Source organism: Dipodomys spectabilis, unplaced genomic scaffold (genome assembly GCF_019054845.1).
Source record: "Dipodomys spectabilis isolate Male_0828 unplaced genomic scaffold, ASM1905484v1 ptg000713l, whole genome shotgun sequence".
In the NCBI taxonomy this organism is placed as follows: Eukaryota; Metazoa; Chordata; class Mammalia; order Rodentia; family Heteromyidae; genus Dipodomys; species Dipodomys spectabilis.
Genome location: NW_024871390.1, coordinates 205,973 through 339,309, shown reverse-complemented (window position 1 = coordinate 339,309; position 133,337 = coordinate 205,973). Strand labels below are relative to the sequence as shown.

The 133,337-nt window shown below is 59.2% G+C and overlaps 10 protein-coding genes and 1 non-coding gene across 24 annotated transcripts in view; 2 read left to right on the top strand and 9 right to left on the bottom strand.

Annotated features, from left to right (window-relative positions):
• Positions 1-1,257, bottom strand: part of Nop2 (NOP2 nucleolar protein) — an 8,530-nt gene extending 7,273 nt beyond the window's left edge. The window contains exons 1-4 of the mRNA XM_042672477.1: positions 1,184-1,257; positions 977-1,086; positions 543-588; positions 327-415 (exon numbers count right to left, since the gene is read on the bottom strand). Of these exons, the coding sequence (XP_042528411.1) occupies positions 327-415; positions 543-588; positions 977-1,079 (238 nt within the window). The 5' untranslated portion in view covers positions 1,080-1,086; positions 1,184-1,257. The remainder of the gene's footprint in view (positions 1-326; positions 416-542; positions 589-976; positions 1,087-1,183) is intronic.
• Positions 1,258-2,560: 1,303 nt separating this feature from the next.
• Positions 2,561-27,959, bottom strand: Chd4 (chromodomain helicase DNA binding protein 4). Of its 7 annotated transcripts, none has more exons than XM_042672434.1 (39): positions 27,824-27,959; positions 24,836-24,957; positions 24,447-24,662; positions 23,677-23,795; positions 23,333-23,574; positions 23,105-23,232; positions 22,468-22,603; positions 22,150-22,328; positions 21,433-21,672; positions 21,092-21,295; positions 20,790-20,995; positions 20,531-20,662; positions 20,295-20,391; positions 19,813-20,004; positions 19,491-19,691; positions 19,132-19,269; positions 18,803-18,924; positions 18,534-18,707; positions 18,096-18,237; positions 17,874-18,005; positions 17,655-17,772; positions 16,363-16,487; positions 15,627-15,864; positions 15,345-15,520; positions 11,009-11,189; positions 10,832-10,918; positions 10,657-10,745; positions 10,253-10,386; positions 9,095-9,239; positions 8,547-8,712; positions 8,183-8,283; positions 7,964-8,093; positions 7,577-7,648; positions 7,368-7,505; positions 6,873-6,981; positions 6,504-6,636; positions 4,194-4,392; positions 3,157-3,320; positions 2,561-3,035 (listed from the first exon to the last, which is right to left on the bottom strand). In XM_042672434.1, the coding sequence occupies exons 1-39, from the start codon at positions 27,921-27,923 to the stop codon at positions 3,018-3,020; spliced, it is 5,745 nt and encodes a 1,914-aa protein (XP_042528368.1). In that variant the 5' UTR covers positions 27,924-27,959; the 3' UTR covers positions 2,561-3,017. The 7 variants fall into 7 exon arrangements, with proteins under 7 accessions (XP_042528368.1, XP_042528369.1, XP_042528370.1 ...); XM_042672435.1 differs by having other exon boundaries at positions 4,197-4,392; XM_042672436.1 differs by having other exon boundaries at positions 11,009-11,186.
• Positions 8,369-8,514, bottom strand: LOC122101971. The gene has a single exon (XR_006146437.1).
• Positions 27,960-38,978: 11,019 nt separating the features above from the next.
• Lpar5 (lysophosphatidic acid receptor 5) lies at positions 38,979-46,644 on the bottom strand. Its single transcript, XM_042672468.1, has 2 exons — positions 46,333-46,644; positions 38,979-41,026 (listed from the first exon to the last, which is right to left on the bottom strand). Exon 2 carries the CDS (start codon positions 40,855-40,857, stop codon positions 39,736-39,738), a length of 1,122 nt encoding a protein of 373 aa, XP_042528402.1. The 5' UTR covers positions 40,858-41,026; positions 46,333-46,644; the 3' UTR covers positions 38,979-39,735.
• A 445-nt stretch (positions 46,645-47,089) lies between these two features.
• Positions 47,090-59,400, bottom strand: LOC122101964 (acrosin binding protein). The gene is made up of 11 exons (XM_042672476.1): positions 59,358-59,400; positions 58,944-59,150; positions 58,145-58,239; positions 57,409-57,526; positions 53,396-53,562; positions 53,022-53,350; positions 52,222-52,354; positions 49,236-49,415; positions 48,408-48,575; positions 48,073-48,156; positions 47,090-47,335 (listed from the first exon to the last, which is right to left on the bottom strand). The coding sequence occupies exons 1-11, from the start codon at positions 59,398-59,400 to the stop codon at positions 47,213-47,215; spliced, it is 1,647 nt and encodes a 548-aa protein (XP_042528410.1). The 3' UTR covers positions 47,090-47,212.
• A 1,260-nt stretch (positions 59,401-60,660) lies between these two features.
• On the bottom strand, positions 60,661-69,103 carry Ing4 (inhibitor of growth family member 4). Of its 2 annotated transcripts, none has more exons than XM_042672430.1 (8): positions 68,999-69,103; positions 66,581-66,652; positions 63,278-63,444; positions 62,996-63,101; positions 62,507-62,615; positions 62,166-62,313; positions 61,620-61,681; positions 60,661-61,490 (listed from the first exon to the last, which is right to left on the bottom strand). In XM_042672430.1, the coding sequence occupies exons 1-8, from the start codon at positions 69,033-69,035 to the stop codon at positions 61,451-61,453; spliced, it is 741 nt and encodes a 246-aa protein (XP_042528364.1). In that variant the 5' UTR covers positions 69,036-69,103; the 3' UTR covers positions 60,661-61,450. The 2 variants fall into 2 exon arrangements, with proteins under 2 accessions (XP_042528364.1, XP_042528366.1); XM_042672432.1 differs by having other exon boundaries at positions 62,507-62,612.
• A 2,659-nt stretch (positions 69,104-71,762) lies between these two features.
• Positions 71,763-94,861, bottom strand: Znf384 (zinc finger protein 384). Of its 5 annotated transcripts, none has more exons than XM_042672462.1 (12): positions 94,745-94,784; positions 93,498-93,557; positions 84,273-84,343; positions 83,920-84,157; positions 83,623-83,670; positions 82,861-83,218; positions 82,241-82,333; positions 77,732-77,956; positions 76,928-77,110; positions 75,681-75,759; positions 73,150-73,308; positions 71,763-73,055 (listed from the first exon to the last, which is right to left on the bottom strand). In XM_042672462.1, exons 3-12 carry the CDS (start codon positions 84,336-84,338, stop codon positions 72,714-72,716), a joined length of 1,791 nt encoding a protein of 596 aa, XP_042528396.1. In that variant the 5' UTR covers positions 84,339-84,343; positions 93,498-93,557; positions 94,745-94,784; the 3' UTR covers positions 71,763-72,713. The 5 variants fall into 5 exon arrangements, with proteins under 5 accessions (XP_042528396.1, XP_042528397.1, XP_042528399.1 ...); XM_042672463.1 differs by lacking the exon at positions 94,745-94,784 and adding an exon at positions 94,535-94,549; XM_042672465.1 differs by lacking the exon at positions 82,241-82,333 and having other exon boundaries at positions 94,745-94,861.
• A 7,092-nt stretch (positions 94,862-101,953) lies between these two features.
• LOC122101963 (PILR alpha associated neural protein) lies at positions 101,954-106,659 on the bottom strand. Its single transcript, XM_042672475.1, has 5 exons — positions 106,579-106,659; positions 104,632-105,310; positions 103,701-103,782; positions 102,327-102,548; positions 101,954-102,226 (listed from the first exon to the last, which is right to left on the bottom strand). Exons 1-5 carry the CDS (start codon positions 106,657-106,659, stop codon positions 102,205-102,207), a joined length of 1,086 nt encoding a protein of 361 aa, XP_042528409.1. The 3' UTR covers positions 101,954-102,204.
• Cops7a (COP9 signalosome subunit 7A) lies at positions 106,561-123,790 on the top strand. Of its 3 annotated transcripts, XM_042672471.1 has the most exons (9): positions 114,589-114,720; positions 115,606-115,810; positions 117,245-117,320; positions 117,667-117,755; positions 119,395-119,597; positions 120,641-120,746; positions 120,819-120,976; positions 121,056-121,107; positions 123,780-123,790. In XM_042672471.1, the coding sequence occupies exons 2-8, from the start codon at positions 115,649-115,651 to the stop codon at positions 121,093-121,095; spliced, it is 834 nt and encodes a 277-aa protein (XP_042528405.1). In that variant the 5' UTR covers positions 114,589-114,720; positions 115,606-115,648; the 3' UTR covers positions 121,096-121,107; positions 123,780-123,790. The 3 variants fall into 3 exon arrangements, with proteins under 3 accessions (XP_042528404.1, XP_042528403.1, XP_042528405.1); XM_042672470.1 differs by lacking the exons at positions 114,589-114,720; positions 123,780-123,790 and adding an exon at positions 106,561-106,570 and having other exon boundaries at positions 115,641-115,810; positions 121,056-121,520; XM_042672469.1 differs by lacking the exon at positions 123,780-123,790 and having other exon boundaries at positions 114,583-114,720; positions 121,056-121,520.
• A 2,131-nt stretch (positions 123,791-125,921) lies between these two features.
• Mlf2 (myeloid leukemia factor 2) lies at positions 125,922-131,282 on the bottom strand. Its single transcript, XM_042672429.1, has 8 exons — positions 131,099-131,282; positions 129,871-129,948; positions 129,343-129,469; positions 129,056-129,091; positions 128,126-128,179; positions 127,564-127,692; positions 126,696-126,855; positions 125,922-126,360 (listed from the first exon to the last, which is right to left on the bottom strand). Exons 2-8 carry the CDS (start codon positions 129,918-129,920, stop codon positions 126,173-126,175), a joined length of 744 nt encoding a protein of 247 aa, XP_042528363.1. The 5' UTR covers positions 129,921-129,948; positions 131,099-131,282; the 3' UTR covers positions 125,922-126,172.
• On the top strand, positions 130,651-132,785 carry LOC122101962 (collagen alpha-2(IV) chain-like; the record flags this gene model as incomplete). Its single annotated transcript, XM_042672474.1, has 4 exons — positions 130,651-131,034; positions 131,120-131,264; positions 131,629-131,832; positions 132,766-132,785. Coding segments are annotated over 4 exons (753 nt in total), but the record flags the coding sequence as incomplete, so codon positions are not given.
• Between the last annotated feature and the right edge of the window lie 552 nt (positions 132,786-133,337).

Genomic DNA, 133,337 nt, shown 5'->3' with positions numbered 1-133,337 from the left:
AAGAACACAAAAGTTCAGGGACAGCGTCCAGGCCTTGAATCCAAGCCCCAAAACAGGAACTGAGTCTCAGAAACTTCTGCTCTGGCTGGCTTTGAACCTTGATCCTTGCGTCTCAGCCTCGTGAATAGCTAGGACTACAGGCATGAACACCAAGGCCCGACCTTCTACTCCCTTGAATTACACCTCAATCTTCAGATCTCAGCCTCCCGAGTAGCTAAGGCACCACTACTGGGCTCGGGCTCTCCCCTTTATTCCAGAAATCCCCACCACCACCACCAGGATTGAGAACACTGGACAGGTAAGCTCCTGGACCGGGGTTCACTGACCTTTTGGTAGCTGTCCAGGTAAGGCTTTGGCCCCAGGAGACCTGTTTGTCTTAGGGATCTCCACAGATTCCAGCCTCCTCTTGGCTGCCCTGTGAAGTACAGGAAACGTGGACACGTCTGGAGTGCACAGCTGATCACTCACCATCAGCGCGCTCCACCCACCCAAGCGGCAAAACGCACATCCTAACCACGGCACGCCCGGAGATCCGCACTCACCTCTTCCGAGCCCGACTGGACAGTCTCTTGGAACTTTCATCATCAGCTGATTAGCAAAAAAAAAAAGGAAAAATAAGTTTGAGAGAAATAAGAGTAATGGATTTGTGTAATAGTTGGATTTGTACAACTCAAAGGAGTAGAAGGCCAGGCCCGGTCCTCCCGCCTGTAATCCTCGCTACGCAGGAGGCTGAGGTTGCGAGGATCGAGGTTCAAGGCCAGCCCGGGCAGACAAACTCCAGAGGCTGGTTAGGAAGGTAGACGATGGTGGGGGGCGAGGAGCCCTGGAAGGGCTCTGGGGGTGAGTGTGAGGATGATCAGCCCCGAGGCCCGAGGCCGCGGAGCCGGGCGCAGGCCTGCAGCCCCGGCTAACCCGGCTGGAGGCCGGCCGGGGCCCCGGGTCCGGATCCGGGGCGCGCGCGGGGCCCCGGGCTCACCTGCCGGCAGGAAGCGCAGCAGCTCGGTCTCGGCGCCCTTCTGCTTCCGCGCCTTGCGGCCGGGCCCGCGCTTCTCCCTCGTGGGGTCCAGCTTGCGCCCCATGGCGGCCCTGGCCGGGGGAGAAGGCGCGCGCCGGGGCGGGCTGCAGGCGGGACGCGAACCCGCGGCCGCCCCGCCGCCCGCCGGCCCCCGGGACCCGCGCTCACCCTCCGCCGGCTCGAACCCCGGCCCTCGCCGTCACCGGACGCCCCACGTGGAGACAGGGAACACGCCAACGTCGCGCGGGGCGGAAGCACGACGCGCGAGCGCCGGCGGAAGCGCGCGTCCAGGCCCCGCCCCTTCCGGCCACGACCGAGCGCTTCGTCCCGCCCAGGCCGGGGAGTGCGCAGGCGCGAGAGATCCCGGCGCCCCGCCCACCAGGAGGCCCCGCCCCTCCCTGTACCAGCCCGGCCCTCCGTGGCCCCGCCCCCTCCCCGAGCTGGCCCCGCCCTCCCGAGGCTGGGTTTTGTACCAGGGTCAGAACGTCCGTCCTCTGGAAGGCAGCCCCTCCTGAACCCCTTTACCCCCTACCCACCCTGGGGTCCCCGACCTTGCCTCACCGCTCCCCTTCACCCGCTCACCAGCCTCCAGGGCTTGGGCCTGGAGCTCTAGACACTGGATTCCAGCAAAAAAAGACCACCAAAAACAAACGTTCCAAGAACTTTCCTGGCACCTTTGTGTCTCTCGCCTGTCATCCAGGCCACGCAGGAGGCTGGGCCCTGAGGACCGAGGTTGGAAGCCAGCCTGGGCAGAAAAGTCCATGAGTCACATCTCCGGCAAAAAGCAGGAAGTGGAGCTGTGGCTCAAGTGGTAGAACACCAGCCTTAAGAAAAAGCCAAGCAGGGGCTGGGAAGGTGGCTCAGTGGTAGAGCGCTTGTCTTGAGCTGAAGAGCTGAGGGACAGTGCCCAGGCCCAGAGTTCAGGCCCCACGCCCGGACCCAAAAACAAAAACAAAAAAAAAAAGAAAAAAAGCCAAGCAAAAGCCTGAGGCAGTCCTGAAATCTGGGGCCAGAAGTTAAAAGTAATTCGAAGGCTGGCGCCCGGGGCTCCCGCCTGTCATCCCAGCTACACAGGAAGCTGAGATCTGAGGATCACGGATTCATAGCCAGCCTGAGCAGGCAAAGCCCACAAGACTCAATCACAGAAAAAGCCAAAGTGGCGCGTAGCTCAAGTGGTAGAGCACCAGCCTCAACGCCAGTGAGCAGGCCTTGAATTCAAGACCCAGGACCAGCAACAAACCAACCCCGCAACTCTCCCCAAGTCTCAGATGGATGCTGTACTAGCAGCCTGGAACCCCAGGCTAGGAGCAGGGGGGGCCGGCTTGCAGGAGGCCCTGGGGCTGCTTCTCTTTCTGGGGCGTCTGCACCCATCTACCTGCTACCCCCACACGGAATCCGAGCGTTAAAATACAAGGAAACCTTTATTTTTTTCATTTTCATCAAGAAATTTGCTGTTTGCTTTTTTTTTTTTTTTAATGCTTTTTGGTTCTTTTTCTCTTTTTTTTCCCCCCCAATTTTCTTCTTTTCTGGTTTTCGCCTTTTAAGTTCCGTTTTGTCTCTCAGTCAAGTGGCTGGAACTGCTGGGTTCCTAGTATGAAAAAAAATGATGCCAACAGAGAGGTAGCTGTGTCTCCCAGGGTTCCGCCCACTCTGAATATCCAAAAAAAAAAAGAGAGAGAAAGCACAAAATAAAACCAAAATAAAAAACAGAGGAGATTCAGATGGTTTGTCTTCAAGCCTGGCAGGAACCCACAGAGTCTGTGTGTAACAGTGGTGGAGGGGCGGAGCCCAGGGCCCACAAGGCCCGCCCACTGCTGCCAGCTCCCTGCTGATAGGCCACCGAGCGCTGCCAGTCTCTGCAGCAGGAAGGGCCGCCCGGCGGCTCCGCCCCTCCCCGCGGTGCCAGGCGCTGCTGTTCCTTTGGGACCGGGTCGGGGGCAGGAGGAAGCCCCCAGGGGAGAAGCGGGGACACGAGGAGATGACTGATGGTCACATCCGCTCTTCACTGCTGCTGAGCCACCTATGGGGGGGAGGGGAAGATGGCCGACCAGTCACAATCCCAGATGACACCAGACAGGGACAGGGAGCAGCCCCCCCCAGTTCCAGAAGCGGGGCTGGGGATGAAATCGGGGTACACCCACCTGCTGCGGGGGAGGCTCTGGGGCCCGGTTTGCCAGGCGACTCAGGATGTTCCGCTCCGACATCTGTAACCTCACGGCCACCGGGGGGATGCGCGCGATGGTGGCGGGGAGCCGCGTCACGTCGGCCTTCATGTCGCTCAGGAGCTCTTCCAGCTGCTTCAGAACTGCACGGGGAAACCGAGGCGGTGAGCCGGGCCCGCCCTCACAGCAAGGCTTCTGCCCCGTGAGGCCCAGGCGCCCCACGCCCGCTGGGGCCCCGCTCCTCCGATTCCACTTCCAAATGGTCACACGTCTCCTGAGATGGCCCAGGCTGCTCTCGAACTCCTGGGTTCAGAACCCAGGGACTGCGCATGCCCGGCCGGAGGGGGCTAAGCCTTGGGCCACGCACACTGGCTCCCTCACTTTTGCTTGGGGTGGTCTCAGACTTGCTCATCTTCCTCTAGCTGGAACTACAGGAATGGGCTGCCATACCCAGCCGTTCTCTGCATTGTCACCTGGCCTTCATTGCTCTTTGCTGTAGCCTCTTACTTCCCCTTTTTATTCTTGGGGGGTCAGAAATGGAGTGTTGGGCCTTGGGATCCTCCCGGAGCTCCTGCTGCCATTCCTTAGTGCTCTACGATTGCCTGCCCTTCTCTCCCACTTCCTCTCTAGCAGCCTTCGTAGCCTCATTTCACCCCCACCTCCTCCTCCTCGTGTTCTGCTTTAACTAGAAAGAAAAGGTTGATAGGGGTCTAAAATTTGAAGGGCTCTTAAACACCTGATGTTACCTCTAAATCCGGGGTGACACTCTTATTAGGCTAGTTTGCATTCCGTGTCAAGAACCTGAATACATTAAGAGTCAAAGAGAGTCTGAGAGCTCGTCAGCACAGCCCGAGCTCCCAGGCTGGCTCCCAAGTGCACAGAAGCCAGCAGGGTGCTGTAGCTCACGCCTGCCACCTGAAGCTACTCAGGAGGCTGAGATCTGAGGATCCAGGTTTGAGGCCAGCCTGGGGAGGGAGGGAGGGCTGGTGGAGAGGGCGGAGCGGGCGGCCACGGGCTACCTTTGTGCAGGACTGCGTTGGCAGGCTTGTTTCCCGCCATGGACTCCTTAGACAGGTGCTGGTGGCTCTCGGCCAGGCACTCCACCTCGGCGAAGCGGGTGTTGAGGGCCATGGACGGGTGCGAGGGGTCCTCGGACATGTTCAGATAGGCCGCCCTGCGCAGCTGCTCCTCGATCACCAGGGCCTGCTCCAGGAGCTGACGGACACAAGAGAGCGAGATGACGCCCGTCCCTGATCACACGTGTGTGTGTGTGCACACAGCTGTCTATAACAACGTGCAGAGGAAAAAGGCAAAACACAAAAAACAGTGCAATGAACACTAGTCATGTACACGCTGTCTGGCAGAACAGGGAGAATTTCCTCCCCTCCTTGTTTCCTTTGCAGGGTGAGTATTGAACTCAGGGCCACAGGTGTGCAGGGCACAAAACCTGCTGCTCAGCTATACCCGTAGCCCGCACCCACCGGCTCACCCACATCCATTTCGGGCCAAGCAACTGACAGGAGAAAGCCTGGGCTGGGGCTGCACCTGCTGCCAATCCATCCGATCCAACATCCTCTTTCTGCCCTGGACTCAGCCTTTCCCACCTTCCACCTCGGCTCACGGCTGCAGTTTGGCGTGGGGTCAGGTCGAAGCTACCCACGCTGCTCTCGACTTGCTATACTGTCCCAGCCTCCTGAGTGGAGGGATCACAGCAAGCCCCACCATAGGCCACCTGGCTGGGTTTTGGTCGGTTCTGTTTTTCTGACCAGTACTGGGGCTTGAACTCTAGGTCGAAGTGCTGTCCCCAAGCTTTTGTGCGCAAGTTTAGTGCTCTACCACTTGAGGCACAGCGCCACGGCCTGCTTTTTCTGTGTATGTGGTATTAAGGAATCAAACCCAGAACTTCACGCATGCCAGGCGAGCACTCTACCACTGAGCCACCTTCCTAGGCCTTCCAATGTTTTGTTTTGTCAGCCAGCACTGTGTGGATTATGTTTATGGGATGAACATCCTAGGCGCAGATAGTTTCATTCCTGGGGTGCGGTGGAGGTCAGGCAGTGTGGATATGCTTCTCTTTTTGGAGTGAGGGTCAGTCATGGGGCTTGAACTCTGGGCCTGGGCGCTGTCCCTCAGCTCTTTAGCTCAAGGCGGGTGCTCTACCACTTGAACCACAGCGCCACTTCCAGTTTTCTGAATGGTTTATTGGAGATAAGAGTCTCATGGACTTTCTTTCCCAGGCTGGCTTTGAACTGTGATCCTCAGATCTCAGCCTCCTGAGCAGCTGGGATGACAGGCGGGAGCCAGAGTGCCCGGCTACTTCCTTCTTTTCTACTAGCTGTTCCTGTCCCGAGAGACGCCTCAACTTTCTCCATGAATCGGGCCAGAACGGCAGCTGTCTCTGGAGTCTGCCCATCACCCCGAGTGGAAGAGCGGGCACACCAGGGCCCAGAGGCCAGATCTGCCCCATGGGCAGTTTCTATATGGCCAAAAAGCCACAGGTGGGCTTGGTGTTGTGCCAGTACTGGGTGGTACTCGAACTCAGGGCCGTGCTGTCCCTTAGCTCTATCAATCAAGGCTGGCGCTCTATCGCTTAAGCCTTCTGTAATTAGAGATTTGAGTCTCAGGGCGGGCGTGGTGGATCCCGCCTGTAATCGCAGCTGCTCGGGAGGCTGAGGTGCTGTCCAGCCCAGGCTGGCTTTGGACGTGAGGCTGTCAGGTCTCGGCCTCCGGGGTGCGGGTCCTGCCCGCGGGTGCCTCGGGGGCCCCCCCCCGCGGGGCGCACGCCCTCCCCTTTATCCACGCGAGCGCGGTGACCCAGAAAAGGGCCCCCATCCATCCCTCCCCCAGCCAGCTCCTCAGGAAGCCCCTTCGCCGACGTTCCAGCTCATGGACGAACTCGCACCCGCCCGTCAGCACCGCGCACGCGCAGCTGCGCCGCTGGTCCTCCACACTGCGCACGCGCAGCTGCCTGCCTCACTCGTCCTCCACACCGCGCACGCACAGCTGCCTCACTCGTCCTCCACACCGCGCACGCGCAGCTGCCTCACTCGTCCTCCACACCGCGCACGCGCAACTGCCTCACTCGTCCTCCACACCGCGCACGCGCAGCTGCCGCACTCGTCCTCCGCACCGCGCACGCGCAGCTGCCTGCCTCACTCGTCCTCCGCACCGCGCACGCGCAGCTGCCTCGCTCTCCCTCACTTCTGCTAACTTGGAAACTAAGTCACAGAAAAATCAAACGAGGGCGGAGCCAGCCTTCTCACTCCCTGGCAGAACCTTCTGGAATCTCGTCCACCCCCACCCCCCCGCGTCCCCCCGCCGCTCACCTTGAACCTCCGCGCCAGGAACTTGTTCTTGATCTCGAGGAAGTTGCCGCGGTTCATCTCGCCCTTGAAGGGCTCGTTGAGGATGGCGTAGCGCGGGTCGTTCTGGATGTCCTGCCACCGCGCGTAGCCGTGGCTGCGGGCGCGCGCTCAGGAGCACAACCGGCCGGCGGCGGCGGACCCGACACCCGGGGAGCCCGGGAACCCCGACACGCCGACAGCCCCGCACCCCGGGAGCCGCCCCGACACCCGGGCATCCCTGACACCCCCCGGCACCCCGGGAGCCGCCCCGACACCCGGGCATCCCTGACACCCCCCGCACCCCGGGAGCCGCCCCGGCCCGCCCGCCCGCCCGCCCGCCCGCAAGGATACTTGATGATGCCGGCCAGCAGCCAGTAGTCGTGGCGCCGGTGCCAGATCTCGTAGGTCTTCTTGGTGACGGTGGCCGCCCGCTCCTCGTTCTGCCACAGCGAGTGCAGCTCTGCGGGGGGACAGCCGGTGAGACGCGGACCCCGCGCACACCCTCGGCCCGCACCCGCCAAGGGAGGTCAGCAGGCGAGGCCTCGAGCCCGCACCCTGCTGACCAGCCCTGTGCGCATGCGCGGCCTCTCCGGCACCACCCTGGCCAGCCCCAACGCGCACGCGCGAACTCACCCACACCACCCAGGCCAGCCCCAACGCGCATGCGTGGCCATCCCACGCCACCCAGGCCAGCCCCAATGCGCACGCGCGGCCTCACCGGTACCACCCAGGCCAGCCCCAACGCGCAAGCGCGGCCATCCCACACCACCCAGGCCAGCCCCAACGCGCACGCGCGGCCTCACCCACACCACCCAGGCCAGCCCCAACGCGCACGCGCGGCCTCACCCGTGAAGCCGCCATCTGCGATGTTGAACATGAAGCGCTGCTTAATGTTTTTCTTCTGCTTCTCGTCGCTCAGGTCCTTGGGGGTCTCCCCGTTCTGCAGCATCACCTCCTTCTTCTCCTCCTCCTCCTTCTTCTCGTCTACAACGGGGCAAAAGTGAGTGGGGCTGCCTCCCCCCGCAAAGCCAAGCCCCACCTCTCCCAACACCCACCTTTATCCTCCACCACAACCGGGGTGAGATCTATGGGCGGCTTCTCCTCCACCTTCTCCACGTCAGCCGCACCTGCAGAGCAGAAAGCACTGAGAATGTTCCCAAAGGAGGCCGGGCGCCGGTGCTCACGCCTGCAATCCCACCTACTCGGGAGGCTGAGATCTGTCGATCGGGTTCAAAGGCAGCCAGACAGGAAAGCCCAAGAAAGTCATCTCCAATTGTTCAAGCCCCAGGAGGGGAGGCCCTGTGCCCCCTCCACCCTCCAACTTGAAGTCACTATGGGAGTCACGAAGCTGCAGGGCACGGGGCCTAGTTAAAATCCTGGTGGCTGGAGACTAGCAAAGCTCCCCCCAGGAGCTGGGGTGCTTGCCAGGGTGGGGACCCTACCTTTGGCCTCTGTGTCCATGGACTCCTCTGTCCTCTCCTTCACTTCTGCCTTTTCCACTTTCTCCTCGCCGACAGGAGGCTCAGCCAGAGCCTTTTCTTCCTCTGAGGCTGGGGTCGGCGGCGGGACACACTTCACAGGAAGGAAAAGCAGAAGATAAAGCAGGGGCAGGGGCGGGGCAGAGGGGGGCTTGGGTTGGGGGCTCGGGGTCCATGCCTCACCTCCGTAGCTGGCTCAGGGGCTGCCGCGGCCTTCACCTCCTTCTCTCCTTCGGCACTCTCCTCTTCTTTGAGGCTGTTTTCCTCTATTTTGATCCCATCTTCTGTGGAAATTACGGGAGACCAGCAATGAGGAAGGACGGCTGGGGTCAACGGGGAGGGGGGAGGCGGGGCCATGGCCCCTGTGAAATTGTCCCCTCGTGCCTTTAAGAGCCAGACCCATTCTTCGGGCTGCCCTCCTAAACTGAGGGGGGGTGGTACGCTGTGCGTCCTGCCAGACTGCGCGTGCGCCGCAGGAGCTGAGCACGGGGCAGCAGAGGGCGTGGCCAGGACGGGCTGGGCAGCAAGCCAGGGCCGGCAGGCTTACCAGCAGGGGGCGCAGGGGCAGGAGTATTGGGCTGGGTGTCCCCGGGAGTGGAGGGTGTTGGGGTCTTTGGAGAAGGTGATCCAGGCTGGGACATTTTCTTGTTTTCCTCTATTTCGGCCAGTTCAGGCATGCTCCAGCGTCCGTTCACATGTTCAAACTCCTGAACCTGTCGAGAGCAATCGCCAAATTGAGGACTTAATGAATGCTTGTACTAGTCTTGTTTCTTGAGAGACCCCCCCCCACCCCCGCAAGAATTAGACACACACACAAAAAAAAAATAAAATATGGAGAAGAGCCAGGAACTGATCGCTCCCGCCTATCATCCCAGCTACTCAGGAGGCTGAGATCTGAGGATCTTGGTTCAAAACCAGCCTGGGCAGAAAAGTCCCTGTGAGACTCATCTCCAATGAACCACCAGAAAACCGCTTTGGGGCTGTGGCTCAAGTGGTAGAGTGCTCCTCTTGAGCAGACATGCTCAGGGACAATGTGCAGGACCAGAGTTCACACCCCACGACTGACCAAAACCAATGGAGCAGCTCGGGGCTCACCTTCTTGCGAATCAAGGACATGACACCAATCCTGGTGAGCACGTGCTGGCGAGAAAGCCCTTCTCGGGGGACCCCATCAGCAAAGGTCTCGGCCCCATCAGCCCCTGGCTCACATAAATGCCGCATGAAAAGGGAGACATAGGCCCTGTGGTAGAGAGAAGCAGCAACAGTTAAGAGAATCCATGCCAGCCGGGCATGGTGGCACACACCTATAATCCTAGCCACTCAGCAGTCTGAGCTCTGAGGATTGAGGGTTAAAGGAAGTTGGGGCAGAAAAATCAGAGACTCATCTCCAGTTAGACGAGTGAGCCAGGCGCTGGTGGCTCACACCTGTCATCCCAGCTACTCAGGAGGCTGAGGGCTGAGGATCAGTTTCAAGCCAATCCGGGCAGGAAAAGTATATGAGACTCTTATCTCCAATGAACCGGAAGTGGCCCTGTGGCTCAAATAGTAGAATGCCAGCCTTGAGCAGAAAAAATAAGGAACAGCACACCCAGGCCCTGAGTTCAAGACCTAGTCCTGGCTTGGGCACAGAGAAAGAAAACAAGGGAGAAAGAAGGAAAGAGGGAGAGAGGAAGAAAGAGGAGGAGGGGAGAGGACGAGGGAGGAAAGAGAAGGGAGGAGGAAGAAGAAAGAGGAGGGAGGAGGAGGACCAAGGAAGGGAAAGAGCATCCATAACGCTACAGCCTCTCCTGCCTGGTCCCAGCTTTGTTCTAGAAGGCTGCGCCCAGAACCCACGTGGCCTCTGAGTGGCAGGAAAGCCACAGCTCCGCCAGCCATCCTCCACAGTGAGCACACCTTGGGGATGGGCCCGCGGGGGGTGAGGGGGACGGGAACAGATGGTGCAGTGGGGGGGATAGATCCCGGGGTGGAGGAGGGGCAGATCCCGGGGTGGAGGAGGGGCAGATGCCGGGGTGGAGGAGGGGCAGATCAGAGGGGGGACAGATCCCGGGGTGGAGGAGGGACAGATCCTGGGGTGGTGGACAGATCCTGGGGTGGAGGAGGGGCAGATCAGAGGGGGGACAGATCCCGGGGTGGAGGAGGGGCAGATCCCGGGGTGGAGGACAGATCCCGGGGTGGAGGACAGATCCCGGGGTGGAGGAGGGACAGATCAGAGGAGGGACAGATGGGGGGCGGGGGTCCAGGCCCGGCTCTCACTTGAACTCCTTCTCCGATTTGCCCCGCAGGTCCCTGACGAGCCACTGCGTGGTGAAGGCGTCCTGCGGCGGCATCCCGTACCGCATGATGGCGTTGAGGAACGCTTTCCGCTGGCGCGCGTTAAAACCCAGAACCTGGACGCAGGGCGGGGCGGGCGGCTTGAGCAGGGCGCCAGGGCAGGGCGCATGGGCCCCCCCGCGGCCCCGCCCCCCCGCGGCCCCGCCCCCCGCCCCCCCCGCGGCCCCGCCCCCGCGGCCCCGCCCCCGCGGCCCCGCCCCCGCGGCCCCGCCCCCCGCGGCCCCGCCCCCCGCGGCCCCGCCCCCCGCGGCCCCGCCCCCCGCGGCCCCGCCCCCCGCGGCCCCGCCCACCCCGCGGCCCCGCCCACCCCGCGGCCCGCCCCTCACCTCGATGTTCCCCCCGACGCGGGCCAGCAGAGGAGGCAACGGCTTGTCTTTATCATTGCGCAGGCCCTTGCGGCTGGGCCTGCGGGGGGCTGCGGGAAGAAATCGGGGTTCAGCCAGCAGGCCGGGGGGGGGGGGAGGGGGGCCGAGCACCCCGCCCCCGGGCAGGCCGCCGCACCTTCGGAGCGCTCGTCGAAGTCCTCATCACCTTCCTCTGAGGCCACCGAGTAGTCGGACTGGTTGTCGGACTGGTCGTCCTGCCAATCTGGGGGGAGAGGGGGCGCGTGAGCGGGGTCCGCGGGGTCCTCGGCGCGCGCGGAGCGGCCCGCGGGCGGGGGGCGCCGGCCACACACACCTCGGTCCTCCTGGGAGCCATCATTGTAGTTGACCTGCTTACGAATGCGTTTGCCCTTGCCCAGGTTGCGCGCCAGGTCCTCCTGCTGCTGCTCGTAGTGGTGCCGCAGCAGCTTCTCCCAGTAGTCGGGGTCCACGCTCTCCTCCTGCTTGATGATCTCCCGCTCCACCTCCTCTTCCTCCTGGGACACAGGGGGGCCGGGGCTCAGGGCGCTGAGGGCCGCGCCCCAGGTCCCTCCCCGGCGCCGGCTGCGCAGTGACAGCGACAGAGGCTACATGAGGTTAGTGTGTGCATAAGGAAAACGTGGAGCGGCAGAATTCCTTCTAGATCCTTCTCCCGATGAGAAGAGACAGAGGAGAGAAGGTTAGAGCTTCCGCAAGCAGGAGAAAGAGAAAAGCTGCAAAAGATCTTCAGAGAAAACACACGCCTCTCCAGTCCAACTCTGTGAAGGAATCGACAAAAGAACTCTAGTTTTTTTTTCTCACTCTTCTAGAAGTCTCATGGATATTTTCTGACATATCAGAACTGCCTGATGATGTAAATCCCTCGTGGGGAAAATAACTCATTGCCAACCATCCAAATGTACACCAATCAGCTAACTTAAAAGTACAGGGTGGGCATTCTTAACCCAAGATTAGAATGCAAAGACAAAAAAACAGAAAACAAAAATATGGGGCTGGGCAGGTGGCTGAGTGATAGCGTGCTTGCCCAGCATGTATAAAGCCCTGGTTCAATTCCTCAATACCACATAACAGAAAAAGTCCGAAGTGGCGCTGTGGCTCAAGTGGTAGAGCGCCAGCCTAGAGCCAAAGAAGCTCAGAGACAGCACCCAGACCCTGAGTTCAAGAAGCAGGACTGGCAAAGAAAAGAAAAAAATCTATAAACTATTCCAAAGTCCAAAATCTGCAACAGGGGCTAACACTTGTAATCCCAGCTACACAGAAGGCTGAGATCTGAGGATCAAGATTCAAGGCCAGCCCAGGCAGACAAGTCCTGAGACTCTTCTTTCCAATGAATCACCAAAAAAACTGGAAGTGGCTCTCTGGCTCAAAATGGTAGAGCGCTTGTCTTGAGCAAAAGAGCTCAGGGACAGCGCCCAGGTGCCAAGCTCAAGGCCCATGACTGACCAAAAAACAAACAATAACAAAAAAGCTAGTGGTGAAACAGAACATCTTCCTTGAATGAAAAGCTAAAGGACAACTTAGTCTTTTTGTACATTCCAGTAGCAGGCCTGAGTTCACCCCAGTAACACACACACACACACACACACACACACAGACTGAACAAAACAATTCTGATGGCAGCATTTCACATAGAGGATATTCAATCTGCATGTCTTAATAACTTCTATTTTGGGCCATATTCCTGAGATACATTAAGTAGACAAGAACAATATTTATAATAAATTACTTCTCTTTATACTTAAACTCCAGAGGGTTTATGGAAGACATGGTATGCGTGTTACACACCTATGCATAAATACATGGGTGATATACACAGATCCAAATAGGAACTCAAACGCATGTACCTTAGCTTCCCTTTAGAGTATCTTAAAAGACCTGAGCAGAGGCTGGGCGTCTGGCTCAAGTGGCAGAGGCCCCGAGTTCAACTCCAGTTCCACCTGAGATCAATGAAGTCAAGTCCTTCACGGAGTCCTCAGTGCGCAGACTCCGCGGCTTCTGACCCTGTGCTAAGACTGCATGCCGCGGGAGCATGTGTCCAGGTGCGTACTTGACGTGGCGCTGTGGCTCACGTGGCAGAGCGCCAGCCGTGAGCTGAAGAGCTGAGGGACAGCGCCCAGGCCCTGAGTTCAAGCCCCACAACCAGACCAAAAAAATCATTAAAAAAAAAAATAAAGTTTTCTTCTGTTTGGCAGTGTTGGGGTTTGAACTCAGGACCTTGTGCTCTAACACCGTGGCCACACTTCCTTTTTGTGTGTGCTGACGCTGGGCCTTGAACTCAGGGCCTGAGCGCTGTCCCTGAGGTCGTTTTACTCAAGGCTAATGGGAGGGCCACTTGCACTCTTGCTCAGGGCTGACCTAAAAATAGAATTTTCCTTTATCCTCCTGCAGAGCTGGGATTACACAAGGTGTCACCCTGCCCAGACTTGTTGAGGGTCTGCCGGCCTCGAGTCCTGTTCCTCCCACACAGCTTGGATATTAAGTTTTCACTGTTGTTTATTTTTACTTTGGCAGTAGTGAGCCAAACTAAAAGCCTCATGCTTGCTAGGCAGGGACTCCAAACACCTACTAGAAACATCTCCCTCCTCCCCCTCCCGCCAACAGTAACAAGGTTTGAACCAGGGCCTTTTTACTCAAGGCTGGAGCTATACCACTTGAGCCACATTTCCAGTACAGCATTTTACTGAGTGAAAATGGAATTATGTGGACTTTTCTGCTTTGCTTTGAACCATGATCCTCCAGGTCTCTGCCTGCTAAGTAGCTAGGATTACAGGCGTGAGCTACAGCATCTGGCTCTACTTGCTTTCCTGATACCATCAACGCTTCCCAGGCTTTCCTAGCGGGAGAGAGACTGGCTCACCACAGAAGCGCAAGCGAGAGAGCAAGCAAGACAGCAGGTCCCACGCCAGAATGCATGTTTCCTTTCAGTTGATGTCAGGATTAACCCCTAAATTATAAAAAGTAAAACAAATTCTAGGGTTGAGAAGCAGGGTGACCTAATTCATTCCTGCTTGTGTCCTAGCTACTCAGGAAAGCAAACAAGTAGGGAGAAACAGGGCTCAAGGAAAGCCCTAGAAAAAAGCCGAAACCCCATCTCAATCAATAAAATCTGGGCCCAGTGACACATGCCTGTCCTCTTAGGTACAATAGGAGGATCACAGTCCTGGCTCGACCAGGCTAACTAAAAGCAAGATAGTATTCAAAAAAAGCTGGGGCTGTGGACCAAGTGAAGAGTCACAGCATAAAGCTGTGCCAGCACGTCCAAAGCCTTGGGTTCCATCCTCAGCACAGCACCCCAAAAGAGAAATCCTGGACACAACAGTGCTGTGGCCACGCACCAATACATGATGTGTCCCGCGTGTAGTCACAAACACAGGCTACGCACCGGCCCGTGATGTCCTGAGGAATCTCATCTGTGCAACCTCCACTCCCAGCAAGTGCTGGCAGCAGACGCCTGTAATCCCGGCTCACTCAGGAACGTGCTGTGAAGCCAGGCCATGCAGGCAAGCCCGAGGAACTCTTACTTCCAGTGAGCCACCAAAAAGCAGGCAAGTGGAGTTATGGCTCAAGTGGTAGAGCACCAACTTTGAGTGACAAAGCTCAGGGACAGTGCCCCGGCCCTGAGTTCAAGTCCCAGGATTGGCCCGCGTGCACACTCACACACAGAATGGAGTGTGTGTTAAGAGCGTGGTAGACTTACAGTCTTTACTCTTACATCACTTTCCTGCTGGTTACAAAATGAAGTGTGCTGGGACCATCACCTTGGAGAACAAACAGCTCCCAACTCCCATTGAGAAACCAGCTAGCTACAAGAAGGCAGGAAGCGAGGGCGCAGCGACTGGAAGTCCACGCCCACTCCAAAGCCTCCCAGCCCCGTGGTCTAAAGAGGACCGCAAAGCAAGCCAACTGGAGGCTTAGCTTCATATGCCTGTCACTTGTGGATGAAGAAATTCCAATACACTATGTATTTCTGCTCTTTTTTTTCTTTTTAACTTTAAAAGACCACAGGGAAAAGGAGAGGGGGAAAAAAAGTAATAATTTGGAGAAAGTAAAGGGGGAGGGAGTGATATTGTTCAAAAAGAAATATATTCTTGGCCTGGGCAGGTGGCTCAGTGGTAGAGTGCTTGCCTAGCATGCATGAAGCCCTGGGTTCAATTCCTCAGTAGCACATCCACAGAAAAAGCCAGGAGTGGCGCTGTGGCTCAAGTGGTAGAGCGCCAGCCTTGAGCCAAAGAGGCTCAGGGACAGCCCCCAGGCCAGGTCCTGAGTTCAAGGCCCATGCGCAACAAAATAAATAAATAAATAAAAGGGCCAGAGGCCTGTTTCGGGTCCTACAAAGCTTGTCTGGCTGGGTAAACCCCAGTGCCGCTGAAATTAAAACACAGAAAAAGAGACCAGGCATAGTAGCGGACCTCTATAATCTCAGCCAGTCAGGGCACAGAGATCAAAATGTCCCCAGCTCAAGGCCAACTAGAGGCACAACCACGAGAGAGAGACCCTTGGTGCAAAATAATCTCCAGGACAAAACGGCTAGCAGCCTGGCTCAAGTGGCCAGCAGAGCACTTGCCTAACGTGCCAGGGGTTCGAATCCCAGGTAGCACCAATCCCCGAACCTGTCCACCGCGGGCTCGGCCGGGCCGCGGACGTGTACTCACCCCCATCTCCTCCTCCCGCACCACGTACTGGGCCACCTTGAACGAGCTGAGGTACTCGTTCATGCCCTGCAGCTCCGTGTCCTCCGTCTCGTCCTGATTGCGGTCGAGCAGCCGCTCGATGGCCTTGTCGTCGTAATGGATCACGCTGCTGTCCTCGCCCTCCTTGCTGTCCCCTCCTGCAACGAACCAGGGGCACACGCCTCAGCCAGCTGCGGGGGGCAACCTGGCATCAGACACACACACACACCCCACCACCCGGGGGAGGAAGCCCCGGGGCTCCACCTCCATCCGTGGCTTCGTCCTTGAACAGCTCCTCCGTGCCGAACTTGAGGATGTCGTCCAGCTCCTGTTTGGACATCGAGCCGGTCTTCGAGCCCAGGCCTGGCCGCACGACGAGGTGCGTGAGCATCATTTTCTTCTTCGCCACCTGCGTGATGCGCTCCTCCACCGAGGCCCGCGTCACAAAGCGGTAGATCATCACCTTCTTGTTCTGCCCGATGCGGTGGGCGCGGCTGAACGCCTGTGGGGGGTGGGAAGGGAGGGGGGGATGGGAGCCGCTATCTTCCTCCCTCGCTCTGGCACCCCGGCCCCCAAATACCAGCCAGCCTCTACCCTGCTGCCCAGAAGAGACCCAGAACCAGCCCAAGTTCTAGGAAGTTACGCGCCATGCAAAGTCAGGAGCTGGTAGCGCCTGCCTGTAATCCCGGCCACGTAGGCGGTTGAGACGTGAGGATCGTGATTCAGAGCCAGTGCAGGCAAGAAAGCCTGTGTGACTCTTACCTCTAATGAACCATCAAAGAGGTGGAACTAGAGCTGTGGCTCAAGTGGACCCCCGGAATTCAAGCCCCAGGATCAGTATGTATGTACACACACACACACACACGCACGCACGCATGCACACACACACACACACACACACACACACACACGCACGCACGCACGCACGCGCACACGCGTAGCTTTCTCAACTAATCCCAGAGGGTAGAGCCATCACAAGTTCTAGGGTACCCCTGCTCACCTGAATGTCATTATGGGGGTTCCAGTCAGAGTCGTAAATTATAACGGTGTCAGCAGTGGCGAGGTTGATCCCAAGGCCCCCAGCGCGCGTGGACAGCAAGAAGCAGAACTGCTGAGCCCCCGGGGCTAAGGAAGGAAGCGGAACCCCGTTAGACCAACTCCACACACCACGACAAGACGCAGCCCCGGACCCCACCAGCCAACAGGACACAACTCCTGACCCCACTAATCAACAAGATGCAACCTGACTCCCCAACCAATCAGCAAGACGCAACCCGACTCCAATGAACAAGATGCAACCCAATTCCACCAACCAATCAGCAAGACGCAAGCCCTGACCCCACAGCAATCAAGATGCAACCTGCTTCCACCAACCAATCAGCAAGAGCAACCCGACTCCACCAACCAATCAACAAGATGCAACCTGACTCCACCAATCAGCAAGAGACAACCCGACTCCACCAGCCAATCAGCAAGATGCAACCCGATTCCACCAGCCAATCAACAAGATTCAACCCAACTCTACCCATCAAGATGCAACTCCTGACCCCACCAATCAAGATGCAGCTCCTGATCCACCAATCAAAACGCAAACCAATTCCACCAATGAACAAGATATGAGTCGTGATTCCACCCATGAACAAGACGCACGGAGAACCCCAGAGGAGGCCCGTGGACAGATGCAGGAATCAGCTCGAGAGAGTGGGGAGACAGCCACAGGCTCAGGACTCGGGCACTTCCCTGCAGCTACTGACCAGTGATCACAGTAAGGAAGCCCACAGACACCACCCCAAACAAAGCGGACGAGCAGGGCACGTTCCAATACCATGTCCACCCCACGTGGTGGACAGGGCCTCGCTTCCTGCCAAAATGTCCCACTCAAGCCAAGAGAAAACATCAGACAGAAGCCAATATAACTGATCCACGTTCACCCAGAGAGTCGGTATCAGAAAGGTACTGTGGCTCATGCCTGTAATCCCAGCTACTCAGGAGGCTGAAATATGAGGATCATGGTTCAAAGCCAACCTGGGGAAGACTATCTCCAATGAACCACCAGAATACCAGAAGGGGAGCTGGGGTTCACAGTGGTTAAGAGCACTCACATGGCACAAAAGAGCTCAGGGACAGCACCCCACCTCACCCCCCAAAAAAGAGCTACAAATGAGGATGGGAGGCATGGCTCAAGTGGTAGAGCACCCGCACAGCAAGCACAAGAGTCGAGTTCAAAGCCCAATGCCACCGAGAGGGAAGCCCAGATGGAGGCCGGGCCCGGAGGCTCGGCCTCCCTCTCACCATTGAAGCGGTCGATGGCCTCCTGGCGCATGTTGCCCGTGATGCCGCCATCGATGCGCTCGTACTTGTAGCCCTCGTGCTCCAGGAAGTCCTCCAGGAGGTCCAGCATCTTGGTCATCTGGGAAAGGAGGCGGGTGAGCGGGAGTGTGGTGACAGGCCTTTCCCACCATCACTGTGCCCGGCCAGGCCCGGGCTGGGCCCCAGGCGCCCCCACTGTACCTGGGAGAAGATGAGCACGCGGTGGCCGCCCTCCTTGAGGTTCTTCAGCATCTTCTGCAGCAGCAGCAGTTTCCCCGAGGCCCGGATGAGGGCGCTGCCATCATACATGCCGTTGGGCATCTTCGGGGCCTCCTGCGGGCCGAAACAGAGGGACAGGGGATGAAGGCAAGAGGGCAGGAGCGGTGGCAGCCGGAGGGTGGGCAGGAGGCCGGCGGGACCTACCATGGCCGCCACGGGGAAGAGGTAAGGGTGGTTGCAGCACTTCTTGAGATCCATCACTACGTTCAGCAGCGACACCTGGTTGCCGCCACCTCGAGCGTTGAGGGCCTCAAAATTGCGCGTGAGGATGTACTTGTAGTACTTCCTGTGAGGGCGGACGGGCGGCGGGGAGGTCAGCCTGCAGGAGTCTCAGGGACCCAGCCTCACCGCCGCTGGCCCAGACTTCCAGCAGATCCCACTTTAGGGTCAATGAGGGAGTGGACTAAGCGAGAGCGCTGCGCTACGGGTCCCTGTGCACACGGCTTCTTTACGCCCGGCCTGCTCCTGAATGCAGGGCCCGCGTGAGTTGGAGTGGAGATGGGGAGGGACTGGGAGCCCAGTGTGGACAGATCGACGTCCGTCTGTCTGTCTGTGCTAGCAGGGGTTTGCCCCCCCACTCACTTCTGCATGGGGCTCAGCTCCACGCGCACGATCAGCTCGGTCTTGGAGGGCATGTTCTTGAACACGTCCGCCTTGAGCCGCCGCAACATGTGTGGTCCCAGCATGTCGTGCAGCTTCTTGATCTGGTCCTCTTTGGCAATGTCGGCGAACTCCTCCAGGAAGCCCTCCAGATTGCTTGGAAAAGCGGGTGGGGAGGGAGAAATGAATGAGGGGAAGGGCAGGAGGAGGAGAGCCACGGGGCCCTGGAGGGGCAGACCCACACCACTTACTGGAACCTCTCGGGGGTGAGGAAGTTGAGCAGGTGAAACAGCTCTTCCAGATTGTTCTGCAGGGGCGTCCCGGTGAGCAGCAGCTTGTGCTGCAGCGAGTAGCCGTTGAGAACCCGGAAGAACTGCAAAGCGCGGGGCGAGGCGTGAGACACGGGTTGGGGGCGCCCGCCTGTAATCCCGGCTACTCAGGAGGGCTGAGAACGGAGCAAGATCATGGCTCAAAGCCAGGGCGGGCAGGACAAATTGGTGGGAACAGCCCGAAAGTGGAGCTCAAGAGGGAGACCTAATGTCAGCCCTAAAAACTGAGTCTGGGCCGGGCCGGGGCGCACCTTGGACTGATTGTTCTTCAGCCGATGGGCCTCGTCCACGATGAGGCACGCCCAGTCTATGGAGCCCAGGATGGCCATGTCGATCGTGATGAGCTCGTAGGACGTGAGCAACACGTGGAACTTCACGGAGGCCTCTTTCTGCACGGGGGAGGCGCATGCGTGTTAATGCGCGGCCTGGCCGGTCCCGCGGCCCCGCCCACAGCCACGCCCCCGCGAGGCCCCACCCCACCCACAGCCCCGCCCCGCGATGCCCCGCCCCGCGATGCCCCGCCCCGCGATGCCCGCCCCGCGATGCCCCGCCCCGCGATGCCCCGCCCCGCGAGGCCCCGCCCCCGCGAGGCCCCGCCCCCCGCGGCTACCTTCATGCGCGAGGCCTTCTTGCCTCCGCGAATGGCGTTGTCCTCAAAGGAGAACTCGTTCTCGCGGATGATGGCGCGGCTGTCCTTGTCGCCCACATAGGTGACCACGTACATGTCGGGGGCCCACATCTCGAACTCCCGCTCCCAGTTGATGATGGTGGAGAGCGGGGCGCTCACGAGGAAGGGGCCTTTGGAGTGGCCCTGGAGGGGGAGGTGGTGGTGGTGAGCGCCCGGCCTCCAAAGCCCGGCCTCCTCGGCCCGGCCTCCCCACGCAGCCCCATCACCCCCATTGACCGGTCTCTAGCCACGGGTCGCGGCGCACCTCCTTGTAGAGCGAGTAGAGGAACACAGCAGTCTGTACCGTCTTCCCCAGCCCCATCTCATCAGCCAAGATGGTGTCGGTGCCCTGCGCCCAGGAGAAGCGCAGCCAGTTCAGGCCCTCCATCTGGTACGGGTGCAGGGTGCCGCCCGTGGCGTCCAGGTACTCGGGCTGCCGCTCGTACTTCACCGTGGGCTGAGGAGGCAAGGATTCCCTTTTGGCCAAAGGCATCAAGGAGTGCACGCCTGGAGTCCCAGCGACTCAGGAGGCTGAGATCGGGAGGATCGCAGTTCAAGGCCAGCCCGGGCAGGAAAGTCGGTGAGATTCTGATCTCCCATGAGCCACCAGAAAACCAGAAGTGGCGCTGTGGCTCAAGTGGTAGAACCCTCCCCTCGAGAGGAAGAGCTGAGGGACAGCGCCCAGGCCACCAGTTCAAGACCCACGACCAACAAGAAAGTAAGATGGCGGCGTCGTGTGTGACTCACATCGACCGTGGGCGTCTCGGGCGGCCTCTCCAGCTTCCTCAACTTCACCTTCTTCAGCTTCTTGCCAGGCCGGCCTTCCTCGCCCCGCATCAGCTCCCTGAGGAAGACGAGACATGCCCACGTGCCCTGGGGCCTGGCGACATCACCCGCTGGCGGGAGGCGTGGCCCAGCGGCCCAGCACCGCAGCAGCAAGTGCATTCCAAGCCCAGCTCGGCACAAAGGCACCGGCCGCCCACCTGTGGTTCCAATAGCTCTGCTTGAACAGGTCGTAGTCCTGGATCTCCACGTCCTCGCTCTCCCACGACGCCTGGTCGTAGGGGAGGTCGCGCCACTTGATCAAGTAGTGCACGTGGCCCTTCTTGTCCACGCTGCCAAGTGGGGAAGGAAAGCCCATCAGCCGGACTCAAACGCACACCCAGGGCCAGGCTGGTACTGCAGGCGTGCGGCACTGGTGCTGGCCCGCGTGCTCGAGTGGGGGTCAGGGCGCGGGGGTACCTGTGGTTGAGAATCCGGTGGATCATCATCCACTCGGGCTTTATCCCGTAGCGGTAGAAGCGCTCCTCCATCTCCGCGAACTTGGGGTCCTTGTTCTTCCGCTTGCGGCTCTTCTCTTCGTCGCCGCCGAAGTCTCCGGAAGGCGGCTCGTCCATGTCGTTCTTGCGCTGGTAGTTGCGGAACATCACCTGGCAGTGCAGCTCCAGCTGGGGGGCGAGGGGGGGGGTGTTAGCGTCTGTGGGGGTCTTGTGGACACAGGGACCACACACATCCCCCCACCCCGGGTCACCACCCCATCTCACCTGCAGCTCCGACACCCAGGAGCAGTGCCAGTAGGACATGCCCTGCCACTTGACGAAGAACTGTCGCTCCGGCCGCCCCTCCAAGGGCTTGGGGGCGGGCGTGCTGGGGTCGGCGTCCGGGGGCCGCGGCACGGGCGTGGGGGACGGCGGCTGACCCCACTTCCAGATGAGGATCTTCTGCACTTTGCCCTTCAGAGCTGGACACTGAGAGGAAGAGAGTTCAAATCCACGGGGGTGAAGGGCACGGGTCCCGGCCTCAGGGAAAAGGCTCCCGCCTGTAATCCCGGCTGCTCGGGAGGCGGCTCAGAGCCAGCGGGCGGGAGGGGCGCCGGGGCGCTCACCGTGCAGCGCGGGCACAGCCACTCCCCGTTGGGGATCTCGGGCAGCGGCGGGTTGAGGCAGTGGATGTGGTAGGACGAGGGGCAGGTGTCGCAGCACAGCAGCTCGCCGCCGTCCTTGCACACGCGGCAGAACTCCATGTGGTGGTCGTCCTCCTCCTCGGGGTCCCCCCCGACCTCCTCCAGGATCTCCTCGCCCTCCGAGTTGTCATCTTTGGCCTCCCACTGGATGCCCTCCTTCTCCTGCAGGACCGGAGCAGAGCGCGCCATGAGTGCAGCCCCGCCCCCCGCAGCTGTTCTGCGCGTGCGCCCCAGGGGCTCCCAGGTGGACAGCCCAGCCCCGCCCCCAAGAGCTCCAGCCCCGCCCCCGTGGACTCCCAGCCCCGCCCTGCCCCTCAGACTCCCAGACCCGCCCCTTGAATTCCCAGCTCCAGACCCGCCCCCGCGGGCTCCCAGCCAGCCCCGCCCCTCGGCCTCGCAGCCCCGCCCCCATGGACTCCCAACCGGCCCCGCCCCCGTGGGCTCCCAGCCAGCCCCGCCCCCTCGGCCTCCCAGCCAGCCCCGCCCCAGGGCCGCGCGGCCCCGCCCCCGTGGGCTCCCAGCCAGCCCCGCCCCTCGGCCTCGCGGCCCCGCCCCCGTGGGCTCCCAGCCAGCCCCGCCCCCTCGGCCTCGCGGCCCCGCCCCCTCGGCCTCCCAGCCGGCCCCGCCCCCGGGACTCACGCAGTGGGGGCAGCTCCACTTGCCCTCGGGGGCCTTCTCCATGTCGGGGTCCAGGCACACCATGTGGTAGGCTCGGGGGCACGTGTCGCACAGGATGATCTCGCCGCCTTGCTGGCACACCTCGCAATAGTCCTGGTGGTCTGTCTCATAACCATCCATAGCAGTCACCTCCTCCTCGCCTGGGCAAGGAAGAGGGGAGCCCAGTCACCAGAGCACACCCCGCCGCCCCCACCCCGATCTCCAGAGGGGAGATGCTGCACCCCGGGGCCGCCCCCCGGGCCCGCATGCCACCGACAGCACATCGGACGAGACTCGCACCTTTCTTCTTCTTCTTGGTGGTGCGCAGCTTCTTGCGGCTGCGGCTGCTGCGGCTGGTGGAGCCGTCCGACACCGAGTAGCTGTTGATGCTGGCGTCGTCGAAGTCCGACTCCACGTCCAGGTCATCGTCCTCACTCTGGCGGGAGGGGGAAGGAGAGGGTGAAACGCGCAGGCGTGGAGGGAGAAGCGGGAGGTGCGAGCCGGGGCCAGCTCGACGGGGGGGGGGGGGGGGGGGGGGGGGGGGGACGACGCATGCGCACACATACTCATACACACGCATGCGCCCACGAGAATGGACGCGCGCCCACGTGTCCGGGCACGCGTACACGCATACGCATGCACGTATATTCATACATAAGAACGCACTTGCACATGTATTCACACATGCGTGCACACACGGATGCATGCACACCCTTATGTGCGCAGATGTATTTGTGCAAGCATATGTACAGTCGCACATGTATTCACGCACACATGCACACGTATGCACGCACACCTGTATGCACACGTGTATTCGTGCACACGCACACATCTGTATGCATGCGCTGTATTCCTGCACACGCATGCGCACACCATATGCACCCACGCACACACGCATGCACACAAGCCCCGCCTTCTGCCCAAAGGCGCCTCTCACCGAGGACCTCTTCCGCTTGGAGCCAAAGCCTCCCAGCTTGATCTTGAGGGGAGCCACTTTCTTGGGCTTCGGCTTCTTGGCATCGGGGACGCGGGGGCTGCCCTTGGGCTTCCTCCGCGCATTGGGACCTAAAGTGCGAGCGGATGGACGTCAGTGATGGGGGACGGCGGGGTGGCGGCGGGGCTGCCTGCGCCCGGACCCCCCTCCTGCCCGCGGGACGCCCGTCACCTTTGCCCTCCTTGGTCTTGGCCTTGCGGATCGGCACCTCCACGGGCGGCGGCGGCGGGGCCACCTCGGTGGCGGCCACCATGCTCTCCACCACGGCCACCGCAGCCGCGGCGGCCGCCGCCACGGACGCCCCCGAGCTGCCCTTGAAGGGGTTGTTGGTGCTGAACTCCCGCCACTTGGCCCCCAAGACCATCATCATCTTGGAGACGGCGATCTTGGGGTTTTTGGCGGCGATGAGGGGTCTGATGAAGTAATGGAGAGAGAGGGGGTTCAGAGAGAGACGCAGCAGCAAGGGGACACTCGGGGAGGCCTCTGCCCCCCCCACACCGGGCCCCCGAGTTTACCGGACAAACTGGCTGAAGGCCTTGTAGTTGGTGAGGGTGCGGTAGTCCTCCTCCGAGAACACGTGGTCGATGTCCTCCATGCCCCAGTCCTCCAGGAGCTGAGCCGAGGACTTGGGCTCCTAGGCGGAAGGACCAGTCAGCGCCCCATCACCCAGCAAGGGAACCCGGGATGGGGTGTAGGGCGGGGGTCTAAGGGAGCAGCCAGGAAATCACTAAAAACAAGGGCAAAGTGCTGCGAGCATAAACTCTCGGCTACTCAGGAGGCTGAGAGCTGAGGATCACAGTTCAAGGCCAGCCTGGGCTTCTGCAGTCCTGAGACTCTTATCTCCAGTGAATCTCCAGAAAGCCAAAAGTGGCGCTGGGGCTCCAATGGTAGAGTGCTTGCCTTGACTGGAAAAAGCTGGGAACAGCGCCAAGGCCCTGAGTTCAAGCCCCAGGACCAGCATCAAAACAATAAAAAAGCGGGTGCCAGTGGCTCCCGCCTGTCATCCCAGCTACTCCAGGAGGCTGAGATCTGAGGATCCCGGTTCAAAGCCAGCCCAGGCAGGAAAGTCTGCGAGACTCTTAATGAACCACCAGAAAACTGGAAGTGGCGCTGTGGCTCAAGTGGTAGAGCGCCCGCCTTGAGCTGAAGAGCTGAGGGACAGCGCCCAGGCCCAGAGTTCAAGACCTATGACACACACACCCCCCCCAAAAAAAAAGAGAGACAGTGTCATGTCTGGGAAACCCAGGTGAGAAGTGGATTCTGGGGTGACAGATGGGCCAGGCACCTTGGAATCATCATCATCGTCTTCTTCCTCTTCCTCCTCCTTCCGCTTGGACTTGCTCTTCTTCTCTTTCTTGGGCCCCAGCTTCTTCTTCTTCTTCTTGCCTGGCGTGTAGTCGCTGCCCTCGCTGTCCGAGCGCAGGGCCACCTCCTCCTCCTCCTCCACAAACTCCGGGCCCTCCCCAGAGCTGTCCCCCGGCTGCCGGCACAAGAGCAAACGCTGGAGCAGGGGAGGGGGAGGGAGACACAGACCGCTCGCTGCACACAGGCCGACCTCAGGACCAGGCCCCCAGGCCCAGGGCAGGGACCAGGGACCGGCGCCGTCAGCCCTGCGCCCTGTCCCCGAGCGCCTGCCTGCCGTTCCTGCCTTCCGCCCTTCCCTCACCCACTCACCTCCTTTTTTTGGCGCTTGCTCTTCGGGATTTTCGGATCCCGAGGTTTCTTCGGCTTCTTCTTCTTCTTCAGCTTTGGAGTCTCTGCTTCTGACAAGTCTTCTTCAGGATCGTCTTCGTTGTCTGCATTCACAAAGTCAAGTCAGAATAGCACAAGGTGAGGGGTGGGAAGGTGGCTCAGTGGTAGAGTGCTCGCCTGGCATGCATGAAGCCCTGGGTTCGATTCCTCAGCACCACACCGAAAAAGCCAGACATAGTACTTTGTGGTTCAAAGGGTAGAGAGTTAGGAAGATGGGCTCTGGTGGTTCACACCTGTCATCCCAGCTACTCAGGAGGCTGAGATCTGAGGATCCCGGTTCAAAGCCAACCCAGGCAGGAAAGTCTGTGAGACTCTTACGTCCAATGAACCACCAGAAAACCCGAAGTGGTGCTGTGGCTCAAGTGGTAGAGCGCCAGCCTTGAGCTGAAGAGCTGAGGGACAGCGCCCAGGCCAAGTTCAAGCCCCAAGACTGACCAAAAAAACAAAAAAGCATCTCAGGGATGGCGCCTAGGCCCGGGGTTCAAGCCCCAGAAGTGGTGGTGCAAGAAAAAGACAAAAAGATAAAGGTGAGGAGACATGGGCCCTCTCCCCTTCTCACCCCAGATCCCTCTATAGAGAACCCCTAATCCTTTCCACGGAAGATGCAAGCCAGGACGTAACCAGACAAAGAGAGAGTTGCATGAAACCCACCCCAGCCCCCCCCCCACCTCCCCACCCCCATCGGGCAGCCGGCCACCAACTTGGCTCAACCACACCGCCCAGGGTCCAACACCCGTCCATCAATCAGAGGAGGAGCGGGGAAGGTCCCCAGTGTGGCAGGTACTAAGCACAAAACATCTAATGCTCGCCCCACTGGAAGAATGCTAGTTTGCAAGAGCCTGGCCACCAACTCTACCCTTCCCTAACTCCTTTGAAGTCATCACTGCTCAAAAACCACACACACACACATGCACAAGTTCAGGTGGCAGCCCAAGCACACACACCCACTTTCTAACACATTTTCCTTTCTCCATCTCCAGTGCAGCCTTCTCGCCAGCTTCTCCTAGGTCAGCAGCCTCTTCTCCCCAGGGGCCCAAATCAGCCCAGCTGTCACCATCTCCCCCCCCCACACCACCCCCCCCAAATCCTCCTCCCATCTGGCGTCCACCTCCTCCCGCACACACAAAGCCTGGCTACCTCTGGAAGCGCCTAGGCAGGGCTAGGGGGGAAGAGGGGAGCAGAACCGACAGGCACACCTCCTCTCCTCTTCCCTAGCCACCCCCGCCCAGGGAGGAGGAGGAGAGGGGGTGCTGCAGAAAAGGGAGTGGAGAGGAATCGGGCCTCACCCAGGGAGACGAGGGAAAATGGCTTCTGACCGCAGCAGCCAGCCCAGGGCACCCTGCTGCCAACAGAGGGGACAGGAAGTGGCAGGGAGGGGGCGGGGCTACAGGGAAAAGGATCTCCCCCCCCCCCCACACACACACACAGAGTTCCCAAGTGATTGTGGGCTCAGGTGCAAACGCGCCCCCCCCATCTCTAACACGGATTCTGGTGTGTGACCTGGTTTACACCCCAAACGTCCTAGGGCAGAGAAGCCCAGGATCCACACAAAGAGCAACAGCTCCTATTTTTCTTTTTTGGTGCCTGAGCTTTCTCAAGCCAGGCTGGGGGTGCTCTACCGCTTGAGCCACACCTCCACTCGCAGCTCTTTGGCTGGCTGATGGGAGATGAAGAGTCTCACAGACTCTGCCCTGCCTGGGGCCAGCTTCAGACCTCAGTCTTCAGACCTCAGCCTCCCTCCGAGTCGCTAGGATGACAGGCGCCCGGATGTCCCTCTACCTCACCTTCAAACCATCACAACAACTCAAAGGCTCAGGAGCACTGTGATCAGAGCAGAGAGTGGTCTCCCCCAAAACTGAAGATGCCCGGAAGACTTAGTTTAAGGCACGGAACCCACAGAAAGTCTTGGGCTAGGTAGATCATCACCTCGCCAGACAAGACACCTGGTGGCACGTGGAAATCATGCTCACCCCCAAGAGAGGCCTCGTTACCGGGGTGGCAGCAGCCCCCCCCCAACTCCACATCCTGACCTCTAGAACTGGCTCTTCCGGTCCCCCATCAGGCCCCTCCCACCCCCTGGGGCCAGAACGCCGCCGGCATCGCTCCAGAAAGACTACTTTTCTAGATTTCTCCCCCGACCATCCGTGTCACCCCCAATCAGAGGCGTGGAGGGGACAGGGACGGGTCCGAGAGGGCCCAGGGGCCCCTCAACTCCGGCCATCAGCAAACTGGCTGGAGGAGAGGCAGCCGGGGGCGCGGGGCAGGGCGGCCCCGGCGAATGGGAAAAACTGGGTCACCCCGGCGCCCGATCCGTGGGGTGGGGGGTCCCTGGGGTCCCCCAGGCAGCACCCCATCCCGGGCTCCTCCCAGAGAGGCCGGGAGCACGGGGCGCCCGCCCGGACCCCTCCGATCATCGGGGCGCCGTCCCCCGCCTCCCCGCGCGCCCGGCCTCCAGCCCGAAGTTTCTCGGGAAAGTTCCCTCCGAGGGCGGCAGAGGCCGGGGCGCTGGACGCGGCTCCGCCAGACCCGGGGCCCGGCTCCCCGCTCCCGGAGACAAAGGCCGCCAGCAGGTGCAGGCCGGGAGGCCGGGCGGGGCCGAGGCCGGCCAGATGCCATGGGGGGGCCGAGGCCCGGACCCCACGCACACGGCGCCCCAAAGCGCATCGGGGCGCCGAGAGGCCTCCGGAGGGGGGAGAGGGGGAGGCTCCGTCCGCTCCCCAAGGAGGGAGCCGCAGGGTGCCCTCCCTCCCCTCGCCCCCCCCCCCCCCCCCCCCCGCGCGATTCAAACTTCCTCCGCGGGAGCCGGTGCGGCAGGACGGACAGACGGACGGACGGACCGGCCGACAAAGTTCCCTCTTCCGGGTCTGGCCGCCCCCCCGCCCGCCCCGCGGGGCGCCGCGGCCCCGGTACCTGGGTGTGGCGCGGGCAGGCTGTGGTTGAGCAGCGCGTCCATGTCGTCGTCGTCGCTGGCCGCCGAGCAGGGGGACGGGGAGCCCAGCCCCGACGCCATGCCCGCCGCCTTCCGCTCCCGCGCGGGGCTCGGGGCCCGGCGCCCGCCGCTGCCGCTGCTCCGCCGGGGGCCGAGTCACTGCGGGGGGGGGGGGGGTCGGTGACGCGCGCACCCCCCGCACCCGACCCCGCACCCGACCCCGCACCCGACCCCGCACCCGACCCCGATCCCGCACCCGACCCCGCACCCCGACCCCGCACCCGACCCCAACTTTACTTCCACACTCCCGCAGAGAGGAGGACGGGGGGGGGGGAGCAGCCCGGAAACGGGGTCCCCAGGAAGAACCCCCCCCGGGAGGGGGAGGGGAGGGCGCCCCCGCGCGGAGCCGGGCGGGAGGGGGGGTCCGAGCGGGACACAAGGTCACGGGGAGCGGGGGTGCGGGCGCGCCCCGGGCCCGGGGTCCCCCGGCCGGGCAGACCCCCGCCCCCCCAGCCCGGCCTCCGGGGCGCCCCCCCAGCCCGGCCTCCGGGGCGCCCCCGCTGACCCGCGGGGGTGCGGGGGTCCCGCCACCCCGAGGCGGGGGGGGGCGCCACGTGCCCCCGGGGGGGCCGGGCAGGGTGGGAGCCCGCGGGGGGGGACCCCTCCCGACCCCACCCCGGGGAGGGGGCAGCGGCCGCGCCCGGCCGGTGGGGGCGGGGGCCCGCGCGGGGGGACAGGGGTGGGGGTGACCCCGGGGCCCGGCGGGCCGTGGGGGGCGCCCCGACGCCGACCCGCGCCCTCCTCACCCCGGAGCCGCCGCGGGGCGCGCTGGGTCCGGCCCGGTGTCACTCCCGCTCCGGCTCCTCCTCGCCGCGGCCGAAGGGGGGAAAATGGCTCCGGCTCCGGCGTTGCCTCTTAAAGGGCCCGAAACACCGGCCGGGAAATCCCACCGCACAGGCCCCGCCCCCCCCGGACAGCCCATAATAACCTCCACCAACTCCAACCCCCCCCCTCCCCTCCCGCCACCCTCCTCCCAGGTCTCCCGGGCAACCCCCGCCCCCTCGTCGCTCAGGCAACCGCTGGCCACGCCCCCTCCGAGCGCGCGCGTGTCACCCGGGCAACCGCCCACCTCCTGGCCATCCCATAATACACACGGACACCCCAGCCCCGCACTGCCCCCCCCCCCCCGCGTGCCCTCTCCGGACACACCGATGCCAGGGCGGGGGCGGCGGGGGCTGCTGACCTCTTCCTCTCGGGGACCTCCTGCAACTCACCCCGGTCCTCCTCCTCGGGCATCCCATAATAGCCACCCCTTTGCCAACTTCTTCACTCTTGGCCCTCAAGCCAACATCCCATAATAACTCCTCACCCCTCCCTCCCCACGGCCATCCCATAATAAGCGCCCCTCCCAGCCCTTCAGCCTCCTATCCCATAATACTCGCCCCATCCCCCACAGACATCCCATAATAACTACCCTTCATCCACCCCCAGTTTGACATCCCATAATAGTCAGAAACTCGCAGGGCTCTTCCCCCCCCCCCCCATACTACAACAACGGACACTCGGCCTCCTCCCACACACATCCCGTAATAATCAGTCTCCCACTTTCTATACGGACATCCCATAATAGCCAACCCCCAAGAGCTGCCCTGGGCCTGGAACCTTCTTCTCCCGCTGTCCCCAGAGGTAAGCCACCTCTGGAGCTGAAGCAGCCCACTTGTCACCCCTCCGGCGGACACCTAACGCCGGGGGGAGGGAGCAAAATGAGATGCATCCCATAATAATTTTACTCCGCCCACAACCCCGACATCCCATAATGGCAAGGAGCCCAGGGTCAACCAGACATATGCCACGAGATGCCCGGCGCTGGCCGGTGTCACATCCCATAATGCTTCCTGTGCATTCCTCCACACGGTGCCCATCCAGCCGCATCCCATAATGCCCCCCTCCGGTCCCACCCCCTCCCCCAGCTGTCAATCTCCTCCCCACACCCGGAGCAGGAGGCCGGGTGGGGCGGCGGCTGCCCACGCTGCGGCGTCCCCACCCCTGCGCCCATCCACCCACCGGTGCACACCTGATCTCCAGGCCTAGGCCTCCCGCCGGCCTGCGGCTCCTCTGGTTCCCTCCCCTCACCCCCTGGCCCTGGGGGCGCCCGACCTGGGACTCCCCTGCACCCCACCCAGGCTGCCTGTCCATCGGTGTTGAGGTGACCCGGCCGACGCCACGCTGATCAAACCAATGAGAACCATCTGCAGAGACTTTAACTCAACCCGCAGCACCCCGTGCTAAGGTGCCCACGGGCGGGGAACCAATCAATCCTGGGACCCCTGGAATGGACCGGCTTATCCCCGCACCCCCAGAAGTGAAGGGAAGATCCTTCTACCTGCACGCCCAGAGCTGACCCCCTGGGTCTCCTGTTCACTATTGCTCACATTTCAGGCAGCAGATTCCCACAGAGCTGGACAGCAGAGAGAATACCACGAAGACACACGCGTGTGTGCCTCCCATAAACCAACATGCCAGATGGAGAGAGAACTGGATGGAGCTCCGGGAGGTCCCAGGCTAGAGGCTGGAAAGTGATGGGAAAGGATTCATGGGTGAAGACTAGGCTAGATCATCTACCAGGCCTAGTAGTGCAGGCCTGTAATCCCAGTACTGAAGAGGCCAAGGTAGAGGGGAACTTCACAGCCAGCCTGGGGTGCACGATGAGACCAGACGCTATCTCAAGAAAACACATCTACGTTTGTTTAAATAGATACCTATAAGTATATATGTATAGACATATGTATATATATTTATTACTAATGTCCTAGGTCTTGGGATGCCAGCAAAGAGAGAGGAGGAAGAGGGAGGGGGAATAGAAAATGGGAAAGGAAGTGGAGCCGAGAGGAAGGCGAGCAGGGAGGAGAAAGACAAGATGAAAGTTGATCTCCTCCTATCTGTTCCCTACAAAGGGATTTCATGGGGAGAATCCTATCAGGCGCGCTAAGTTCTTCCTTCTGGAGACTTCCTTGGCCTACCACGGTTGTTTGGTTACCCAGCCCCAGCTGGCCTCGCACTCACGATGATCCTGCCGGTTCCGGGATTACAGGGCCCCGCTCCCAAGCTCGGCCTCTTCTTTTTGCCCTTTCTTGGTTGATTTCGGGGCGGGGCGGGGGGGGGGGGGAACCATCCTGGGGCTTGAACTCGGGGCTTTGGGGTCCTGCTTGGCTCAAGGCCTGGCCCTGGAGCCACAAGGCCACTTCCAACGGCGTTGTGCTGATGGGCGGGATCTCCAGGAGCCGGGATTACCGGGAGCGGCGGGTGGGGGGCTGCACCCTCCGCCTGGGGTCACCCAGACCCGGGAACCCGGGAAGTCAGACAGGCAGCCGGAACTTCCGCACGGGGAGGGCGTCTTCCCGACAGGAAGTAGACCAGGAAGACCTCGACGCCGTCTCTCACTTCTGGGGGTGGGGACAGGGCCAGGATCCACCCTGGAGACCTGGCCGGGAAAACCTGAGGTCTCCACTAGGCCAGAAAGCACTTGATCGATCCATCGATCCTTCGATCGCTGGATCGATGGACCGAGGGGCTTGAAGTCAGGGCTGGCGCTCTACCCCTTGAGCCGCGGCGCCACTTCCGGTTGTCTGGGGGTTCATGGGAGATCAGAGTCTCACGGGACTTTCCTGCCCGGGCTGGCTTCGAACCGGGGTCATCCGATCTCGGCCTCCAGAGAAGCTGGGACGCCAGGCGTGCGCGCCCGCGCGGGGCTGCGCGTGCGTGCGTGCGCGTGCGTGCGCGTGCGTGCGCTCTCATCCCTCCCCGTCATCCCCTGATGAACACAAGCGGGGGGGCTCTCCAGCCCCCACCTTAGACCCGGATGGAGCCCCGGGCCTGCTGGGCCTCCGTCCCTGGCCCTCGCCCCGCGTGGGGAAGGGGTCCTGGGGTCACCGCCGCGGGTCACCCCGTCCCTGGTGCCCCCCAGCCCGGCGCGCACCGCGGACCCCTGGGTCGGTGCTGGGGTTCGGGGGCGCGCGGGCCGGGGTCAGATGACCAGGGGGAGCTGGTCTCGGGGTCCCCCCCCCCCGTCCCCTACCCCGGACAGCCGCACCCGGCTGGGCAGGGCACATCCCATAATAACCCTCCTCACCGCCCCCCCCCCGCGGCCATCCCATAATAGCCACCCACAGGAGACATTCCGCGGCGGCCGCCCCCTCCCGGCGGAGGGAGCGCCATCCCATAATAGCCGGCCGCCGGCTCCGTGGCGACGGCGGGGGAGGAAGTGGGGGAGGGGAGCCCCTCCGTGGGGCGGGGGGGGGGGGTGCAGGTGGACGGCGGCGCCCGGGGTCAGCGCCCGCGCCCCGGGCCGCCGGTCCCGGGGGGCCCGGCCCGGGCCGGCCGAGGAGACGCGGGGCGCGCGTGCGGGGATGGATCTCAGGTGTTCCCCCGGGGGCCCCGGCGGGGAGGACGCGAGGAGGAGGTGAGGGGGGTCGGGGTGACCGGGAAGGGGGGTGCTGGTGGGAGGAAGGGCTCCCCGGGCCCCCCCTCCCCGTGCTGCACCACCACCATCCCATAATGATCCCCCGGCCCCCTCCCACACGCGACATCCCATAATATCTCCCGGAGAAGCCGTCCCCGCCGTAGGTACAAAGAGCCATCCCATAATAAGCTCCCCCCCCCCCCCCCCGGCGTGCCCCCCCAGTCACATGCAGCCGGTGCCATCCCCCGCCGCTCCCCCCCCACCCCCGCCGGCCACTGAAGGCCTCGCCAGCCCATAATACTCCCGCCTCTGGTCGCAGGAGGCCTCCAGCCCATAATACTCCCCGCTACCACCACCACCACCCCCGCCCCGCACCCCCTTCCTCCCGCCGCCTCCACTTGGAGCCGGGCCCTCACCAGCCCATAATACTCCACACACACACACCCCCTCCCCTGTCTCCGAAGGCTGCTCCAGCCCATAATACTCTCCCCTGTCTCCTAAGGCCTCTCTCGCCATCCCATAATACTGCCAGACGCCTGACCTGTGGGCCAAACCCCAGCCCGGCGTCGTCGTCGCCGGTCGCGCACACAGCCCGGCCTGCCTGCTGGCCCTCCTCCCCGCCCGGCCCGGCCTGGCCGGCCTGCCCGGGCCGCCGCCTCCCTCCCGGGGCCGGCCGGCCGCCCTGCGCCCCGGGGCCCTCTCCCAGCCCGGGTCCTCCCCGTCCTCCCCCACCCCGCCCGCTGCCCCTCCATCCTGCCCCCCTCCGCCTGCCCTGCACCCCCAGGACGGGGGACCGGTCCCCCCTGGGGACACACCGGGCCTGGCACTAGCTGGCAGGGAAGTGGGGAGGGGGTGCCATCTCCTCCACACCTGGAGGTGTTGGGTGGGAAGAGACACCTCCAAGGCCTTCCTGACCCTCGCCGCCGCCCCAGGTCACGCAGGACCTGAGCGCCCCCGGAAGTCAGTACCCCAGGTTTGTTTGAGTCCAAAGTTCTCCAAGTCTTTGGTTTCCCACAAACTCGGCTTTTCCATTCTCCCTCGATCACTTAGGATTTATTCTAGCCTCCCTCCCTCCCTCCTTCCTTTTTCTTTCTTCTCCTCTGTTCTGGTACTAGGGTTTGAACTCAAGGCCTGGACACCATCCCCCTTTTAGCCTTTTCCACTCCGGGCGGGCGCTCGACCCCTTGGACCACAGCTCCACTTCTGCTTCTTTTCTTGGTGCCTCATTAGAGCGATGGATCTCCTGCACTTGTCTGCCCAGGCTGGCTTGGAACTGTGATCCTCAGATCTCAGCCTCCTGAGTAGCTGGGATGACAGGCGGGAGCCACCAGCCATCCAGACATCCCCCCAGACAGACAGGAAGCGTTCCTGGGATGGGATTTAGCTCCCCAATTCTTCCACGCCATCCTTGTGGCCTGACAGGGATTTCCCTTAAGGTGAGACTGGACCACAAGAAGATGTCTGTGTCTTGGTTCTGCTGAATTTGTCAGGTATGAAGACTAGTTACTCGTATTTTACCCTCACTGCCCTAACTACTTTCACCGGAAGGAGGCCAACTTGGAGGAACTCAGGCGCCAGGCAGTTGCTCGCTGCTCAGGGTGGAAATGTGTGGTACACTTGTGGAGGAGATCCCAGCCAAATACATGAAGCCTAAAGTACTAGGGGGGGGGGGCTGTAGGACACCCCCCCTTTCAGCCACACCATGTACAATAGAGGGGGCTGAGCAAGTTTAAAGAAAAGGGGTGCTGGGTGCCAGTGGCTCACACCTGTCATCCCAGCTCCTCAGGAGGCTGAGATCTGAGGATCACGGTTCAAAGCCAACCACAGCAGGAAAATCCATGAGACTGATCTCCCATGAACCACCAGAAAACTGGAAGCGGTGCCGTGGCTCAAGTGGTAGAGCACCAGCCTTGAGCTGAAGAGTGGAGAGACAGTGCCCAGGCCCTGAGTTCAAGGCTCGTGATCGACAAAAACGAAGTCAGCCAGGACCTAAAAGTCTGTGAGATTCTTGTCTTCACTGAACCAGCAAAAAGCCAGAAGTAGAGGCGTAACTCAGGTGGTAGCGGGCCAGCCTTAAGCTAAAAAAGCTATACCTCCAGGCTTGGGGGTCAGGTCTCAGAGTCCCCCTCCCCCCAAAAACCGTGGAGGGGGCAGGTGAATGGATTAGGAGCTTGCCAAAGAAATGAGAGAAAAGGAAGCTGGGTTTGTGTTGGTTTGATTTTTGCTTTTGTGTGAGCCTGGGACTCGAACACCCGGCCTGGGTGCTGTCCTTTAACTTTGTAGTACAAACTGAGTGCTTTGCCCCTTGAGCCACAGTTTCAGCTCAGGCTTTTTGGTGGTTGATTGGACTTTGCTCTCCTTCCCTGGGCTGGCTTTGAACCACGATCCTCAGATCTCAGCCTCCTGAGCTAAGCCAGGATGCCAGGTGTGAGCCACCAGCGCCCAAGCCTTGAACTCAGGGCTTGGGCGCTGTCCCTGAGCTGCTTTGGCTCAAGGCTAGCACTCTACCCCTTGAGCCACAGCGCTGCTTCTGGCTGTTTCTGTTTATGTGGTCCTGAGGAATCGAACCCAGGTCTTCATGCATGCTAGGCGAGCGCTCTACCACTGAGCCACCTGCCCAGCTGGTTCCCTTCTCTTTCTGTCTAACGTTTTATCCCAGACCACCCTTGAATTTCCCTGGGAAACCTCCCAGGTGAGCATTCAGGGGTTCACCTTGTCCACTAACTCAATCCGCAAGGCCTGTTCAGCACCCACGGTAATCCCAGCCCCCCACTTCTACACGCTCGGCTGGACAGCAAAGTGCTTCACAGAAATCTGTGTATTCATTCCATGCGTGTTTGTTGAGCACTTAGCTCCGGGTTGCATCTGAGAACCGAAGAAAAGCCAAGTCGGCCCACGTGATTCACTTTGATTCACTTAGTACTCTGAAGCAACAAACAACATTAGAATACATAAGCGAAGCGCTGGGCAGGTGGCTCAGTGGTAGAGCGCTCGCCTTGCATACATGAGGCCCTGGGTTCGATTCCTGAGCATCACATAAGCAGAAACAGCCGGAAGTGGCGCTGTGGCTTAAGTGGTAGAGCACCGGCCTTGAGCTGAAATGCTGAGGGACAGCGCCCTGGCCCTGAGTTCAAACCCCATGACCAACTAAACAAACGAAGGATAAATAAAGTATACAGTAGGTTAGAAGATTTTTTTTGACATATATGATTGAAGTCCACACACACACACACACACACACACTCTTTGGATTATTTTAGAATCTACTTATGCTCTTACATATGCAAAATACTCAAGCATGTTTTTAGATTTTTATTTGTGCAGCTTGTGTGTGTGTGTGTGTGTGTGTGTGTGTGTGTGCACCCATGTGCCAGTACCAGTTTTGTGTTGTTTTGTCGGTCATGGGGCTTGAACTCAGGACCTGGGTGCTGTCCCTCAGCTCTTCAACCTAAGGCGAGCACTCTACCACTTGAACCCCAGCACCACTTCCGGTTTTCTGGAGGTTTATTGAAGATGAGTCTCACTGACTTGGCTGCCCAGGCTGGCTTTGAACCACCATCCTCAGATCTCGGCCTCCTGAGTAGCTGGGATGACAGGTGTGAGCCACTGGTGCCCAGCTAGTACCAGGTTTTTAAGTCTCTGTCTGGCACTGTCACTGGACTTTGTCAGCTCTGGGCTGGTGCTTTACCACTTGAGTTATGCCTCCAGTCTGGCCTTTGGCTGATCTTAGACTTTTGGGCTCAGGCGGGCCTCAAACTCCAATCCTCCCCATTAGTAACTTTTAAACTGGGAAGGGCCAAACTGCAAAGATTGTTATTTTATGTTTTTGCAGTAGGAAGTTCGGTGCTGTGTGTCCAGAAGAAAAGGCACAGGTCTGGTCGGGTTCCCTGAGGGTGACCGGAAGGAGGAGCCAGGCTGATGGGCGGGTGGAGGAAGGGGAGGAGGTGGAGGCTGAGGGCTGTTGCCCACCCAGACATAGAGAGAGGTTAGAAGCTGGGCTGGGAGGGAGGAATTTAGGTCAGTTCCTCAGATCAGCCACCAGGGGTCGCTTTACCACTGTAAATCATCCGCAGGGCACTAAAGATACACGCGGGAGTGTAACACACAGACACACTGGGAAAAGCACACACACGGAATAAAACACTACCGAGAAGCAGACATCGGGACAGAAACCCATACAGCAACTCACTAATGTCAGGGTCTGAAGGATGTTCCCCCCTGTGGCTCACGCCTGCCATCCCAACTACTCAGGAGGCTGAGATCGGAGGATCACGGTGCAAAGCCAGCCTGGGCAGGAAAGTCTGTGAGATTCTGATCTCCAATAAACCACCAGAAAACCAGAAGTGGCGCTGTGGCTCAAGTGGTAGAGCGCCCGCCTTGAGCTCAGGGACAGAGCCCTGGCCCTGAGTTCAAGATCCAGGACCAGCACACACACACACACACACACACACACACACATACACACACACACACGGGCAAAGAGGAAAAGGAGGCAACCATTTTTCTTGTCTTCATGCGGCCAGGACAAGGCTATTCCTGCGGATCACACTTACTTCCTTGAACTCTTCTCTCTAGAATGTCCAGTTCCTTCTTCTTCCAGAGAAGAAGTGTGGGATTCGATCCCACAACTCCCACCGTTCCTGTGTATGCCCACGAGCAGCCCCAAGCCTTCAGGACAGCCATTAGCAATCAGTCATAAAACACTTCAAGCTAGGTACCCGTAGCGCCGCACGCCTGTAATCCCAGCTACTCAGGAAGCAGAGATCCAGGAAATCATGGTTTGAAGCAGCCTAGGCAAGAAAAGCCCAGGAGACTCTCCAACTAACCAGCAAAAAAAAAAAAAAAACACAAAAAACTGGGGTATGGAGAGCTATAACACCCCAAGTCCTGAGCTGAAACACTTCTCTATAGAATGCTCTGGAAAAAAATCAGGTGTGAAATCTTAACACAGTAATCCAAGTGTGGATCTCAAGGTATGTCTTTGGAACCACGTCTTTGAGAAAGTTCTGGAAGTCAAATGTATTTTCATGCTGGGTGCTGGTGGCTCCCGCCTGTCATCCCAGCTACTCAGGAGGCTGAGGTTTGAGGATCACGGTTCAAAGCCAGCCCAGGCAGGAAAGTCTGTGAGACTCTTTATCTCCAATTCACTAACAAAAAGTCAAAATGGAGCTGTGGCTCAAAGAGGTAGAGCATCAGCATTGAGCACAAAAGCTCAGAGAGATAGCACCCTGGCCCTGAGTTCAAGCCCCAGGACACACACACACACACACACACACACACCTTTCAGGCCCCACAGCCAACCAAAAACAAACAAACAAACTTATTAGTCGGCTGGGGTATGGCAATATAAGCCTGAGATCCCAGCTACTATGGACGAAGACAATAGAGGAACAAAGTTCAAGGCCAGCTTATGGAAAGAGTTAATGGGACTTCCCCATCTCAACAAATAAGCTAAGTATGGTAGTAGACGCCTGGAATCCAGGCCATGAAGGGAAATGGAGGTGAGGAAAGTTAATGATTCAAGGCCAGCCTAGGGCAAAAGCTTGAGACCCTGTCTGAAAAACAGAAGGGGTCGAGGCATGGTAGACTGACTGTTTAGCCAATCAAAGCGCCCGACTACAAGCCTCCATGTTTATCCCATGCCAATGGCTCATACCTGTAATCCTAGCTTACACACAGATATCTGGGGATCAAGGTTCAAATGCAGCTGGAACACACAAATCTCCACCCAGCAAGCAAAAAAATTAAAAAAAGCCAGGACCAGAGCTTGAGTGCCAGCGTCCATACACACATTAAATAAAATGGCTTTAAGGTCTAACGTGTCAGTATAAGTGACGCGCAAAGCCTTTTGGAACTCCTCAATTTTTGCAAGCAGAAAGTGCGGGAGACCAGAATACAAAGAATATTCTCCTTTGGGCAAAGCAGAGAAAATATTAAGCACATAGAATGGAGGAAATTCAAAAAGGGGGCAGAAGGCATGACTTGCAAACAGGGTCAAGAATTAAGATGAAGACAGAAAAAAAGACCAAAAAAAAAAAAATAAAAGTTTCATTTGCCAGGTACAGTAGCGCCCGCCTGTAATCCCAGCCACTCTGGAGGCTCAGATCTGAGGATCATGGTTTGAAGCCAGCCAGGGCAGGAAAGTCTCTGAGACTCTCATCTCCAATGAACCCCCCAAAAAGCCAGAAATGGGCAGTATGGTTCAAGAGGCAGACCACCAGCCCTGAGCAGACAAAGTTATGGGGCTTGAACTCAGGGCCTGGATGCTGTCCCTCAGCTCTTCAGGTCAAGGCTAGCATTCTGGCTTTTTCTGCTTATGTGGTGCTGAGGAATCAAACCCAGGGCCTCATGCATGCGTGGCAAGCACTCTACCACTGAGCCACCTTCCCAGCCCAATGTTACACATTTCTAAGCAAGAAACCTAATTCCATCCATATGGAATACACTTCGTACTCTGCCTTCCTGCTGAGCAGAAGAAAACCACGCAAGACATAAGAGGCATTGGCATCATGGCTGGAAGATCAACCCAGAAGTTAGCAGGTGGTGGGATTTCTCTGAAGTTGGGGCCACCAAAAACTTGAGATTCTAAAGGACTCAGCCCCTGCAGCTGCCTCAACCCCAGATCCCCATATTGAACCCCACTTTTCAGTCTGAGCCAGGGCAAGTAAATCATTTTATTTCCCTCAGCTTGCAGGAAGGCTTCTCTGCCTGTTTTCCCCAACCTCACCAAGAAGTCAGTGTCAGCCAGGAGCTGGTGGCTCACGCCTGTCCATCCCAGCTACTCAGGAGGCTGAGATCGGAGGATCGTGGTTCAAAGCCAGCCCCGGCAGGAAAGTCTGTGAGACTCTTCGTACTCTTCGTTGCATAGATGCTAACGATGCTCTGCCCAGTCCGTTTGCATAGAGGACAATGCCCCTCCCACCTCATTTGCATAGAGGATAAGGATGTCACTTGCATAGAGGGTAACGATGCTCCTCCTGCCTCATTTGCATAGAGGCAGCTGTTGCCTGGCCCAGCTCATTTGCATAGAGGACCGCGGCACTCTGCCCAGTTCATTTGCAGAAATGATAACGATGCTCTGCCCAGTCCGTTTGCATAGAGGAGGATGAAGCTCCTCCCACCTCATTTGCATAGAGGATAACGATGTCACTTGCATAGAGGGTAACGATGCTCCTCCTGCCCCATGTGCATAGAGGCGGCTGATGCCCCGCCCATCTCATTTGCATGGAGGACCACGGCACTCTGCCCAGTTCATTTGCGTAGAGAAGGATGCTCTGCCCTGTTATTGGCGTCCAGGATGATGCCCCTCCCACCTCATTTGCATAGGTCCAGTGTTGCCCCTCCCACCTCATTTGCATAGAGGATAACGATGCTCTGCCCGCCTCGTTGGCGCGCACACCCTACCTGCAGAGGACGCGGCCCCTCGTGGGGCATTCAGAGGGCGGAATCCGGGGGGGTCTGGGCGAGGGGCTTGCGGGCTTTGGGGAGCTGCAGCAACTCCTGAGTGGGGGCGTGCGTGGGGCGGTTGGGCCGCCCGGCCAGCGGCTCCCTGGCCCCGTTGGTGGCCCCGGTGCAGTTCCCGCGCGTGGCGTGGAAGCCCCGCAGCGTGTTGCGGAAGCCCTCGGCGCTGAAGTAATACACCAGCGGGTCCAGCACGCAGTTGGCGCCGGCCAGCAGCACCATGACCATGAGCACGCCCCGCACCTGCCCGCGGGCCTCGGGGCTGGCGGCCACCAGCTGCGCCCGCAGCAGCCCGTACACGGCCAGGGTGCAATTGTAGGGCACGAAGCAGAGCAGGAAGATGAGCAGATTGGCCAGCAGGAGGCGCACCGTCTTGCGGCGGCGCTGGCTCGGGGTGGCCTGGGGCCGGGCCAGGGTCCAAAACACCAGCCCCGAGGAGGACAGCACGGCCCCCAGGGGCACCAGGAAGCCCAGGGCCTCGGCCAGCAGCACCAGGGGCAGCAGGCGGCCCCTCCACAGCTCATCCCCGAAGCTCTCGAAGCACAGCCGCACGGCCAGGTCCCTGTAGCTGCAGAGCGAGGGCGTGTGCACGCGCGCCGTGGGCACGGCGAACACCAGGATCAAGGCCCACACGGCCAGGCACACGCGGCGCGCCACGCGGGGCCGGCGCAGATGGCGCAGGCGCAGGGGATACACGATGGCCACGAAGCGATCCACGTTGATGAGCATCAGGAAGATGCAGCTGCCGTACATGTTGATCTGGAAGATGGCGCCCGAGATCTGGCACAGGAGATCGGGGAAGGGCCAGTGGTGGAGGCTGTAATAGGACAGACGGAGGGGCAGCGAGAGCGTGAAGAGCAGATCGCTGGCCGCCAGGTTGCACATGTACACGCTGACCACCGAGTGCAAGCGCAGGGCTCTCAGAAACACCCAGAGGGCCAGCGCGTTGAGGGGAAGGCCGGCCGCCAGCACCAAGCTGTACACCACCATGTGCACCAGATGGGTTGTCCTATAGTCCCGGCAAGGGGGTAGGGAGCCGTTAGAAGAAAGATCGCTGGAGGAATTGGCCACCAGTGGCGAGCTGGTCCACATCATGGCGGGTAAAGAGGAGATCTAGGCGGGTGGCATCATGGTACATATCCAGAGCTCAGTGTGCAATGCTCCCGGTCACCCAGAGCCTGGGAATTGGGGGGCAGGGGGCACAAAGGGTTTGCCCAGGGTTGACTTGGGGGCAGGAGGTCATGGTTTCTTCCGCAGTGAAGAGCTGGAATTGGAAAGCAAGTGGAGTTGAGTGAGAGGCGCGTGCCGTGGGGTGCGCCTGTAATCCCAGCTACTCAAGGGGCTGAGATAGGAGGATCGTGGTTCCCAAGGCAGCCTGGGCAGACAAGTTCTTAGAATGCTTTTCTCCAATGAACCAGCAAAAAGCTGGATGTGGAGATGTGGCTCAAGGGGTGGAACACCGGCCCTGAGCCCAAAGAAAGCTGACTGAGAGCTCAAGGCCCTGAGTTCAAGCCCTAGAACTGGCACAAACAAAAACACACTCCGTACCACCTAAGTATTGCTCCGGGCTCATTGCTGAGCCACTCCATCTGTGACCCCCCCCCAAAAAAAAATTCATCTTACGCACTGGTGGCTCCCACCTGTAATCCCAGCTACTCAGGAGGCTGAGATCTGAGGATCGTGGTTCAAAGCCAGCCCAGGCAGGAAAGTCCATGAGACTCTGATCTCCAATAAAACACTCAGAAAACCAGAAGTAGAGCTGTGGTTTAAAGTGAGGAGCTCTACACTTGAGCAAGAGAGCTCTGAATCAACTCCAAACCCTGAATTCAAGCCCCATGTGACACACACACACAGTCTCTGTCTCTCTCTGTCTCTCTCTCTCACACACACACACATACACAATTTAATCTTTTGGGTTTTCTCTTCTGTGGTTGTTTGTCATGGACTTGAACTCAGGGCCTGAGTTGCTAACCAGCCACAAGGCTGTGATTTTGGCAGAGTCCCTCACCTCCACCTCCCCCCCCCCCCCCCCCAAATGCTCACATAACTTTTAGAAGATTCCAGGCCTGTTCCCATACCCAACAAAGGCCTTACCCAGCCTACTTTAGATTCTATTAGGAGCCCGATCACACAGAAGTTAGTAAAGAAAACCAAGGGCCAAGATAACAATGCTACTGCATTTTCCAGCTGTTATGGGCGGCGTTTGCTAAAGTCCACACTCTGAATCCCAGCTCAAAGTCTCAGCCTCATTCCTGCCCTGGAGCGCTCAGCTGGCTTGCAGGATCACTCTGAACCCTCCGTTTCCCCGTCTGTCAATGGGGAGGCATACATGGCTGGGTCGGGCTCTGGTGGCTCCCGCCTGCCATCCCAGCTTCTCTGGAGGCTGAGATCGGAGGATCCTGGTTCGAAGCCAGCTGGGGCAGACAACACTGGGAGACTCTTCTCTCCAGTCTGCCAACCAAGAGCTTGGATCCAGACGCGTGGCTCAGAAGGGCAGTGCCAGCCTTCAGTGAAAAAACCAAGGGGATAAGAGCTAGAGAATGTTCTAGAAGGATCCTGTGAGGGAGACTTTAGACTGGGAGGGAAGTGAGACCAGGAAATGTTGTCGGAGCGGGCAGACAGCGCCAACCACAGCACCTGCTGTCTCTTCAGGCAAAACTGGTAACCACACACTCAGGGCCGAGAGAAGGCAACCAGGGGAACGGATGTGGGCTGCAGGCCCTCCCCCTCCCCCACAGGAAGTCCTGCCCACCCCAATGTCATAGCTAACTTGTGTGCACGTGAGCGTACACATACATCTCACCAAAGGGTACCTTTGTGTGTGTGTGTGTCTGTGCCAGCCCTGGGGCTTTGTGCTCAAGGTGGGCGCTCTACCACTTGAGCCACAGCACCATTACTGGTTTTCTGGTGATTCATGGGAGATCAGAGTCTCATGGACTTTCCTGCCCAGGCTGGCTTTGAACTGCGATCCTCAGATCTCAGCCTCCTGAGGAGCTGGGATGACAGGCGTGAGCCACCGGTGCCCGGCTGCACCTGCCCTTTTAGAGGTGCCCACCCGAGCCCTGGGAACACATTTATTCCACTTCCCCCCTTGTCCATTTGAAATGCAGTAGAAGAACCTGCTTCCTTCTTGTTCCAACCACAAAACTGGCAAACTCGACTTTCGAGCACACACAGACCCAAGTATGCCTCCTGACACTTTCTCCTTATAAGTACTTAAGCAATGAGGCCGGGCACAGTGGCACCCGCCTTTAGTCCCAGCTATTCAAGTGTCTGAGTGCAAATGGAACTGGAGGTCAGGGATTCCAGACCAGCTTTGCCAACAAAGTGATTCTGTGTTTAAACAAACAAATAAGAACCCACTTTGTTTTGTTTTGAATTCCTTAGAAACTTTGTGTTTCTGTTTCTCAGAGTAGAAGGTAAAGTTCTAGTTGAAAATGAGCACCATGGCCGGGCGCTGTGGCTCCCGCCTGTCATCCCAGCTACTCAGAAGGCTGAGATTTGAGGATTGTGGTTCAAAGCCAGCCCGGGCAGGAATGTCCCTGAGACTCTTCTCTCTCCAGGAAACCACTAGAAATCCTGAAGTGGTGCTGTGGCTCAAATGGTAGAGCGCCAGCCTTGAGCTGAAGAGCTCAAAGACAGCGCCCAGGTCCTGAGTTCAAGCCCCACAACTGACAACAACAACAAAAGAATACCAGTTTAATTCCCACCCCACACCCAACCAGTGAGCCCACTCATAATTTTGTTATATTTGTTCTATCAAAATGGCAGTGTAAGCATTCGTCTCCATATTCCACAGGTAAAACCAGCTTCGTGGCAGCCGTATGCTTTGAAAGGCCTGTTCACGTCGGGTTTTCCATAACAGTTGATTCTATAATTATCGTGACCCACGATCACTTTTAACCATTACACGAAACACCCTACAATTAGGAAGCTCAAAGCTGGGCATGGTGGCGCACGCCTGTAACCTTCCAGGAGGAAAGATTTGACGTTTGAGATCAGCCTGGGCAAAGGTTTACTGAGACCTTATTTCAAAAACAAGAGAGGCTGGGCAGGTGGCTCAGTAGTAGAGCGCTCACCTAGCATGCATGAAGCCCTGGGTTCGATTCTTCAGTACCACATGCACAGAAAACTGGAAGTGGCGCTGTGGCTCAAGTGGTAGAGCACCCGCCTTGAGCTGAAGAGCTGAGGGACAGCGCCCAGGCCCTGAGTTCAAGACCCACGACTGACAAAAAAAAAAAAAAAAAGGTCTCCGGACTTTCCTGCCCGGGCTGGCTTTGAACCGTGATCCTCAGATCTCAGCCTCCTGAGTTGCTGGGGTGACAGGCGGGAGCCGCACGGAGCACTGGCAGCTGTGGGGGTCCCTGCCTGGTCCCCGATTTCCCCCCACTCCCTTGCACCCCGAAGCTGCTGATGGCAGCGTGGTGTGGCACCGAGCCAGTCCAGATGATGGCAAAGTTGGGAAAAGCTGCCAGAGACGAGGCGGGTGGACAAGGGAAGTGGAGAAGGTGGATTGGGGAACGGGGCACTGAACCTGCCCCCCAGCCCTCCCTGAGGGTAAGGTAGGCACGGGGGGTGGGGGGGGACATGGAAGAAAGCAGACCGAAAGAAAGCAACGGATGTTTCATTCCACCAAGGAGGACGGGGTCTATGGATGCCCACTGAGACTGAGGAACGCAATGAGGCCGGGCGCTGCTGCTCACACCTGTAATCCCGGCTACTCAAGAGACTGAGAAGTCTTACCGTCCCTGCTTTCCTGGGTAGCAATAGTTACACTATTTGTTCACAATTCTATCCAGCCGACTGAGCCTCGTAGCTCCCGCCTGTCATCCCAGCTACGTAGGAGGCTGAGATCTGAGGATCGAGGTTGGAAGCCAGCCTGGGTAGGGAAGTCCATGAGACTCTGATCTTCCAATGAACCACCAGAAAACCAGCAGGGGCGCTGTAGCTCAAGTGGTAGAGCGCCAGCCTTGAGCTGAAGAGCTGAGGGACAGCGCCCAGGCCCTGAGTTCAAGCCCCAGGACCAACCCAAAATAACAAAATAAAAGTCATCGTGGACATTTCTCACATCTGACCTTCCTCAGCTCTCCACCATTGGTGTGTGTGTGTGTGTGTGTGTGTGTGTGTGTGTGTGTGCCGGTCCTGGTACGTGAATTCAGCACCTTGGCCTTTTTTTTCCCTCCAGGCTGGTGCTCTACCATTTGGGCCACAGCTCACTCTGGCTTTTTGCCGGTTCATGGGAGAAAAGAGTCTTAGAGACTTTCCTACCCGGGGCTGGCTTGGGCCCGCGATCCTCAGATCTCAGCCTCCCGAGTAGCTGGAGGACAGGCGGGAGCCACCGGCGCCCGCTCCGCGTTACATGTCTTTCTCATGGATTCGCCCCATTTTTCAGTAAAGGAAGGAGCTGGGGAGATGCCATTTGGTGGGGAGGGAGGGGTCCCTTCTTCTTTTGGAAGACCCCATGAACAGAGGCAGGCAGACACCTCCATGGGGTGATCCAAAGGGCCTAGAAATTCCTCTACGCGTCTGCTAACTTGGGCTCAGAGGCTGAGATGATTTCTTCTCTGAGACCAGCCAGGACTGGGGTACTATGCCCTCCAGTTCCAATAAACTATTCCTGAGGGCTGAGGGAGCGTGCCTGTCTAGAAGCCCAAAGCCCTGGGCTCCATCCAGCAGCCACCCACCCACCCATCCATCCATCCATCCATCCATCCATCCAAGCTGGGTGTGGTAGCATACCCCTGTAGTCTCGGCTACTCAACAGGCTGAGATAGGGGGATCACTTAAAGCCAAGGGGTTTCAACTCCCTTTGGTTAACAAGCGGAGACTCCATGTCTAAAAGGCGGTGCGCATCCAGGGTTAGCAAATAGTTAGCTTATTGTACAAGCTCCCAGGTCCTGTCCCCAACACGAAATCATTTGAAAGAAATATTACGTTCTACTTTGGTTCCATGGGGAAGATACATAATAAACAACACGGCCCCTTGGCAGGGTTTTTAAGTGTGTGTGTGTGTGTGTGTGTGTGTGTGTGTGTGTGTGTGTGTGTGAACTGGTACTAGGACTTGAACTCAGAGCCCGGGCTGTGACCATTAGCTGTTTCAGCCAGACCTCCACTTCTGGCTTTCTGGTGGCTCCTTGGGATGAGCATCTCCCGGGCTTTCCTGCCCTGGCTGGCTTTCAACCACCAACCTCAGCCCTCAGCCCTCCTGGGTAGCTGGGATGACAGGCGTGAGCCACGGCGCCCGGCTCATTACGTGGCAGTTCCAACCCAGCCCAGGGAAGCCCAGGAGACTCTGCTCTCCAGTGAACTGCCAAAAAACTGGACGTGGAGCGGTGGCTCAAGTGGCAGAGTGCCATCCTTGAAGAAAATAAAAGAACCAAAGGGACAGCACCCAGGCTCTGAGTTCGAATCCCAGTACCGGCACCAAAAAAAGGAAAGAGATCGAAAAAAGAGTTTCAATGGGGAGAGGATCCATCATTTCCGCCCTCCCCACATTCCACAAGAGGGGTGCAACCTCCCTGTGTCTATGGGGGGCCCCCCATCCCCACCCCATGACCACCCTGGCCTTACCTGAATCCTCTGCTGCTCCAAGCTCGATGCTGCACCATTCTGAGCTGAGCTGACCAGGGCTGGTGCGACCTGCTGTAGACCCGGCCTGGGAATGACTGCCACACCTTCCCTAATCTCAGCTCTGTGCCCCGGCTCCTAGAAATCCCCCAACCCCCACAAAGCGCAGGAGAGAAGAGAGAGAGACAGACAGACAGACAGAGACAGAGACGGAGGGGGGGGGGCACAGTGATCTCAGAAAGCTTCACAGACAGACCACAAAAGAAAGCTCCAGAATCGAATGTTCAATCCAGCCCCAACTCGAGTCCTGCCACCGTCTTCACTCGGGCTCACACCCGCCTGACGTTTCCGGGAACTCTGGCCCGGGCACGCCCACCCCAGCCCGGTGACTAACACTCTGACTGCAGCTCCTACCTGTCCCCGCCTGCCCTGCCCTTCCTCTCCAGCCTGCCCTGGAGGCTGAGCCGGGCTCTGCTGCGCCCTCCATTAGTCCCGGCTCCACCCTGCCCCGCCGGCTGGTGAAGCTGGGAGCTGGCCAGGGGGGCTAGGGGGAGTCCAGAGGATCCAAGTTCGAAGGCAGCCTGGAGAGGAAAGTCTGGGAGACTCTGATCTCCAAGGAAGCAGCAAAAAGCTGCAGGGGTGCTGTGGCTCAAGCGGTAGAGCGCCAGCCTTGAGCGAAAGAGCTCAGGGACAGGACCCGGGCCGTGAGTTCAAGCCCCAGGACTAGTGTAGAGACGAAAGCAAAACAGGCCACGGGAGCTCCACGCAAATAAACGTTTTATAGAAAAGACATGACCAGGGGTGGGGAGATTTCCCATCAGGCACCGCCCTGGGCCCAGGACGCAGGGCCTGGGCAGGGATGGGGGGGTGGGGGGCCCCCAGCTCAGCCGAACTGGCCCAGGGCTAAGGTGCTGAACTCCTGGCTCCAGCGCAGCACCACCTCCTCGCTCTTGGCTGGCGTCAGCACACTGTACGTCTCGTTCTGCAGACACCGCATGCGCGACACCTACAGGGCGGCAGCCGGGAGCCGGTGCGCACGCCTGTCGTCCCCGCTCCTCACAGGCTGAGATGTGAGGAGCGCAGGTCCAGGCCAGCCCAGACAGGAAAGCCCCTGAGACTCTCCTCTCCGAGAAGAACAAGCTGGACCTGGCGCCGTGGCTCAAGGGGTAGAGCGCCAGCCTGGGACACAGGGAGACTCAGGGACGGCGCCCGGGCTCTGAGTTCAAGCCCCAGGACTAGACACACAATAAAGAGAAACAACAATCCTTCATCTAGGCTGGGCGGGTGGCTCAGTGGTAGAGCGCTCGCCTCGCATGCATGAAGCCCTGGGTTCGACTCCTCAGCACCACAGACACAGACAAAGCCAGGAGTGGCGCTGTGGCTCAAGGGGTAGAGCGCCCGCCTTGAGCCAAAGAGGCTCAGGGACAGCGCCCAGGCCCTGAGTTCAAACCCCAGGACTGGGAAAACAAAACTCGAGCTGTCAGCCCATCTGAAGGCTCCCGATGCGCATGCGCACGGGTCCTAACTTTCCTACTTCCCCCTGCTGTCTAGCTTGCTAGCTCTTCAGAAGGTCAGGATTGCTCCTGGGGTGCGGGGTGGGGGGCATCCTGTGGAGGCCCTTCCCCCAGAGATGCCAAATAAGAAACTGCTCCCCGCACCCCAGGCTCTGGAAGAAGGGAGACCTGGACTGGAGGCACCTGGGGCGCTGGACGGAGGGGTGGTGAGGGTAGCATAGGAGCTCACCTTTCGACTCTGGTTCCTCATCAGACACTGCTGGCTTTTGAAGGCGCAGTAGTTGGGATACTGGATGTAGTCGGTGTCGCAAATCTACGCCGGGGGAGGGAGGAAGAGGGGCCGTCAGGACTCAGCCCGTCATGGCAGGAGGCTGAGAGCTGAGGATCGGGGTTCAAAGCCAGGCTGGGGAAGGAAAGTCCTCTGGCAAAGGCAGCCATTGGGGGCCTGTGTGTGTGTGTGCGCGCGCGCGCTGGACCCGGGGCTCGAACTCGGGGCCCGGGCTCTGGTGGCGGCCGGGATTCCAGGCGAGCGCGCCCAGCCCGGCTCCCTCCCGGCCGGCTGACCTTGGTGGGGTAGTCCCCGTCCTGGAAGCTGAGGAACTCGGCCTGCAGCCAGCCGGACACGCGCACGTCCTCGCAGCCCTTGGTGGCCAGCCGGGCGCACCAGAAGTCCATGCGCAGGCCGCCGTACAGCTCCAGCCCGTAGAAGCGGCCGCCCTGCCGGGCCCCTGCCTGGGACGCAGCGACGCGTGCGTGGGCCGCGCGCGCCCCCCGGCGGCCGCGCCGAGCACTGCGGCGGGGCGGGGCGGCCGGGGACCGGCCCCGCCCCCCGGGCCAGCTAAACCACGCCCCCAACGCGGCCCGGCCCCGCCCCGCCCCTGGAGGGACCGGCCCCGCCCTCGCGCAGCCCCGCCCTAGGGCGCACCGCGCCCCCAGGGCCCGCCCCCGCCCCTCAGCGTAGGCCCGCCCCCGCCCCTGGCCACGCCCCCGTGCTTCCCCGCCCCCAGCGCGGCCCCGCGCCCAGGGTCCGCTCCGTCCCCCAGCGCGGCTCCCCTCCCCCAGCGCGGCCCCGCCCCTAAACCCCGCCCCAGGCCCCGCCCGCCCCGCCCGCCCCGCCCCCTCAGCGCGGCCCGCCCCATCCCCAGCTCAGCCCGACCCCCGGCCCCCGGGCCCGCCCCCGGCCCCGCCCCCGCGGCCCCCGCCCCCGCCCCCGCGGCCCCCGCCCCGCCCCCGCGGCCCCTGGCCCCGCCCCCGCGGCCCCTGGCCCCGCCCCGCCCCGCCCCGCCCCGCGGCCCCGCCCCCGCGGTCCCTGGCCCCGCCCCCGCCCCGCGGCCCCGCCCCGCGGCCCCGCCCCCCGCCCCCGCCCCCGCGCGGTCCCCGCCATCCGGGTACCTGGGTGCCCACCGACATGCTCTGCGCGGTGAGCAGGATGCTGGTGAAGGGCGTGCGGTGCGAGCTGTCGCACTGCTGGCGCCGCAGGTCGCCCTCCGCCTGGCACTGCTCCAGCTTCAGCGAGCAGAAGGCGCACAGCGCGCACGTGGGCCGGTGGCGCCGCCCGAAGTTGTCGCACACCTGGGGGGAGAGTGGGGGCAGAGGGACAGGCTGGGGCTCGGCCGGAGCCCGCGCGCCTGGGTGCGTGCCAGCGCGGGGATGTGAACTCACGGCCCGCGCGCCTGGGTGCGTGTCAGCGGGGGGATGTGAACTCACGGCCCGCGCGCCTGGGTGCGTGCCAGCGGGGGGATGTGAACTCACGGCCCGCGCGCCTGGGTGCGTGTCAGCGGGGGGATGTGAACTCACGGCCCGCGCGCCTGGGTGCGTGCCAGCGGGGGGATGTGAACTCACGGCCTGGGTGCTGTCCCTCAGCGCTTCAGCTCCAGGCGGGCGCTCTACCACCTGAGCCACAGCGCCAGGTCTGGTTTTCTGGGGGTTCATGGGAGATCAGCGTCTCCCGGACTTTCCTGCCCGGGCTGGCTTTGAACCTCGATCCCCAGATCTCAGCCTCCTGAGGAGCTGGGATGACAGGCGGGAGCCAGGACGCCCGGCCTGGGTTTATCTTTTTTGTCAGTCCTGGGGCTTGAACTCTGGGCCTGGGCGCTGGCCCTCAGCTCTGCTGCTCAAGGCAGGCGCTCTACCACCTGAGCCACAGCGCCGCTTCTGGCTTTTTCTGCGTATGTGTTGCTGAGGAATCGAACCCAGGGCCTCATGCATGCAAGGCAAGCGCTCTACCACTGAGCCACCTGCCCATTCCTGGGTTTTTCTTTTTTAATGTGTGTGTGTGTGTGTGTGTGTTCTGCACTAGTTGCAGAGCTTGAATTCAGGGCCTGGGTGCTGTCCCTGAGTGTTTTGGTTCAAATTGGTTAATCTCAAGGTGTGACCCCTCTGTACATTCCATAATTTTTTTTTTTTGGTCGGTCATGGGGCTTGAACTCTGGGCCTGGGCACTGTCCCTGAGCTCCAGCTCAAGGCTGGCGCTCTTCCACCTGAGCCACAGCGCCACTTCCGGCTTTTCCTGCTTATGTGGTGCTGAGGAATCAAACCCAGGGTCTCACGCATGCAAGACGAGCGCTCTACCACTGAGCCACCTGCCCAGCCCCTATTTTATTTTTATTAATTACTAAAAAAAAAAAAAAAGCTGCGCATCAATAGCTCCCGCCTGTCATCCCAGCTACTCAGGAGGCTGAGATCCAAGGAACATGGTTCAAAGCCAGCCCAGGCAAGAGTCTGTGAGACTCTGATCTCCAATGAACCATTCAGAAAACTGGAAGTGGCGCTGTGGCTCAAGGGGTAAAGCACCAGCATGGAGCTGGAGCTCAGGGACAGCACCCAGGAACTGAGTTCAAGCCCCATAACTGACCAAAATAAAGTTGGTGCTCTACCACATGAAGCACAGCTCTATTTCTGGGTTTTGCTGGTTCAAGAGGCTCATGGGCTGCGCTGGCTTGGAACTGATATCCTCAGATCTCACTTTGTTGTTGTTTTTTTAACTTTGGGCCTGGGCACTGTCCTTGAGCTTGTTTTGCTCAGGGTTGGCGCTCTACCACTTGAGCCACAGCACCACTTCCAGCTCTCTTGGGTAGTTTATTGGAGATCAGAGTCTCACAGACTTTCCTGCCCAGACTGGCTTTGAATCGCGATCCTCAGATCTCAGCCTCCTGAGTAGCTGGGCTGACAGGCGGGAGTCACGGGCGCCCGGCCTATGTGATCTTTCTGTAGTGAAGCTCTGATTTCTGTCCACAGCTCCGATCTCTTCCCGACGTCCTTACCCCAAGTGGCATCTTAACCACTGCTGAGCTACAGGGACCCCTAGGAACCCACAGACCTTTTCCCTTCCCTGCTAATATTTCCAGAGCGGGAACACAGCGGGTGCACTAGAACTGTCCATTTTCATCTTCTCAACACCCACACAGTGACATCTCCAGAAAAGCAAAACAAAACTAGCCGGGCACGGGTGCTCACGCCTGTCATCCCAGCTACTCAGGAGGCTGAGATCTGAGGATCCCGGTTCAAAGCCAACCTGGGCAGGAAATTCTGTCAGACTCTGATCTCCCATGAACCATCAGAAAACCAGAAGTGGCGCTGTGGCTCAAGTGGTAGAGCGCCAGCCTTGAGCTGAAGAGCTGAGGGACAGCGCCCAGGCCCAGAGTTCAAGTCCCACCACCGACAAAAAAGTAAACAAAAAACATAATAAAGCCCCCCCCAAAATACCCCAAACTGTGCTATTATAGTAGACGCCCCAATACGTATGTCTGTTCACTGATGGGGAAACTGAGGGCCGGAGAGGTCCAGGACTTGTTTAAAGCCACAGGTGGCTAAGAGCAGGTGAATTGGGTCTGGGTGCTGGTGGCCACACCTGTCCCTCAGGAGGCTGAGATCTGAGGATCCGGGTTCAAAGCCAGGCCCCGGGCAGGCAAGTCCATGAGACTCTGCTCTCCAACTAGCTACCAAAAATAAGCTGGCAATGGAGTTGTGGCTCAAGTGGTAGAGCGCCAGACTCGAGGGAAAGACCAAAAATAAAGCTCCAGGACAGAGCGCAGGCCCTGAGTTCAAAACCCAGGGCAGACACGGAGCAACAAATGTTGTGGTGGGGGGCGAGCGGGGCTCTGGACGTGTTGTGCGTGCTCACGGGTGGGCAGGCTCCCACGTGCGGGCCGGGGCCCTGCCCAGGACAGACCCCGCCCCAGGGGCCTCGGCTTCCGGTGGCCACTGTGGTCAGCTCTCTCCTCTCCTCTCTCTGTCTCTCTCCTTTCTCTCCTCTATGTCTCTGACTTTTGTCTGTCTGTCTCTTGTCTGTCTCTCCTGTCTCTGTGCCGAGGGTGGGGTGGGAGGCTGGAGGGAGGAGGCCGGAGGCGGAGGCCGAGTGGCGGGCTTGGCAGCGTACCGACTTGCCGAAGCCCAGGAGCACTTCCTCTAGGTAGCTCCAAGCCCTGGCGGCGGGGGTGACGATGCAGGAGTTCTCCAGAATGGAGTAGCACATCACCAGCAAGGCATCGGTGTGCGGCAGCTGCAGAAGGCTGCAAGGAGACACGACTCACTGGCCGCGGCCTGGGATGGTGGTGGCCTGGCTTCCTCGGCCTCCCCGAGCAGCTTCAGCCTCGCCACCCACCCAGGGCCCCGGGGGGGGGGGGGGAGGGGGGACAGATCAGCGCCAGGCGTGGTGGTGGTGGTGGTGGCGGCGCGTTGTGTGAGTCATCCCAGCGGAGGCTGACAGGCCGGAGGTCGGCAAATGGAGGCCCGGCCGGGGAGCCAAAGTGAGGCCGGCTGGGGCAAGCAACGTGGTCTCCAAACACTCAAACAAACAAAGCCAACTCATCAAGGAAGGAGAAAGAACTTTTTCGACATTGTGCCACTTTTGGGGGGGGGGGGTAATAGAGCAGAGGTGGAATCCGTGTGGCAGGGACTCCAGGTTTTGGGGAGGGGGGGGGGTTCATGCCATGAGAGCTTTTGTCACACGTGGAGGGGGCCGAGGGGAGGGCGGGCAGGGGGGATTGACACACACACCAGGCCCAAGACAGGTGCAGGGTGGGGGGGTGAGGGGGGGCTGTGCCCACCGGCGCCCCCTGGTGGCCGGGCTGGGCAGGCTCAGGACAGCGACCCTCTTCATGGCCCACCAGCCCGGCCGGGGTGGAGGCCCGGGGAGGGAGTTAGCCCCGCCGGGGTGGAGGCCCGGGGAGGGAGTACCTGCCAGTGTGGCTTCGCCGGTAGGACTCATCGGAGGCCTCTTTGGTGTCTTCCATTTCCTGGGCCGAGCGGATGAGATCCTGAATGTTCTCCATCATGAGCGGGACCGAGTCCACCTCCCGGACGTGCGGGGTGAAGGACGGCGCGTCGGCCGCCAGAGCCTCGGCCTGGAATTTGCCTTCCGAGTCGCTCTGCAGACTGGACATGCTCTCCAGCGCCTCCTGCGTCCCCACTGCCTCCTGCCTGCCCTCCTCCTCCTCCTCCTCCTCCTCCTCTTCCTCCTCCTGCTCCTCTTCCTCCTCCTCCTCTTCCTCCTCCTCTTCCTGCTCCTCCTCCTCCGCCCCCTCCTCCTCCTCTTCCTCCTCGTTATGCACCCCGTCGGTCTTGTGCTCATGCAACAGTTCCTGCTTATGCGCATCGGCGCCCATTTTGTGACTGTTGGGCTGCTCCTGGCCTCCCAGGGACAAGGACGACTGGAGCAGTTCCTCCACGTTGTTGCTCAGGCGTTCCGGCCACGGCTGGAAGACCTGACGTTCCGTGGCTGCGGCGTGGTCCGACCCACCAAAGAGGAGAGAAAAGACAGACAGACCCTTAGCCGGGAGCTGGTGCGCACGCCTTTAATCCCGGCTACTCAGGAGCTGAGATCTGAGGATCACCGTGCAAAGCCAGCCTGGGCAGGAAAGTCTGTGAGACTCTGATCTCCAGTGAACTACTAGAAAACTAGAAGTGGCGCTGTGGCTCACGTGGTAGAGCACCCGCCTTGAGCTGAAGAGCTGAGGGACAGCGCCCAGGCCCTGAGTTCAAGGCCCAGGGTCAACAAGAACAAAAGAACGAAAGAACGAAGGAAGGAAGGAAGGAAGAAATAGGGCTGGGCAGGTGGCTCAGTGGTAGAGTGCTCGCCTAGCATGCAGGAAGCCCTGGATTCGATTCCTCAGTACCCCATACACAGAGAAAGCCAGAAGTGGCGCTGTGGCTCAAGTAGTACAGAGCTAGCCTTGAGCAAAAGAAGCTCAGGGAGCTAGGCACCGGTGGCTCCCGCCTGTCATCCCAGCTCCTCAGGAGGCTGAGATCTGAGGATCATGGTTCAAAGCCAGCCTGGGCAGGAAAGTCCGTGAGACTCAGATCTCCCATGAACCACCAGAAAACCAGAAGCGGCACTGTGGCTCAAGTGGTAGAGTGCCAGTCTTTAGCTGAAGAGCTGAGGGATAGTGCCCAGGCCCTGAATTCAAGCCCTATGACCAAAAAGAAAAGCTGGAAGTGGTGCTGTGGCTCAAGTGGTAGAGCACCAGCCTTGAGTAAAAAAGCTGAGGGACAGCGCCCAGGCCCTGAGTTCAAGAACAAAGACTGGCAAAAAAAAAAAAAACATAGCACCAAGCTGCAGGATTCCAAGTGTGTTTATCCACAGACATGTTTAACAAGTGGAAAAAAAAAAAAAAGAGGACAAAGGAACAGAAAAGACATCACACTTGTATATAGTTACATATTATTCAACAGCAAAGCAATAACAGCCACAATTAAAAAATAAAACCAAAGCCCAACACTAATGGCTTACACCTGGAATCCAGCTACTCAGGAGGCCGAGATCCAAGGATCACACGGTTCAAAGCCAGCCTGGGCAGGAAAGTCTGCAAGACTCTTCTCTCCAATGAACCCCCAGAAAACCGGGAGTGGTACTGTGGCTCAAGTGGTAGAGCACCAGCCTTGAGCAAAAGTAGCTCAGGGACACAGCACCCAGGCCCTGAGTTCAAGCCCCAGGACTGGCAAACAGAAGAAGTAAAAAATACCTACTATGCACCTGGCATTACCTTATAAGATGCTGTGGGAAGTGAATTGTCACATCCACCTGCCAGCCACTCTGCTTACAGGCTGGGTATTTTGATAGGATTAGCAGAGGCTGAGCGCCTGATCCCCTAGATTGGAACTGCTTGGCTAAAACCTGCTTGGAGCCTAGCCAGCGTGTGCAGTTCAACACGTGGGAGAATGAGGAAGCGCGAAGCCACGCCCCCAAGGCCTGTAGTACACACAGGGCTGAACTCAGCTGGGAGACGCTGCGCAGGTACAGTGGGAAAATCAAACAGGGAATCTGGCTGCACCTGCTACGCCAGGGCATCATGGGAAAAGATGCCCCTCCAGACAAGCCACCACCCCTGCTACAGAAAGAGGTAGAAGAGATCCAGCGCTGGTGGCTCACGCCTGTCATCCTGGCTACTCAGGAGGCTGAGATCTGGGGATCGAAGTTCAAAGCCAGCCTAGCAAGAAAGTCCCTGTGAGACTGTTTGTTTTGTTGGTCGTGGGGCTTGAACTCTAGGCTTGGGCGCTGTCCCTCAGCTCTTCAGCTCCAGGTGGGTGCTCTACCACTTGAACCACTGCGCCACTTCTGGTTTTCTAGTGGTTTATTGGAGATAAAAGTCTCATGGCCTTTCCTATCTAGGCTGGATTTGAACCTCAATCCTCAGATCTCAGCCTCCTGAGTAGCTGGGATGACAGGTGTGAGCCACCAGCGCCCAGCTCCAATTTTCATTTAAAAACGTAAGCTTGCTTAAAACCTTTATGCACAGGCTGGGAAGGTGGCTCAGTGGTAGAGCGCTTGCCTTGCATGCATGAGGCCCTGGATTCGATTCCTCAGCACCACATAAGCAGAAAAAGCCGGAAGTGGTTCTGTGGCTCAATTGGTAGAGCACCAGCCTTGAGCTGAAGAGCTGAGGGACAGAGTTCAGGCCCCAGGACCGGCAAAAAAAAAAAAACACAAGCAAACCTTTTTTGCACAAATGTGTGTGTGAATGTTCAAAATAATCTAATAATTTACCATAACATGATGTGAGAAAGTTTAGTCTTTTCTATCAAACTAAAATGCTGCTGTTTTGTATGGTGATTTTGTTTTGGTACTGGTATTTCCTAGAATTTCTTTCTTTTTGACTACTGTCTGTACTATTGGTGACCAGCCATAGGAGGAGAGTGAGTCTTGTGTTGAAGGAGTTAAAAGAATGAATTGTAATTATGCTATGTGGAATTAAAAAAACTAAGACTACTGGGCACCAACCTGTCATCCCAGCTACTAAGGAGGCTGAGATCTGAGGATCACGGTTCAAAGCCAGCCTGGCAGGAAAGTCTATGAGATTCTGATCTCCAGTAAACCACCAGAAAAACCGGAAGTGATGCTGTGGCTCAAGTGGTAGAGCGCCAGCCTTGAGCTGAAGAGCTGAGGGATAGCGCCCAGGCCCAGAGTTCTGGCCCCAGGACCAACAACAACAAAAAAATGAAGGTGATGACCAGGCTCCCAGACACTTGTGCTTAAATTGGACTGTTATATGTAACAACCGGCAAGTAGGAGTTGCTCCTGGATACAAAGATAAGAGTTCCACTAGTTCTCTGCAAGTTTGTCTCTTCCACAAAGTAACAACTGTTACAGCTATGAGCTCAGAAGAAGTCAGTCAGGAAAGGAATCCAGCTGCCATCTGTGATTTGCTGGAAAAAGAATCATTTAGGGGCTGGGCAGGTGGCTCAGTGGTAGAGTGCTTGCCTAGCATGCATGAAGCCCTGGGTTCGATTCCTCAGTACCACATCCACAGAAAAAGGTGGAAGTGGCGCTGTGGTTCAAGTGGTAGAATACCAGCCTTGAGCAAAAGAAGCTCAGGGATAGAGCGCCTAGGCCCTGGGTTCAAGACCCTGTTATCTCCCCCACCCCAAATCATTTAGCATGCCAACAATTTTAAAGGATTACATTGTTATATAATATAAGTGACAATTTCATATCAGTGACAATGTGTGAAAAACACCTGGAGAAAGAAATTGAGGAAGATGGCTGCCAATGGAAGAAAGCTGTCAGACAGGACAGAATGGAAGGAAAGGAGGAAGGAGGGAGGGAGGAAGGAAGAGAGGGAGGGAAGGAGGGAAAGAAAACAATTGAACAAGAAAACACAAATACCCAAACCTCCCAAAGTGGGAGGTTGCAAGAACAGTTCGAACAAAAAGGCCACCAGCCCCCATCTTAACCAACAAAAACAAATAAGGTGCATCGCATGGGAGGATCAGGACCGCCAGTAACGCACAACCACTGCCCAAGCTGACCCACACAGCAAGATCCTAGAACAAACAAACAAAAGCACCGAGCACCAGGATCCCAGTTCAAATCCAGCCCAGGCAGGAAAGTCTGTGAGACTCTGATCTCCAAGAAACCACCAAAAAGCCGGAAGGGGCGCTGTGGCTCAGGTGGTCGAGCGCCAGCCTTGAGCTGAAGAGCTGAGGGACAGCGCCCAGGCCCTGAGTTCAAGACCCAGGACTGGCTGGAAAGGAAAAAAAGGAAAGAAACAGAGACTCCCCCCACTTCTCCGGTCATGGAGCCCCCTCAGACCTTGGGCCCTGTACCCCAAATGCAGAGGCCGGTCACCTGTGGCCCGGGAGGCGGAGGGGGAGCCGGTGGTGGTGGATGGGGGTTCCATGGGCGATTCCACCTCCTTGAGTGTGTTGGGCGAGAGGATGGAGACCGGCTGGGAACAGCGCACTCTCTGCAGGAAGGGAAGAGAGCTGGGAAGGGTTCCGCAGTGGGCGGGCCTTCCTGCCCTGGGACCCCTCAGTCCCCCCACCCCCCGGCTCCCCGGTGGGGATGGAGGCCTGGGGAAGTAGTGTCTGTCTGTGTCACACTGTGGAACTGTGTGCTGGTTCACCTGCTAGGTTTTTTTTTCTGCTCAAGGCTGGTGCTCTACCGCTTGAGCCATGCCTCCAGCCTGACCTTTTGCTGGTTGGTCTCTGGAATTTGTTGCTTTCTTATAGTCAGTGCTTGGGCTTGAACTCAGGGCCTGGGCGCTGTCCCTGAGCTGCTTTGGCTCAAGGCAAACGCTCTACTGCTGGCTTTTGTTTGAGCACTTTTTTTTACAGGTAAGAGTCTCATGTACTTTCTGGCCAGGGGCTGGCTTTGAACCGCGATCCTACAGATCTCAGCCTCCTGAGTAGCCGGGATGACAGGCGGGAGCCACTGCACAGGCCTGTGTCTGATGGACTGGATTCTATCCTGGGGTGAAGGCAGGGAGGTGGGAGCTACGGGGGGGGGGGTCCAGGGCTCCCCCTTGCCCCCAGGGGGCCGATCCCCGCGCGACCCCGCCGCCCTCGAACCCCTGGAACCTCACCTTGGCATAGTACACATGGTTGGAGCAACGATACTGCGTGAACTGGCAGAAGGATTCGAACCAAGAGGCGTAGGGGAGGTCGGAGCAGACGGCGCCTGGGGGGGGAGGAGAGTGAGGCAGGGCGGGGCCGCCTGCCCCTCCCTCACCCCGCCCAGGCCCCTCCCCTCCTCCCTCGCCCCGCCCCGCCAGGCCCCGCCCCCTCCCTCGCCCCGCCCCGCCAGGCCCCGCCCTCAACCCGACCTGCTCCTCCTCCCTCGCTCCACCCCCCATCCTCCCTCGCCATGCCCCCCGGACCCGGCCACGCCCATCCTCCCTTGCCCCGCCCCGCCAGGCCCCGCCCTCCTCCCTCGCCCCGCCCCACCAGGCCCCGCCCTCGACCCGACCTGCTCCTCCTCCCTCGCCACGCCTCCCAGACCCTGCCACGCCCTCCTCCCTCGCCCCGCCCCACCCCGCCAGGCCCCGCCCCTCCTCCCTCACCCCGCCCCTCCTCCCTCACCCCGCCCCTCCCCCCTCGCCCGGCCCCGCCCCTCCTCCCTCGCCCTGCCCCCGGACCCCTGGCACGCCCCTCCTCCTTCGCCCCGCCCCTTCTCCAGCCTCGCCCCGCCTCCCTCGCCCCGCCCCGCCAGGCCCCGCCCTCCTCTCTCGCCCCTCCCCTCCTCCCTCTCCCTGCCCCGCCAGGCCCCGCCCTCCGCCCTCGCCCCGCCCCACCAGGCCCCGCCCCTCCTCCCTCACCCCGCCCCCCGCCCTCCACCCTCGCCCCGCCCCCTCCGCCCTCGCCCCGCCCCGGCCCCGCCCTCACCGTCCGGCACCAGCCCGTGGTTCTCGTACTGGTCCAGCTGCACCAGCGTGGGGTTGCGGCAGCCGTGCGTGGCGCGCAGGCGGCACGTGGTCTCCGCCTTCCACGTGGGCGTCAGCAGCGCGAAGAAGCGCTCGTACTCGGTGGGGGACAGCGGGCTCCCGGGCGTGGCCGTGGACGCCGAGTCCAGGGCCGCGGCCGACAGCAGCGCTGGGGTGGGGGCGGGGCACGCGTGGATGGACGGGCGAACCCCCAAATCCACTCCCGCCCCGCGAACAGAGCGGGGCCGTGGACCCCGACGCCCAGGTCAGCGCATGGGGGGCCCAGGGCGGAACCCCCACGAGAGAGGCCGCGTGGGACCCAGGGCCGGAGGTTTGGGGGTGCAGAGGGGACGATCTGGACGGGACGGGGCCTCACCTTTCAGGAGGGCGAGGAAGACGCGGGCTGCGAGCCACCCCATGTCGCCCCGAGACCACCTGCGTGTTCGGGGGACGGCGGGAGCCGTCGGGCGTCATAAAGGCCAAGCGAGGGGCGGGGCCAGGCGAGGGGCGGGGCCTGGTGGGGGCGGGGGCCTGGTGAGGGGCGGGGCCTGCACAGGGGAGGGGGTGGGCGACGGGCAGGGCCTGATGGGGGCGGGGCCTGTCATGGGGCCGGGCGAGGGGAGGGGCCGGGAGAGGACCAGGGCCTGATGGGGGTGAGGCCTGGAGGGGCGGGGCCTGGCACGGGGCGGAGCCAGGCCAGGGGGGCTGCACAGGGGAAGAGTACGAAGTAGGAGGCGAGGGGCGGGGCCTGCGCTGACAGGTGGTGGACCAGAGGCGAGGGGCGGGCCCTGTGCAGGAGATGGGTGGGGCCTGCACTGTGACAGGTGGTGGATGAGAGGTGAGGGGCGGGGCCTGCACAAGGGCGGGGACTGGCGGGAGGCGAGGGGCGGGGCCTGCGCTGGCAGGTGGTGGACCAGAGGCGAGGGGCGGGCCCTGTGCAGGAGATGGGTGGGGCCTGCACTGTGACAGGTGGTAGATGAGAGGTGAGGGGCGGGGCCTGCGCTGGCAGGTGGTGGACCAGAGGCGAGGGGCGGGCCCTGTGCAGGAGATGGGTGGGGCCTGCGCTGTGACAGGGCAGGGGGAAGGGCGGGGCCTGTACAGGGACGGGGACTAGCAGGAGGTGAGGGGCCGGGCCTGAGCTGGACAGGTGGGCTAGGAGGCTCCGCCCATGACCTGGTGACAGCTGACAGGTGGTAGACAGGAGGCCCCGCCCAGGTATAGGACAGGGCCACAGGAGCCCCAGGAACCCGCAGGCCAAATCTGGTCTTCACTGGCGCAGGCCCAGTGCTCCAGGCAGGGCTCCCAGGGTGACCCCAGAGCCTGGAGGAGTTAAGGGGGGATCCGGAGGGAACTGGGGGACCCCCAGGGTAGCAGATGGGAAGGAAAAGCAAAGAAGCGGAAGGATGCCTGTCACCCCAGCTACTCAGGAGGCTGAGATCTCACAATGGCGGCTCAAAACCAGCCCCAGCAGCGAAGTCTGCGAGCCCATCTCCAACGAATCACCAAAAAGCTGGAAGCGGAGCTGCGGTTCAAGCGGTAGAGCGCCAGCCTCGAGCACAAAAGCCCAGGACAGCGGGCAGGCTGTGATCGAAGCCCAGGCTGCGACTCTCTCTCTCTCTGTCTCTCTCACACACACACACACACACACAAACACACACACAAAGTCACACCAGCACAGGTAACGCAAATACATCATTTTATTGGAAAAAAAAAATTAGTGGGCAATGTTTGATGGAGAATAGACGCACAGTTTAGCAAGTTCCAGAAATGGTGGAGGCCAGCACGGGGGCACCCCACCCCCAGGATTTCATCTGGGCTCCCTCTTAGCACCCCGTCCTCCCCATCCAACCCTGGAGGGCGCGGAGGTGACGCTCGGCCGAGATCCGCCAGGCTGCGTCTGCGCGGCGGCGGCGGCGGCAGGCCAGTTACCTACCCAGGTCCTGAACAGGTGAACCGTCGGCGGGCCACGGCGCCTGCCCCGTCCTCATTCATTCAGGGTCGGGATCCGCCATCCCCTTTGGCTCAGAGGAAGGAGGCGCCCCTCGCCCCAGGGACCTGGGGGACCCCTCACCATGAAAAATTGGAAAGAATGGAGGAGAAAATCTCACACCAGCCCCCCTCCCCATAAGGGGGAGGGTAGACTCAGGGTTGGGGGTGCCTGCAAGTCCGCCCCGCGCACAAGGGGCGGGAGCAGGACCCCCCCCCTGCACAGCAGCACCGACCTCTCGGATGCAAAGGCGGGCAAGGATGGTTTGAGCGCGGCCCCGCCGTCGGCTGCGGCTGTCTCCCAGGGCTGGCGCCGCCTCAGCACCAGGAAGGGGGAGGGGGAGAGGGGAGGAGAAGGGGGGGAACGGCAGCCCCCCCATTCACGTTTCCCTGGGCACCCCCTCCCCCGGGGCCGCTAGCTCAGGCGATCCTCGCTTCCCAAGTCCAGATCGGGGGGCTGTGGAAATGGGTCTTGGTCTTCATCTATTTCTTCTTCCGTTCTTGGGAGCAGCGTGGGCAAAACCTGAGTCGGCAAGGGAGGAGAAGGGGGGCGGAGGGGGGGTGAGGGGGGGGCAGAGAAGGCTTCCACCGCTCCGATTGGCAGGGGGGAGCAGGAGGGGAGGGTGAGGGCTGCGTGGGCCTCAGGACTTACCATTTCCCGCGAGGTTTGGTGGTAAGTCCCACACAGGCAAAATGGAACCACTCAATGGAACACTGAGAAAGGCAGAGGCCAGGGCAGTAAGGGACCAGGGAGGCTGAGAGGGAGGCCGGGCAGGCACAGCCCTTAGCCGGGAGTTCTTCTGTCCTTCCAGGGCTACACAGCCCCAACCACCACCCTTGTATTCTGAAGAGACACCCTCTTTTGTGCGTGTATGTGAGTGCTGGGGCTTGAACTCAGGGCCTTGGGGGGGAGTCTCACTTGGCTCTTTTCACTCCAGGCTGGCACCTGGAGTGGAGCCACAGCTCCATTTCGGGCTTGCTTTATTTTCTATTGGGGATGAGTCTCACAGCCTGGACTTGGCTTTGAACCGCCAATGTTCAGATCTCAGCCTCCTGGGTGGCTGGGATTACAGGCATGTGCCCCGGGACAGGGTGGGGGTATTTCTGGCTATTGAAGAGGATCACTCCCATTCTCCCCCTGCCTCCCCGCACCCCCCTTCTCTGCACAAAGGCCAAAAAAAAAAAAAAGGAAGCTCACATCCGGGTTGTCACAGCCGATCATCTCTCCATAGGAGACCTGGTGACAAAGGCAATATGTGGGTTCGTTGGGGTCCACGGGCATATCCAACACATCAGAGGGGTGGACACTGCCAAAGGTCACTGAGGGCTTCCCATATTCAGGACTTCTGCGTTCCAAGAGGAAGAGAGAGGGTCAGCGGCCCCTGCCACCTGAGGCTCCCCGAGATGCCAGGGAGGAGGCCGTGGTGGGGGGCACGGCGGGGTGACCTCTCCTAGCTCTTCTTCGGTCTGTACCCGGGGAAGGGGGGGGGGCAAGGGGACCACGGCGGCGGGGCGGGCCGGGCCTGGCCGGGCACTCACGAGCGCACGAGTTTTAGCTTTTTCTGGGTGGCTTTGGGGACGTCCTCATCCGAGATCTTGCCCTTACAACGAGCCCGCGCGGCCTTCTTCTCCTTTTGGCTCCTGCCTTCTAGCGGAGACAGAGAGATGAGGTGGGGATGGGGGGAGGGGGGCATGCGGACGAGAAGAGAAACTTCTTTCTGTTGGGTCAGTCCTGGGGCTTGAACTTGGGACCTGGGCGCTGTCCCTCAGCTCTTCAGCTCCAGGCTGGCGCTCTGCCCCTTGAGCCACAGCGCCACTTCTGCTTTTCTGGTGGTTTATTGGAGATCAGAGTCTCACGGCGCTGGCTTTGAACTGCGATCCTCTGGATCTCAGCCTCCCGAGTGGACAGGCGTGGACAGGCAAGAGCCATGGGCGCCCAGCTCCTCACCTGGCCCACTTTCCACCCTGGCAGTGCCCAGCATGTCTTCCGCCTCCCCCCCACTCCACCCCCCTGCCCGCTCTTTTTGCCTTTGCTGGAAGAACTGTCGTAGTCACTGGATTCCATCTGCTTCTCTTTCAGATCTGCCTCGAAGCGGGCCAGGTCCGTGTCCAGCCGTCGGATGTGTTTGTCCACCTGGTGGGCAAAGGGGGGGGGGGGGGGGGGGAAGAGTTTGGTTCTAAGGATCAGGAAACAGGCCCAGCTGGCTCAGATCCAACACAAAACCAACCACAGCAAACACAGCCCGGCAGGTTCTAAGGCCCTGGGGTCGCTGCAGAAGGGCGGGGTGGGGGGGGGGGGGGAATGCGTACCATCTCATAGGTCTGCATGGCGAGTTGCACCTTGTCATCACCAAACTCTTTGCACTTGCCGTAAGCTTCCTGGATCTGCCGAAGCAGGACCAGCTTCTCCTCGGAGCTGAGGCTGCGCGCGCTGCTCACGTACTCGGTGGCCAGCTTGTCGATCTCGGCCTTCAGATCTGCAGCACAGACAGAGGCTGATTCCTGTCTACACAGAACCTACTCCACAGCACTGCGCTCTCACCTGGCTTTTTCTGCTCAAGCCTGGTGCTCCACCCCCTGAGCCACGCCCCCGGCCTCTGACTTTTTGGTGGTTACTTGGACATGAGAAGCCTCAGGGACTTTCCTGCCTGGGGTGACTTCAAACTGTGGCCCTCGGATTGCAGCCTCCTGAGGAGCTGGGATTACAGGAGTGAGCTCCAAGTGGCAGAGCTTAAAGATGTGTTGGGAAACTTGAGGCTTTTTTTTGTTTTTAATTCCAAAAGCCATCTTCTTGTCTCAAAAACAACTTAAAGCAGTTCTTTTCTTTTGCCTTTATTTTCTTTTCCTTTGGGGTGGGGGGTGGGGACAGGACTTGGCCTTGGAGTCCATTTTTTTTTTTTTTTTGGTTGTGGGGCTTGAACTCTGGGCCTGGGCGCTGTCCCTCAGCAATTCAGCTCAAGGTGAGCGCTCTACCACTTGAGCCACAGCGCCACTTCCAGTTTTCTGGTAGTTCATGGGAGATCAGAGTCTCATGGACTTTCTTGCCTGGGATGGCTTTGAACTGTGATCTTTAGATCTCAGCCTCCTGAGTAGCTGGGATGACTGGACTGAGCTACCAGCGCCTGGCCAGCTTCCTCCCACCTGCTCCCCTCCCCCCGACTCTTCTTATTTTGTTTCTTTTGCCAGACCTGGGGCTTGAACTCGGGGTCTGGGTGTTGTCCCTGAGCTTTTGTACAGAAGGCTGGTGTCCTACCACTTGAGCCACAGTGCAACTTGCGGCTTTTTCTGTGTATGTGCTACTGAGGAATCGAACCCAGGGCTTCATGCATGCTAGGCAAGCACTCTACCACTGAGCCACCTTCCCAGCCCAGCCACTCTATTGAGGTAAGGTCTTACCACTGCTCCAGGCTGGCCTTGAACTCATGACCCTCACATCTACGTCTGTCCCTTGCAGAGCTGAGAACAGTTCTGCTACCTTTTCTGCTTTCCCTGCTCTGCATTTGTGTCTTAGATTTTGCTCCTAACAGTTAATTCTGGAAGGTTCTCGACGTCCTGAGATAACAATGATGCTGTTCCCTGACATTTGACAAGGTCATAAAAATGGCAAAAGGAAAAAAAAAAAAAAAATCTGACCAAACAGAAAAGAGCCACAGCGAGCCCGGGAGCTGAGTAAACACACAATGTTTATGCTCCACTGCCTTCCTGGCAATCTCATCATTTCCAGCTGGCCTTTACGGAAGGATGCAGGAGTTAGGAAGGTTCTAGAAAGAAAGTCACCTGGCTCTCACCATTAGGGAGGCAGTTCTCATGGGTCGATGTCCAGTGTGTGCAAATTTACCCAGAGTTCAGTTCAGGCTTAGCTTTACTTTTTTTGTTGTTGTTGTTGGTCATGGGGCTTGAACTCTGGGCCTGGGCGCTGTCCCTCAGCTCTTCAGCTCAAGGCGAGCGCTCTACCGCTTGAGCCACAGCGCCACTTCCAATTTTACTAGTGGTTTATTGGAGATCAGAGTCTCACAGACTTTCCTGCCCTGGGCTGGCTTTGAACTGTGATCCTCAGATCTCAGCCTCCTGAGTAGCTGGGATGACAGGCGTGAGTCCCGGCGCCCGGCTTCTTTCTTTTCTTCTGTAAGACGTTCTCCCATGGCAGTGGTCCTGACTACAGCAAGAACTTGCAGTACAAGGCCCACTGTGAACTCTGGGGTGGTTATCAGTAACAAAAGATACATTCTCATTCTTCCATTCATGTATCCAAATGAACAGCAGAAATGACTTTAGAGTCAGCATTGGGATCTCTAATTTTATTTTTCTGGAATTTGAACTTGGGCCTCAGGCTTGCTAGGCAGGTGGTGTACCACTGAGCCACGCCTCCAGACCAACCTTGGTGTCTAGAGTTCCTTTATGTATGTGCCAGTGTGAGGACTTGAACTCAGGGCTTGGACACATTCCTTTAACTGGTTTGCTCAAGACTGGGTACTCTACCACTTGAACCACAGCTCCACTTCCAGCTTTTGGTTAATCAACTGGAGATAAGACTCTTCCTGCCTAGGCTGGTTTTGAACTCGGATCTTCCTATCTCAGGCTCCTGAGTAGCTTGAATGACAGGCATGAGCCACTGGCGCCTGGCTAGAATTCTTCTTGAGGGAGGTAGAAAGATCATAGCAAGCCGGGCGCTGGTGGCTCACGCCTGTAATCCTAGCTACTCAGGAGGCTGAGATCTGAGGATCGCGGTTCAAAGCCAGCCCGGGCAGGAGAGACTGTGAGACTCCTATCTCCAATAAACCACCAGAAAACCGGAAGTGGCGCTGTAGCTCAAGTGGTAGAGCGCTCGCCTTGAGCTGAAGAGCTGAGGGACAGCGCCCAGGCCCAGAGTTCAAGCCCCACGACCGACAAAAAAAAAAAAAAGATCATAGCATCTCTGCATCCTTAAAACAATGTCTCAATAATTCACGTTATGGAAAAAGCTGATGAATAAATGAGGACCATTAATACTCTCTCTTAATTGTAAGGACATGGGCTGGGAAGGTGGCTCAGTGGTAGAGTGCTTGCCTACCATGCGTGAAGCCCTGGGTTCCATTCCTCAGTATCACATACCCAGTAAAAGCCAGAAGTGGCGCTGTGGCTTATATGGTAGAGAGTTAGCCTTGAGCAAAACAAGTTCAAGGATACTGCCCACGCTCTGAGTTGAAGCCCCAGGACTAGCAAAACAAAACAAAAAAAGCAAGAACAGCCAGGCACCAGTGGCTCACACCTGAAATCCTAGCTACTCAAGAGGCTGAGATCTAAGATCAAGTTAGAAACCACCCCAGACAGGAAAGTTTGTAACTCTTTATCTCCAATTAACTACTCTAAAACCAGAAGTGGAACTGTGATTCAAAGTGGTAGAGCTCTAGCCCTGAGCAAAAAGAACTCAAGGATAGCACCTACGCCCTGAGTTCAAGTCCCAGGACTAGCAGAAGAAGAAGAAGAAAAAAAAGAATTGCAAGAACAGATGAGAGATTTTAGGAAGTGCAGGAGGTAATAAAGTCATAGTCCCCCAGATCATTCCAGGAGCTATAGCTACCAGCAAGCCGGAAGAGACAGGATGAGCGCAGAAGAACCCTCCTCTGCACGTACCCTCCGTTCTTTGATCGAGATCCCTCATGAGCTGAAAGTTCCTCTGTAACTCAAAGGGGAGGTTTTCAATGCCTAGGAAAAAGAGAAACCAAGTCAGCAGCAGGAGTCTATGAATGAGCCACAGAAACCCTTTCATGCGCGATCCCTCAGCAGCTCTTCTACCACTTGAGCCACCAAGACATTTCGGGTTTTCTGATGGTTAATTAGAGTTAAGAGTCTCACCAACTTTCCTGCCCTGGCTGGCTTTGAACTGCAATCTTCAGATCTCAGCCTCCTGAGTAGCTGGGATGACAGGCGGGAGCCACCAGCGCCTGGCCTCAAACTGGTTTTGTGTGCATGCTAGGTTTCAAACTCAGGGTTTCACACTTTTTTTTTTTTTGCCTCTGAATTATTATTATTATTTTTGTCAGTCATGGGCTTGAACTCTGGGCCTGGGCGCTGTCCCTCAGTTTTTCAGCTCAAGGCTAGCGCTCTACCACTTGAGCCACAGCGCCACTTCTGGTTTTCTGGAGATTTATTCGAGATAAGTTTCTCACGGACTTTCCTGCCTTTGTAGGATTTGAACCTCAGTCTTCAGATCTAAGCCTCCTTGTAGGCAGGATTATAGGCATGAACCTTTGGCTCCTGGATCTCTCAAGTTTTCTTAGCCTGGCTCTTAAATGTTGTCATGAGATTAGATTTTACTCCTTTCATTTTCTCAATTTATTATCCCTAAATGATCTTGTTGACACTTGTGGATATGTTTCTACTTCTAAGCTTAAGTCAAAATCGACTTAAACACCTGCTGTTACTCCAGGATTTCCTGTCTCAGCAATGGTGCCCAGTCCAACTCACTACTTTCCCAAATAGAAGAGTATCGCCTTAAACTTTGCCTTTCTCAGTCATCTAGTCTTGCCAGCTAACTACTAACCATTTCTGATGGTTCATGTCTGTCATCCCAGCTACTCAGGAGGCTGAGATCTAAGGATCACCGTTCAAAGCCAGCCCAGGTTGAAGATTCAGACTCATCTCCAGCGAATCACCAAAAAGCCAGAAGTGAGGCTGTGCCTCAAGTGGTAGAGCACCAGCTTTGTAAAAGCTCAGGGACAGCGCCCAGGCATTGAGTTCAAATCCTAGGACACACACACACACACACACACACACACACACACACACACACACACACACACACACACAGCCATAACAGCTCCTTAGTAAATATCTGCTGAATGAGCGTCTGGAAGACGAACTGAACGCTCAGGGTGACGGGTTTGTGAAGAGCGGGTTACACACAAGACATAAACCTAACACTAGATCGGGTACTTGATGGGAAGTGGACTTTTTTTCTGCACCGCCATGAAAAGAAGCCTTTCAGAGCTGGGGGCGGGCCCAGGCCTAGCAAGGCCGAGGTCCATGAGTTGAAACCCCAATACCCCCTCAATCTCTCCCCACAAAGCGATTCCTGTACCCCAAGTCCCCCACAAAGCGATCCCCAGCGCTCTTTGCCCCCCCCACAAAGCGATTCCCAGCACCCCACAACCTTCCTCCACAAAGGGACTCCCAGCACCCCTTCGCCCCCCCCAAAGCGATTCCCGCACCCTTTGCCCCCCCACAAAGCAATTCCCAGCACCCCCTCGACACCCCCCAAAGCGATCCCAGCCCCCTCAGTCCCCCTCCAAAGCGATCGCCAGCCCCCCTCGGCCCCCCCAAAGCGATCCCAGCCCCCTCGACCCCCCCAAAGCGATCGCCAGCCCCCCTCGGCCCCCCCAAAGCGATCCCAGCCCCCTCGGCCCCCCCAAAGCGATCCCAGCCCCCTCGGCCCCCCAAAGCGATCCCAGCCCCCTCGACCCCCCAAAGCGATCCCAGCCCCCTCGGCCCCCCCAAAGCGATCCCAGCCCCCTCGACCCCCCAAAGCGATCCCAGCCCCCTCGACCCCCCAAAGCGATCTCCAGCCCCCCTCGGCCCCCCACAGCGATCCCAGCCCCCTCGGCCCCCCCAAAGCGATCCCAGCCCCCTCGGCCCCCCCAAAGCGATCCCAGCCCCCTCGGCCCACAGGCGGCGGTGGGCTCATCTGACAGCTCTGACAGCGAGGCTCCGCTCCCCCGCCCGGCCCGGAGAAGCCGCAGCTGGGCGCCGCCCCGACGTGAGGGCGGGAGGCCCGCGGCTGCGGTGACGGCGCTGACCGGACGCGGGAGGCGCCGCCCGGCGGCGGTGCGGCTCCAGAGGCCCGCGGACCGCGGGACCCGCTCCCGCGTCTGCACCCCGCAAGCCAGGCCCGACGCCGCCCCGCCCCCCCTTCTTTATCGTCCAAGAAATGGCGCCCGGGACCCGCTCACGACGCCGGGGCCCCCGGGCCGGGACCTCGGGGCGCCAGGCCCCCGCGGCCGCGGTTCCCCCACGCCCCGCGACCCCTGACCCCCTCCTCCGGCCCGCTCTTACTGTCCAGATAATGTTCCAAATACATCCCAGCAGCCATCTTGAAGCAAAACAAAGCAACTTCCGGTTCGCCTCGGAAGTGACTGACGCGTAGGAGACAGCACAGACGCCGCCGGCGCGACGCTGAGGTAAGACGGCTTCCGCCCTTCCTTCAGCCTCTCGCACGACCTCTTCCGCCCTCACCCGCCAGCCGCGCGCAGCTGCGCCCCTCGCCCGAGCCTTGGCCTGTGACGTATGTCAATGGCGACGGCCCCCCGCGAGGCCACTTCCGCCCGCTTCTGCCCTGACTGCGGCGCCGCGCGCGGTCGTATGACGTCACGGAAGGGCGCCATTTTGCAGTCTAGCTAACTTTTTCCTCTTTTTTCCGTTTTCCCCTCCAAGCCCAGACTGTGCCCTAATGGGGGGCGAGGAGCCGCGCTGTGCGGGGTACGGTCCACCCTCCCTCTTCTGCAGGTGGAGACGCTACACTTTATTCGTTCCTTTGTGTGCAATCTGGTGAGCAAAGCAGCTGAAGACTTTCCCCCAGGACAAGTTGGGAAGGAGCCGCAAAGGTCCAGAACTTTCTCCAGAGTCTTCGCGTTCCAGATGTCCCCTCACAGGAGCAGCTGGACCTCGAGCCCAGGGCCTGGCACACACTGCCCAGCGCCCCGCCACTGAGCTATACCCCCAAAATTAGGAATTGTCTTATTCATAAGGGTGGAGAACACAGCACTGGGGAAATTCTGTAGCCACAGCTCCGTGGTGGTTCATCGGAGCTGGGGTTCCTGGGTTTTTCCTGCCCAGGCTGGCCTCGAACTACCATCCTCAGATCTCAGCGAGGAGGACAGGTGTGAGGCACCTGCACTTTGGATCAAAGTTCTTGTCCTTCTTTGCAAATATGGCTTCCCATGGAAATGACATACTACTTACTTCCCTCCACGCTTTGGTCTCCTTTGGTATCTCTGGCATAAATGATGCCAGTATTCCGAAAGGCCTGGGAAAATGGAGCTCAGACATGCTAGCCAAAGAACAGATACTGTGCATTGCACTCAATGGAAATCAGCGAGGACTTCCGACCACAGCTGACTTGTGATGTAAAACCTGCCACAGTGATGTAAGACAGCACTAATCCTAACACACACCGCTATAATTACTGCTGTGCTCTGGCAGGCTTTTAAGCCACCAGCCCTTGGTTCATTTATTTATGTACGTACTAGGGCTTGAATGTAGGACCAGAGCAGCATTTTTTCACTAAATTCTGGTTCTCTACTACTTGAGCCACAGCTCCACTTCTGGCTTTTAGCTGTTTGTTTTTTTTTTTGGAAATAAGTCTCATGGGCATTCCAGGCTGGCTCCAAACGGTGCTTCTCAGATCTCTGCCTCTGGAGCACTGGAGTAGCCTAGAAATGGGAGTTATGTGGGGCTCAGTCCCTTGGATAATGTATCAGTTTCCCTCTATACAACAATAACAGTACCTACCTCGTAGCATTGTGATAAGGCATTACAAGAATATTCTGGTTCTAATTGTGGTGATGAAAGAAGAGAGAGCTGTTGGGCTATTTCCAAGTTGTTGAAAGTTAAGAGAAAATAGTTATTCAGGAAGCTACCAACACTGCTGTATTTATTCTCAATATCAGACTACTTGCTGAGACTCAACCTTAGATATCTACCTCCAAACTAAGTGGGCCTGATTTGTCCACACCCCACAAAGTAAGCCCAAGAGAACCTCCAATTGTCGTAAATGGGAGCTTGGACTTTTTCCAGTGGTTTATTATCGTGTGTGCAGATGCTGGGGTTTGAACTCAGGGCCTGGGCGCTGTCCCTGAGCTGTTTCGGTCTGGGCTAGTACTCTACCACTTGAGCCACAGCTTCACTTCCACTTTTTTTTCCCCCCCATGGATTTTTTTTTTTTTTAAAGTGGAGATAAGATTCTTACACTTTCCCGGCTTGGGTGACTTTGAACTAGGATCCTCAAATCTCAGCTTCTTTAGTAGCTGGGATTATAGCCGTGAGCCACCCAGGCTGTGTGTGGTTTAGAATTCTCTGGCTGCACAGGGTGCTGACCCAAAGATCACATGCTCTACCACCTGAGCTGCATTTCCAGTCCTCTCAGTGCTTTTCCCAGAAAGGATTTGAATTTTCAGCCATCCCTTCATTCCCCAGCTCCGGTGGGTAACCCCCTGGTCAGTACTGCTTCCCACGGGGTGAGAGGCTCAGTCCTTCCCTGCTTCCCACGCAGCAGCCTGGGGTGCGCAGCAAGCCGCGTCCACTGCTTGCTGGTGCTCACAGACCTGCAGGTAATGTCCTGCCAGGACCACAGCCGCGCATGCCCGCGTTCCTCAACCACAAGCAAGCTTTCACCTCTGCAAGGCGGGGGTGGAGGGATCAGGCACGTGGCATTCGTGCACCTGACCCTTTTTTTGGGGGGGGGGGTCCTCCCTCAGTATCTCCCCCCAAACAGCCTCTTCCCATGCTCGCTCACACCATCAGCTCCACTGTCTCTGCGCCTTTCACATGAATTTATTTCTATACAATGTTCTAAAAACACCCCTTTGCTTTTTGTACAGAAGGTTTTGCTTTTTTTTTTTTCATTTTGCAATTGCTTTGTTAACAACTGGGTTCCTGATTTATGTTTCTTTTCTTTTCTCTGACATCTGCCATGATTAAAAAAATAAAAGAAGGGAAAAGGAAATAAAAATGCCATGGCCAGAGGACAAGGTGGAGGGGGGAGGGGAAAGGCAAAAAAAAAAAAACAAAAAAAAACCAAACAAACCAAAACCATCAAATATGAAAATTCTGAGATAATGCATTTATAAACACAGAAATGGTTACAACAAAGATGGCCGTGATGAGCGGGTATATATATATTTATATATATATATTTATATATAAATCCATGTCCAGCATCTGACCGTGGCACCATGGGAGATTAAGTTCAGTCCTGGGGTCTTAACTCTCCCTTCTTTGCACCGCCCTGGCTCTTGGGGGGGGGGGGGGTCACAGAGGACAAAACTCCTCATAGCTTCTTGGCCCTGGGACGGGGATGGGGTACAAGGCCTTGGGAGAGAGGGGGGAAGGAGGCTCTAAGGAAATTCATATCCCTCTCTGAGCCTCCTGGAGGGAATCCACGGCCCCTTGGGGACCACCTCCCAGCCCCTGCCCCCCCCCCAAACAAACAAAAAGCGGTCCAAGCCTCCCGATTCCTCCCTCCATGAGCAACAGCAGGGAGCGGAACCATGGGGAGGGGGGCAGATGACTCTGAGGAGAACGGGGAAACCCTCTGTTCTTCGCAGGCAGGCAGGCAGGGGGCGACTTGCACTTGGGGCTCCCCCTTGTCTGTTCCTGGGGGGGAGGGCCAGCCTCTAGCCTGCGACCAGCCCCCAGCGCCGAGGCCGAGGAGGGAGGGAGGCCGAGGGCTGGGGCTGGACTGGCTTCTGTCCGGTCACAGCTAGAGCCTTCCCTTGAGCACCAAGCCCCCGTGTGAAAAGCCCTGCTTGGTAGGGGCTGCGGGATGACGCCTGCGGCTCCGGACCCCTTGGCCAGTGAGGAAGGCTGCGGTTCCTTTTGAAGAGCGGTGGGGGGTGAGGATGAGAGCTGCGTCGGAGGCCCAAGGTTTGTCAAGAGAAGAGGATGCTGCCGCCACTCCCGCGGGGACGGAGGGACAAGGGGCCTGGGGCCCCCCTGCTCGCCCTCGGGGGAGGGGCGTCTGCAAGGGAGGGCTGAGGGGCACCGAGGATCTCTACGAGCTGGCCAGGTGTTCCACCTGGATGGTGCTGGTGGTGACCGTAAGGCAGATGTCCTTATGGTGATCGGCCGTCTTATAGGGCGTCAGGTCGAAGGAACACTGGGGCGGGGGGTTGGGGGTGCTGTCCGCCCCACCCCCGCCCTGGGGGGCCGCCCCAGGCGCCTGGAAGTGTGGTGGCTGCTGCTGCTGCTGCTGCTGCGGCTGGGAGGCCTGGGAGGCCTGCGCCTGCGCCTGCGCCTGCGCCTGCGCCGCCGCCGCCGCCGCCGCCGCCGCCTGCACTTGCTGCTGGAGATCGGGAGGGTTGTGTTTGCGCATGTGTTTCATAAGGTACGTTTCCTGAGGGAGGCAGCAAGGAGGGGGGCTCAGGGGGGGCCCGGGCGCGCCCCGCCCCTGCGCCAGCCCCCCCACGGCCCCGGGGCTGGGGACTCACCGAGGTGTAGGCCCGACTGCAGATGGTGCACGTGTACACCTTGGCGTGCTTCACCGTGTGCGTGGACAGGTGCACCTCCAGCGAGGCCGCGTCCGTGTACGCGCGATGGCAGTTGTGGCACTTGAAGGGTTTATCTTTGTTGTGCTGCCGTCTGTGGGACTGACAGGGGCGGGGCGGTGAGGGGGGGCCGCTCCCTCCACGCACCCGCAAACGCCCCGCCCGCGGGAATCTGACTGCGCGCGCGGGCCTGCGTGCGGCTGCGCATGCGCGCGCCAGCACTGGGGCTTGAACTTGAGGCTGGCGCTCGGCGGCGCTTCTACGGCCAGCTTCTTGCGGGTTCGTTGGGAGGTCAGAGACTCGAGAGTCCATGTCCAGGCTGGGCAGGTGGCTCCGCGGTGCAGCGCTCGCCTGGCATGCATGAAGCCCGGGGTTCGATCCCTCAGCACCACAGACACAGAAAAAGCCGGAAGCGGCGCTGTGGCTCAAGGGGTAGAGCGCCCGCCCAGAGCAGCTGCGGCTCCAGGACAGCGCCCAGATCCTGAGTTCAAGCCCCAGGACTGGCAAAGAAAGCAAGAACAAAAAAAAGTCGGGCTGGGCAGGTGGCTCAGTGGTAGAGCACTTGCCTTGCATGCATGAGGCCCTGGGTTCGATTCCTCAGCACCACATAAGCAGGAAAAAAAAAGCCAGAAGTGGTGCTGTGGCTCAAGTGGTAGAGCACTAGCCTTGAGCTGAAGAGCTGAGGGACAGAGCCCAGGCCCAGAGTTCAGGCCCTATGACCAGATCCCCCCCCAAAAAAAAAAGTCAATGTCTGGGCTGGCCACGGAAGGTGATCCTCAGATCTCAGCTTCCTGAGTGGCTAGGATTACAGGCATGAGCTGCAGCTGGGACTGCAGGCGTGAGCCGCAGCTGGGACTGCAGGCGTGAGCCGCAGCCGGGATTACAGGCGTGAGCCGCAGCTGGGATTGCAGGCGTGAGCCGCAGCCAGGATTACAGGCGTGAGACGCAGCGTCTCGCTTCTGGAGCTTTTTTTTTTTGGTGCCAGTCCTGGGGCTTGAACTTAGTTGTCTCATGGCTCTTTTGCTCAAGGCTGGTGCTGCACCTCCATTTCTAGCTTTCTGATGATTCATTGGAGAGGAGGCTCATAGATTTTCCTACCCAGGCTGGTTTTGAACCACGATCCTCATGACTCAGCCTCCTGATTAGCTGGGATGACAGGTGTGAGCACCAGCGCCAGCTTCTCAGCCCCTTAACTAGCTAGAATTACAGGCATGAGCCGTGGACTCAGCTTTGAAACTGGTAACAGTGAACCGGCACCGCATTTGCCTTTTTGTTCTGTTCTAACCAAAGAGGCTGCACCCTACCTGTGCCCTGACCTTACCGCGCGGAGGCCGCACTCAGCCACACTCCACTTCAGCCCACCCCAGCTCAAGGAAGCCTGCAAAAACGCCAGGCACACCGAACACGCCTGTAATCCCGGCAGAGGCAAGAGAATCTTGAGTTTCAGCTTGGCCTGGACTTAAGGAGTTCAAGGCCAGACTAGGTAACACAGAGACCCTGTCTCAAACAAAAAAATAACACGAAGGGAGGAGGTGGGGTACAACTCAAGTGGTAAAGCGCCTGGCCTAGCTGCATGTATCAGGTCCTGGGTTCAATCCCCAGCTATGCAAATAACAACAACAATTGGAAAAGCAGAAAACAATGCTTCCTCCCCCCGCAACCACCACCAAAGTTCCTTTGGGGATTCTGGAAGATCTATTTATGTTATATACAATGAGGCATGCTGCTGATCACATATATGGTACATATGTGCACACCGGAGGGAAACTAGGAGGATGACACAGAACTAGAGGGAATCAGGAAAAACATACACCAGTGGCACCCATCAGCTGCACTGGACATTGACCAAAATGAACTAAGCAACTCGATGGCAGTGATGGGAGGGAGGGAACGAAAAACAAAAGAAATGTACATATCACCCAATGTGGAAGAAATAACTGTATCGCAAAGCTCATAGAACTCATAAATGTTATAGACCACGATAGACAATTTGCCCCATGAACGTTAGAATGTGTTTGTGGCTTTAACTAAACATCACTATCCCACAATAATGGGAAATTTGGGAAATTTATGTAATCACTTAATCACAATAAAGAATTTGAAAAAAAAAAATATATATATCTATACAATGAGGCTTACTGTGCGCGGGTAGACAGCTTACCACACATAAACCAGAGGAAATGTTTTGCCTCTTTTTGGGGGAGGGGGTGGAGAGGTTGTCAGTACTTCCACTCAGGGCCTAGGCCTGCCGCTTTCTCACCAAGGTGGGTGCTGTACCACCTGAGCCACAGCTCCACTTCCGGCTTTTTGGTGGCTCAATGGAGGTAAGATGCTCAGCTCTCGGCCTCTTGAGGCAGGATTACAGTGGCAGCCTGCTAGGCCCGGCCTGACTTCGTTACGGCTGCTGAGTTCGGGGGTTACTTGGGGCACCTCGTGAGCGCTGAGGGCGTGAGTCAGCAGTGGCGGCCGCTTACCTGCAGGTTGGAGAGCTGCGTGAAGGCTTTCTCACAGCCGGGGTGTGCGCATTTGTACGGTCTGTCCCCAGTGTGGATTCTGCACGGGTGAGAGAGAGGACAGGGCGGGTGAGCAGGCGCTGCAGGGCCGGCTCCGCAGCGCCCCCTGCAGGCGCCCTGTGCCGCCGGCCGCGGCGGCGGTCAGCTCCAGGTGAGCAGCCCCAGTGCTGGGGGGTGGGGGGGTCTCGGCGCACCCTCCTATAGTACCTGCCCCTCGGAATGGTCAGAAACAAGGTGAGCGCGGTGGCGGCGGTAAGGAGAAGGAAGGAAAGGACCGGGCTCGGCCCCCGTCGCAGTGTGAGCCAGCCGGGCATCGAGAAGGCCGAGGGAGGCTGCGCGCCAAGCCTTGTGGCCACGGATGGCAAGGCCAGCTCCCAGCGCGCTGACCTCTCCCCCACACCACAGGGCGCGCTGCTGTGTGGGCCTGGCCGGGCGCGTGCCCAAGCCCTGCTCCACGGGGCCTTCCCCACCATCGCCGCAGCTAGAAGCTTCTCGGGGCCTCTGGACAGGCCTCCGCGTCTTCCGGCCTGTGTCTCTTCTTTGTCCTCCCAGCCGGGGGCGGCGGCCTGCGTTCCCGTGGGGCCGCCTCGTGCACCGCGGCCGGGCCAGGACCCGGATTCCAGCTCAACTTGCGACCATCCATCAGCTCTAGCAGTTGCCATGTTCCGCTTCCCCCTGCTCCCTCCAGATCGGGGGGACGATGGGGCGCATCCTTAGGAAGTGGAAGCTTCTTGATCTTCGGAGAGTACTTAGCGCGGGCGTCTTGCGTCCTCCACTCCCGGCATTCCTGAACTGGTGGCTGGTGCCACTGGAGCGGCTCCGTCTCCTGCTCATCACCAGGGCTACAGGTGGGCACGGGCTTCTCCCATCCAACGCCTGGGGCTTGGGCGCGAAGATCTGAACTAACTCCATCTTGCAAGACGCATGCGCACATTTCCTTTTCCCGCGGGGAAGTGGGGGGTGCGGGGAGCAGTCCCGGCTTCCCTGGCTCCAGCGCCGTTCTGTCGTGTCCCCCAAAGCTCCGGCCCGGCACGCCACGACCTCTTGGCATCCACTCGAGTCCTCCTCCTCCTCCTCCTCCTCCAGCCAGCCTCTCCTCCAGCCAGGCGGGTCCCCCGCCCCCCCGCATGCGGGCTGCAGTGGGTGTCGGGGCGGGGGGGTGGGGAGGGCATGCCGGCGGGGCGGGCGGGCCCGCCCCTCTCCCTTACCGTGTGTGCTGCTGGAGGTGGGAGAGCTGGCGGAAGGCCTTCTGGCAGTAGGAGCAGTTGTAGGGCTTGGCGCCCGAGTGGATGCGGAGGTGCTGAGCCAGGTAGGAGGTGTTGGCGAAGGTCTTGGAGCAGTGCGGGCACTTGTGGGGCTTGATGGTCTCTGTGTGCATCTTGGAGTGGATCCTGCCGGGGGTGAGGGAGGAGAGGAGGAAGGAGGGAGGAGGGAGCACTCGCTCCGCGGGGGGCGATGATGGTGGGCGCGTGGGCGGACGAGCCCCTCCCCCCCAAACACAAGTCCGCCAGGGAGAGAGAGAGAGGCCATGCATCATCACCGATCGATCGATCGACCGCGATCGATCGCAGGTCGGGTGCTGGCCGAGAGGATGAAGAGCGCCACCTGCAGCTCCGGGACACCTTGTGCTCTGTCTGATTACGCCCTCCGCTCCCTCCCATGGTGTCCCCCGCCTTGGTCATGGGTACCCTGATTTCCACATGGTAACTGACCAAGAACAGCACCTGCCCTGCCCGCCCCCCAGCTGGACGCCCATGGCCGCCCTGGCCAGAAGGTGGGCTGCGCCGCACATCCCCCACCCCCCCAGTGGCACAGCCCCCGACTTGGGGATCGGAAATCACAACGCTCAAGCCCTCCCCCCGCCATGCATGTGTGTATATAGTTTATTTCTCAGACAGCTGGAGGTGATCGAGGATGCCAAAGGTTCGCAAAGACCCCCGAGGCACATGGCCTGGGGGGAGAGGGGGCACGCAGGCGTGGGCGCGCGCGCGGAGCGGGGTCGCGGCCCTTACCGTGTGTGCTGCTGGAGGTGGGAGAGCTGGCGGAAGGCCTTCTCGCAGAAGTTGCAGCTGTAGGGCTTGGCGCCCGAGTGGATGCGGATGTGCTGAGCCAGGTAGGAGCTGTTGGCGAAGGTCTTGGAGCAGTGCGGGCACTTGTGGGGCTTGGTCTCCGTGTGCGACTTGGAGTGGATCTGCATCTCCGACTTGGAGTAGAAGGTCAGCGAGCACATGCGGCACCTGGCCAAGGGGAGGGCAGCGTCAGGGCCTCGCCGCTGGGGGGCGCTGTGGAGCCCCGCTGCCCGCCTGAGCTGACCTAGAGGCCCGCGGGGAGGGGCCGCCTCCTCAGCCCGTGCCCACACCTGGCCACGCTCCCCGTGCGTGCAAAAGTGATCTCCACGCACAGACGTCCACTCGAGTCCTCTTGGGCCATGTCCGGTGGGACGGGGTGGGGAAAGGAGGATTCCCGAGGCCCTGGCCAGCTGGGCCTGGGCCCCCTACACTGCAGTTCAAAATCGTACTCCCCCAAACCCCTGCTGAAACAAGCCAGTAGCTATGGGGGTGTGGGCCGAATGGGAGGAGGCTACGCCGGGGCCCTGATCTTTCCTAGCACGCTGGAGCCAGGAGATGGAGGACAAAGTCACCTTGTAGGGGTTTCCCGATTGTCTCAGAAATGCCCTCAGCGCCCCTCCCCTCTGCTCCCCCCATAAGCTGCAACTCTTCAGAACAGAACCACAACATTTTTCCTAGAGCTTGAACTCGGCCTGGAGATCAGAGTTTCATGGACTTTCCTGCCTGGGCTGGCTTTGAACTGGGGTCCTCCGATCTCAGCCTCCTGAGATGCTGGGGTGCCAGGCGGGAGCCACCAAGTTCCTCAGTAAAGGCACGGGCAGCCAGCCGGGCTACAGGCCTTACAGGGATGCGATTGTCTGGACAACCGGACTACCAGTTCACCCAGCCCCTGGCCTCTGTCCGAGAGGCCACGTCTCCTGAAGGCCAGTCCGCAGGATGCGCCGATGGCAGTCTGCATTACCTGGGCTCTAGTCCAAGAGTGCAAGTTATAGGCTGGCATAGGAAGCCAGGCCTCAGCGTTTGGCTATGGGAAATGGAGAGACCGGCTACATCCAGGACATTGTGAGCTCAAGCGCCAGCCTCCATCAACAGAGGCTCTGAGCTGAAGTGGCCACGGCTTTGCTAGGACCAGAGCCCGCGGCTACAACACTGGCATTTTAATGCAAATAAAGCCGCTGAGTTCCACAGCACTCTTATCAAGAAAGTTAATTACATTAAAAAATGTCAGAGCAAGCTGGGCACTGGTGGCGCCCACCCATAATCCTAGCTCAGGAGGCTGAGATTTGAGGGTTACTGTGCAAAGCCAGCCCTGGCAGGGACAAGTCTTGTTTTTGAGAGTCTTGTTTTTGGTGTTGCGTGGTCCTGGGGCTTGAACTCAGGGCCTGGGCGCTGCTGTTCCTGAGCTATTTTTTGCTCAAGGCTAGCGCTCGACCATTTTGAGCCACAGCTCTACCTCTGGTTTTTGAGGGGTTCATTGGAGGTGAGAATCCCAGGGGGCACTTTTCTGCTCAGGTTGGCTTCCAACCCTGATCCTCAGATCTCAGCCTCCTGAGTACCTAAGATGAAGATGACAGCCGTGAGCCACGGACGCCTGGCCCCTGAGACTCTGATCTCCAATGAACCATCAGGAAACCACAAGTGGCGCTGTGGCTCCAAATGGCAGAGTGCTAGCCTTGAGAAGAAGAGCTCAGGGACAGCGTCCAGGCCCTGAGTTCAAGTCTCACGATCGACACAGACAAATAAACAAATCTGCTTCAGAAGTTCCCATTAGAGCAGAATCTGCAGAAACTGCTAAAAGATCATGACAATAGACTAAGCGATCTTTAAAGGCCGATGCGGGTTCAGTAGCTCCCTCCCGTCTGTTGCTGTGTTTCTCGGTGCCAGGCACCTGCAGCATTTTTTGCAGTTCATGGGATGGAGATGAGTCTCGTGAACTTTTCTGTCCAGGCTAGCTCTGAACTAAGATTCTCAGACTCGCAGCCTGGAGTATTACAGGCGTGAGCCACTAAACCTGGCTTATGTTTCCTTTCGTTCCAACCAACCTCCCAAAGAGTGTCCCCGGTTCAAAGGAGGCTGGGAAAGTGAGTAATTCGTCCAGAGGGGTGGCTGCTCACTACAAAGCCGTGTCGCCAAGCTAACACCCCCTTCCTGCCCAGTAGAGATGCTGGGCAGGCGCTGGGCAGGGGAAGGGGCCTAGATCACTGGCCAGTCGCTCTGGGAGTCAGATCACCCCGGGACCCCCACTCAGAACAATTGAGCTGCTTTCCCATTCTGAAGCCTCCGAAGCAGCGACTTGAGGCCCAGGTGAAGTCTACACGGGCCCCCGTGACAGGTTCCAGCCAAGGTAAAATGCAGGCTCGATACAAAGACCCAATAAAATTCCTCTCAGACTGTGTGGGCAACATACATACATACATTTATTTTTTCTCAAGAGGCTACCAGGCCAAGGTGGCCTCAAACCCTCGATCCTTCTGCCTCAGCCTCCCCAAGTGCTGGGATTGCAGGCATGCAGCCGGGCCTCACAAATTTTCCAGTTTAGATAGGGGTCCCCCGCTCCCCGAGGAACCTCATCGTCCTGTATACACACAGTTTGCACTACCAGCAACACCCCGGGTGGATCCCGAGCCCTCTGGGCAGTGGATGCTCAGCCTGTGATTTCTAACTGTGAAGTCGGATGAAGTGAGAGTCCTGAGCGATCTGACCTAGGCGAGTGGTGGCCAAGGCAGCCCTGTGCCCCACGGGAGCTAGTGCCCGGCCTCAGGACACACCCTGTGTGGCCACTGCAGCCCCAAGAGGGCCAGGGGCACACCACGGGGAAGGGGGGGGGCGCCATCCTGTTTACAGTGACCCGATAAATAGCCTGGATTTTTCCTCAGTTTTTAGGAGGGGTCGGTCGTGGGGCTTGAACTCAGGGCCTGGGCGCTGTCCCTCAGCTCTTCAGCTCAAACGCTCTACCACTTGAGCCACAGCGCCACTTCTGGTTTTCTGAGTGCTTTATTGGAGATCAGAGTCTCATGGATTTTCCTGCCCAGGCTGGCTTTGAACTGTGATCCTCAGATCTCAGCCTCCTGAGTAGCTAGGATGACAGACGGGAGCCACCAGTGCCCGGTGCTCAGATGCCCATTTTAACCATTTTTAATGCTCAGATTTCCCTCCGAACATTTCCACGGGACAGATGAGGGCTAGAATGATTCATGACTTATCTTCTCCTATTAGAGACACAAGGCTGGCGTGCTCCGAGCGGCAGAACTCAATCCTCCCAAATCCCAATCCAACGCTAGAGCAGAGGTCGCTGATGCAGGACATGCCAACTGGGAGCTTTCGTTCCGTTTTTTAAAGTTTACATCTATACCATGGAACCAAAGTGAAACTCCTTGAAGTAAATTTTTCCCTTTGGAACTTTATAGAGAATTCTGCATTTCTTTTCTTTTGCCAGTCTTGGGGTTTGAACTCAGGGCCTATGCACTGTTCCTGAGATTTTTTTTTTTTTTCCTCAAGGCTGATGCTCTACCACTTGAGCCACAGCGCCACTTCGGGCTTTTTCTGTGTCTGTGGTACTGAGGAATCGAACCTGGGGCTTCATGCGTGCAAGGCGAGCGCTCGACCACTGAGCCATCTTTCTAGCCCTAGGGGTCTGCATTCCGAAGGAATTATTTTTATCTAGGATAGTTAGTCCCTCTTCAATTGTACAGTGCTCTTTAGTCATGTAAGCATGGGGTCTTTCATGCATTCGACAAACAGCCTGGTGCTGGTGGCTCACGCCTGTACCCCGAGTTCAAACCCCAGAACCGGCATAAAAGAACACGATTCCAAGAACATTGAGGGGTGGAAGGCCTAGCAGAGTCCTTCCCACTGACCATGCCGGGAGGGGAGGGGGTTCACACACATCCCCATGAGGAGAGATCTTGACAGACCCGAACCCCGACAACAGCAGCATCTACACTGGCAGAGGTTTGTGTCCCGGTGGTCACGCTTGGAGCAGGTACAAACCCGCACGTCTAACGCACTGGAGGACACAGGGGTTTGCACGTTATCAAGGGATACACAACGGATCGCCTCAGTGAAAGGAATCAAACGTGTCAGGTACCTTTGGAATATGGTAGGATGGAAATGTTCCGGGAACAGTTAATTGTATAAAGTGGGGTACACCTGTAATAATAAAGCTGCAGTGAACTTGGGGATGACCAGCTGGAACCCCGCAGTGCTCAATACTTGGGCCCAGAAACTCTGCCCTCTGCTGGGGAGGGGGGAAGGGTGCGCTCCACGGCTCGAGTGGGCTAAGGCTGCACGCACGCACGTGACGTGACGTGGCTACCGCTCGACCTCCTGCTGATGCTCCCCGCCGTGGCGCGCTTGCTACCTCCTCCCGACACGCGGGAGGTGCGCGCAACTCTCCCCATTTTACAGATGAGGAAACTGAGGCCCAGAGAGGGGGGGGGAAAAAGGACTTGCCCAGGGTCACACAGCAAGTTCGTGGTGGAGCCGGGAACTGTATCCGTGAGCCCAAGGCTCTGTCCACTTCCTGTGCCGCAGTTCCCTTCGCTCCTAAAATGGGAACAACATTGCCCATCTCGGTACGCTAGGGACGACCCCCTGTCCCAGCCATGCACTCGGCCCTGTCCGCAGCGACTCCCCAAACCCGTGGGGAGGGGGGGCGGGGGGGGAGGGACAGGCGGGCACTGTGATGGATCTGCGCGTGGCGCCATATGCAAAAGCTGTGAACCACCGAAGAGCACCGACTTCTGCCATCAGCGGGGGCACAGTCCTTTAGAGGAGACACCCCAGAAAGGGTGTGCGTGTATGGGGGGGTCCTACTCCCCGCACCCCGGCCATACAGGGCCCCAGGGTGGGCAGATTCTTGGAAAAGGGCCGTGGGAGAGAGAAATCCTAGTCCGGCCTTCTTGTCGCTCGGCAGTTAAGGCTGACTAATAAAAAGGGGGGCAGGGGGTGCACGTGGGCAGCAGCTGACACATGCAGGAGGCCCGGGCCCGCCCTGCGCGGGGTGGAGGGGCAGGGCAAGCGGGCGCAGCGACCCTCTCTCTCCCCACGAGGCCCTGGCCCGTGAGTCCTACCTGTAGGTCTTGCCGTCTTTCTGGTGTCCGTCGTCCTCGGGGGCGAGGACATACGGGTCACTCATCTCGGGGAGCCCCGACTCCAGCATCCGCTTCTTCTTACGGCCCCGGGGCGCCTTGGGGGGGGCGCCACCACCACCGCCACCACCACCGCCACCGCCGCCGCCGCCGCCGCCGCCGCCACCTTCCTCCGGGAGAGTGGACCCCGCTTTCTTGGACAGTTCGGGGACCACCTGCAGGGCTTGGGAGCCGGGGGGGAGAGCGGAGACTATCATGGGAGCCGAAATGGGGAAGGTCTGAGCGGAGGAGGCTGTGGTCACAAGAGATCCGGAGGGAGACGTGATCACGAGACCCGGACCTGGGGGGGAGGGGGGGGAGACAGGTCAGGTGGGGTCCGGGGTCCCCCCTCCACCCCAATCCTGCCCTAGTTCCTTCTCATGACCCCCCCCCACCATGTGGCCTCGGAATCCCCTCCCCACCACCCCAACCCACGGGGCCAGGGAACCCCAGGCCAGCGGGGTGCCAACCCCTGACCCTGCTCCCTCCGGGGTGGAGAGATTTAACCCCACCCCCTTTTTAAACGGCCAGTCCTGGGGCTTGAACTCGGGGCCAGGGCGCTGTCCCCGAGCTTCTTTGGCTCGAGGCTGGCGCTCTGCCCTGGAGCCACAGCGCCACTTCGGACTTCTTCTGCGTGTGTAAGGGGTACTGAGGACTCGAACCCGGGGCTGCACGCGTGCCAGGCCTTCCCACCCCGAGACTCACCCCTTGATTGGCTCCCTTCTCTTCTCCACCGCTGCGAACAGGAGACGCCTTGAGTCAGAGGAGGAAAGAGGGTCACCTCGTCAAAAGCGGGGTCTCCGTGCGCACCCTCGACACTACTCCCCTGCACCCCGCCATGCCGAGCGCTGGGCCAGGCACACAGCAGGCGCTTAATAAAGAGCCGATCGCGAGCGTCTCGCATGCGCGGCCATCCCAGCTCCCCGGGGGGTCAGAGCCCCGCAGGGCTGGGGTGCTGATTCGTGGGGAGACCCCCTCCCCGGGGGCTGGGAGGAGGCTCACCGGCAGCCATGAGTCCGGTGGAAGGCACGGGCACCACCGTGATGTTCTGGGTGGCCGGCGCCTGGCTGTGCGGGGTCAGCTGCTCCGACTTGGCCTCCCCGTCCATGCTGATGCCCGAGGGGAGGGAGACTGAGGCAGGGACGGTGAGCAGGGTGGGGTAGTGGGGCGGGGCCAGCCCACAGCCCTTCTCCGGCAGCAGCTGGTCCTTCATCTTGTTGATGAACATCGTGTTTTCGATCTAGGGGAGGAGCGCGCCGAGCCACAGGTCAGGCGTGGTCCAGTCTCGCGCCCCCTTTCCCCCCCCAGCCAGGAAGGACACTCAGGGTTCGGGGGTTCAAGCACACGGCGCTCACCTGTCCTGAGACGGTGGGGATGGAAGGCCAGAAGTACGGGTTAGAATTGAAGTGAGATTCTTCCATTCTACCTGCGGGGGGAGAGAGAGCTGTTACAGGCCGGCCTGGGCGTGGGGTGCAGGGCCTCAGGCCCCCTGGGCTTCCAAGCATGGGGTGTGTGTGTGTGTGTGTGTGTGTGTGTGTGAAGACCTTGGTGCAAATGGCCCCTCTCAAAGGCAGGGACCCCGTTTTCTACTTCCCTGGAACCCCACGATGCCCAGCACACAGCTAGGCACCTCAGAAGGGCTGGATTAGAAGGATCACACAAGAACCCCTGGACACGAGCCACACGGGGTGCAGTCCTGAAACAGAGAGGGGGTGCTCTGCCTTACTAAGGGACAAAACCAGGGAGCCACCGGGCCGATGGGACAGGGCGGATCGCTTTCCTTGGAGAAAGGAGGTCAGGAGGAGAGGGGGGAGAAGCCGCCGGGGCCATGGGCTGGCCTCCTCCTCTGGCTCCTCCGGCCTTGTACCGGCCTCCCCGCCCCCCCCAACTCCATCTTCCTCGTCAGGAACTTTCCAATCTCTGTCTACAGTGCTCTGTAGCCTGAGCGGGTTTGAAGCCACATCGCAACAAGGAAAATGCAGCCCACCCGCGCTGGGGGGCGCCATGGGGAAGTCACGCCGTGGACCCCTTGACACACACCTCCAGATTTCGGGTGCTTGAGTTGTGTTTCTAGGGTTTCATGTGTGTTTTGCCCGGGGCCGACCTCTGACCCAGAGCCTCTCTCCTAACACGGTGTAGATCCCAGATGCGCCCGAGCATGCGCGCTGTAACTAACTCTGAGATATGGTCTCACCAAGTTTGTCCGCCTGGGTTGGCCTCCCCCTGCTTCAAAGCCTCCTGCGTGGCTGGAGTTACAGGCGTGCACTACCACGCTCAACCCAGAACCAAGTTTGGGGGCACCTGTTGAAATCTGGGGATGAAGCGGCCGCACTGAACGCGCCATGGTTGAAGAACACCTGTCCTGTCACTGAGTACATGCTTGCTGGACTGAGCAGTGGGAACAAGGGGATAAGGGGGTACACCGGAGGAGCACCCCAGACTTCCAGCTGAAGGAATTTACAACACGATATGCTCTTGCTTTGTATTTCTCCAATACTTTGCTTCTGGGAGTTCAAACTCCACTCTGTGGCTGATAGCTAAGCTTACGAGGAATGGGGAGAGGGAAGGGAGCTGTGGTTCAAGTGGTAGAGCGCCAGCCTTGAGGGGGAAAAGCTCAGGGACAGCGCCCAGGCCCTGAGTTCAAGCCCCACCCGAAGCCTGAAAAAAACAACCAGAATGACCATCTGAGGGTCTAGGCATCCATCCCTTTGCCAGCTCTAACATCCTACTAAACTGCTTCTCTGTCTAATAACTGGAACAGCATCAGAGGACAGGGCAGTTTAGAGGAAGAGACCGGTAGGGTGGCTCAGCGGTACACAACTTGCCCGGCATGCACCTGGCCCTCCATTTCAACCCCCAGCACCACAGGAAGAGCCATGGACTGGAGGCATGGAAGGAAAAAAAAAAAGAAAGAAAGAACAGGAAATAAACATTATCACCAAAGAAATGGGTTTCCTCGTGTGTGCGCCAATCCTGGGCCTACGCACTGTCTCTTACAAGCTTTTTTTTTTGCTCCAAGCTAGCATTCTACCACTTCCGCCGTGTCTTCATTTGTGTCTTTTTGCTGGCTAATTGGAGAAAAGAGTCTTCTGGCCAGGCTAGTGGCTCACACCTGTAATCTAGCTACTCAGGAGGCTGAGATCTGAGGATCGGGTTTGAAGCCAGCTCAGGCAGTAAAGTCCATATGAGATTCCTACCTCCAATAAACCACTCAGAAGAAGCCAGAAGTAGTGCTGCGGCTCCAAGTGGTAAAGCGCTCGCCTAGAGCACACGGAGGCTTAGGGACAGCGCACAGGCCCTGAGTTCAAACACCAGGACAGGCAAAAATAAAAAATAAATGTCTCCTGATCATTCCTGCGCAGGCTGACTCTGAACTTTGATTCTCAGATCTCAGCTTCGTGAGTAACTAGGATTACAGGCGTGAGCCACCAGACTCCCTCTATTTGAGAGAGAGGCTAATTACACTGCTCTGATCAGTGCACTGTATCAGGTAGACAATGGTCATATTCTACTCCACAAACATGAACAATGAAAACTACGTGTCCGTTATATTTTTACCACCACAGCGCACCAGGCACCCGTGGCTCATACCTGTCATCCCAGCTACTCCAGAGGCTGAGAGCTGAGCTTCCAAGCCAGCCTGGGCAGAAAAGTCCCCAGGAGACTCTCATCTCCCAAGAACCACTCCAAAACCCGAAGTGGCGCTGTGGCTCAAGTGGTGGAGCGCTCGCCTTGAGCTAAAGAGCTGAGGGACAGCGCCCAGACTTTGAGTTCAAGTTCAAAGAAAAAAGTTACCAGCATGCAGAGCTAAGAGTGACCAGGGCTGGTTTTGAACCATGATCCTCGGATCACAGCCTTCTAGTAGCTGGGATTACAGGTGTGAGCACCAATGCTCCTGGCCCATTCCAGGTGTTTAACAACAGCAAAGGAACAAGCCGTTCTGGACCACATCCCTCAATCCACCTCTTGTGAAACCTCGGGATAACGCATTGTAAGTAGTGGGGTCCAAATAAAAGGCCTCAACTTTCGGGGGCAAGTCAGGAGCAAGAGGCTCCTCACTGCCTGGACCCCCATTGTGCTGCTCTGCCCTGGGCCATAGAGAACCATCCAAAAGTTTCGGCAGGATTCTCAGATACAGATGAGCCCTAAGTCTTACGTTTCCTGGAGGGAATCCTGCCAAACCACCCATGCAGCCACGTGAACGCACAGAGTGACGCTCTGCTCTTCGCTTTGTTTTTTTTTTTTTCTGTGCTGGTCCTGGGCCTTGAACTCAGGGCCTGGGTGCTGTCCCTGAGCTTCTGTGCTCAATCCTACTGTTCTACCACTTGAGCTACATACAGCTCTATGTTCAAGTTTTTGATGGTTTACTGGAGATGAGAGTCTCATGGATTTTCCTGCCCAGGCTGGCTTCAAGCTACGATCCTCAGATCCCAGCCTCCCGAGGAGCTAGGGTGACATGTACTGAGCCATTTGTACCCCAGCAAATTATTACCTTTGTGCCAAACCTGGGGCTTGAACTCAGGGCCTGGGCACTGTCCCTGAGCTTCGTTTGCTCAAGGCTAGCGCTCTACCACTTGAGCCACAGTATTACTTCCAGCTTTTTGTTTATGTGGTACTGAGGAATCGAACCCATCCCCAGGCCGGTTGCATAAATGTCCAACCCCAGCACTTGGAGAGCCAAGACAGGAGACTCCCAACTTTGAGGTGAGCAAACCCTGGACTCATAAAACCAAACAACATGGGCTGGGCAGGTGGCTCAGTGGTAGAGTGCTCGCCTAGCATGCATGAGGCCCTGGGTTCGATTCCTCAGTGCCACATACACAGAAAAGGCTGGAAGTGGCTGGTGCTGTGGCTCAAGTAGAAGAGCGCTAGTCTTGAGCAAAAGAAGCTCAGGGACAGTGCCTAGGCCCTGAGTTTAAGCCCCAGGACTGGCAAAAAACAAAAACCACAAAACAACAAAAAAGAGCTGGTTTGTCCTGGGATAGGAGGAGGAAGCTTCTGTTATAGCTCAAAGAAAGAAAGAAACAAACAAACGAACTAGTATTTGGAAAAAATGCTAGTGGATTTGGGCTCTAGGGAGGGACCAGCGGTTCACACCTGGAATCCTCCTTACTTAGGAGGTTGATATCTGAGGAGCGTGGTTTGAATCCAGCCTGGCCAGGAATATCCTAGAGACTCTTATCTCTGATGAACCACCAAAAGAGCCAGAAGAGGGTGTGGCTCAAGTGGTAAAGCACCAGGCTTTAATGGAAAAGCTGAGGAACAGTGCTCAAGCCCTAAGTTCAAGCCCTGGTGCTGGCACAAACAAATAACAGTAATAATTAAGCAACAACATCCCCCCCTAGACAAGGTAACCTTGAGAAAACCTTGGAGAGTCACAGACACTTCTACCAGCCACGACTACACAGGCCACTCATTACAAAGAAACCACCCAGAAGTAAAGGGTTTAGTGATCAGCTACAAGGTACAGCAAAAAACAGCAGACACAGCCAGGTACCAATGGCTCACATCTGTAATCTTCTTTTTGGGTCAGCTGTGGGGTTTGAACTCTGGGCCTGGGCGCTGTCCCTCAGCTCTTCAGCTCAAGGCCAGTGCTCTACCACTTGAGCCACAGCGCCACTTCGGGTTTTCTGGTGGTTCATTTTGGAGATCAGAGTCTCATGGGGACTTGATTGCTCTGGCTGGCTTTGAACCGCGATCCTCAGATCTCAGCCTCCTGAGTAGCTAGGATGACAGGCGTGAGCCACCGGCGCCACATCTGTAATCTTAACGGCTCGGAAGGCTGAGATCTGAGGCTCGCAGTTCAAACCTAGCTCAGGCAGCAAAGTCCATGAGACTCTTATTTCCAATTAACACCAAGAGATGGAAGTAGAGTTGTGGTGGTAGGGCTCAAGTGGTAGAACACTAGCTTTGAGTACAAAAGTGTAGGGACAGCTAGCTCCCAAGCTCAGAGTTCAAGCTCCTAGACTGGCGTATACACACACACACACACACACACACACACACACGATCAATCTGAGGGTTGGAGGCATGGCTTAAGTGGTCGAGCACTTGCCTACTATGGAGAAGGTCCTGGGTCCTCTCTTCAGGACTAGCACCAAAAAAATATGCATATGTCAACCAACATGAACCAATGAAAATGAATGTAAGGCACTCAACTGGGCCTGTTCTATTGGGCTCATTCCTGTCATGGGAGCTATTTGAGAGGCTCAGATAAGAAAACCCTAGTTTGGGCTGGGCAGGTGGCTCAGTGGTAGAGTGCTTGCCTTGCATGCATGAGGCCCTGGGTTTGATTCCTCAGCACCACATAAGCAGAAAAAGCCGGAAGTGGCGCTGTAGCTCAAGGGCTAGAGCATCAGCCTTGAGCCGAACAGCTCAGGAATAGTTTCCAGGCCCAGAGTTCAAGCCTCACAACGGATAAGTAAATAAAGAAATAAATAGCCGGGCACTGATGGCTCACGCCTGTCATCCTAGATACTCAGGAAGCTGAGATCTGAGGATCGCAGTTCAAACCCAGCCTATGCAAGAATGTCCGTGAGACTCTTATCTGCCATAAACCACTAGAAAACCGGAAGTGCAGCTGTGGCTTAAGCGGTAGAGCCATCGCCTTGAGCTGAAGAGCTGAAGGACAGCGCCCAGGCCCTGAAAACCCCCCCCCCCACACACACACACAAAAGCTGGAAACAGCACGGGTGGCTCACTCCTGCAATCCCACATACTCAGGAGAAATCTGAGGATGCAAGTTTGAAGCCAGCCCAAGCAGACACGTGCATGAGAGCCACACCTCCAACTGACAAGCAAAAAGCCAGCTGCCTCGTGGCTCACATCTGAGAACCAGGTTGGAAGCCAGCCTGGACAGGAACGTTCACGAGACTCCAACTTTAAAAAAGCTAGAGGAGCAGTGGCTCAAGTGGTAGAGCGCCAGCCTTGAGCAAACAAGTTCAGGGACAGCGCCCAGGCCGTGAGTTCAAGGCCCAGGACCAGCACCTAAAAACAAAAGCCAGTAGAGGCAAGGCTCAATGAAGAAGCCTCATGGGGGAAGAAGGCAAGTGACGAGCGTGAGCCCCGAGTTCAAGCCCACCCGCACACAAATAGAAAATACAACCCAGGGGGTTGGGAAGGTAGCTTAGTGGAAGAGTGCTTGCCCAGCATGCATGAAGCCCTGGGTTCGATTCCACAGTACCACATATGCAAAAAAAGCCAGAAGTGGTGCTGTGGCTCAAGTGGTAGAGTGCCAGCCTTGAGCCAAAGAAGCTCAGGGACAGTGCCCAGGCCCTGAGTTCAAACCGAAGGACTGGTGCGTGTGCACACACACATACACATGCATGCACACGTGCACACACACACACACACACACACACGCGATACAACCAAGCCAGGCACCAGTGGCTCACATAAGTCATCCTAGCTATTCAGGAGGCTGAGATCTGAGGATCACAGTTCAAAGCCAGCCCAGGTAGGAAAGTCTGTGAGACTCTGATCTCCTGTGAATCACCAGAAAACCAGAAGTGGTGCTGTGGCTCAAGTGGTAGAGTGCCAGCCTTGAGCACAGAGAGGCTCTGGGTCAGAACTCAGTCCCTGAGTTCAAGGCCCAGGACAGGTTTAAAAAAAAAACCAAAAAACAAACAAGTGGGGCCTGGTAATTAATTCATCTTTGTAATCCTACCTATGCAGGAGGTAGGTAGGGGGACAGTGGCCTGAGGCTGTCCGGGGCAAAATGTTCAAGACCCTGGGGGGGGGGGGGGGGAAATGACAGCAAAAAGAGCTATAGGGGGTTGGAGGCATGGCTCAGGAGGTAAGGCACCTGCCCATGACTGAAAGCAGCAGCAGATACCAAGTCCAAGTCCCAGACAAAAAACAATGGCAAACAAACACTGTAGGTGTGACTCCTGTGGTAGTTGCTTGTCTAGCAAGTGGAAAGCCTTGAGTTCAAACCCCAGCAGTCAAGACACAATAAAAGGAAAAGGGGGCGGGGGGGGGGGGGAGGGGACTTAAGTCACTCCACTGAGAAAAGAAAAAAATTCCAAAATGCACAACTACACCAAGTTCGTGTTACCTCACAATGCCAAAAGAAGAAAGAGCCCGCCGTGGCTCACACCTGTCATCCCAGCCTCTCAGGAGGCTGAGATCTGAGGATCATGGTTCAAGGCCAGTCCGGGCAGGAAAGACCATGAGACTCTGATCTCCAATAAACCACCAGGAAACCGGGAGTGGCACTGTGGCTCAAGGGGTAGAGCGCCAGCCTTGAGCTGAAGAGCTCAGGGACAGCGCCCAGGCCCAGAGTTCAGGCCCCACGACCGACCAAAAAAAGAGCCCTATGAGGGACCAATCGCTCGCTCGTTCTCTCTGGTTCTAAGAAGAGTGAAGGACCCTTCCAACGGGACCTGCGCCATTTCCACGATGACACCCATGAACTGACTCCATCTCTCCTGGGACGGACCATGCTGGCACAATCGGAACCTGGCCTGCTCCGAGGCTGACATCCCCACTGTGGCTTCTACACGGGGCCCCGGGGGCCACGGTACCCGGCGCCCAGTGCAGTGACTGAGCTGAAGGTCCCTTTGCCTTGTCTCTTCCATTGCAAATGGGAAATGTGGGAAGGAAAATCACATACCCCTGGACTTGCAGCTCAATGGCACAGCATGCGTGTAGTATGCACAAGGCTCTGCTTGATCCTCAGCACTAACAAAACCCTAGTTCAACACATGCATAGGTACACACGTATACACATACATACACCTGTGTACCTCATATATGCTTACTGTACTGAAATGTGTGTTTGTGTACAAAGTAAAAATTAAGGAGATAAACAAGACCAGGAAATATGTAACACTTAAAACATCAGCGTTAGCTGGGCGCCAGTGGCTTTTGCCTGTCATCCTAGCTACTCAGGAGGCTGAGATCTGAGGATCCTGGTTCAAAGCCAGCCTGGGCAGGAAATGTCCGTGAAACTCTTATCTCCAATAAACCACCAGAAAACCAGAAGTGGCGCTGTGGCTCAAGTGGTAGAGAGCTAGGCTTGAGCTGAAGAGCTGAGGGACAGCGCCCAGGCCCCGAGTTCAAGCCCCACCACCAAATAAATAAATAAATAAATAAATAAAACATCAGCTTGTCTTCAAAACCTATGGAGAATAAACTTCATCACCCAGCTGGAAATTGATTAACCCATTATTCTCATTATTTAGGTCTGGAATTCTCCGTCACTCTTGCCCTCAGCTTCCTAGTGATAGAGAGGATTGCAGGCTGAGGCCACTGTGCCCAGCTGAAGTGGGTGTTAAAACTTCAGGTAGGCGCAGGTTGCTCACGCCTGTAATCCTGGCTACTCAGGTGGCTGAGATCAGAGGATTAGGGTTCAAAGCCAGCCCAGGCAGCCCAGTCCATGAGACTCTTACCTCCAGTGAACCACCAAAAGCAGGTAGTGGAGCTGTGGCTCAAAGTGATAGAGCACTAGCTTTGAACACTAAAAATCAGGGACAGTGCCCAGGCTCACAGTTCAAGCACTAGGACCAACACACACACACACACACACACACACCCAGGGACAGTGCCCAGGCTCACAGTTCAAGCACTAGGACCAACACACACACACACACACACACACACACACACACACACACACACACACACACACCCCTACTTCTAAGATTGAAAGTGCTGAACTCAAAGCCTCAAATGCATGCATGGCTATTTCCAGACTTCTGAAATGTTCTCTTATTACCACGAAGCCTCTGAATTTTGTATTCTCTCAGACAAACTTCTAAAGCCTACTCCATTGAATTTTACCCACTCCAAACTAGCTAAGAAACAATACTCATTTCCTCCCAGAACACTTCATCTGTCACATCAAATACAAATAACCTCAAGTCACAGATTCGAATCTCTCCACAGATCCACCTCAACACCTTCCACTAGAACATGAAGGACAGAAATCCCATGCTAGCAGGGTGCCAGTGACACACACCTGTAATCCTATTCGAGGCTGGGAGGTGAGGATCAAGTTTCAAAGCCTGCCTGTACAGCAAAGTCTGTGACATTTCTCATCTTCAACTAACCAGCAAAAAGCAGGAAGTAGAGCTGTGGCTCCAGTGGTAGAACACCAGTGTTGAGATAAAAAAACAAAAACCAGGGACAGCACCCAAGTGCTGAGTTCAAATCCCAGTATGGACACGGATAACAACACAAAACTGAAGAATAAAGAAGCAAAGAAACAAACCTCACTCTAAACTTCGCCCTTCAACTCATAAATCAGGCCATCCCTTGGATCTTATCTGAGAATCAATTTCTCATGTGCAAACAATACAACCCTCTCCAGAGGCCGATGGTAGACACTTAACATTTCACTCCCAGTAGTGAGCAAAGGTGACAAGAGGTGCAGGACCAACTTTTCACACAAGAAAACTTCGCTTTCCTTCCACAGCCCACTCGGGTATTACACACCACTCCGCCGCCTCCAAGAACTCTTGTCACATTGTCCCAAAGGGAAAAACTTTTTTTTTTTTTTTAAATTATGATTCCCTCTCCACACCTCTCCCCCCTTCCATCCAAACTTAAGACAAGCCATGAGTCCCAAATTGTCTTACCCTCTCTCTCTCTTCCTCCTGGCGTCTTAGTCCTTGGCCTTTCCAGGGCTCCTGAACTTTCTGTAAACAAATTGTCTAGGTTACAGGGCCTGCACGGGTGCAGAATCTCAGCAATTCCTCGACTCTCAGCAGTCAGTCTGGGATGGGCCCCACCACGTCCCAATCAGTAAGAAGTCAGAGACAAGAAGGGCAGGAGCGAGTGTCTCTTCCCGCTTTCCGGGTGATGAAGGGAGATCGGTCCAATTCTCAAGGGGGGAAGGGGGGGGGGGGGAAGAAAAACAAACGACCAACTCTCAAAACACCAGTTTGTGGGTGCCACCTCCTAGGCTGCCGGCCACAGGTCACCAGGGCTCAGAGCACAGAAGAGATGGCAGAAGGGGGGGGGGGGGGGAAGGTCTCTGGGCCTCTACAAGTGGCTTCGGAAGGCCAAGCTGATGGCTAGGGAGGGGATGCCCAAGCTCCTGGGTCGGGCACCGCGCCAAGTTCAGGCCCAGCCACTTCCTCCAGCCTCCCCCCCACCCCGCCCCGTTACTTCTGCGAGGACTTCGCCCCCAGTGCGTCCCCCCCCCGAGGCCTGGCGCGGCCTCCCCGGGCCCGCACGGAGGGGGGGGTCTCGCCAAGCGGGGACCCTCAGCGGTGCCTCCCGCCCCCCCCCCCCGATCACCCTGCGACGCCCCCCACGGCCCGGGGAGCGCTCGGCCCGTGTCACCCCCCCCCCCGCACCCCGTCCCGCTCAGAGGCCGCGCCGGGGGGCGTCCCGCCCTCGCCTCTCCGGGGAGCTGAACTCTGCCACCCACCAGCCAGGCACCCGCCCCCTGGGCCCCCCCATTCCGCCCCAGCGCCCGCTCCTCCAGAACCACTTCCGGTTCCGGGACGGACACACAGTCAAATCGTGGATGGATGGCGCCCCCCCCCCCCCCCCCGCACACACTCACACTCCCCGCGTCCCGTCCCCGCCCGCCACCCCCCCCTCCCGCCCCCCGACGCCGGGGAGGGGGCGGGGAGGAGCGGCGCGCGCGCCCGCCGCGAGCACTCACCCGGCGGCGGCGGCGGCGGCGGGGCCTGGGCGGCGCGGGCGGGCGCGCGCGCGCAGGGGCGTCGTTTGCGGGCGCCGCGGGCGCGCGCGCGGCGGGGGGCGCGCGGGAAGGCGCGCGGGACGCCGCGGGGCGGGGGCGCAGGCGGCGCGCGGGGCCCTCCCTCCCCTCCGCTGCCCTCCCCTCCGCTGCCCTCCCCTCCCGCACACTCACCCGGAAGTGCTGTCGCGGCTCGCGCTCCCGGGAACCCCGCGCCTTCCACGCCCCCCTCCCGCCCTCCCCCACACGGGCTCCGAGAGGACTCGGCGCGCGGAGAAGGCGGGGAACCGGAAGCGGGGAGGGGAGGGAGGGACACAGCGCTGGAGGGGAGGGGGGGACGGCACTGAGGACAGGGGCGGAGTGAGTGCCCAGGCCGAGTCACTTCCGGAGGCGGCCAGGGGACTTCCGGCGCAGGACGGGCTCCCGGGGAGTCAGGGCGGAAGTTACGAGGGAAGGGCGGAAGTGGCTTCTGCCCTGGGAAGACGTTTGACGAGGCGGAGGTGACGTCGCGACGCCGGAAGTGGCGGGGAGTTAAGGGCGGAAGCCCAACGCTGCAGCTTCCTCCGGGAAGGAGTTGGGGCGGGAGGCGCGGCGGGTTCATGAATTATGCACCGAGGTACGAGGGGCGGCGTGGGTTCTGAACACTTGGGGGGCCGGGGCTTCCGGGCGCCCTAGGAGGGGCTTCGGTGTGCGCATGCCCCGGTGACGGGGCTCGAACCCCGGGCCTGGGCGCCGTCCTTCAGACTTTTCACTCGAGGCTGGCGCTCCACCACTTGGGTCACAGCTCCAGCCCAGCTTTTTGCTGGCTCCTTGGAGATCCGAGTCTCAGGGTCTTTCCTGCCCAGGCTGGCCTCGAACCGCGATCTCAGATCTCCTGGGTAGCTAGGGCCCCCGGCCTGAGCCCCTAGGCTCTTTGCTTTGACATGTGAACACTCACTGCTACCCGACGTCCCCTCTGCTCGCCTCCTGCACCAAGGTACGCCCTTCCCTGCTGGGTCCCCAGATCCTGGTCCTCACTGACTTGTCACAAGACGTTTGTCGCCTAAGCTACAGTTCATTACAAACGCCTGCTGTGAAGTGTCCCAGGAAGCCTTCCCTGATTGCTCCAACCCAAACATGGTCTCGATTCCCACAGCCAGCATTGTCTACAGCGTCCTTCATCCCCCCAACCCCACAACACCCCCCTCTTAATAACGAGGTGTGAACTCATGCTCCTTTTGCTTGTTTGCCTGGATGGTGCTGTACAGTTGAGGCTTGCCCTCCAGCTCGGTTTTTGCTTGTCGGTCATGGGGCTTGAACTCAGGGCCTGAGCTTTTCCCTTTAGGCTGGTTCTCTACCACTTTGAGCCATAGTACCGCTTCCAGTTTTTTGGTGGTTCACTGGAGATAAGAGTCTCACAGACTGTCCCACCTGGGCTGGGTTTGAACTGTGATCCTCAGATCTCAGCCTCCTGAATAGCTAGGATGACAGGCGTGAGCCACCAGCACCCAGTTAGTATGTGAGACTCTTATCTCCAGTGAACCACCAAAAAACTAGAAGTGGTGCTGTGGCTCAAGTGGTAAAGCACTCGCCTTGAGCTAAAGAGCTCAGGGACAGCGCCCAGAGTTCAAGCCCCAAAACGGACCCAAAAAAAAAGAAGAAGAAGAAAAAAAAACCACCTTCCTGCCCAGGTGGGCTTTGAACCAATACCCTCAGATCTCAGTCTCCTGAATAGCTAAGATTACACGCATGAGCCACCAGCTCCCCCCCCTTAGTCTATACTTTAATGGTGTTTTAGCTATTTCACGTATGTGATTTCTCAGTAAGATTGTCAGCATCTCAGAGAAGAAACTATTCGCAAGCTTGAAGACATAACAGATGCGGAGTAACTATATATTGTTTCAGTAACTGAGGGCTGCTACAAACCTTCGTCCTCATCTGCTCAGAAACCCGCTGGGCTCAGCTGTGTTTTGGTTAGAGCAGAATTAAGGTCCCTCTTCTCAACAGTAATGGCTCCTGGGGGAGAAGGAAAAATTTTCCCTAACAAATAATCGTGCCTATCTTTATAGATCTCAAAAATAAGACTCAGAAGGTTTATTTTGTACCAGGTATCAGGCCTGGAAGCTCAATCTCACATTCTCACTTGGCTTTTTCTCTTAAGGCTAGTGCTCTACCACTTGAGCCACACACCTCCACCTCTGGCTTTTTCATGGTTAACTGGAGAGAAGAGTCAGAGTCACTGATTTTTTTTTTCAGATTTTATTTATTTTATTTTATTTTTTAAGATCTCAGTGTCTGGGGCTGGGAAAGTGGCTCAGTGGCAGAGCGCTTGCCTTGCATGCCTGAGGCCCTGGGTTCCATTCCTCAGCACCACATAAGCAAAAAGAAAAAACCGGAAGTGACGCTGTAGCTCAAGTGGTAGAGCGCTAGCCTTGAGCTGAAGGGCTGAGGGACAGCCCCCAGGCCCAGAGTTCAGGCCCCACAACCGGACCCAAAAAAAAAAAAAGATCTCAGTGTCCGAAGGAGCAAGGATTACAGGCATGAGCTATGGCACATAGCTGGATTTTTTTTTTTTTCTTTTTTGGGGGGGCAGTCATGGGCCTTTGAACTGTTGGCTTGGGAACTGTCCCTAAGTTATTCAGCTCAAGGATAGCACTCTACCACTTTGAGCCACAGCACCACTTCTGGTTTTCTGGTGGTTCATTGGAGATAGGAGTCTCATGGATTTTCCTGCTTCAGCTGGCTTCGAACTGTGATCCTCAGATCTCAGCCTCCTGAGGAGTTAGGACAGACACCAGCACCTGTCTTAATCCTTAGGAGGCAAAGATCCAACTATTTGGGCTGATTTAAGGCTAGGTCAGCAAAAAAGGAAAAGAACTCTGGGCCTTGGCGCTGTCCCTCAGCTCTTCAGCTCAAGGCTACCATTTGAGCCACAGCGCCACTTCCACCCTTTTCTGCTTATGTGGTGCTGAGGAATCGAACCCAGGGCTTCATACATGCAAGGCAAGCACTGAGCCACCTTCCCAGCCCAGGAAAAGAAAATACTGATGAGATCTCATTTTAGCCAATAGCTCAGTGTCATCCCAACCATTTTGGGGATGGAAATCTGGAGGATTGCAGTTCCAAACCTGCCTGGGCAAAGTTCACAGAACCTCATCTCAACAGAAAAAAAGCTAGATGCAGAGATGCATGCCTGTCACCTAAAGTATCATGGAAAGCCCAAACTAAGAGGAATTGTGGTCCAGCCTGGGCCAATAGCAAGACCCTGTCTCCCAAATAACGTAAGCAAAAAGTAGCAGAGGCATGTCTCAAAAGATAGAATGCCTGTCTGGCAAGCAGAAAGCTCTGGGTACAAACCTAGGACCAACAAGAAAAAAAGACAAAAGCAACAGCCAAATAGTAATAATCACTTTACATTCAGGTTCTCTTGTGCCTAACTCCTCTGTTATATATAAGTGGCAAGTTTGTGTGTTTCAATCCTGGAGCTTGAACTCAGAGCTTAGGTGCTGTCCCTCCCCACCCCCACCCCCCCCGCCCCCACTTTTCTTTGTGGGTAATGGGGCTTGAGCTCTGGACTTGGGCACTGTCCCTCAGCTCTTCAGCTCAAGGTTGGTGCTCTACCACTTGAGCCACAGCGCCACTTCTGCTTTTCTAGTGGTTTATAGGAAACAAAAGTCTCACGGACTTTCCTGCCCGGGCTGGCTTTGAACCATGATCCTCAGATCTCAGCCTCCTGAGTAGCTGGGATGACAGGCGCGAGCCACCAGCGCCTGGTGCAGATCTGAAGTTCTTTAAACACCACAAAGCTTTGGAGGCCTCACGGAGGGGCGGAGGGGGAGGAGGACTGAAGTCATTTTAATCAGGGTTCCCAGCTGGCCCGATTTCCATCTTGAATCATTTCCACACTAGCTCTGGGCCTGGGAGTTCCCTCCTCACTGGGATTTCCCCAATCTGAGTCGATCTGAGCTGCCACGGTAAGTATTTCAGTTGGGTGCAGGCTGGCTGAGTCATTTGGTACTGAGAAATTGTGCCTGTTACCTAGTGTCCAAGAACTTTCTAGGGCCAAGCCCCGCGATCAACAAGAAAAAAAACAGAGGGACAGTACGGTCATTGCTGTGTGTGTGTGTGTGTATGTGTGTGTGTGTGTGTGTTTGTACATGCCAGTCCTAGGACTTGACCTCAGCACTCTACCACTTGAACCACAACTCCACTTCTGGCTTTTTGCTGGAGCTAAGAATCTCATCAACTTTTCTGCTACCCAAGCTGGCTTCGAACCATGATCCTCAGACCTCTCCGTCTCCTGAGTTAGCGGTGATAGTAAGCGTGAGCTCCCAGCGCCCGGCTAAAGTCTCTTGTTTTAACTCTAGGAGAAAAGGCCGTTCCTCAGGGTTGCGTGATGGTTCATCTTCATCTGTGATCATTTCTGTAGAACAATCCACAAGCCCAGGGTTTGTCCCCTTTCTCCTCTGTCGTTTGGAAGGAGGTACTGAGGAACAAGGACCGGGTAAGGATCTGGTGTCCTGCTGGTATATTCTAATTTATTTCAATTTGGGGAAACAGTCTAATCAGGCGGTAATTAATTCCCTCTTCATTAGGGGCCTTCACGTGTGCCTGGTGCATATGGATGAGCCCCGGGTCACAATGTCCCTCGGAAAAGGCTGCTGAAGGTGATAGTACTTGAAAGTCCCTCCCTGTGTCAATACCCGCCCCCCAAGACTTGATTTCGGGGGGGAATACGGACCCACAGCAGCCCTTGCCTTCAGCTGGGTTGATCGAGCCGGCCTCAGTGAGCACGAGCCCACAACCTGTTTTGTGCATTTAGTGCCAGTACTAGAACTCAGGGCTGGGCACTTCTAACTTGTCTTTTTAATCTTTCTTTTCTTTACTCAGGTTGGTACTCTACCACCTGAGCCACACCTCCACTTCAAGCTTTTTGCCAGTGCACTGCAGCTTAAGACTCTCCTGGACTTTTCCTACCCAGGCCGGGTTCAACCCACCCTCCTCGGATCTCCCCCTTCTGAGTCGCTGGGATTACAGGCATGCGCCACCGTGCCCGGCTTCCTGTCATTGCTTGATCACTCTTCGCCTTAACTTAATTCTCTTCCCTGAGGGGAGGCTGGCACCTTCAACAGGCACACTGCTCCAGTCTGGAATAATACCTCTGCAATGAGACACAGCCTCACTCCCCCACCCGTAAAACAACACCTACCAACACATCTGCATCCTGCCTTCCAGCCCGTAAGAGAAGCAGGTACAGCCCTGGGCTGCCCACAGTGCCCTCTGGCACGCGCATGCGCGCACACACACACACCATGGTCTCCTATCCCTCCTTGGGGGCTACCCTATTTCTAGGGAGCAGGTAGGGGCATAAATGGGGGGGGGGAGGAACTGGGGTGGTTACCATGACAACGGAGCCTAGCAACAGCTGAGAAGCTGATGTGTAGGCCACAATGGAGGCTTCAGAGGTGACTGATCCCAGCTGGGCAGCCTGCGTGCCCTCCCCCCAACACACCCCGTAATTCCACCCCCGTACCCCAGCAAGTGCCTCTTTCTCAAGCAAGGGCAGAGGAGGAAAACTAATCAGATGGCCACAGGCCTTCTCAGGAGACATTTTTTTGGGGAGGGGACAGCTGCAAATGGGGGCCAATTAGCAGGCAAGGACAAAAATAAACAAAGCGGGCCAAGCTCGCTCCTCCATCTCCTCTGCGCCATCTTTCTCTTCTTCCAGCTCTTCCCCTCCACCCGTCCTAGAAGTTCTCTCTTTGCTGGCTTGCGCCGTTGCCTGGCCTATATAATTACCCCCTCCCTCCTTTTCTCTTGACCTTCACAGACGGGAACCACAGAGGCACACTTCCGATTCCAGTTCTGGTTCTTTCCATTTCCAGACTGCGCATCCGCACCCTCCCTCCGCTTTTTCCTACTTCTCCTATTCTGTCCCAACTGGAAGATGCCCATGGAGGCTGAGATCTGAGGATCGCAGTGCAAAGCCAGCCTGGGCAGGAAAGCTCCTGAGAGTTGTCTCCAGTTAAGCAGCAAATTGCCAGAATGGAGGTGAGGTTCAAGTGGTAAAGCATCAGCCTTTTTTGTTTTTGGGAGGGGGAACCTAAGGGATAGCACCCAGGCCCTGAGCTCAAGCCCCAGTATAGACAGACAGACAGACAGACACACACACACACACACACACACACACACACACACACACGATCGCCATCAGTCCCATTCAGCTGGCGCAGGTCAGGTCCAGTCAGACCCTTCTTCCTCTCCTCCCTGCCTGCCCTTCCCCTCCTCTTCCTCTTCCGAACTGCCGCACTTGGAGTATCTTGCAAAGGCTTTATTTGAAAATTCTGAAACTTAACATCCCACAAGAATTCAAGGTAATCACCACGAGAAGAGAATACAAAAATATATATCACAGCGAGGAGCCAGGTGTCATGGGGGGGCAGGCGGAGGGGGGGCCCGGAGGAGGCGGGAGACGTGGTGGAGACAGCTCCTGATGGCCTCGAACCAGCCCCAGCCCCTGGCAGCCTACCCTGAGCTCCGGAGGCCCGAAAGGAGGCCGGGAAGTGGAGGCCTGGCTCAGGCAGGGGGAGACTCACAGACAGACAGCCAGGACAGACAGAACGAGGAGGACTTGGGAAGGACAAATGGAGAGTCTCTTTGTCATGGAATGCAGCAGGGGACTCCCCAAATCCCCACCCCTCCCACACCCAGACCTTCGGTCATGGGGGGCCCCAACTACCCCCACGGGGCCGGGGACGGGGGAGGGGGGGTGACGCGGGGCGTGAGGAGGGCTGGGGCGGAGGAGGGGCGCCAGGAGCCCCGCCGGCCCCGCGCCCACCCCGGGCGGCATGCAGAGGCCACGGACACGGGCCGGCGGGGGCGGAGGAGGCGGACGGACAGCAGGACCCGCCACGCCAGTGCACCTGACACGGCCCTGGCGGGAACCACGGCCGGCCGCGGCCTGGAGTGTGCGGCGATGAAAGACGGGGAGACGCGGGTGCGGAGGCGCGCGCACGGGGGTGGGGGCGGGCGCGCGCACGGGGGTGGGCCGGGGTGGGGGCGGCGCGCGCGCACGGGGGTGGGCCGGGGTGGGGGCGGCGCGCGCGCACGGGGGTGGGGGCGGCAGGCGCGCGCACGGGGGTGGGCCGGCGGGCGCGCGCACGGGGGTGGGCCGGGGTGGGGGGCGGCGGGCGCGCGCACGGGGGTGGGCCGGGGTGGGGGCGGCGGGGCGCGCGCGCGAGGGTGGGCTGGGCTGCGCAGGCGCGCACGCGAGGGCAGGGCCGGGGCCGAGGTGCGCACGCGAGGGCGGGGTGGGGCCGGGCGGTGCAGGCGCGCGCACGAGGGCGGGGCCGGGGCGCGCACGCGAGGGCGGGCTGGGCTGCGCAGGCGCGCACACGCGGGCAGGGCCGGGGCCGAGGCGCGCACGCGCGTGTCCGCAGGCGCGCGCACAGCACGGGGCATGGGGGGTGCCGAGGAACAGTGAGCAGCGGCTGGCGTGCGGGCGGGCGTGTGGGCCCCGCCCCGGTCACCCCAGGCCGGGCAGCATCCGGGGCGCAGCGCCCAGGGCCGGGGGGGCCCCCATGGCTCCGCCCGTGCCCCTCAGCCGGGACCCCCGGACTCCTGCTTGGCGGCTCCCCAACACAGGAGGGGGAGCGTCACAGGTTCACCAGGGGGATCCTGAGGGGAAGAGCAAAGGGCGGTCAGGAACCCAGGGGCTGGGACAGAAGGGTGGGGGCCCGAGGGAAAGGGGGGCCCCGCCCCCCACGGCCCGGCTCACCGGTTCATCTGCAAGGCTGGAACCCCCTTGGGCTGGGGCATCCCGGGCCGGGGCCCCCCTCGGGGCTCTTCGTGGTCAGGGGTGGGGGTGGGCGAGTCCCCGAAAGCCCCCAGCACAGTGACCCCCGCGGGGGACAGGTCTGCGAGCGGCTGCTGGCTGTCCTCCGGCCGCAGGGCGCCCTGCTGCCCCGAGGGCCGGCGCCGCTTCTGGCTGCGATCCCAGCTGGGGGGCACACGGGGGGGGGGTCACACACTCACGCTGCCCCCCCAAGCCACCCCCAAAGCCCACACACCTGACAGTTCCCTGCACGAGAAACCGGTGTGACCTCCCCCCAACGTATGACCCCATGCTTGTAGAAACCTCTAGATGCTCTTCATCCTGCCTGGATGGGAGGAGGGATCTGCAGCCTGTCTTGGAGGGGTCCCCACCAAAAACCCCTCCTCCCACACTTTAGAGAGTCCCCAGGCCTGGCCCTGGTGGGGCACACCTGTGATCCTAGCTGCTCAACAGACAGAGGGCTGGGCAGGTGGCTCAATGGTAGAGGGCTCGCCTAGCATGCATGAAGCCCCAGGTTCGAATCCTCACTACCACAGACACAGAAAAGGCCAGAAGTGACGCTGTGGCTCAAGGGGTAGAGCACTAGCCTTGAGCCAAAGACAGGGAAGGAAGGAGGGAGGGACGGAAGGAAGGCAGGCAGGCAGGCAGGCAGGCTGACATCTGAGGATTGCAGTTCAAAGCCACACTAGGCAGGAAAGTGAGACTTATCTCCAAGAAACCACCAAAAAGCAGTACGTGGAGCGTAGCTCACAGGGGTAGAGCGCTAGTCTTAAGCAGAAATAAAAAACCGTGGACAGTGTCTAGGCCTTGAGCTCGAGCCTACAACTGACCCCCTCCCCCCAACAAAAATTCTCCATTCTCCTTTCCTCCCATTCTCTACAGAAGAAAACCACAATGGTTCTCACAGCCCGGCCTAAGGTCTAACCTGCAGTCAATTTCTGCCCCAGCCTTCGGCAGACTGCCACCCTCTTCCTCCTCCCCCTCATACAACTTCATTTTCCAAACATTCAGTTCCCTGCCAAGCACCAGTAGCTCATGCCTGTAATCTGAGCTACTCAGGAGGCTGAGATCGGAGGCTCTAATTTCAAGGCCAGACCAAGCAGGAGAGTCACACTTATTTCCAATTAACCCCCCCCCCCCAAAAAAAAAAGAAGTGGTCCTGTGGCTCAAATAAATAAAAGAGTGTCATCCTTGAGCAAAAGAAGCTAAGGGACAGTGGCTAGGCCTTGAATTCAAGCCCCAAGACTGGCACAGAAACAAAAACCACACCACAACTCAGGGGGGCCCCCATCCAGGGGCCGGCACCCCACAGCTTACCAGAATTTGAATATGATGCCAGTAGCCACCAGAACAATGATGATGGAGATGGTGATGGTGACATACAGCTGCGGGTCCACACCTAACGGGATGGAGACCGCGGTTAAGTTGAGCACTGTTCTGAGTCCACACAGCCCGCCCTTCCTGCTGTGTCTACCATAATGGAACTTTAACTCAGGGCCTGACCATTCTCCAGTCCCTTAGCTCCCCCACCCCACCCATAGTTGGTCCTTTACCACTTGAACCATGCCTCCAGCTTTCTGGTGTGGCTTCACTGGAAAGGAAAAGTGTGGAGGACTTTTCCTGCCTGGGCTGGCTTCGATCCACCATGCTCAAATCTCAGCTTCCTGACTAGACAGGATTCCAGGCATGAGCCACTAGTGCCCAAGACCTATTTATTCTTGAACTCAGGGCCTGGGCGCCGTCCCTGAGCTTCTTTGGCTCAAGGCTCAGCGCTCTACCCCTTGAGCCACAGCGCCACTTCCAGCTTTTTCTGTGTATGTGGTACTGAGGAATCAAACCTGGGGCTTCAAGCATGCTGGGCGAGCACTGAGCCACCTGCCCAGCCCCCCCCCATTTATATGTTATTTTTTTATTTAAGGTCTGCTAACTGTCTACTCCACCAGCTCTAACAGGTCGGTATTCTCCAAGATCACAGGAAACTGACATCTTCAGAGCTCTCTAGACCCTGGTTGAACCCAAACCCTGGCCTGGGCCATCTGTGGGCTCCCCCTGAGCCAGCCCTTCCTGCAGCATCTCTGCCTGAACCCCCCACTCTAGTTTGCCAGGCCCAGGCTGGTATTACAGCATGCATGACGTGAGCTGTCTCTAAGTGTTCACACGGCCGACCCTCACTGATAAGGCCTCTCCACCTGCAGCCAGCCCCTCCGCCCCGCCTGACCCCCCCCCCCGCCCCCGCCGGCCCCCTCACCTTCGCCACGCCCCCCAAACAGGAATGGTCTCAGGGTGGCCAGAGTCTCCCCCAGAATCAGCCCGTCTCCGTCATCCCGCATGGAGTCTGAGTTGGGGTGGGGGGTAGCCAGCCCGTGGGGGGCTACAAAACCATAGTCCAGGGGTAGAAACCCGGGGTTGACAGAGTTAGGGTCTCCCCCGTCCTCTCGAGACACCGTGGGCCCCCATACAATCGCCCAGGGGTACTGGGAAGATGGGGGCCCCTCCTCAAAGCCTGAGGGGGTGGCGGGGGGCGCCGTTCCCGGCAGGATCTGCCGCCGGGATCTGGGGGCCCGGGAGGATCGACTGGGTGGGGGTGCCCGTTCCCACACGCACACGTGTCGGGGGGCTGAGGGCCCGCCTCGGGAGCATGGCGGGCGGGCTGGGGCTGGTGGGGTTCGAGGGGAGGAGGAAGAAGAGGAGGAGGAGGAGGAGGAAGAAGAGCCCTGAGCAGGCCGTGGGAGAGGCAGCAACAGCAGAGGCCAGAGAGGGAGGAGGGGAGACAGAAGCCTACAAGAAGGGAGAGAAAGCCGGTGAGAGACCCAGGCCCCCTCGAGCCCGCGTGAGCCACAGGGCAGACTCGCAGCAGAACTTCCCAACCGCCTCCCTCCAGCTCCAGCAGCTCCTTGCAAAGACCCCGGCCTTCCTGGCCTCCCCTCCTAGGGCCCCTCAAGATGGATGGCCTAGGTAGGAAAAGCAAAGCCACCCCGACCCCACCCCCAAATGACCCCCTTGGTCACCTCCCCTCCTCCCACCACCAGCTAGGCCAAACTTACCACATTCTGCATTTCATGTCTGAGGTCTTTCTCAGCTGTGACCCAGATTTTCAACCTTTACTGGGGGTGGGGGGGGAGTGGAGAAAAGAAGTGGGGTCATCCCATACGCACCCCCAATCTTCACCCACTCTGCACCCCTTCCATCCTCCAGCCAGGACCCACCATCTCCCAGCATCCTTGTCGATTTCTTTCCCGGCCCCCCCATCTATAACTTCCTGGGGGGGGGTGCCCGCCTTCCCTCCCCGCACCCCAAGCCTCCCCCCTCCTCCTGCCCCACCGCGCCAGGCTTTTCCTGGATCTTAAATTAGAGGCAAGAACCTTGTGATTCCTGGAGCACCTACCGCCAGGGAGGGAGGGAGGGAGGGGGGGGGAGGCCGAGGGGAGGGGCCCCCCCCAAGAGTCTGCAGGGAGGGGAGGGTGGGCGGGGAGCTGCGTTTCCCAGTCAATCACCCTCGGGCCCAGGTGCTCTCCCCTCGGGGAGCCCTGGGGGGGAGGGGGAGGGCTGGCCACGTGTGGTCAGGGCTCAGGGGGCTGGATGGGGGGCAGGCTCCCCCAAATGAAGGAGGACCTGGTCTCCAATGAACCCAGTTCTGAGCCTCAGCTACTCCCCCAGCAGAGAGAGGGGGGGAGTGGGGAACCATCTTGGGGAGACAGGGAGGAGGGGCGGGGAAGGGGGGAGAAGAGGAGGGGGCAGAGGAGGGGGAGGAGGGGGGAGGAGGCGCCAGGGGGCCGGAGGGTCAGGCCGGGGTGAGGAGGCCCAGGCTGGAGGAAGGAGGCCGGAGGCTGGGGCAGGGGGGAGGCGGGGCGGGGCGGGGGGCGCGGGGCGAGGGGAGACGGGTGGGGGGGTGGGGAGGGGATCGTCCCCGTGCCCGTCCGGCCGCGGGGACGGGCGGGGAGGGGGGGGGGTGGAGAGGGGCCGCGTCCCCCCACCCCGCGGGCCTCCCCCCGCCGCGCCCCCCGCCGCGCCCCGCGCCCCCCGCCGCGCCCCGCGCCCCGCGCCCCCCGCCGCGCCCCCCGCCGCGCCCCGCCGACCTGTTGGGCGCCGCCGCCGGGGGCGGGGGAGGCGGGCCGGGCCCCGGGCGGAGGCGCGGGGCGCGCAGGGCCGAGCCGGGCCCCCTCTCCCCCCTCCCCCGGGCCGGGGCGGCGCTCACCTGCCCGCCGGGCGCGGCGGCGCGGGCGCTCGGGCTGGCGGGGGGCCGGGGGCGCGCGGCGGCGGGCGGGGCGCGGGGCATGGTCGGCGGACCGCGCAGCAGCCGGGCCGAGGGGGGCGGGCGCCCGGGGCGGCGGCGGCGGCGGCGGCGACGGCGGGAGACGCGGAGCTCGGCCCCGCTCGGCCCCGCTCGGCTCGGCCCCGCTCGGCTCGGCCCCGCTCGGCCCCGCTCGGCTCGGCTCGGCCCCGCTCGGCCCCGCTCGGCTCGGCTCGGCCCCGCTCGGCTCGGCCCCGCTCGGCCCCGCTCGGCCCCGCTCGGCTCGGCCCCGCTCGGCTCGGCCCCGCTCGGCTCGGCTCGGCTCGGCCCCGCTCGGCCCCGCTCGGCTCGGCCCCGCTCGGCCCCGCTCGGCTCGGCCCCGCTCGGCTCGGCCCCGCTCGGCTCGGCCCCGCTCGGCTCGGCTCGACTCGGCCCCGCTCGGCTCGGCCCCGCTCGGCTCGGCCCCGCTCGGCTCGGCTCGGCCCCGCTCGGCTCGGCTCGGCCCCGCTCGGCTCGGCTCGGCTCGGCTCGGCTCGGCTCGGCCCCGCTCGGCCCCGCTCGGCTCGGCTCGGCTCGGCTCGGCTCGGCCCCGCTCGGCTCGGCTCGGCTCGGCTCGGCCCCGCTCGGCTCGGCCCCGCTCGGCTCGGCTCGGCTCGGCTCGGCTCGGCTCCGCTCGGCTCGGCTCGGCCCCGCTCGGCTCGGCTCGGCCCCGCTCGGCTCGGCTCGGCTCGGCCCCGCTCGGCTCGGCCCCGCTCGGCTCGGCCCCGCTCGGCCCCGCTCGGCTCGGCCCCGCTCGGCTCGGCCCCGCTCGGCCCCGCTCGGCTCGGCCCCGCTCGGCCCCGCTCGGCTCGGCTCGGCCCCGCTCGGCTCGGCTCGGCCCCGCTCGGCTCGGCCCCGCTCGGCTCGGCTCGGCCCCGCTCGGCTCGGCCCCGCTCGGCCCCGCTCGGCTCGGCTCGGCTCGGCCCCGCTCGGCTCGGCTCGGCTCGGCTCGGCCCCGCTCGGCTCGGCTCGGCTCGGCTCGGCCCCGCTCGGCTCGGCCCCGCTCGGAGCCCGGGCCGGTCTCGGGTCAGTGGGGTGCAGGGCTGACCACCCCCCTGCCCCACGGTCCCCCGAGCAGCTGGGGGACGCTGGGCCCAGCTCCCGCCGGCCCCGGGGAGCCCGGCCGCTCGGGAGGCCGGGATCGGAGGACGCGGTTCGAAGCAGCCCGGGCAGGAAAGTCCGTGAGACTCCGATCTCCAATGGACCGGCAAAAAGCCAGAGGTGGGGGCGCGACCCAAGGGGTAGAGCGCCAGCGCCGAGCGAGAAAGCTCAGGGACCGGGCCCGAGGCCTGAGTTCAAGTCCCAGGACCTCAGACACAGACAGACAGACACACAGGCATGCATGTGTACGTACACACACATACACATATGTACACGTACACACCGACGCATGCATGCAGACACACATGCATGCATGTGTACATACACGCATGTACATATACAAACAGACACATGCATGCACACACTAGGTAGATGCATGTATGCAGACACACAGACACAGACATGCATGTGTACTACACATACACTTATACACATATAGACACAGACGCATGCATGCATACACACAAGAGGTAGACGCATGCACACACACACGGGAGGTAGATGCATGCACGCGCGCGCACACACACATACACGCACACTGAGAGGTAAACGGAAGGACAGCGAAGACCTCACTCTAACATCAACAGTACACCTTTCTCTTCCATTCTGGTCCTGCTACAACGAATTCCCTCAAAAACAACCCAAATGATCTTTAGAAACCAGTGGATCAAGCCAGGCGCTGGTGGCTCACGCCTGTAATCCTAGCTACTCAGCAGGCTGAGATCTGAGGATCGCGGTTCAAAGCCAGCCCGGGCAGGAAAGACCGTGAGACTCCTATCTCCAGTAAACCACCAGAAAACCGGAAGTGGCGCTGTAGCTCAAGTGGTAGAGCGCTCGCCTTGAGCTGAAGAGCTCAGGGACAGCGCCCAGGCCCAGAGTTCAAGCCCCACGACCGACAAAAAAAAAAAAAAAGAAACCAGTGGATCAGGTCCCAGGTGTAGTACCGGATTCCCAAACTTCTCTGGTTTCTCTATTTCTAGATTTCCACACTGCAGCCGCAGTGGCCCTGATCCCTTTCCCACAAGGAGCCAGGTGGAACCTTCCTCTGGGACTTCATATTGCTGTTCCCTCAATCCGGAACAATTTTCCCTATCATTCACCCGTCCCCTCGGGTCTCACTTAGAGCCAAAGTCTCCTTGGGAGGATTTCCCTGATCTGTCTCCCTCCCTTACATCACCCTGGCCTGAAATCAGACATGTAGAAGATGCCAAATCCTGTTTTATTGTTGTCAGTCGTGGGGCTTGAACTCTGGGCCTGCGCACCATCCCTGAGCTCTTCAGATCAAGGCTGGTGCTCTACCACTTGAGCCACAGCGCCACTTCCGGTTTTCTGGTGGTTCACTGGAGATGAGAGTCTCCCAGACTTTCCTGCCAGGGCTGGCTTTGAACCATGAGCCTCAGATCTCAGCCTCCTGAGTAGCTGGGATGACAGGCGGGAGCCACAGGTACACAGTGGCTGTTTTCTTTTATTCTTCCTGACCTCTAAATGCTCTAGCCTCTTAGGACCTAGCCCTTCTCATCCATCATCCATGTTTCAAAGTTCTGTTCAGTGATCTCATCCGATCTCAGGATTTCAATGTTATGGAAATGTCAGTGAGCCCTAAATTGATATCCAGAGGGCTTGAGTCACCCATCCGACTGCATGCACTGCACGTGAGCAAAGGTAACACGTTAGAAGTAGACATTATGAATGCCTCCAGCATAATCGATTGCTCTCCTGGTGTTTCCCATCCTGGCCACCATAACACCTGGTTATTCAGACTAAAAACCCTTAACTGGACCCTGGCAGCTCCCGCCTGTCATCCCAGCTACTCAGGAAGCTGAGATCTGAGGTCAAGAGTTTGAAACCCAGCCCAGGCAGGAGAGGTTTTAAGATTTATTTCCAGTGAACCACCAAAAAGCCAGAGTGGAGGTATGGCTCAAGTTGGTAGAGCGCTAGCCTTGAGCACAAAAACCTCAAGGAAGCACCCAGGCCCTGAGTTCAAGCCCACAAACAATAATCAACTTATATTGTTTTTGGAGACTCATTTTGTAGACTCAGTTTACCTTTGTTTATGATCTGCTTCTCTACCCTGAAGAGCAGACAGTCGCGTTTGTCTTGCTTACCCTGGATCCTAACTCCTACCCCAGTGCCTTTGCATATGTCAGCCGCTCCAGAGTCATGACATTCGTGGCTTAGTGAATTTGGTGGGAGACTCCTGCCTACTCTGAACTCTTCGTTCTCTTTGGCTTGTCCCTTTGCCTTTCCTCTCTGTCTCTTCCCAGTGCTGAAAGCCTCAAGCGGAGTCTCTATTCCCAGATTCTCCCCCCTAATACTGCAGCTGCTCTGTCATTAGCCTGGCACCCGAGCGACCAAGTAACTCATGACTCAGTGGAAATCCTCCTCACCAGCTGTCAGCACCATGATTCATTTGTCCTTCCCTCCTTCCTTCCTTCCTTCCTTCCTTCCTTCCTTCCTTCCTTCCTTCCCTCCTTCTTTCCTTTTCTTCCTTCCCTTTCTTCTTTCCTCTCATTATCTGCAAAGAACTGATGGATGATTGAGAGAACCAGAACAAAGCCACCTGTGTCCTCTTTGGACTGTGTAGCCAGTACTGGGGCTTGAGCTAAGTACCTGGGTACTGTCCCTAATATTTTTTCACTCAAGGTTGGCACTCTACTACTTGAGCCACAGCTCCACGTCAGGCTCTCTGGTGGATCATGGGAGATAAGAGTTTTATGGGCTTTCCTGTCTAGGCTGGCATTTGACCTGGGGTCTTCCTATCTCTGCCTCGTGAGTAGCTGGGATTACAGGTGTGAGCTACCACCACCTGACATTCCCTGTTGTCTTTGTAGAACTTATTGTAGCATAAAGGAGAAGTTGAGCTGACAGCAGAAGAGGCCCAGAGTAGAGGTCATTGATAGAGCCCATGCTGAGCATGCTCAAGGCCTTAGCTTTCAGTCCTAACAAGGCCATTTGTGTGTGCATGTGCGTGCACGCGTGCATGCGCACACGCATGCCAGTACTAGGGCTTGAACTCAGGGCCTTATACTCTTGCTTGGCTTGTTCTGTTCAAAGCCAACACTCTACGACTTGAATCACAGCTCCACTTCGAGCTTTTTAATTAGAGATCAGAGTCTCAGGAACTTTTGTACCTGGCTAGCTTTAAATCATGATCCTCAGATCACAGCCCCCTGAGTGGCCACTGGGTGCCACCAGAACCCTGTATATCTTTCTGGTTTCATTGCTGTCTCTTCACAAAGCACTTCCTGTTACTTAGGTTAATTTCGCGTATATGTATACACATAAAAACTTCATTGTCATAAAACACATAACATACAATTTACCCTCAACTAATTAGTGTATAGTTGAGTACTATTAAATACAGATGGAATATTCTACAAAATGACCTCCATTCATTCCCAGAACGCTTTATTTTTGCCAATCCTGGGGCTTGAACTCAGGACCCTATCCTGATCTTCTTTTGCTCAAGGGTAGTGCTCTACCACTTGAGCCACAGCACCACTTCTGGCTTTTTCTGTGGATGTGGTACTAAGCAATCGAACCTGGGGCCTCATGCATGCTAGGCAAGCGCTGTACCACTGAGCCTCATTCCCAGCCCCCAGATACTTTTTTTTTTTTTGGGTCCGGTTGTGGGGCCTGAATTCTGGGCCCGGGTGCTGCCCCTCAGCTCTTCAGCTCAAGGCTAGCGCTCTACCACTTGAGCCACAGCGCCACTTCCGGCTTTTTTCTTTTTGCTTATGTGGTGCTGAGGAATCGAACCCAGGGCCTCATGCGTGCAAGGCAAGCGCTCTACCACTGAGCCACCTTCCCAGCCCTGGATATTTTTTTTTAATGTTGAGACTTCTTGTTATGGATGTGAGATAGCTTTCCTTTGATTTAAAGCCTCCTAAATAGCTTTCAATGAAATATAATATTTTTTGCATACAGATAAAGTACACATTCTGTCTTATTGGCTCCTAGATATTCTTTTGATTTTTCTGTTATAGTTAACATTACTTTCTCAAGACTGAAGTTTCAGAAGTGCTTTTTGCTGATCTATAGGAATGCGGTTGATTTGCAATATTAGTTGTAGTAGAGCAAACAATTTTGATACAGTCTTGCTTCTGTGCAATAATTTTTTTCTATAGACATTCGGAATTTTCTCCCAATCACCTCATCAGCAACAAGATAGAAGAAGTTTCCTTTCTCTGTTCCAGTGCTAAGCTTTTAATTTCCCTTTCTGTGCTGGCAGGACTTTTATTGCAATGTTCAAAGGAAGAAGTGACGAGCCGTTCTGTTCTTGCTTTTGAAAGAAACACTTCTAATATTTTGTTTCTCGGAACGGTGGTTGCAGTGTGAAGCCGTGAGGTTTCAACCTCCAGCGCCACAAAGATGAAAAACACCCAGAAAAATAAGTGAACAAATGGTGTTTGCTACAGTGTCTTTCGTTTTCTTTTCCATTTATTTATTCTTTTATTCTTTTAGTTGGATGTGGAGCTTGAACTCAGGGCCTGGACACTGTCCCTGAGCTTTTCTTGCTCAAGGCTGGTGCTCTACCACTTGAGCCACAGCACCATTTCTGGTTTTCTGATGGTTCATTGGAATAAGAGTCTCATGGACTTTTCCTAACCCGGTTGGATTCAAACTGTGATCCTCAGATCTCAGCCTTCTCAGTATCTAGGATTACACACAAGAGCCACCAGTGACAGGTTCTTTTCTTTTCCCTTCCCTCCCTCTACTCCCTCCCTCCCTCCCTCCCTCTCTCCCTCCTTTCCGTCCTCCCTTCCTTCCTCTCCCCTTCTCTTTTTGGTCAGTCATAGGGCTTGATCTTCTTTTGCTCAAGGCTAGCGCTCTACCACTTGAGCCACAGCGACACTTCCAGCTTTTCTGTGTGTGTGGTACTGAGGAATCGAACCTAGGGCTTCATGCATGCTAGGCGAGCACTCTACCACTGAGCCACCTTCCCAGCCCCTTTCCTTGATTTTGTGCCAGTACTGAACTTGAACTCAGGCTATAGGCACTATCCTTTAGCTTTTTCACTCAAGGCTGGTGCTTTGCCACTTGAGCCACAGCTCTACTTCCAGCTTTTTATTGCTTTAATGGAGATAAGAGTCTCACAGACTTGGCCAGTTGCTGGTAGCTTCTACCTATAATCCCAGCCAGAAGGGAGGCTGAGAAGTGAGGATCATAGTTCAAAGCCAGCCTGAGCAAGAAATTTTGTGAGGCTGGGAAGGTGGCTCAGTGGCAGAGCGCTTGCCTTGCATGCCTGAGGCCCTGGGTTCAATTTCTCAGTGCCACATAAGCAAAAAGAAAAAAAAAAAAGAACTTTCATGGGACTCTGATTGCTCATGAACCACTAAAAAGGCTGGAAATGGCTCAGGTGGTAGAGCACTAGCATTGAACAAGGAAGACTCAAGGACAGCACCCAGCCCTCAATTCAAACCCAGAATTGGTGCATGCGAACACACACACACACACACACACACACACACACACACACACACACGGGATGAGTCTCACAGACTTTCCTGTCCAGGCTAGCTTTGAACCACAGTCCTCAGATCTCAGCCTACTGAGTAACTGGCACCCAGCTTGAGACAGATATTTATTGGAATGGTAGAACATTCGCCCAACATATACCAGCCCATCACCCAAGTCACAAACAATTAGGTGAGAGCTGGGTGCAGTGTCTCAACCTGTAATCCTAACTACTTGTCACTCAGGTAACACAGGTTGGGAGAATCATAGTTCAAAGCTAGCCTGGGGTAAAAGTTAGTGAGAACTCCAGCCTAACTAAGAAAAGCATTTACCTGTGGCATTTACCTGTCATCCCAGCTAACTGGAACGATGAAATAGGGAAATTGTGATACAAGCCAGTCGAACATGAGAACTTAAACAATGACTAAAGGTCTGGGAGGGTGGCTCAGTGGTAGAGCGCTTGCCTCGCATGCATGGAGCCCTGGGTTCGATTCCTCAGCACCACAGACACAGAAAAAGCCAGAAATGGCACCGTGGCTCAAGTGGCAGAGTGCTAGCCTTGAGCCAAAGCAGCTCAGGGACAGCGCCCAGGCCTGGAGTTCAAGACCCCTGATGGGCAAAATAAAAAGACTCAGGCAAAAAATGGTAGGAAGAGCCAGGCGCCGGTGGCTCCCGCCTGTCATCCCAGCTCCTCAGGAGGCTGAGATCTGACGATCGTGGTTCAAAACCAGCCTGGGCAGGAAAGTCCATGAGACTCTGATCTCCAATAAAGCACTCAGAAAACCGGAAGTGGCGCTGTGGCTCAAGGGGTAGAGCGCCCGCCTTGAGCTGAAGAGCTGAGGGACAGCGCCCAGGCCCAGAGTTCACAACACACGACCAAATACATAAGTAAATGCCGCAGGGATCTTCCTCAAGGGATAGAACACGCGCCTATCGTGCTCAGGACCCTACAGAATACATGTTTAAATGTCGCACCTGTGGATTCTAAGGTACACACGTGCACAGTTAGACACGCGAGTGTGTGCACAGACACGCGTGTGCATGTGTATCTAATGCAATACGCCGAGCCCTGAGTTCAAGCCGCGTGCACGCACACGTGTCCACGCAAGGTGTGTGTGTGCACCTGCGTGTGTAGATGGGTGTGCATCCAGCCCCGGGCGCCCAGTCCACCGTGTGTCTCCTGGATCAATAAAGTTTTATTGTCACGAAGCCGGGAGCAAAGAAAAGCGCCTGTCAGTTCCTCCCCAACAGCCAATCACAAGCCGGGGAAAGCCTATGTCCCGCCTCCCGGGGGGGGGGGGCCCGCAGTCGGCGGAAGTGACGTCCCTCCCACCCGGAACGTGCTTCCGGAAAGCGGTCGGCGGCCATAGAGGTCGGCGGCTAGAGCGTCCGGGCGGGCCGGCGGCAGGAAAGGCTCCGGACGGCCGCCGGAGGTGACGGAGCGGCGGCCGCGCCCCGGGAGCTGGAGGAGCAGCTCGGCGGGTGGCGTTCCGGAGCGTCCGGTCCGGGGTGCGAGCGGGGCCCGGCGGCGCGGCCCCGGGGCGGGCGCTTTAAGCGAGGGGGTGGGGCCGGCGGGCGGACGGCGTCCCGGCGGGGTCACGTGGGCGGCGCGCGCGCCGCCGGCGCGAAGGGTGGGCGGGGCGTGCCGCCGGCGCGATGGGGGCGGGGCGTGCCGCCGGCGCGAGGGGGCGGGGGCGCGAGGGGTGGGCGGGGCGTGCCGCCGGCGCGAGGGGTGGGCGGGGCGTGCCGCCGGCGCGACGGGGGCGGGGCGCGAGGGGTGGGCGGGGCGTGCCGCCGGCGCGACGGGGGCGGGGCGCGAGGGGTGGGCGGGGCGTGCCGCCGGCGCGACGGGGGCGGGGCGCGAGGGGTGGGCGGGGCGTGCCGCCGGCGTGGTGGGGGCGGGGCGCGAGGGGTGGGCGGGGCGTGCCGCCGGCGGGGGCGGGGCGTGCCGCCGGCGCGGTCGGGGGGCTCAGCATGGGGACGGGTTCCTGGTCCAGGCCCAGCTGGGGGGGGGCCCGGCAGCCGCGCAGGGCCCGAGTACAGATGGGGGGGGTCCCCACACCTGTTTGTAGAAGCTTCCATCCCATGCCCCCCTGCCGGAGGGACTTGGTTGGTACCTTGTTCGGTTTGGGGTGCCAGTCCTGGGACTGGAACTCGGGGACCTGGGGCCTCCTCACTGCGCCTGTGCCCCTGGGACCAGACTCCACAGCCTCAGCCCCGCTGGGGCCGGCCTCGAACCGCGATCCTCGGGGGCGCCAGCCTCCCGAACGAACGAGGACTCCCGGCGTGAGCCACCCAGCCCGGGCTGCGCTTCCCTGCCTCCCCGGGCCGCCCCGGCTGCGCGTCCCCGCGGGGGCTCGGACCCCGCCAGCTGCGCATCCTCTTCCCCTTCAGCTCCCGCCAGCTGACGCCAGGGCCCGCCCCCGCCCGCGCAGCCATGAGTGCCGAGGTGAAGGTGACGGGCCAGAACCAGGAGCAGTTCCTCCTCCTGGCCAAGTCGGCCAAGGGGGCCGCGCTGGCCGCGCTCATCCACCAGGTGCTGGAGGCGCCCGGCGTCTACGTGTTCGGCGAGCTGCTGGACATGCCCAATGTCAGAGAGGTGGGTGGTGGCCCCTGGTTAGGACCCCCTCTCCCCCCTCCACACACACACTGGGGACAAAAAGTTTCCATTTGAGACTAGGAGGGACGGGCAGGGCCCATCTTCCATCCGGGTATCTATTCCATTCTGTTAAGAAGTTTCCTTTCCCTTGGGAGATGGGAGATCTGGAAAACCTAGTGTTCTTTTTCTGTGTGTGTGTGTGTGTGTGTGTGTGTGGGTGCGTGTATGTACACGCACCAGTCCTAGGGCTTGAACTCCGGGCCTGGGCGCTGTCCCTTAGCTCTTCAGCTCAAGGCTGGCGCTCTACCACTTGAGCCACAGCGCCACTTCTGGCTTTTTCTGCTTATGGGGTGCTGAGGAATCGAACCCAGGTCCTCATGCATGCAAGGCGAGCGCTCTACCACTGAGCCACCTGCCCAGCTCAAGGCTAGTCTTACCCATTTGAACCCCAGCTTCACTTCCAGCTTCCAATATTTTCCTGTCATGGCTGGCTTTGAACCGTGGTGCTCAGGTTTGGTACTCGGGTCTGCTGAGTAGTTAGGATTATAGGCATGGACCACTGACCACCCCCTCTCTCCCCTCTAGCCCCCAAAGCTTGGTTTTCCTTTTTAAGCAAGATAACATGCAAAATAGGAGCTTTTCAGCTTACAGTCTGTGCTCTACCACTTGATCCACACCCAGCTACTCACTTGATCTATTTTGCTGTTTTATTGGAGGTAAGGGTCTTGGATTTGTCTGTCCAGGCTGCTTCAACCCCAGTCCTCAGACCTCATTTTCTCTTTTTTTTTTTTTTTGGTCATGGGGCTTGAACTCAGGGCCTGCGCACTGTCCCTGAGCTCTTCAGCTCAAGGTGAGCGCTCTACTACTTGAGCCTCAGCACCATTTCTGTTTTCTGGTGGTTCCTTGGAGATCAGAGTCTCAGGGACTTTCCTGCCTGGGTTGGCTTTGAACCTCAATCCTCAGATCTCAGTCTCCTGAGTAGCTAGTGACAGGCGTGAGCCACCAGGCCCAGCTTACCTCATTCTCTCGGGTCCCTGGAATTACCAGGGGTGAGTCACTGGGACTCGCTTCCATTCTCTGGAGTAGGGCTAATTCGCATCATCAAAGGAGCAAAAGACGCCCTTTCTGGGTGTTGTGTGTAGGTGTGTGCGTGCATGCATGTTCTGGTACTGGGGCTTGAACTGAGGATCGGGGTGCAGCCCCTCGCTAGCAGCCCTTTCTGAATGGGTGCCTGGTTAGCTTCGAGGTGGACATGATGTCGCTTGTGAAGAGAGTAATCAGAGGGGTAAGAAGTCGCCTCCTGGTGAAGCGCGGTCGCACGGGCTGGGAAGGATGGGACCAGAAGGATCAGAAGAGGGGTGGGAGAGTGGGAGGCTGGCCTGACCGCCCTTCCTCTCACCCCCCCCCCTTCCTGACCCCCCCCCCCCCTTGCAGCTGGCTGAAAGCGAGTTTGCGTCCACTTTCCGTCTGCTGACGGTGTTTGCTTATGGGACTTACGCTGACTACCTAGGTAATCGGGGGCTGGAGGTTGGGAGCAATGGAGGCAGGAAAGGAAGGGGGGATTCTGGAGAGACTTGACAGTGCTGGTGTGCCCCGCAGCGTCAGGGCCAAGACCCCAATACAGGGGGAGATCAGTGCAGCGGGCTGGGAAGGGGCTCAGTGGTCCAGCGCTGGCCTTCCACACGCGAGGCCCTGGGTTCGATTCCTCAGCACCCCATAAGCAGGAAAAGCCGGACGTGGCGCCGTGGCTCAAGTGGTAGAGCGCCAGCCTTGCGTGCAAGGGCTCAGGGAAGGAGGAGCGCCCTCAGAACTGAGCCCCGCACCCCCCCCCCCCCCGGCCTTGCTCTGTCCCCCAGCGGAAGCCAGGAGCCTCCCCCCGCTCACCGAGGCCCAGAAGAACAAGCTGCGGCACCTGTCTGTGGTCACCCTGGCCGCCAAAGTCAAGGTGAGCCGACCCCCATGCCCCGCCCCCCTCGCCTAGTTCAAAGCCAATGAGGCTCAAGAGCACCCAGTTGTCCCGCCCCCTCTTCCGCCGTGATTGGTGTCTCACCTCCGCCTTGACAGCCATTTAGGCGCAACGTGGCTTTGTCTTCTAGTCTCTGGTGTTTTGATTGCCTGGGGCTTGAACTCAAGGTGAGCATTCTACTGCTCGAGCCCCAGCTCCACTCCTGGCTTTTTATTGAGGGGTAGTTTAGTGGCAGTCAGAGTCTCACAGATTTTCCTGCCCTGGCTGGCTTTGAACTGCGATCTTCTGATCTACGTCCCCTGAGTGGCGGGGATGGCAGGCGGGAGCCTGCTGGCGCGTGTCTGGGCTCAGTCTTGTGTCAGATACCATTGCTCCACATCTGCTACTTCTCTGTGACACTCTCGTCGATTCTACCACAACCAGGCCCCTGCATCTTTGTGTTCTGTTGGTCTGGGGGCTTGAACCTGAATACAAGCTGTCCCTGAGCTTTTTCTGCTCAGGATTGATTGGTGGCTGGTCTAGCACTTGAGCCACAGCTCCACTTGCTGCTGGTTAATGGGAGATGAGTCTCCTAGGTGTGGCCGCTTGAACGTCGGCTTCAGATCTCAGCCTTCTGGGTAGCTAGGATGACAGTCGCGAGCCACTGGCTGGGGCCAGGCCCTGCCTGTGAGTGACCGGCTCAGAAGGGAGTCGTAAGTGGCCAATAGTGACTCTGCTCCAGCCCAGGCCACGCCCACCGCCATGCACTCTGGGATCTTCTTGCCCGCCCCTCCCTTTAAGGGCTCGTGTGTGTGTGTGTGTGTGTGTGTGTGTGTGTGTGTGTGTGTGTGTGTGTGTGTGTGTGTGTGTGTGTGTGTGTGTGTGTGTGTGTGTGTGTGTGTGTGTGTGTGTGTGTTTTCCAGTCCTGGGGCTTGAACTTGAGCTTCTTTTGCTCTACCACTTGAGCCACAGCACCACTTCCAGCTTTTTTTGTGTATGTGGTAGTGAGGAGTTGAACCCAGGGCTTCGTGCATGCTAGCCACTGAGCCACCTTCCCAGCCCCGAGTCTTAGGTTCTAAGATCATCTTTCTGTGCGCTGGGCTCCAGGTGGCACTGGCCTATCATCCTAGCTGAGGATCCTAGGATCCTGAGATCTGAGATCTGAGGATCGCTGTTCAAAGCCAGCCCAGGCAGGAAAGTCTGTGAGACTCTTAATTTCCAATGAACCACTTAAAACCAGAAGTGGTGCTGTGGCTCAAATGGTAGAGCGCCAACCTTGAACAGAAGCGCTCAGAGACAGCCCAGGCCCTGAGTTCAAGCCCCACAACAAAACAACCACAACAAAATCCTCTTTTTCATGTCTGGTGCAGTGGCTCCCTCCTTTAATCCCAGTTACTCAGGAGGCTGAGATCTGAAGATCATGGTTCAAAGCCAGCCCGGGCAGGAGAGCCGGTGAGACTCTCTCATCTTGACAAACAAGAAGGAAGGCTGGGAGGGGCCCCCTGGCCCATATGGCCAGGCTCTCGCTGTTGTATTTGAATTGAGGCCGCGCTCTGGTTGTCCTGGACGATGCTGGGGAGCGGAGCGGAGCGCCTCACCCCCTCCCCCCTGTCCCCCCCCCCCCCCCCCCCCCCCGCAGTGCATCCCCTACGCCGTGCTGCTGGAAGCCCTGGCGCTGCGCAACGTGCGGCAGCTGGAGGACCTGGTGATCGAGGCCGTGTACGCCGACGTGCTCCGAGGGTCCCTGGACCAGCGCAACCAGCGGCTGGAGGTGGACTACAGCATCGGCCGCGACATCCAGCGCCAGGACCTCAGCGCCATCGCGCGCACCCTGCAGGAGTGGTGAGTGTGCATGCGTGCTTGGCCGGCCGGCCTGCCTGCGCGCGCCTACTGCGGCTTGAGCCCAAGGCCCAGCTCTTGAGCCACAGGCTGGTGGTTCACTGGAGATGAGTCTCCCAGACTTTTTGCCTGCACAAGCTGGCCTCCAACCATGATCCTCACCTCTTAGCCTCCTCCACTACCGCTGAAAGCCACACCAGGGATCTTCCAGGCCAGGAGGCAGGGGTGGGGCTAAAGGAAGACCTTCTGCCCCAGGGCTCTGAGCCAGCATCCGTCAGGCCCCGGCGAGGTCTGTGGAGTTGGTGCTGCCTTGTTATGCCAAAGACTTGAACTAGGCCTGGAGCTGGCTAGGCAAGGGCTCGCTTCTAGCCCTCCATTTCAGGCTCAGCGTGATCTTTTTCCCCCTGCAGCTGGGATTATGGTAGGCATCCATGCCTCGCTGGCTGGTTGAGATGGGGTTTCAGTGACACTTGTCTGTCCAGATTGAGCCCATGTGATCTCCAAATTCTCACGCAGCTGGTATTACAGGCGTGAACAGCCATGCCCAGGCCACAGAAGGGGCCTTTTTTTTTTGGTCCTGGGACTTGAACTCAGGGCCTGGGCACTGTCCCTGCGCTCTTCAGCTCAAGGCTGGCGCTCTACCCTTGAGCCACAGCACCACTTTCGGTTTTCTGGTGGTTCCTTGGAGATCAGAGTCTCACAGACGTTCCTGCCCAGGCTGGCTTTGAACCGAGATCCTCGGATCGCAGCCTCCTGAGTCGCTGGGATGACAGGCGGGAGCCAGGGGAATCTTCGGTGAGATGTTGGCCACCTGTCAGAGGTTGGATTTCGTGCCTTGGCCTGGAGTCCAGCGCGGCTCTTCCTCCTTTCCATTTTCCTTCCTCAAACGCTTTAACTCTTCCCGGTCTCTGCGCCTCTGCTCCTGAGCGCCGGGATTACAGGCCTGCGCTGCGCGCCTGGCACTGCTGTGTTTGCAGCACGGTGGGCCGGGCCCCTGGCTGCGGAGTGGGTGGCAGGGGCTGGCCTGTGACGCCGCCGTCCCGCAGGTGCGTGGGCTGCGAGGTGGTGCTGTCGGGCATCGAGGAGCAGGTGAGCCGCGCCAACCAGCACAAGGAGCAGCAGCTGGGCCTGAAGCAGCAGATCGAGAGCGAGGTGAGCGGGGCGGGCCCCGCCTGTGCCCGGGTCGGCCGGGGACCCGCCTGGTGAGCACCCCGTGTCTCCTAGGTGGCCAACCTCAAAAAAACCATCAAAGTGACCACGGCGGCGGCGGCGGCGGCGGCGGCCACGACCCAGGACCCCGAGCAGCACCTGGCCGAGCTGCGCGAGCCCGCGCCCGGCGGCAGCCAGCGCCAGCCCAGCAAGAAGGCGTCCAAGGGCAAGGGGTGAGCCGGGGCGGCCGCGGGGCGGGCGGGGGGGGCCGCGCGAGGGCGCCTGGCATCCCGGCTCTCTCCCCCTCGCCAGGCTCCGGGGCAGCGCCAAGATCTGGTCCAAGTCCAACTGAGCCCGCCGCGCGGTCCGTGGGATCCTGGGCCTCCGCCGCCTCCACCCAGCGCTCTCTCTCCCCGATCCCCCCCCCCACAGCCGGGGAGCGGTTCTGGAGGCGCCCCGGTGCCCCCCATTCTTGATCCCCCTTGATTCGCACCCGGGGATTTGTGGGGCCCAGTGTGGGGGCCCCCAGAGCCTGCAGCACACTACACGGTGTCCTGTCCCCCGCCCTCGGGTCCTGGGCGAAACTCCGCTGCTTCACACATCCCAGAGCCCAAGCCAGGACAGCGATCCCGCCGATGCTCGCCGAGGCCTGCGGGAGCACTGATCGCTCTCCTTTCTTGTGTGAGTTTGTGGGGAAGGGGAGGGGCTAGAGACTGTACAAAGGAATCTATGCATATAGCTCTATAACGCGACACAGAAATAAAGCTGTGAGAGTTGGCCCTCGTGTGCCTGGCACTGGCTTCCCACACCAAAGAGGAACGCGTGTTTTCAGCCTTCGATCCTGGGCTGTGTCTCAGCCCTCGAGGAAGAGGTGTTTGGCACCAGCACCGGCCTGCCCTCTGCCCTCTGCCCTCTGCCCCCTGCCCCCTGCCCTCCCCCCTCCCACCTCAGACAATCCTTAGGACGGGTTGGCAGTGAACTTGATGTCATTTCTTTGTACTAAAATTCCACACTGCCCAGCACCAGTGGCTCCCGCCTGTCATCCCAGCGACTCAGGAGGCTGAGATCTGAGGAGCCCGGTTCAAAGCCAGCCCGGGCAGGAAAGTCTGTGGGACTCTGATCTCCAAGGAACCACCAGAAAAACGGAAGTGGCGCTGTGGCTCAAGGGGTAGAGCACCAGCCTTGAGCACAAGAGCTGAGGGACAGGGCCCAGGCCCTGAGTTCAAGCCCCGCCACCAACCAAAAAAAAAAAAATTTCACATTGGGCTGGGCGCCAGTGGCTCACACCTGTCATCCTTGCTACTTGTGGTTCAAAGCCAGCCTGGGTGGGAAAGTTTGGGAGACTCTTCTTTTTGCCTGTGTAGGCGCTGTCCTGCAGCTCGTCAGCTCAAGGCAGGCGCTCTACCACTTGAGCCACAGCGCCACTTCCAGCTTTTTCTGCTTTTGTGGTGCTGAGGAACCGAACCCAGGGCCTCATGCATGCAAGGCAAGCGCTCTACCACTGAGCCACCTGCCCAATCCAGTTTGAGAGACTCTTAGCTACGATTAAGCATCAAAAACCCAGGAGTGGGGCTGTGGCTTAAGCGATAGCTAGTCTTGAACAAAAAAATGGACAGTGCCCAGGCCCTGAGTTCAAGCCCCAGGACAGACACCACACACACACACACACACACACACACACACTGAGTTTTCCCAGAGTTTGTACAGGGGGTGGTGGATCATCTGTGATGGGCTTTGTCTTCTGAAGACCCAGTGGGCCTGCTCCTCAGAGCCACCCTCCAGCGCTTCTGCTATTCTCTGCTGGGAGACTGAAGGGAGCTGACTTCACATTCATGAGAGGCAGGGGCTGGAGGCATGGCTCAGGTGGTAAAGTACCTACTTAACAAATGTGAGGCCCTGAGTTCAATTCCTCATACCACACACACACACAATCAGCTGGGTACCAGTGGCTCATGCTTATTCACACTTGTAATCCTAGCTACTCAGGAGGCTGAGATCTGAGGATTGCAATTCAAAGCCAGCCCAGGCAGAAAAGTCCATGAGACTCATTTCCAATGAACCACCAGAAAACCGGAAGGGGCGCTGTAGCTCAGGTGGTAGAGCACTACCCTGGAGCAAAAGAAGCTCAGGACAGCACCCAGGTCCTGAGTTCAAGTCCTAGTGTTGGCACAAAAAAAATCACAAAGTGTTTGCACTTGGCTATGTGTGTAATCCCTAGCAACACACACACAAATTAAATGCATCCTGTGCGATTGTTTTTGAGTAGCAGGGATTACAGATGTGAGCCACTGGTGTCTGCCTGGATTACATTTTCTGATACTGAAGTTCACATTTTTTTTTCTTTTGGGCCAGTCCTGAGGCTTGAACTCAGGGCCCTTGAGCTTTTTCTCTACTTGAGCCACAGCTTTACTTCTGGCTATTTCAAGTGACTAACAGAAGAGTCTCACGGCCTTTCCTGCCAGGGCTGGCTTCCAACCTCAATCCTCAGACCTCAGCCTCCTGAGGCCCTGGATGACAGGTGCCCGGCCCATTCTTGTTTTTTGTGGCTGCTTTTTCTAAAGTTAATTTCTGATAGAAGCTAATCATAAGTAGGGTGCTCACTGTAGCCGCTCGCCACCACGCTGAGATCACACCACCGTGGACCTCTTTTGAAGTGAACAGGGAAGGGCACCGAGAGGTCGCATGACTCACCAGGGCCACACAGCTTACAGGACATAGGATGGCCAGGAAGTGGTTGGGTCCACCCAGGGACAGCCAAGTGTGAAGGCTGTCTGTCCATATTAACCGCTATGTATGAAATCTCCAAGTGACACTTGTCAGAATCAAATAGTTCCCTAGTCAGCACTGGTGGCTCATGCCTGCAATCCCGGCCGAGATCTGAAGATCTGGGTTCAAAGGCAGCTCAAGGCAGCAAAGTCAATGAGCTTTTCAAGTCCCGTGAATGATCAGAAAAAGCCACATGTGGCGCTGTGGTTCAAGTGGTAGAGGGCTAGTATTGAGCAAAAGCAGGGACAGCGACCAGGCCCTGAGTTCAAGCCCCAGGACGGGCACATAAAATTAGTGAGGTTTGTTGCACTTGCCTGGTATGTGTGCAATTCTGGGCAACCACACCCACAGGTGCTGTGCGATTGAGTGATAGAATATGCTGGAAAGGCAGTGGAGCGAGCAGACCTTAGGTTAGGGGTAGAAGTGTGTGCGTGAGTATGGAAAGGCAGTGGGAGCAGCTCTGGGGTTGTAAGTTTCCTGCCTGATTGGAGTTAAGTCTCTCAGTTCGTCCAGCCCAGGCTGGCTTTGAACCAGGATTCTCAGGGCTCAGCCTCCTGTGTGGCTAGGGTAGAAGGCCCGAGCTCGGCATCTGCTGTCTACCCTCTCAGTAGCTGGTGTCAATGAGTCACCAACTGAGCTTGGCCTGATGCTCTCATTAAAGCCACTGGCTGGCTTTGTGAAGGCCCGTGCGGCATTCCTGGTGAGTTGCTAAATCTCTCCAGCAAAAACATAGCATCTAAAGCTTTTATTTTTGTTCTGCTACTGGGACTCGAACTCAGGGCCCCATGATCTCCCTTAACCTCCACTCAAGACAGGGGCCCTACTGCCTGAGCTCCCTGCCAGCCCTAGGCTATGGGTACCTACGTTTGCTGAGTAACTAGGATCACAGGCGTGAGCCACCAGTACCTGGCTGTAGACCTGATCCTTAAGACTGGGCCTGGAAACAGATGGCGCACACCTGTCATCCCAGCTACTCAGGAGGCTGAGATCTGAGGATTGAGGTTTGAAGCCGGTCTGGGCAGTGAACCAGCAAAAAAAAAAAACCCAAAACCCAAAACAGCAGTAGAGATGTGGCTTAAATGTGGTAGAGGGAAAAAAGGGTCAATGCTCTGAGTTCAAGACCCACAAAAGAATCACATGCCTGGAAGCGGGGTCCCCGTGGGAGAGTGGGGGGGTGCTGGAGAAAGTCAGCGTGGACTGGAGCTGAAAGGGAGCAGGAAAAGGCCAACTCAGGCCTAGAGCAGCCGAGAGGCGCAGACCCAAAGCCCGGGTCCATGAGCTGGCTGCGCGCGCCCGCGCGGCCCACACCTCCGGGCTCTCACCTTGCTATCCCTGGGGCTTGCTCCCAGACTCGAGAGAAAGTAAGCGAATGTGCAACGTGGCCAGAGCACGTATTAAAGATGAGGGCTCTGTGGGTTTCGAGTGCCATCCAGGTGCTGGGCACACGCCTGGAATCCCAGCTACCCGGGAGGTTGAGATCTGAGGATTGAGGTTCAAAGGTGGAGCCCAGGCGGGAAAGCCCAGGGTCAGCGCCCAGGCCCTGAGTTCAAGCCCCAGGATTGGCAGGAAAAAGACAAAAAATGCAGCGATCCACGTTCACCTACAGGCACGGGACGGTGTCTGCAGCCCACCCGAGATCTGCAGCGGGCCGGGCCGCGCTCACTGGGCCTGACCCACCTCCGGTCCCTGCTGGGTCTCCCCGTCAGCCCGAGAGTTGGTTTCCCCCAGTGGCGGCCTGGCCGGGGCCGTCCACGCCCGGCGCCCGCCAGCACGCGGGCCGGGCCGTGACCCATTTGGCTGTCCGGCCAAACCAGAAGCAGGAAACGTGAGCTCCTTCCTGCCCGTCGCGGGGCAGGGCGCTCGGGTTCCAGGCGCGGGGCCTCGCCCGCCTCCCTTCCCGGCTCGGGTTCTCAGCCTCTGGGGGGGGGTTGAGCTCCTCTCCCTCCAGTGTGTGCGTGCGTGCGTGTGGGGGGGTTGAGCTCCTCTCCCTCCAGTGTGTGCGTGCGTGCGTGTGGGGGGGTTGAGCTCCTCTCCCTCCAGTGTGTGCGTGCGTGTGCGTGCGTGTGGGGGGGTTGAGCTCCTCTCTCCAGTGTGTGCGTGCGTGTGCGCGTGCATGCGTGCGGTTGAGCTCCTCTCCCTCCAGTGTGCGCGTGCGTGCGTGTGGTTGAGCTCCTCTCCCTCCAGTGTGCGCGTGTGCGTGCGTGTGGTTGAGCTCCTCTCCCTCCAGTGTGCGCGTGCGCGCGTGCGTGGGGCTGAGCTCCTCTCCCTCCACTGTGGCCCGTGGCGGGCCGGGCACCGGTGCGCACGCCTGCAACCCCAGCTGTCGGGGAGGCCCCGGCGCAGGGCCCAGGCCCCGAGTTCGAGCCCCGGGGCGGGCGGCCAAGAACGAGGCGGAGGCGGCTCCCGGGCGGCTGTGTTCCGTTCTCCTTTATTCCAGAAACACCTAGCTGCGAGTCGCCCTAATCAGAAAAATAAAGAGCGGGGCGTGGATCTGTGAGCGGGTGCGGGCGGGGCGGGGCGGGGCTGCGGGGCGGGGCGGGGCGGCGCGCCCGGCCCGCAGCGCGCGTTAGTGGAGTTACTATTCCGTCGGGCCGGGGGTGGGGACGACGCTGTCGGGGTGACCTGGGGCTGCGCGGACGGGGCGCGGGCCGGGGCGCGCGGCTTCACCAGTCGTAGCGGCGGGACTGGCGCGACGGCGAGTCCTCGGGGCCCTGGATGGCCAGGCGCGGGGGGCCCTCGGCCCTGCGCCCCGCGCCCGCCGCCGCCTCGTGCCGCCGGAACTCCAGCGGGCGCTGCGGCCGGAAGCGCGACGTCTCCCGCCGCCACTCGTCGTCGAAGGCGGCGGCCTCACCTGCGGGCGCAGAGCGGGCGAGGCTCGAGGCCGGCCGCGCGGGAGCGCAGCTGCGGCTCAGCGGCAGAGCGCCCGGGCCTAAAGCGTAGGCGCCAGCGCCAGCGCCAGCACGCACCCACGCGCGCATGCGCAGCACCCACGCGCGCATGCGCAGTACCCGCACGCACTGCGCTGCCTGCGCACAGGTCTGCGCCAGGTACGCCCGCGCGCATGCGTAGTACGCATACCTGGGCGGCAAGGATAAAAGGCGGGAGCTGGTCCCGGCTGCGGGGGGGGGGGGGGGGGGCCGCGGGGTCAGGGGGCGCGGGGGTGAGGGGGCGCGGGGCGGGGCTCACTCTCGTCCAGGTTGATGTAGTCCTGCCGCTCCTCCTGGTCCCCGGTGCGGTGGTTGCGGGAGCGCTGCAGGATGTGCGCGCGGTCCCGGATGTGGTGGCCGATGGACATCTGCTCCAGGCCGCTGTCCGAGTCCCGCACCGTCCTCCGCGTCTCCCGGATCTGGGGGCGGCGGGGAGCGCGGCGCTCGGTACCCAGGTCCTGGGGTGGGGGTGGGGGGCACCCCGGGGCGCAGCCCCCCCCCCCGCCCTCCTCACCCCGCCCGGCCCCGATGTGGGGGTTTGGGGGGGCACCCCGGGGCGCAGCCCCCCCCTTGCCCGCCCCGGAGTGGGGTTTGGGGGGGACACCCCGGGGCGCAGCCCCCCCCGCCGGCCCCGGTGTGGGGTTTGGGGGGACACCCCGGGGCGCAGCCCCCCCCCGCCCTCCTCACCCCGCCCGGCCCCGATGTGGGGGTGGGGGGACACCCCGGGGCGCAGCCCCCCCCCCCGCCCGCCCCGGTGTGGGGTTTGGGGGGACACCCCGGGGCGCAGCCCCCCCCGCCCTCCTCCGATGTGGGGTTTGGGGGGGACACCCCGGGGCGCAGCCCCCCCCGCCGGCCCCGGTGTGGGGTTTGGGGGGACACCCCGGGGCGCAGCCCCCCCCCCCGCCCTCCTCACCCCGCCCGGCCCCGATGTGGTGTTTGGGGGGGACACCCTGGGGCGCAGCCCCCCCCCCCCCGCCCTCCTCACCCCGCCCGCCCCGGTGTGGGGATTGGGGGGACACCCCGGGGCGCAGCCCCCCCCCCCCCGCCCTCCTCACCCCGCCCGGCCCCGATGTGGTGTTTGGGGGGGACACCCCGGGGCGCAGCCCCCCCCCCCCCGCCCTCCTCACCCCGCCCGGGGCCGAGCGCATCTCCGACGTCTCCTGGTAGACTTTGGGGGCGCCGTCGCCCGTGTTGGAGTAGGAGATGACGGTGGAAGAAGAAAAGGTCTGGCAGTTGCCCCCCGCTGTCATGTGCTCCTGGGGAGGAGAAGGGGAGTGGGGGCGGGTCCCCCTCAGGAGCCTCTCCCCCCCCCCCCCCCCCGCACCCCACTTCCTCCGATCCACACTGCCCTGCTCTGACTCTGTGTCAGTCCCGGGGTTTGAGCTTTTGTGCTCCAGGCTGGCGCTCTACCACCTGAGCCACAGCTCCACTGCGGGCTTTCTGGTGGTTCCTTGGAGTAAGAGTCACGTGGACTTTTCCTGCCCGGGCTGGCTTCGAACTGTGATCCTGAGATCTCAGCCTCCCGAGGAGCTGGGGTGACAGGCAGGAGCCGCTGCCGTCCAGCCTGGGGGACCCGGAGCTCTCATTCACCCCTTTATTTAGGACACGCCTCCAGCTCCTACCAGAGGGGACCAGGCACTGGCAGCCATCACCGAGACCAGGCCTGGGACCACGGGGCCCGAGCCTCACCATGCTGCCAATCATGTCATTCATCATCCCAAACATGTCCATGAAGCCGCCGGACTGTGGAGAGACCGCGACAGCCGTCAGCATCCAGGAGCACCCGCCGCCGCCGCCACGTTCTCCTCCCTCCACCATCCACCCCCTCTTCAGACTCTGCTACTCCTTGACCCAATTCCCCCCCCCCCCCCCCAGACCTGGGGCTTGAGCTCAGGGCCTGGGCCCTGTCTCTGAGCTTCTGTGGCTCAAGGCTGGCGCTCTACCCCTTGAGCCACAGCGCCACGTCCAGCTTTTTCTGTGGATGTGGTGCTGAGGAATCGAACCCGGGGCTTCATGCATGCTAGGCAAGCGCTCTACCACTGAGCCACCTGCCCAGCCCCTTTCCTTCCTCTTTCTATATGAATTTAGGAAGGGGGTGTCTGCCCTTTACTTTTTCACTCAAGACAGATGACACTCTGCTACTTGAGCCACACAAGCTCCACTTCTGGCTTTTTTTTTTTTTTTTGCTGGTTAACCTGAGAGTCTCACAGACTTTGCTGCCTGAACTGGTTCTGCACACCACCATCCTTAGATCTCAGCCTCCTAAGTGGCTGGGATTACAGGCGTGCGCTACCTCCCTGTCCAGGGCTTGGCTTTCTATCTTTAGGGAAGCCAGCCATTGTGAAAGAATCCCAAAGAGATAGGGCATGAAAGAAGTTAAAATCTACTAACCTCTACTTCCTGGGCTCTGTGGGAGCATGCAACCCCTTCGCTACATAGTTACCCAGTGAAGCTAGGCACAGGGGAGTCTGTGTCTTGAGCAATCTACTTAGTAGCTCCCAGCAAGCCTCCCTGACCTGACCCAGCTTTGTGCATTATCCAAAAGAGAAGATTCTGGAAGCATTTACAAGTAACACACAAGGCCATAGACTCAAGAGACGGGGGGAGACAAGCACTCACCATTCCCAGCATCCCGAAGGGAGACACCACCCCAGCCTTCAGGAACATGGAAGAAGAGAAATTAGAACCCATGTTGTCTCTCCTTACAATCTCCCGCCGGGCCCATGAACTCCATTTTCTTTTTTTTTCTTCTCCATCCTCTCAAAAGGGGGTCAATCTGGTCCTTTTCCCAGCCCCCCCCCCCCCCACTAGTCCCTGAAGACCTTTCTCTTGCGAATCTGGAGTGTTAAGAAGAGCAATGTGCGTTCCCAAGCGCCAGCTACCCGAGCGCCCCGGGCTTCCCTCACCTGCATCCGGCGGCTAGCAGGCCTGGTGGCGGGCATGTTACCGTCGGTGATGCTGAGGAAGGGGCTGTAGCCAAAGCCCCCGGACAGCATGCGGCTCATGTGCTGGCGGTGAACTGCAAAAGGGTCCCTGGGAGTAGACAGGGCAGAGGCCAGGCCCGAGGGCCGACCCGACCCCCAACATAAGTCAGGGGGTACTACACATATTATAACATCCTCCCCTCCCCTTCTTTGGCCAGTAATGAAGCTTGAACTCAAGGCCTGGGCTCTGTCCCTTTGCCTTATTTACTTATTTAACTCAAGGCAGGTGCTCTGCCCACTTTTTGACTTTCTAGGGGTTCAATGGAAATAATCTCCGGGACTTTGCTGCCTGGCTGGCTTTGAACTGGGATCCTCAGATCTCAGCCTGAGTGGCTAGGACGACATCGCTCGTACCAGCCAGTGGTAACCGGCTTCAATGGCCTGCGTGTCAAGCGCTCCCAGGCCTGGGCGCACTGGGGGTGCAGGCTGGGGGGGTGGGGGGGCCCTTACATCAGGAACATGGGATCCTCGGGTTCCACGTCCCTCATGAAACGGAACATCCTGGTCTCAGCTCCTGGGGGCTCCACGCTGGAAGGACGGCGAGGCGGGGTTAGTTGGAGGGGTGCAGGGAACTCGGGGAGGCTTGGCTGCCCTTTTCAAGCCCAAGGCTGGTACTCCACCACTTGAGCCACAGCTCCACTTCGGGCTTTTTTTTCTCTTCTTTCTCATGGGAGGTGAGAGACCCCACACACTTTTCTAAAGCCTGGGCCGGCCCCGAACCCCGATCCTGCGGCCTCCGCCGGCTGGGGCGCTGGGTGACCGTGACAGGTGCGCACCCCACTCAGGGGGAGCGACTCTCGGGGGGGTGTCCCTGCCACTTCCAGACGCGGTGGCTGACACCCCAACTCCGGGCGCCCCACACCCATCGCTGGGAGAAAAGGGGAACCCTGCAAACGCGTCTTCCCGGTGAGACCCACGCAGAGTCCCCCCGCCCCCGACGGTGTCCCCACGAGCGCGAGCGCCCCTCGGAGGGACCCCCCCAGCCCGTCCCCGGCCTCCCCGGCCCGGCCTCCGCCGGCCTCAGCCTCCCCGGCCTCCCCCGGCCCCGGCCTCCCCGGCCCGGCCTCCCCCGGCCCCGTCCCCGGCCTCCCCCGGCCCCGGCCTTCCCGGCCTCCCCCGGCCCCGGCCTTCCCGGCCTCCCCCGGCCCCGGCCTTCCCGGCCCTGGCCTCCCCGGCCCGGCCTCCGCCGGCCTCAGCCTCCCCGGCCCCGGCCTCCCCCGCCCCGGCCTCCCCGGCCCCGGCCTCCCCGGCCCCGGCCTCCCCGGCCTCGGCCTCCCCAGCCTCCCCGGCCCCAGCCTCCCCGGCCCCGGCCTCCCCAGCCTCCCCGGCCCCGGCCTCCCCGGCCTCCCCGGCCCCGGCCTCCCCGGCCTCCCCGGCCCCGGCCTCCCCGGCCTCCCCGGCCCCGGCCTCCCCGGCCTCCCCGGCCCCGGCCTCCCCGGCCTCCCCGGCCCCGGCCTCCCCGGCCTCCCCGGCCCCGGCCTCCCCGGCCTCCCCGGCCCCGGCCTCCCCGGCCTCCCCGGCCCCGGCCTCCCCGGCCTCCCCGGCCCCGGCCTCCCCGCGCCCGGCCCCGGCCTCCCCGGCCCCGGCCTCCCCAGCCTCCCCGGCCCCGGCCTCCCCGGCCTCCCCGGCCCCGGCCTCCCCGCGCCCGGCCTCCCCCGCCCCCCCCCCCCCGCCTCACCGGTCCCCGACTCGGGCTCAGCGGCCCATCCGGGCCGGCTCCGCTCCTCGGGTGCGCGGCAGGCGCAGGGTCGCGGCCCGGGACGCAGCGATTGGTCGGGGCTCGAGCTCGGGGCCGCCCGCGCCGCCTCCTGCCTCCAGCTGCCACCTCCGTGCCCCCGCCTTCGGCCCGCGGAGCCTCTCCTCGGCCAGGCCCGGACGGAAGTGACGTCACGGCGGGCCCGCCCCGGGGGCCGGGCGGCCGGAGCCACGCCCCCGCCGTGACGTCGGAGCGGGCGTGCCCACTGCGTCGGGGGCGGGGCCGGCGGCGCAGACCTGGGGGGGTGGGGGGGCGCGGGGGGCCGAAGTCGGGGCTCGTTTACTAGCCGGGTCTTCGTTTCGGGGGGCCGGCTGCGGCTCGGACGAGAGTCTTGGGTGGGGGCGGTTGGGAGGAACATCCGGGTGTGGCGGGGTGGGGAGCGATCGCCGGGAACGGCGGGTAGGCCGCGGCCTGCGCGACGGGGCGGGGCCTGCGCGTGACGTCAGGCGCAGGGAGGCGGGGCTCCGGCGGGTGGGAAGCGTCCGGGCGGGGCGGGGGGGCGCAGCGGCGCGCAGCCGCAGGCGCGCAGTGCGGCCGCCAGAGGGCGCGCCCGGGCCGCGCCGGCCCCGGAGCCCGGCGGCCCCGGCCGAGGCCCCGCCCGGCCGCCGCGCTGGCCCTGGCTGCAGCGCCCGGCCTCCGGGCCGGAAGCGCGCAGGGTTCGGCGGCTGGCTGCTCTCGTCCGTCCTTTTGTTTGGTTTCGGGGGTAGAACGCGGGGCTCGGCCAGGCCGAGCACGCGCTCCGCCACCGACTCCATCCGGGTCCCTGCAAGGCGTTTCATTCCCCGCAACTTCACCTTGTGTCCTCGCAGAGCCCCCGGCCCGGCCCCGATCGCCCTCGCTTCCCGCCGGGTGGGTGAGGCCGGGAAGCTTCCAGAGCGGCCGGCGGGGGGCTCTGACCGCTCGGCCTCCTAAAATACCCCAGGGAGGCTGAACTCCGGAGGATCCCGGTTCGAGGCCAGCATGGACAGGAAAAGTCCCAGGAGACTCTTCTCTTCCATGGATGGGAGACGTGGAGACGTGCCTCCTGGACCAGCACCCATGGAAGAGGGGGGGCAATGAGAGGGGGAGCAGAAATCCCCGGGTTCACACACACAGGGTAACAAGTCCGAATCACCCAAGGGCAGAGCTCACAACCTGGTCCAACAGGCCCAGGTCCAAGGCCAGAGGCTGACACTTTGACATAGAGAAGGTCTTGCATAAAATCTGGCTCCCTGGGAGAGGAAGCCCCCCCCCCCCCCGCCCCGCTTTGGGGAGTCAGAAGATTTGCAGACAAAAGTTGGGGTGAACTTTGAACTAGACTCCAAGCTCCAGCCCTAAGAGAAACCAAGACCTGTTCTGGGGGGGGGGGCTGCTGGAGAGGGGAACTGGCCTGGAGATTTGGGGGTGGGGGGGTCACAATGACTCCGATTTCTTTGGATCGATTTGCTTGTAGACTAGCGAGGTACAGAGAAAACCACTGAAAGGTTATAAAAAAATGGTTGGTTTTTTTTTCCCCCCATTGAGATTTCTGGGGGAAAGCCTTTATAAAAACCTTTCCCGTGTCTCTGGCATTCTGTGTAACTAACTGCTTTCTCTCTTTGCCCCTAAAGGAAAACAGTTTGACCTGTGACCCAAAAGCTATCCTTGCAGGGTTGAGGGGGCTGGTGGCTCCCATCTGTCATCCCAGCCACTCAGGAGGCTGAGATCTGAGGATCATGGTTCAAAGCCAGCCCAGGCAGGAAAGTCCGTGGGACTCTGATCTCCAATAAACCACCAAAACAGCCAGAAGTGGGAGGAGTTGTGGCTGGAAGTGGTGGAGCACTAGCCTTGAGTAGAACAGCTCAGAGACATAGTTCAGGCCGTGAGTTCAAGCCCCAGGATCAATTAAAAAACAAAAGGAAAACAAACCCAGTCAACCTTTCCAAACCCTCCAGCTCATGCCTGTAATCTTAGCTACTCAGGAAGGTGAGATCTCTTGAAGATTGAGGTTGATAGCCAGCCAAGGGAAAAAAAAAAAAAAAAAAAAGTCTGTAAGGTTCTTATCTCCAATTAACCAGCAGGAAACAGTGGAAGTGGTCAGAATACCAGCCTTAAGTGGAAAAAGTAAGCAAGAACAGAGCCCTGGCACGCATGCGCACACGCACACACTCAACCAATCAATAAAAAGATCCATGAGTTCTAA

Bases quoted from the DNA above. Each gene is read 5' to 3' on its own strand.
- Chd4 (XM_042672433.1), bottom strand. From the start codon at position 27,923: ATGGCGTCGGGGCTGGGCTCCCCGTCCCCCTGCTCGGCGGCCAGCGAC. The intron at 23,796-24,446 runs GTGCCTGGCCCA...CCTTCCGCCTAG, and splicing joins ACGATGATGATGATTCCAAG to GAGCCCAAGTCCTCGGCTCA. The intron at 11,190-15,344 runs GTGAGTACACGT...CCTGTGTCCCAG, and splicing joins TGCGGGAGGAGGAGATGGGG to GAGGAAGAGGAGGTGGAGCG.
- Lpar5 (XM_042672468.1), bottom strand. From the start codon at position 40,857: ATGATGTGGACCAGCTCGCCACTGGTGGCCAATTCCTCCAGCGATCTT.
- LOC122101964 (XM_042672476.1), bottom strand. From the start codon at position 59,400: ATGGGGTGGCTCGCAGCCCGCGTCTTCCTCGCCCTCCTGAAAG. The intron at 57,527-58,144 runs GTGAGGTTCCAG...CCCTTCCTGCAG, and splicing joins ACCATGTGTACTATGCCAAG to AGAGTGCGCTGTTCCCAGCC. The intron at 48,157-48,407 runs GTCAGCCGGCCG...CCCCCGGCGTAG, and splicing joins ACGGGGACTACCCCACCAAG to ATTTGCGACACCGACTACAT.
- Ing4 (XM_042672430.1), bottom strand. From the start codon at position 69,035: ATGGCTGCTGGGATGTATTTGGAACATTATCTGGACA. The intron at 63,102-63,277 runs GTACGCATTCCC...TTTGCCCACCAG, and splicing joins CCATGCAGACCTATGAGATG to GTGGACAAACACATCCGACG. The intron at 61,682-62,165 runs GTGAGCTTCCTT...TGCCTTTCTCAG, and splicing joins TCGGCTGTGACAACCCGGAT to TGTTCCATTGAGTGGTTCCA.
- Znf384 (XM_042672462.1), bottom strand. From the start codon at position 84,338: ATGGAAGAATCTCACTTCAATTCTAACCCGTACTTCTGGCCTTCCATC. The intron at 77,957-82,240 runs GCAAGTCCTTTT...CCCCTTGGCCAG, and splicing joins AACTTGCTGTGTGACCCTGG to GTGCCGCATGTGCTCGCTGA. The intron at 73,309-75,680 runs GTAAGCGGCCGC...CGCCCCTGTCAG, and splicing joins CGCAGCTCTCCAACCTGCAG to TCCCACAGACGGCAGCACAA.
- LOC122101963 (XM_042672475.1), bottom strand. From the start codon at position 106,659: ATGCCCCGCGCCCCGCCCGCCGCCGCGCGCCCCCGGCCCCCCGCCAGC. The intron at 105,311-106,578 runs GTGAGCGCCGCC...GAGGGGCCCTAG, and splicing joins CCGCCGCGCCCGGCGGGCAG to GAGGGGAGGCCAGGAAGGCC. The intron at 102,227-102,326 runs GTGAGCCGGGCC...TCTTCCCCTCAG, and splicing joins CCAGCCTTGCAGATGAACCG to GATCCCCCTGGTGAACCTGT.
- Cops7a (XM_042672471.1), top strand. From the start codon at position 115,649: ATGAGTGCCGAGGTGAAGGTGACGGGCCAGAACCAGGAGCAGTTCCTC. The intron at 117,756-119,394 runs GTGAGCCGACCC...CCCCCCCCGCAG, and splicing joins CCCTGGCCGCCAAAGTCAAG to TGCATCCCCTACGCCGTGCT. The intron at 119,598-120,640 runs GTGAGTGTGCAT...GCCGTCCCGCAG, and splicing joins GCGCGCACCCTGCAGGAGTG to GTGCGTGGGCTGCGAGGTGG.
- Mlf2 (XM_042672429.1), bottom strand. From the start codon at position 129,920: ATGTTCCGTTTCATGAGGGACGTGGAACCCGAGGATCCCATGTTCCTG. The intron at 129,470-129,870 runs GTAAGGGCCCCC...GTCTACTCCCAG, and splicing joins GAGGATCCCATGTTCCTGAT to GGACCCTTTTGCAGTTCACC. The intron at 127,693-128,125 runs GTGAGGCTCGGG...TCTCCTCCCCAG, and splicing joins ATGACATGATTGGCAGCATG to GAGCACATGACAGCGGGGGG.